Below are 117,492 nucleotides of genomic sequence, written 5' to 3' on the forward strand. Positions count from 1 at the left end.
GTATATTTATGACAGGTATTATTTATTTTGACGAAAACAAATTGAATATTCAAGTCTATTACTTGCAAAAGAGAAATGGAGACAGAGTTGATACCATATGTTAATGTCACAAGACTTTTCTGATGTTCATCTTCAAAAATAAAATAAAAAATACGTGTCTGGATGTTTGCTGGAATAAAACTCCAGAAAATGTGTTCGTCGATGATTTTAAGGTTTTGTGATCTATGTATCTTCAAACGCTTTCATAAGATAGACTCAGTTACTGGCAGATTTAAAAATTTGAAAAACCGCGCTGACTTACAATTCCTTGCCCGTCACCGTCGATATGGAATCAAAACCTCACTTGAGGTGTAAAATTCTTCATGCAAGGAAGATATCCAGATGGCTTACCTAAAGTAGGTGGTTCTACCCATGTGCTCGCTCATGCCTGAAACCATGCCTGTTTAGGCACCCGAGGTCTTTTCCCACCAACAAAAGTTGGAAAATTCAACATATGACCTAAAATGTGTCGGTGTGTCTCTAAACCCAACAAAATAAACTAAATAACATTGTTCCCGTTTTTCTGTTTTCTGTGTTCCTTTGATTTAAAGTTAAGCAACCAACAAACCAAAGAAATATTTGGTAAACGAACAACATCTTTACCAACAATATGCCAGTCGAATATACATTTTACAATACTGTCCCAGATGACTGAAAATATTAAAATATTCTTCAAAAGCCGCCCCCCGCACCCCCCCCCCCCACTCCCAACCCCACGCCATTAAGAAATGAATGTCATTGTAAAGAAATGTGCAATTTCATCTCTGGGATGTTATTGCAAACTGCATCTTACGTTCTCTGAAAATTGAGGTATTCTTCTTCAAAATATGGACCCAGTGTAAGATCAAAATATATTACCACATTAGAACACATGATGGAATCTAGCCGGTTTTCAAAAGGAACCGATATTCTTTAAGGGGCCAAAACTCTGGAACGAAGATGACGGGATCTGGCCAGTTTTCGAAAGGTACCGAGATATTGTACTAATACAAGTTGCATGAATAATGAACCTTAGAAGTGTTAATCTCCGTCAAACGTTAGAATACTCGAGAGAAGTAATAGGTGGGCTCAATTCAACCCTTACCGGACTATCCAGACCACGTGGTTGGGTACACGATGTTTCAATCAGGTATGTCTCGCAGCTCAACTAGACTGACTGAAACAAGTGTAAATCGGGCCAGATCAGTGTACCGGGCGAAATCGGGGTATAAAATCGAGCCCACCTCATGCATTAAAGGAAGCTCATTTAATGTACTTATAAAGTTCTCATATGAAAGACCTAAAACAGACAAAAACCAACAAAGTATACCTCAGTTTCTGGACAAAATGAAGCATTCTCTAAGTCTCTCAAAGTTCAATACTGAAAAAAAAATGTTGATATCACCAAGCTATTTCTTACATAGATCTATATCTGAAGAAGTGATGGTAAATAAATTACAACAAACTTCAAAAATTATATTTTATTGCTTTTGTATATAAACAACACATTGATATGTATCTGAACCACAGTATATATATGTACACAAGCTAATATATATATGTCATTAATAGTGTCATTTTTCGCAAACATAGCAAAAATAAAATAATAAAAAAAACATTCAGTGCACTAACACCTCTTACCATCTCTGTACTTTAAAATGTAGTTACATGTACTCTACATGAAGTTACAATAGTTCTGCATTAAACTTAGATCCAGCAGTAATCAGTATACAAGATTTTTCACAAGAAAGTAAAATATCTCTGCCAAAGTACATTAATTAGAACATAGTCAAAGACAAATTTACATAAAGTACGTCCCACAAAATCTTGTGAATTAACCTTAAATGAAATAGATCTGCCTCTCATTGTGTTTAAATATACAGGCTTAACACCAGCGGTTTGTTTTTATTTATCTTCAGTCTAGACACAAATAAGTCATTTTTACACACAGCTTCACCCTTCTAGATTTGTACTTTCTTATTTGCTTTATTTCTGCAAAATGTTTGGATTTGAAAATAATTAAATCCATATCTATTAGGTAACAAACACACATTTGGAATATGGAATAAACTGGAAAAGACAAGACACGTGAAATATATCACAGGAATAATATGGAATGTAAATACATATATAAATAACAGAAAATGATCTTCTAACAAATGTCAAAGAGCCCCCTCCCTACCTCCCCAGCTCACACTTCAAATTAGCAGACGAGACCCTACTCCCTATAGTCTGCAAAGGAAAAAGAAACATATATTTTTTCCTTAAATTTAGGTATTCTATTCTTAAAATACAAAGAAACTGTAATGTTTTATTCAAATTTATCCACAGTGAAAGGTGCAATCATTTTTTATCTGGAATGAACATGCAAACAAATCCCTAAATATAATGTGTGTAATCACCTGTTTTTATTCTGGAATGGTTATTCTATATGGAATGTTTATTCATATGTTCTTGAACTGGAATGTTTATTCATCTCTATCTTTTTGGGAATGTCAATTCAAAGGAATGTATGCAATCCTATTTCTTTCTTTAAAGAGATTAATTTTACAAAAATAAAAAAAAAATATCCCAAGAAATAATTAAGTAGAAATAATAGATTCATTGGATTATGCCTTATTATTTGGTATAGTCGTACTGCAAGCAAACCACAATTAACCCTTAGCCTGCTAAATTTCTAAAATGGACTGGTCCATCATTCAATTTGGGCAATACCATTCATTATTCGAAGGGGTGTTCACTGAAAATTTACTGACTGAATCACTTGCCACCAGCAGGCTAAAAGTTAAATAATTTAATCAAATATAAAATCTTAATTAATATTCAATTAGTTGTGGTAGTAATATCCAATGCAAAAAGACCAGCTTTTCTCACCTAATCTAATTCTTAAGTTAAAATATTAATATCAAACAAACCATGCACACCTGAAGCCATATTTATGTAAATAAGTTGTCACATTTTAAACTGGAATATTCTTTTAAACTACAAAATCCTTAAACAAGATAACGCAAAACTCATCCCTCAATGTTACACACAATAACACAAACTCATAAACAAGAAACCTTGTGTAATTGTTCATTTCTGCAAAATTTCATTTTTCACAACCCTTCTTTGTATCAAAAAACTAGAAAAACAATTTATATGAATATCAATTAGGCAAATTAAAACCAGAATATTAAACAAGAGCTCAAATTTCCAAAACAATTGCATTATGAATATTAATCAGGCAGATTTAAACATGAATATTCAAAGCAGGACTAACTGAATCACCACTAAGGAACATATAGACTGCCTCACTTACATCAAACAAATTTAATCAATAAAACAGACTGACTGGCCCGTGAATATTAAAGAGTAACTAGATTTATTGATGAATATTCATAAACAATCCTGATGAATATTATAACTGAATTATTGACAGAAACAACCAATTACACAATGCTGTACATAGTAACACATAAAAGATGCACATCTGTCTGACGGACAAGGTCAAGTATAAAGCATTTATATACGTTCTCACAACCTTGAAATACTTCTTAATAAAGGTACCTTTATATACATTCTTACAACTGTCATATATACATTCATAGTTAATATTTTGTTTTAACCTAATATATCTTAACAAAATATGAAAGATAGAAATATTCTCCAAATAAAGTGGAACATTTTAATGCAGTCAATTCGTACGATGTTAAATCTAATACACATATTCAAATTCAGTAGGTTCCAAGCATGATCACTTATCTATTAATAGAATCTGTGAAAATCTTTTGGAAGCAAAGAACACAACCAAGCAACATAATAGCCGACTCGGTTTAACCGAGTCTGTTCATGAGAGGTACTGAAATGTGCAAAAGTCTTTGTTTCTGTTGGAAACATTGAGTGTAATAAAACTTTTTTTTTTCATAACTTTTGGGAACTCTTTAAGTGTTACTGCAGTAAAACATTTCAAATTATTTTCTTCTCTGGTACTCTATGTCTAGGTATAAATAATCTTTAAGTAAAAAAATTGTCAGAGACAACAACAGTAATATATACATGAAATATTATGTCTGTTTAAGGGAGACAGGAGAATATATATTCTATTCAACATCACAAAAAATGTCACCATGGTAACTCAAATTATGTCATATTAGAAAATGTTCATCTTATATATGGTAACTTGGCAACCAAACAATTACAGCTGAAATTCGATACCTCGAAATCGCTTATCTCAAAATTCTGGCTATATCGACGACATTTTCAAGTCCGGTCTCAAAAACGCATGACAACATTTCATTTTAATTTTCTTAATTTGGGTTACCTCTATGTAAAACTATCGACCCTTTGGCATTTGAAATACAGAATTTCAACTGTATCATACTGCGTTCTACTTGAACTGGTATCTTTCAAATTATTTACAAATACCTCTCCTTGATGTACAACATATAGTCTTAAATTGTGACAGTCGATAAGACCATCTCCCACATAAATATCTACATAAGTAATGTGATCAAATTTCATATAAAATTGTGTGATGACATATAGCACAACTGTGACTGGCTTTGCTGGATTTTTATAATAAATGTGATACTGGATTTATAAGCACATGTGATGGATTTTTAGCATGTAGTGATATTACAAAAAAAAGCACATTTTCATATTTTACATAAGTTATATCATTGATCTCTATACATGTAATTTGCCCTATGCCATCGTTTCATATAAATTGCCCATATAAGATACTGTAACTTTTGTTGTTTTGCTTTTTGTTTAGGGTTTAACTTCATTTTTCAACAGTATTTTAGTCATCAGCATTTGTAAGGAACTACTTTTCATGGATTCCATGCTTGAATGAATCCAAAAAAAATAAGACCACATAAAAGAGTCAAATCTTCATTTATTTCATGTTCCGGAGTCAAAATCCTCAAATTTATATCCCAAAGGAAATAGCCGTTTTGGCCAAAACCACGGAATTTCATGCCCCCGCCCCCCACCACAAAAATAAGTGACTTCACAGAATCCCAGGGACCAGACCTGCAGTTATACTTAAATGTATCACATTTTAATTTCAGATTAGGCCATAGTATTTATTTGAAAAACGTTATAATTAAAGTTTGTAATTTTGTTGCTGAATGGCATAATTGCAGAAGAAATCATAACATCATTTTTTACATTTCCAATTTCAAACAAATATGTCGTTAAACAATAGACACAGCATGCTCCATAATGAATGTGAGCATTTTTCTGATACATGTACAAAACATAAGCATGTCTACAATATTTTCATGTGCTGTAATTTGAACACATAATTGTGTGGTTAGATGTGTAAATATGGACACATGTGTATATAAATATGTTTCGTTTTTAATCATTTACATTTCACCATCAGTAAATTTGCAGAAATGTCAAATTATTTTTCAAATAAATCTTTTTCCTTCCTGGAAAATGTTAACTAATGACTGCAAATGCTCTTTTATTGATCTGACTCCAAAATTAGGAGGCTACAAAAACTGCCATAAGATTTACAAAATGTCTTGTGAAAGTAGTCTCCCTTTTTATCCAGAGTCATAACAGAGTTATCTCTTTGTTGTGCGCTGTTTATTCATGTTTGTCAACATGAGGCTGATGTATGAGGTCAATAGGTCATCCATCTTGTAGCCCTGAAAATGAAACAAGTTCACATAAACATTCACATTAGTTTAAACCAAATTAAGGTCAAATTGCTGGGTTAATTCTCAATCTTTTTTAAAGTTAAGCGGATCTGTGCAGTGCAAATGGCAGCTTCTGTCCTATTGTGTATTTTCTTATCCGATATCAGCATCCCTCAGACATAACAGAACACTGACTTTTTTATAACAACCAGAGAAAACTGAAATCGCATACACAGACAATAATAATTATGCAATAAAATGGAAAATGCTGATTATCATTAGTCCACTTCCTTAAGTTATTTTTCAGCAGAATTGGTTAAAACCGGCATTTTATATTTGAATATGTGGTTTGAAATTAGTTTAAGATTTGCATTTTGTCACATAAATGACATAATAAATTCATGTCATGCAGGAGGACATTAAAATACTTTCATAACATTCTTGATGTTGTGTCTCTATACATGTCTGGTGACTTAATCAGATTTGTTTGTTTTGGGTTTAAACACCGTTTTTCGACAGTATTTCAATCATGTAACGGCAGGCAGTTAACCTAACCAGTGTTCCTGGAGTCTGTCCCAGTACAAACCTGTTCTCCGCAAGTAACTGCCAACTTCCCCACATGAATTACCAGAGGTGAAGGATGCATGATGTCAGACACAATGTCTTTTATCAAATTGTCATGGAGAACATACGCCCCGCCCGGGGATGGAACTCGCGACCCCGCGATCCGTAGACCAACACTCTCCTTACTGAGCTAAGCGGGCGGGTAATCAGATTTGAAAGAATGTTCTTGATGCATATTTTGTTATCCATTGTTATTAATACAGCTTTGTGTCATGGAACAGACCGTATACAACTACTAATTTTCCAGGCTAGTAGAATATTAGGGTTATGAAAGTTTTAGATAAGACTTATCATAGCGACTTATAGATCATGTAAAATGATTTCATAGACTATATATTCGAAAAGATAATACGATAAAGTCTTGTCTCATATTCTTGTATGGCCTAAATGTAAATATCTGTCACGAATAGTGCAATAATACATACCAATGAAGTTTCACAGAGGAGTTTGCTGCCCCTGAGTAAGTTTCCTATCGTCATATGGAAGTACGTGTTTCCGCTACTCCAGTTTGATATTTTGGTGAATGGATGTGTCGCCAAGATATCCTAAAACATAACAGTATATTCCAATGATACATTGTTTAGGTTAGTTTTTCAAATAACCAAATACTGTGAAATCATTTAAATTACACTGGTGTGAATATTGTGGTTTTAGATACGATTAATTTACATACATAAAATGTAATTTATTTATTTTATTTTGATGGGTTTAACATTGCATCAACACAATTATAGGTCATATGGCAACTTTACAGCTTTGATGGTGGAGGAAGACCCCAGCTGACCCTCTGTGCATTATTTCATCACAAGTGGGCACCTGGGTAGAAGGGTAGAACCACCGACCTTCCTCAAGCCAGCTGGATGGCTTCCTCATATGAAAAATTCAATACCCCGAGTGCGGCTCGAACCCACATCGGTGAGGGGCCAGTGGTTTGAAGCACTCGGCCATGGAGGCCACCAGCAACATTGATAAAGTGAAGGACAAAAAAAAGTTTCGAACCTTTGTCTGTGGGTGAATGAGATTAACACCATTCTTGTTGATAGCTATCAGCACATGTTCTGGGTAGTTGGGTTCAGTAGTTTGCTGGAAAAAGAAAGTAAAATGTATTCAAGTAAGTGTACTTCTGGTTTAGATGGGAGACAACTGACATTGCTGAAATACACATTAATAACTGTGGCAAAATTTATGATTACACTAAGTCTTGATCTTTCAAATGTACTAGCACAAAATAAATGTATGTCTAACATCAAATGTATTGGCATATTCGTTCCTCGCACGACTTGTTTGTTTTAGGTTAAACACCATTTTTCAACAGTATCAGTGTTAAGTTATACAAGCGGTTCATCTAACAATTGTTCCTGGATTCTGTAACAGACCTATCCTGTTTTCCATAATTAACTGCCAACTTCTCCACATGAATCAGAGGTGGTGGACAAATGGTTTCAGACAAAATGTCTTATATCAAATCACCAGAGAGCATACACCTTGCACGGTGATCAAAGTCACAGACCCTGCTATTCATAGACTTGTGTTCTCCATACTAAGCTATGCAGGTGGGCTCTTTCTTTGCAGATTTACATACTTTCAACAAGAATCTGTAGATTTCTCCAGAGTTTGCATAATATTTATTTCTGCCATAATTTTTAACATTTCATTACTACATTTGTTATAAAATCTTATCTATCAAAATATGTATTCACTGCACCTGAATTATATTCAAATATCAGAGTCACTGACATGAAGCTTAGTGTGACCTACCTTGACCTCAAAGAATGCAGAACCAAAGGTTGGCCATTTATAGATGACCTTGAGGAATTCTATTTTTGCATCTTCTTGTGACAAACCAGAATCAGCATTGTACACACTGACAATTGCCTGGAGAAAAAAAATATACAAAATATAATATACAAGATACACAAAGCAGAAAAATTAACATATTGCTGTATTTTCTGTAATGCCTCAAGGCTTTAGAAAACTATTTTAATCTTTTTTTTTTTTTTTTCCAAAAATGGTAATTTGACAGTTATAAAAGGCCAGTACTACGTTCTACACACTACGTTTTGGTAAAACGGTATACAGTTGAAACTCGGTATCTCAAATTATCAAATTCCAAGGAATCGAACATTTTACTTCAAGATAACTGAAATTCAATTCAAAATGATTTGCGAATGCATCTTTTGGGAAGGGACTTGAAAATGAGCCGTGCCATGGGAAAACCAACATAGTGGGTTTGGGACCAGCATGGATCCAGACCAGCCTGCGCATCAGCGCAGTCTGGTCAGGATCCATGCTGTTCGCTAATGGTTTCTCTAACTGCAGTAGGCTTTAAAAGTGAACAGCATGTATCCTGACCAGACTGCGCGGATGCGCAGGCTGGTCTGGATCCATGCTGGTCGCAAACCCACTATGTTGGTTTTCCCATGGCGCGGCTCAAATGTCTTGATAAAACCGGAATTTTGAGATATGCCAGTTTGAGATATCGAGTATCGACTGTATTTATGGCTTATTTTTATACAAACGGGTAACATTGTTAAGTTTGTTCATACATACCCTCTTCCAATCGTCGGGGGACTGAGATTTTATCAGGTCAGCAGGGATAAGCTCTCGTAACATACGTCTGAAAAATAAAAATCAATATAAAACCAAGATTTGATCTCTTTTGGTAATAAATCTTAAACATGAAACTACTTCAAAAGATACCCCAATATAAAGACTCATTATCTAACTACATAAAACAAAAGAAATTGTCAGAAAAGAACTACAAATAAATTGAAAAACCACACTCAAACAATAAATTACAAAAAAGATCAATTTTTGTTCTGTCACACCAACAAAATAATAGATCATAATTATGGTGACTTTCCAGCTTTTGATGGTTGGGAGTGGGTGGGGGTGGAGGGGGTGCCCCTCCTTGCATTATTGCAGGCACCTGGGTAAAACCAACAACCTTTCTTAAGCCAGATAGAAAGCTTCCTCACATGAAAACTTCTACACTCCAAGCCAGGTTTCACACCCACTGCTGTGAGAGAATTCAAATCAGACAGCAACCTTTATCACTTTGCTATGGAGGCCCCTACTTTCTTCTGACAGCCAGCTAGACAGCTTCAGCACATGAAAACAATCTACACCAAACAAGAGCTGTCAGTGGACAGTGCGCTCGACTATTCTCAGTGCTTGATAGTATAATATAAGCTATGAGTAAAACTATACTCAGCGTCACTGAAAAGTTACCACTCTAATGGCCTTTATATTTTGAAAATCGCACTGGACTGTGTTAAAAGCATAACACGATTACATTATTGATGCAACGGAGACGTCACTGGTGTAAAGATTTGTCAAATTCGATTAACTCCATTTGAGGCACGGGCTGCACGTGCAAAATGGCTTTTTCCAGCAATGTCGACATGTACAAAAATTCTATCGCAAATTATTCATCACACTCGAAAGTTAGTCGACACACTAAAAGGAATACGTTAAAAAATCCAGAATATCCTTGCTAAGAATGCCACGTTTAAGGCACGATCAACGCCATAAGGCCATTGACATGGTTGACGCTAAACTTTCAGGTCGTGAAATTGCACGTCGTATGTGCTGTTCTCATCTGACAGTCATGAAATGGGTTAGGAGACATGATCAGACAGGGTCTATGAGTAATAGACCGCGCACAGGCCATGAAACAAGAGCTGTCACAGGAGACAGCGCGCTCGACTATTTCGATGCTGGATAGTGAAACTGGGCACATCTGAGGAAACTAGAGCTGTCACTGGAGTGTTTAATGACTCCAATTGTGGATGAAGATATTGCACAATAGCCTGAGTCTATGTCAAAAATATCAACTTAAAGTAATAAGAGAGGTAAAGATAAAATGTATCAAAACACTATATAAGTATATCCTAAGCAAAAAGGGGCATAATTCATTAAATATTGGTGCCAGAGTTATGCAGCTTGTGTCATATAGTGTAGGTGATGATGTTGAAACAACTATTTTAAGTTTGAATCAAATCCATTCAGTAATAACAGAGACAGAGTGAAAGTGCATCAAAACTTTAACCTAAAATTCTAAGTAAAAAGGGGGAATAATTAATGAAAAATTGGTGCCAGAGTTATGCACATTGCGTCATATGGTTTGGGTGATGATGTTGAACAACTATTTTAAGTTTGAATCAAATCCATTCAGTAATAACAGAGATAGAGTGAAAGTGCATCAAAACTTTAATAAATCTAAAATTCTAAGTAAAACGGGGAAATAATTCATGAAAAATTGGTCCCAGAGTTATGCACCTTGTGTCATAAGATAAGGGTAATGATGTTGAACAATTGTTTAAGTTTGAATCAGATCCATTCAGTAATAACAGAGATAGAGTGAAAGTGCATAAAACTTTAACCTGAAATTCTAAGTAAAAAGGGGAATAATTCATGAAAAATTGTGCCAGAGTTATGCATCTTGTGTCATATGATGTGGGTGATGATGCTGAACAATATTTTAAGTTTGAATCAAATCCATTCAGTAGTAACAGAGGTAGAGTGAAAGTGCACCAAAACTTTAACCTAAAATTCTAAGTAAAAAGGGGGAATAATTCATAAAAAAATGGTGCCAGAGTTATGCACCTTGTGTCATATGATGTGGGTGATGATGTTGAACAACTATTTTAAGTTTGAATCAAATCCATTCAGTAATAACAGAGATAGAGTGAAAGTGCATCAAAACTTTAACCTGAAAATCTAAGTGAAAAGGGGGAATAATTCATGAAATATTGGTGCCAGAGTTATGGCCCTTATGTCAGATGATGTGGATAATGATGAGGAAAAAGTATTTCAAGTTTGAATCAAATCCATCAAGTAATTACAGAGATAAGTTGAAAAAACAGAAAGTGCACAAAAACTTTAACCAAGGTGGGGACGCGGAAAGACGCCGACGCTGACGGGCGAGTAGGATAGCTCTCCTTATACTTCGTATAGTCGAGCTAAAAATGATGTAGATATTGTATAAACAAGTAAAGAAGTATATATTAAGTGGTAACTTTTCAATGATGCCAAGTATATAACATTACAATAAGCATATTTTAAGTCGAAAAGGGGCCATAATTCAGTCAAAATGTTTGATAGAGTTGCCTCCTCCTTTTTACAGACTAGGGTCATGATGGTAAACAAGTATGCAAAATATCAAAGCAATATCTCAATGGACTTTGAAAATATTTGGGGTGGCACGCAAACTTTTAACATTTATGTGACGCTCACGCTAAAGCTAACGCCTGGGCGAGTAGGATAGCTCCCCTATTCTTCGAATAGTCAGACTAAAAACAGTCGGAGGATAGTGACTGGAAGTCATAGAGGCTCCAAAAAGATCAATATTAGGGCTATTGTTTCTTGCATGGGTAAATTGAGAAATCACTTACGAAAGACTCTGTAGACCGGCTTTCTGTTCACCAAATTTGACACGATAAATAAGTGCGGCAAGCCTAGCAGATTCTTCCCGGCTGCACTTGTGGTAGCCACGTAACAGTTTGGGTAGTTCCTGGTGATAATGGAAGATCAGATCAGCGTTCATATCTCGTCCTGGTACAAGATTCGTCCACAGTTTCTTCATGAAGAAAACTTGGTATGTGAACTGAGGAGGTGCACCTGAATAATTTTGATAAAAACATAACATACTGTTAACCAGTTGTTATCCAAAGTTCTTATATATTTGTCCCACTGCTTTCAATTTATACCCTTACCAAATGAACAATCATGATGAACTAGAAAACAAGGAATATTGTCATTAATTTTAAGCAAATAATGCTTGTGTCTATCATATTTTTAGAACATCTTTTATATACAAACAGCAGTAAAAGTGTATGTCAAAGATAAACATCTGAACAATAGCATATTGACAATACTGTCAAATCAATATGAAAATCAACTCTATGCTCAAGACCATGAGTAAACATTGAAAGGGGACACAGTCTATCTACAGTAATCACTGAGTTTAATTCGGACACAGTCCAGCTGTGGTAATCACTGTGGATACTTTTGACTAAATCCATATTTGGTAATCACTGCACGAATTCAAATGCATTCCGTATGTGGTAACTGCTGCAAATAATTCAGACAGAGTCCATCTGTGGTAATCATTGCGCACAATTCAGACATGGCACATTTGTTGGAAACTGAATATTTCTTGTACAGTATACATGGTCTACATAATTTGGATTCAAGCCATAGAAGAAAAAAAATTAAATATCAAACAGTATGTTCTACGTTTATACACCTACCATCCCTAGTTGGTCTAGCTTTCCTTATCCAGTCTATCAAATGACGTACAAAATCAAAGAAGAAATCACCTTCTGGAACACTTATCACTGAAATATATAAAACCATTATGTGGAATAATAATTCTAAACTAACATAAATACACCACAGCTTTTTGTGACTTAACTTTGTCATATAATTATATTCTGTTATAATAGTTTATATATTAGAAATGTGTCATCAACACGGATGCCCCCACAACAAGAGAAAGTTCACAGGCATGGTACTGCTCACAAACTAAAAGAAGGACCCTTGGCCGTATTTATTTACAAACAAGAGCTGTCACTAATGGTGACAAATGCCCCCGCAGCGCCTTGACCCTTGACCTGGTGACCTTGACCTTTGACCTGGTGACCCCAAAGTCAATAGGGGTTGTGTTCTCAATAATTACTATCAGCATGTGAAGTTTGAAAGTCCTGGGTGCAGTGGTTCGCGAGGAAAGTGCCTTCATGCAAAAAGTTAACGTAAAAAGTTAACGTTGTGACGAACTAACGGATGGACAGTTGAAAACTAATATGCCTCCCTTCAGGGGCATAAAAAAAATATTGTAGGAAAACCAGAAAATTTAGTATTCTGTATATGTAGTGAAAATTGGCTAAGTTCAACCAAGGACTGTGATCTTGACCTTTGAGCTAGTGAAATCGTTTTGCGCATGACACATCGTCTATCCATGCTTATCATTTGTGTGAATTTATTCTGAAATCAGACCATGCATGTCAAAGTTATGGCCTGTGCATGAACACCACCCTTTGATGAACACACAAACACACACACAGACAGAGGTAATACTATATGCCCCTGACTCATTTTATGGCAGGAGCATTTAGATCTACAAATACAGAACACTCTTAAATAGTTGGAGCACGCGATACTGGCTAAATTTCTTTTTAACTTAACCATTTCACATTCAACTCGCTGTTTTGTATGGAAACAATTTTCACTTTGGATATTCAACATTATATTAGGTAGATAAAACACATTCAGAAAACTAAGACTAAATAACTTCTATGCCCAGCTGAAAATTAAAACTTTTCACAGAAACAAATCAGACTTCATGAAGACTAAAACGCTGTTTGTCATTTTCTGTACATAGGAAAATCAGATCTTTAACAAATTCTTGCTTACCTTTATCAGCAATTTTGACAAATAAACTAAACCCTTCGGATGATTTTAGACGTAGTTTGTTGGCAATATTCATACAGAAGTCTTTGGCTCTTGTGCTTGATTCTACCTCAAATGCCTGCAAAAATAGCAAAGATTATAATCATTGTAAATAGTTGTGTATTTCTTTTACTTCCTGTAAATGTTGTAGTGGATAAGGTGTCTGCCGCTCAATCCAGGGCACATGGGTTCAAGCCCCACTGGGGTCACAACCATGACTTCTCATATGACACCAGTAATGGCTTTTCCAGGAAGCGGACTCAAGAATGGTAACAATATGCTTGAAGCTTTCATGGCAATCGAGCTAAAACAAATTAGTATTAAACTAAATTCATTTAATTTCAGGGACACAAAATCTCAGAGTTTGGGCCAAAAGGGCAATTTAGAGGGGACAAGAATTTGTGGATATCAACTTTCAGGTGAGCTTTCAAACCTACAGCAGCAAGGGACAAGTGATTCATATTCAGCAACCTTGCACAACTGGTCATGCAAGTCCCCTAGTATGGCTATATGTAGGTCATATGCTAGCATGGAGACAACAGAGAAGTACACTGAAGGTCATATTGTAGCATGTGTGTACCAGTAATCTCATTTATAGTCGCCATTGGTTACAAATATGGACAATTCCTTAAGAACACTGCAAGTAATTTCAGTGGGAGGACAGTGCAAGGTACAGAAGACATTCTTAACTTCTTAAGCTTCCATGCTTCTTTAGTGTGCAAAGTGAAAAAGCTTCCATACACAGGATTCATATCTCAATTTTAATAATCTATAGTTTGATAAACAGTGGCCCTCCTGTTTCAACAACCTTGCACCTGTTTCATAGCTAGAGACAGCCACCACAGAACCACTGTGTCTTGACCCTCTTGGGGTCATTTTATAAGTCTGATGTCTTAATCTGCTACTTTAATAAAATATTATGTTTATTATTATTATTATTACAACATACCTCATCTGAGTCATCGGGAAAGTAGACTTTATGAAGGATCTGTGTCGTCTTGTGTTGTATTGCCTCTACCTCTACCTGGTGAGGTGGGTATTTTCTTGTTCCATTCCTGCAAAATGTTGACAAATCTCTCTAGTAGTGTTGATGTGACTTAATAACTAAGGATATTAATTTCTAGTCAAATCATGTTATAATTCAGATTAAATCACATTTCTGCTTAATATCCTCAACTGATTTAATGATTAATCTAGCAAACAGTTTTCAATAAAACATAACCAATTTTAACAACCAAGAATTCCAGACAAAGTAAAAGTTTCACACAGCAAGAATAAATGAGCCAGGCCATGAGAAAACCAACGTAGTGGGTTTGCGACCAGCATGGATCCAGACCAGCCTGCGCATCCACACAGTCTGGTCAGGATCCATGCTGTTCGCTAACAGTTTCTCCAATTTCAATAGGCATTAAAAGCGAACAGCATGGATCCTGACCAGACTGTGCAGCTGTGCAGGCTGGTCTGGATCCATGCTGGTCGCAAACCCACTATGCTGGTTTTCTCATGGCACGGCTCATTAATGAGGAATTGTAAAACAGACATGTAATATTTATCACAGTAAATTATTTACCTCAATGTTTTCTGTAGTCTGTGTATACAGTCCTGTGCAATTTGGTTTCGACGTGACCTAAGGAACAAGGTCGCTTCTTTCAGCAGGTTTGTTGAAGGCGCAAAACACCCGGTCACTAACCACATTAGCTCCCAACCTCTTTCTTCACTTGTTCTGTAAATGGATATTCATGTTTCTGTTATAATTCTTTTAATCCTTTAGCCTGCTGGCGGCAAGTGATTCTGCCTATGCGACCAGTGCACCCCAAGATCAGCCTGCACATCCGTGCAGTCTGATCATGGTCTGCACTATTCGCTATTCTGTCAATAATTTTCAGTGAACACCCCTTCAAAAATTAAATGGTATTGCCCAAACTGAATGATGGACCAGTCCATTTTAGAAATTTAGCAGGGACAGGGTTAATCATGAACAAATGTACTAGATATGAAGATTTAACAATACAGTCAAACCTGTCTATAAAGACCACCCTTGGGAGAGCCAAAATGTGGTCTTTACTGGGAGGTGGTCTTTATTCACAGGTTAAAATACTTTATTCACAGGTTAAAATACACTGTAAATGTTAAAGTGGGAAACAAAACATGTAGTCTTCAGAGCCAGGTGGTGTATATTCACAGGTAGTCTTCAACACAGGTTTGACTGAGTAGATGGGTAGTAGAGGTGAAACAATAGATCATTTTCTTCTTTTTCATTTGCATTTAAAATCAAACATGAAGACTTCTCAGCTGTTTCAAGGCAGCTAGATGAAGACAAAAGGTCCCCCATCCCTCTCCTGTGTCTTATTTTAACATGGGCAGGTACCTAGTTAGAACCACTAGCCTTCCGATAACCAGCTAGGTGGCTTCCTCCTATGAAAAAAATTCTACAACCTAGGCTGGATTATGAACCCAAAGTACAGACTGGGCAGTCAATAGCTTTAAATTAATAGTGTCCATATAGCATGAATTAATCATGATCAACTACATGTTTTGCCAATAACTTTCTCAATGTTTTAATTCTAACGAGACTCTATATAAACACAACTTTTTAAAACTTACGAAACTGGTTTTCAACTAATTTTCACTGCTTGTGTCCTTTTTTAAGCATCTTTTAAACGTTGTTGTAATAAGAGTGACCTTAATACTACTGACCTGTACTATTGACCTAATGACCTACTACTAACCTGTACTATTGACCTAATGACCTACTACTGACCTGTTCTTGTTCTCTGTTAACTGTTTAACAATCTGACAGTAGACTTCATCCTTCAAGATCTCCTATAATGAAAGGTATGAGTTTTAATACATACAATTAACAAGGTGCAAAAACTGGGCATGAACAACAAAGAAATTAACTGAAAAATCACGCAGACATGACATGTTGGAGCTTTTCTTGATTTAAAGTAGTGGCCGAACTGCCCTAATGAGAACACATAATCACACGGGTATTGCCGAATGTTGCCGAGTGTCATCCCTGGCCTTCAACTTGAAAAGGTCACACATTTACATTTTTTTATATCGAAAGTAGAATATCTGATATATTACACAGAGTACTGAGTAATGCACACAGTACCTAGAAATCTAGGCATACTAAATCTATTTAAAACTAAACTCATAATCTGGCCAGAAACTGATTTTTAAAGACTGACTGGTATATTATTAATATTAAGTATTTTTTGTGTGAAAGGGCAATGTATCAACGAAACATGTAACTTACAGTTCTGAGTGGTGGCTCAAAGATTTGATCAGTGAGTTCATTGGCTACACGTCCTCGTCTTGACGGGTGATCACCCATGTACTTCAGGATAGGTGAAATCATGTTAAGGCAAAACTTGTGTATTCCTTTCAAACAGAACACCTAGGAGAAGCTGTATAACATGTTAATGAGGAGTTTAACCTTATTTCTAACATGGCTGGAGTTGATTGCCAGTTCAACAAAGAAGAAGGATCAACCTCTGTATATTCTGTGATAAACAACGGCACGTGGACCGTCGAGAGAGCATTATGACATCAAACTGCCACATGACATTACTATTACTTGAATAAAGAAGCCCAGCACTATCTTTATCAAAATAGTGCAATGACCATGTAAAAATATTTATCAAGCTAACGCCCATGCATTCGATTCCTTCACACTGAACCATGTTAAATCTAGCGATAAACCACTCAAATGCCTAAATCATTTGTTAAATAAACTATGAAATCATTCATATTAACGGACTAAATTTTGTGGAATTCATACAAAGCAGTCTCCCAAGTAATAATATGATTTCAACAATATTATATCAATGTTTGTTAATTTAGAAAGGATATCGAGGAAGCACATGCATGCCTCTTGACTGACTTCTTCACGTCCCTGTAATTTCTTCAACAAGGGCTGTTTCAAAGGCTCCTTCGAGTATCTCCACAGTTCATCAGGCTTGCGTCGTCTGCTGGCCTGTGACAGTGTTTTTGAAAGGGTCCTCTTTGGTGGAGGTCTGAATATAAACATTATAATACTGAAATGTATATGACCGCTTTTCCTAGTAATGCAATCAAACTTCTAAGACAAAAAATGTGACATATCATAAAATAGATGAAAATAACCTCTTTTTTAACAGGTGAATTAAACATTATGTGAATATCAACATATTTCACAACATACCTGAAATGGTCCATAGCATAGTCTTCGAGTGTGTAAGGTTTCTCTCCAGGTTCAATAACTACCTCTCCTGTATTCTGTACTAACATCGAGGGATCTGACGACTGCACAAACAGTTGCTGTAAAAAAGGTGTAAAATACAGTTAAAAGGACAACAATACAAGTATAAATCTCTATCATCTCTACAAATAAGTATCTATATATGGCATAAAAACTCTTACACTGACCTTTAAACACTTTACTTTAAATTGTTTGTTCCTTTCTTTATATTCTCTTTAAAGTCACAATGATATAGTTCAGGCCATATGTCAACTTTCAAGTTTAACCCTTAGCCTGCTGCAGGCGAATTTAACAGCCTTTGCAAACAGCTTGGAACCAGATCAGACGCCGATTAAATCGGCGTCTGATCAGGTTCCAAGCTGTTTGCTACTCTGACAATATTTCTTTCAATTTTGGAGCAAATTGAATGAACTTAACAATTTTAGCAGACGACATTTGCAGCAGACGACAATTTACCTAGCATGCTAAAGGTTAAAATGGTAGGCAGAACTTAAGTTATTACTTCTAGTAAAAGTAAGCACCTTGGTAAAACCAGCAAGATGGCTGCAGCACATGATGGTCAGAGCAAGTGGTTCCAAGTCAGCGACCTTAACCACTCAGCAATGGAATCCCCTACCTTGCTGTTGTTTATAAATCTTATTTCTAATGGTTTACAATATTTGAATTGACTGTAAAAGTATAGGTGGTACTGACCAATATTTCAGGAGGTGGTTTTGTGATGGTTGGCAGCACATACACACATTCAGCGGGGAAATCTCCCTTTTTCGTCGTGCGGACACATTCACCCACACACCATCCGGAGTTCATCACAGTTTCACCATTCTGCTGCAGTAATACAATCAAGTCTCCTTTCTGGAAGTTCAAGAATGTGTCACCTGAAAAGATTTCATATAAAATTTAATTAAACCAAATTAGGTAGCATTCCAAAGATGTTTTAATTTTAGTTTTATTTAACATAATACTGTATGTTACAAGTTAAGTTACAATTACAAATGCACATTAAATGGTATTCATATAAACCAAAACTGTTAAGTTTCTATTAGCCATAGTGATTTTAATTTATACTAGTTTATTTTAGCTCCATTTCGTTGAAAGCTCAAAGCTAATCTGAGACACTCATGTCCATTTCCTGGAAAACCCAGTAATTGTGTTGTATGAGAAGGTGTGGTCATGACTCCAGTGGGGATCAAAGCCATGACCCATGGGTGGAGCAGCGGACACCTTAACCACTAGACCCACACTCCCCTGAAATTCCATTTTAAAAGTCATCCATACCTCAAATAAGTTAACTATTTTAAAAATTAATTTTAATTCTTTTCTAATTAAGCCTGGTCCTTTAAAAGAAACTGATAAACATCACAAAGCGAAGCACGGGTAGTCACAACCCTTTCAAAATGAGACCAAAGTTGTTAAAACAGGAAGTTTATGGCTTGAACACAAATTCTACAGAAACAGTTACTTTCTACTCCTGAGATGGCTGAATATAACTTGTACTGTATATGTTCGCTTATAAGACACATTATTACGGGACATATTTCCAGTTTAGAGAATGGGGAGCATGTTATGAGCCTGTACTACAAGGAATTTAAAAGAAAAGAAATCACAGATTGCATGTCCACCGTCTTATAAGTGAGAGCGTCTTATAAGCGAAATTCTACTGTATCACCAACCTGGAGCATTGTAGTCCTGTAGAGCTATCACATATTTGGATCTTTTCTTCAGTCCTTCAAGGAAGGTCACCACAAGGTCACGGATATCTTCAGCATTTGGTGAGGTAAATGTATACTCATCCCCTTTCACCGTTGCTAGAGTAAAGCTCTGGCCATGCATCTTGCCAGTTCTGTAAGTAAGCAATTTCTGTAAGTTTGTTTTGTGTTAAATCTATTCTAACATAGAAAGATAAGTGTTTTTGTTTTTTGAGTTTAACACCATTTTTCAACACTATTTCAGTTCTGTAATGGCAGGCATTTATCCTAACCAGTGCTCTTGGATTCTGTATCAGTACAAACCCGTTCTCCACAAGTAATTGCAAACTTCCCCACATGAATCAGAGGTGGAGGACGAATGATTTCTGACACAATTTCTTCTATCAAATCATCACAGAGAACATACGGCCCAACCCGAGGATCAAACTCAAGACCCTGCAATCCATAGATCAGTGCTCTCCCTATTGAGCTAAGTGGGTGGGTATAGAAAGATCAGGAAATTCTATAAAACATAGAAAGATTAAAAATTCCAAGTTAGAAAGATTAGAAACATTTTAGTGTGTATTGTTCCTTTAATCTTTTGTTTTTGCCAGGCTTAGAGTCCCACTGACACAATTTAGGTCATATGATGACTTTTCTAGTTTTTATGGTGGAGTAAGACCCAGGGTGCCCGGGCTAGCCCTGGGTAGAAAAATATGAATTAAAAGAATATATTAAGCAAATGCTTAATATAAACCATGATTAAGAAATTGACATGACAAAGAATGTTTACCTGCTGCTGGAGACAGCTGTGATTTCAGGGAAAGACAACTCCAGCAGAACCTGTTCTTGATCATCCACAACATACACACCGGTCCAGTTCACAGCAATTATAACATCATTCTTTGGCAGACTTGGTCCGGCAAATTTGTACGCCTCATAGAATCTTGAGAACAGTAGCGGCCATTTATATTTTGCATAGCTCACAATGTCTTCTTTAACCTTAAGTCCCTTAATTCTATCATTGGCAAAGTAGGGGCCACGGATTTTGGCATTGACCTGCTGCATCCAGTATGTCAGGGCATTAGGTTTGGCGAGGAGGCTGTCGGGAATGTACGAGGGGAGAAGACTCTGTAAGCGTTCCGTGCTCAAGTTAGATCCATAGTCAATGTAGTACTGTTGGGCAGCAATCATCGCTAAATCATCGTCCTGTATTATATATAGCAGAATATTTTATTTAGTCAATGCTTTTATCACAATACCTCCATAACTTGTACATATGATTATTTTAAAGGTGGCGTACAACACTTGGCAATTTCAAGGTACATATTCTTATCAGTTAAATCAGCATTCTTCAGACATAAATGTAGATTAATGCAAACATGGCTTTCCATAAAAACCAGAGAATGCTAAAATTGCATGGAACAAACGTACTTATTTCTCCCCAACCAGATTGGGACATAAGGCTTTAAAACATATGTAGAGAATAAATCATTTAAAGGCGTACGCTATAATTCCCTGTATATGAGATGGGCGAAAATTTTCCCAATAACAGAATTTCTTTAAACTTTGGATATTGAAGGACAATCATCTAAGAAACAAAAATATGCAATAAAAATCATAGGTCACCGGTATTGAAAAAGAGTAATCTGCCCTTGAAAACGTCATTTTTGGGGGAAATGCCGTTTTCAAGGGCAGATAACTCTTTTTCGATAGCGGTGACCTATGATTTTTATTGCATTTTTTTGTTTCTTAGATGATTGTCCTTCAATATCCAAAGTTTGAAGAAATTCTGTTATTGGGAAAATTTTCGCACCAAATTCTAGCATACGTCCTTAAGATGCAACATCTTGGTTAAATTGTCAAGAATATCATTTATTTTGTTGGGAAGTCTAACTTGCAGTTCCAGTGCAGTCCTTCCTATTCAGCGACCCAGAAAGAACACACTGTCGAGACAGTGATAAACCTAACATAGCAATGAAAATTGGTAACACATCCATGACTGTATCATACAAAAACAAAAACAGATAATCTGAGAACTGATTTAGTCAGAACAATCCCTTACCTTATCACATCTGTATTCTCCAAACTTGATACCTCGTACAACCTGTTGGTATACAAGGTTTGTGGCTGTGGAGTCCTCGCTTGGATCATGCCAGGGAGCAAATATTTCTTTTCTGAAGAACAGCCTCCATGGTGCATTCCTTTCCTGAGCTCCTTGCTCTTTGGCGTATTGTTCACACTGAGATATGGCGTCCATAACATGATCACCCCCACTACCCAGGGACGACACCTGTAAAATCAGATCTAATTACACACCATTTCCATTCTTTCTTTTCCTAAAGCGGACAAACCTGAAGTTGCCTGCTGTAGAATTTTACATCCTATACATTCATTTCGTTTAGAACTTAGTAATATCATTATGAACATGTCCTTTTATGAAACACTCTAATAAAATGTTTTAAATCAAGAATAAACCCCTAGATACTGACACATTAAAATTGTTTCAATTACACTTCAAATAAATACCATAGCTACAAAATAAAGAGATAAATCAAAATTTTAGAATGCCTTGTACCTTGTCAAAAAGTGCAATGTATAGTGAGAATCCAAACTGATCTTTGAGTCCAATCTTATCTGACAGCTGTTGACAAAGTTCCCTTGCTGTTGTTGCTGAGTCAGCAAGTAACGTCTTCGTGTTTCCATCCATAAATGTGATTGGCAGCATTAACGGTCTCTTGGATTTTGTTGCCTGAAGTTCGAGCCATGACGGTGGCTGGTTACGAGTGCCGTTAGCAAATGTACGTCTCAGTCTCTCTTCGCAGTATGGGGCGTAACCTGGTGGTCCCTCACTGATAAAGTTCCTCAGGTATTTGATGAACTATAAACAAGTAAAATACTCTGTATGTTCGGTTTAATGTCACATTTGCGAAATTTAGGCCATATAAAGTCTTTTCAGCTGTAACAATAGCAGATATCCCCAGATGCAACTCCGGACATTAACTAAGGCACAAACGAGCACCTGAGAGTACGCATCTATCTTCCGCACACCATCAGTGTAGCTTACTTTCATGATAACACCTGCTCATGATGGCCTAAGGGCTCAAGGCAAGGACCAGTGATTCAGAGTCAGCACCATAACCACTGGGCCACAAAACACCTAACAAATCATGATACAAGCTATATAATCACATTCTGTTTATATTCCTTAAAGTTCTGTTTGCAAAATGTTGCCTTTATACTGACCCTTTATATTATTACTTTATAATTTTCCTTTAAAATGTTATTTCTCATAAATTTGAAATTCTTACCTTATCTGAGGGGGCGAAGCATCCTACACACAGAGACAGCAGGATCCAGCCTCTAGCGTGGGACGATCGTGAAGGATTCTGGGTAAGCTGTTTGGTGATCTGGCAATATATCTCATCCCTAAAATACAGAAAAATTAATATAAAACTTTGTGATGTATACTAAATGCCAAACTGTATAATACTCTGAATATTCATATGAAAAGGATATACTAGGTATTCAATATAGTATTAAATGCTATATTCATTAATTTTATCACAAATCTGTGTGACAATCTTCTGAAGAGTGTACATGGAAAACAGGCATACTGACCTTACAGTTTTGTAATTTAAAAAGTTTACAGGAAGTAAAATTCAAGTATCTATGGGTGGTGAACCAATAAAGTCAGTCATTTTTGCAAATGACTGAAATGTATTCCTAATATACAAGTTACAAGCAAAAACTCTGGTACATGTAATAGCAGAATGCAAAAGTAATTACCTTAAATCTGGCCGCAAAATGCCATGGCCTATTATGAAATGCAATTTTTCCAAGTTTGTGGTCGGTCTTTCTTCAAGTAGCGCATTCTGACCAGATGGAGAAAAATAATCAGCGTCCAACTGGTTCTTAAACTCCTCTGTAATCTTTGATTTCTTCTTCAGTGTCAATGACACAAGCTTTTTCCGCATGCTGCGTTTTCCGCCACCACGCATGATGTTTGCTGGTTCATTCTCGAGTTCCATATTCATACGCTGTGCTTCTTCTAGATCTTTCTTGTTGAATTTACGTCCCAGGGTAGAGTAAATTTTTGTCATCACTGGGGTAGTGTCCTAAAGGGGAATTTCTTCAAATAAGCATTCGTTCTATATGCAAAAGTAGAGGTAGTCCCTACACACATACATATACAAGGAAAAACCATTATCAACATTTGAAAACAGATACCCTCAAGCAGGTCCAATGTTATAAAACTGAGTTTGTAGACCAGTCACAGAGCGGACCCTGCCACTGGTCAATTACAAATTGTGCCAGGAAACAAAAACTCAGTGTCTTCAAAATCAGCTGTAAAACTTTTAGTTCACATAACCTTATGTAACCATAAAAAAATCTTTCAAATGAAAATGGTTTAAAGAAAATACTTATTTCAAACCTGCGTCAGTAAAATTTATATAGACTGTATTATCATATGCATGGAAAACATTTATATATCATATATTTCTAATTTTACCCTAGTTTCCTGAACTCCGGTATAGACTTTTGGTTCCGGTAAATCTCCCATGAACCTCAGGATTGTGATCCAAACTGCAAGTGCCGCTAAATGATCACTCTCGGATTTCAACTGTAACAGCGATGTTCTGATGGGACGTCTGATATACGTATGTGTTGCATTCCCTTGAAAGAATGTGGCTGCAAATTTCGCGAATTTGTACTCAGAGATATCCTCTTCATCGACTGGTATCGGGATTTGCATCTCCTCCGTGTCATAACCGATTTCAGACATAATACGTTTCCTTTTCTCTTCGAGATCCTGTAATTGTTTAAATAAGATAATCGATTTAGTAATAACTTTGGCTTTACAGACGGCAACAATGAGGAACCTTAAAATCCAGCTCTAAACTAGTGTTACAAGATGATATCTTCTACTAATCTCCCTCTATTTTTGTATTGGATTTATCAAAGTATATACTTCAACTTAAGGGTAAGTGTGTACGAAAATAATGAAATAGGGCTGTGTGTAAAGCAAAGGACTGGTGTGTGTATGTGAATACATTCTTGGCTCCATCTATTTATAACAAGTGCGAAAATTGCACAAAAATGAAGAATTAAATATGTAATGTACTGCTACATCTAAACAGGACACTGTTTTAAAAACAATTTCTCCCGGTCGACAAAAACACAAAACATGAACAAGACAATGCAATATTACAAACATAACATAAAATTTGCAGGAACGAGTTTAAATATTTTGCATGGCCAACATTTATTAGATATTTTCTATTAAATGACAATCTTTCAAAGCATCTATATATAATTGTGAATTTAACATAATGGAAAAATTCTATATGGTCAACAGTTATTAATTTTTAAAATATTTTCCATTAATTGACAACTTTTCAAAGCATCTATGTATTATTGTGAATTTAATGTAATGTGTAAGCAGCACACACAGACCTGTGGAACTTCATAAGACAGAAAATAAGCATTTTCGTTTTACTACAAATTGACTTTTTAAAAGCATTTTTTTCCTTCAGAATGCAATGTCCTAGAAATTTCTTCATTATCAAAAGAAAGTGACAGCATTTTTTGAATATTCAGAAAATTCAAATAATAGAATTGAATTGAATATTTGACAATATTCAAAGAAATATATCAAAACTACAAAATTTAAACTAAAATTTAATGCAATAATGGGATTAAATAATTCAGAATTGTTCAACTAAAACTTCTTCAAACAAATACCAATGTTTTAACAGAAATGCAGAAAAAAGCCTACCCTCCCCACCCCTGTAATAGTCCTTATACAATAAAAAGGCTCTAAGAACATATAAATCTCAGTATCTCAAATTTCAAGATATCGAGCATTTTACTACGAGACAAAAAAAATTTTGACTTTAAAATGATAATTTGTGCAATTGTTTTTTTGCTAAATGTGTTCACACATACATGTAAACATGATATGAGCCACGCCATGGGAAAATCAATATAGTGGCATTGCGACCAGCATGGATCCAGACCAGCCTGCGCATCCGCGCAGTCTAGTCAAGATCCATGCTGTTCACTAACAGTTTCTCTAATTGCAATAGACTTTGAAAGCAAACAGCATTGATCCTGACCAGACTGCTGGATCCATGCTGGTCGCAAAGCCACTATGTTGGTTTTCTCATGGCATGGCTCATATATACATCAAATATACATTTTGAAAGCACTAAAGCATTTGACACATATTTTTCTTTCTTAATTTGTATTTTATTTTACGCTTGCAATGCATGACTGCGCAGTAACCAGACCAATATTTTGAAAATGTGCTATTATACATATTTTCAATTCTATGAAGCTTCTGTTATTGAGACACTATACCATGTACCATAAAATCTGTCTGCAAATTTAAATGGTTTCGTTTGTATTTTTGCTACAAAGCTTTTAGGCCACAAACGTCTAAGAGTTATAATTCTGTCACACCATGCTCATAATTCTTAAGCAATCATAAACACATGTATACAGGACTGTCCAGACAGAGGAAAAACCAACAGACTGGAAAATTGCTGAAGAAGCACAAGCTATGACTTTCATAAAATGATTAGCATTCCATGTTATGCCTGAACACATATATACAAAGTCATGTAGGTATATATCAGACCAGAAAGTGTTTCTGAAACATAAAAAGACGCCAGACAGCTAGAAAAAATAAGCACAAGTTCCATAGCTCTTTATAAACACAAAGCTTGTCTTACTGTCCATTCATATATTGCCTTTTTTCCATGTTTGTGAAAAAAAGTTATCTCTTTCACATAAATGTGCTTCAGTAAAGGAAAATGCAAGCAGGAAAAAAAAAATTTAAAGAAAATTATAATGATTACATGTTAACGGCTGAAGATCAACTTAAAAAGGATGAACAAAAATCCAATTGAATCAAATTATAAAACTAGTCTAAAAATAAAAGCATAATGCAATATAAAAACATGTAAGTATGCTACGTCTACACCTCACTAAACCTGCTTTTCTTAGAAAATTATTACGAGACACTGGTTTCTTTTTTTTAACTAATAAGACACTGTGAGTCACTCAAAAAATCGAAGTGAAAGGTTAGCACTTGGCACAAGGAATGTTTGGGAGGAGAATGCTAGGTTGTTTACAGCAAAGCCCAAAAACTGATGAAAAACTATGAGCCACGCCATGAGAAAACCAACATAGTGCCTTTGCGACTAGCATGGATCCAGACCAGCCTGCGCATCCGCGCAGTCTGGTCAAGATCCATGCTGTTCGCTTTCAAAGCCTATTGCAATTATAGAAACAGTTAGCGGACAGCATGGATCCTGACCAGACTGCGTGAATGCGCAGGCTGGCCTGCGGATCCATGCTGATCGCAAATGCACTAAGTTGGTTTTCTCATGGCGTGGCTCAATTATAATATGTCAGGAGAATGAAAAAAAATTTCTATACATACAGCAAACAGAAAGTTCTCCTCAAATCCATCCGACTGTAGTAAACAAATGCGTAGTTTACTACACACATATACATGTACTACTCAGAGACACTTCTAGATTTTAAATATAGAAGAACAGAAGCACAGCCAAGCAAATACTTTAAACCAATGAAATTTTGGGAAATAAGGATTTGAAAGTTATGGCATATTTCGAGAAATTAATATTCTATTTATTTTTATCGAAGTACTGGTTTCGGTAAAAATAAATCTAGAGATAAAATTCAGAACAAGTTTTCTAAATTCAAAAAAATTAAAAAAGGTATTTTCTCAGCATTGTTTTGAAGTGACTTTTTTAGAATGTTAATTTATGTGGAATTATCGGTACTAAGCACCAGTCTGATAAATAGCTTTTGAAGAGAATCAAGTTAAAAAGAAATTACTCAGCTGCATTTTATTAATTAAGTGTCCAGAGCAGCACCTCTTCAATAAACAAGGTTCTTTTTGTTGATAAAACTAATGGGAAAACGTACAAAAACTTTTATATAAGAGATTTACGAAATTTTCTAGTACTTACTAGCAAACATACAGAGCAAGTAAAATTTCATTGATTGAAGTATTTATTGCGTGCTTCATATATATCTGACCAGATTGTGCATATCTTCTAGGAAACAAACTGAACTAGCAATTTGTCGAAAGCTTAATTCAAAATATTAGAACACAGCCACTGTTTGTTGAAAGCGTAACACAAGATATTAGAACCTAGCGATTGCTTGCATAGAATGTAAACATAATTGAAGCAAATAAACTAATGGCTCTTTTCCAAACCCAATAAGAAGGGTTTTCATTGGTCAGATTAAGAAGATTTCCTAACAAAGCTTTGCTTTGATTGGTCATTCTAAACAGATTTCCTAACAAAGCTTTGCTTTGATTGGTCAGTCTAAACAGATTTCCTAACAAAGCTTTGCTTTGATTGGTCAGTCATAACAGATTTCCTAATAAAGCCTTGTTTTGATTGGTCAATCCAAACAGATTTCACAACATTGGTCAATTTTTCATTGGGCAATTCAGAGAGATTTCCAAAACAACACTCTGGTTTCATTGGCCACATTAAAGAGATTTCTCAACAAAGCTTTGTTTTACCTTGCTATTCAGATCCTAGGTAAATTCAATATAAATCAAAAAGATTCAGTTTTAATTTCAACATACTGCAAATTAAAATGAAATATACTGGTAAATGATTATTCATAATGTTATCAATAAATAATTTACCACTTTTATATTTGACACTGTACGTACTTCCTCTTTAACATTATCACTTTGATTCCTTACTACTTAAGCTCAAGTCAAGGTGCACATTATACTTGGGTGTGCATTATACAAGGATATTTACGGTATATAATTATGTAAAATGTCGTTTTATGACAATATTTTGAAAATCAAGTCAAATTTCATTTATTCCTGAATGCTCAAAAAGAGAAAACATTGGCAAAAATGGCCATAAAATACTATGAAAAATTCATGCTACATATTATGAATTACTATTCTACCAAAACTATATTTCTCAGAAGGCCATATATGTATGTCAAACAAAACCTACTTCACACGCAAAACTGCAAAAAGCCTGTAAATGTACAAAACTTACACAAAAGATGTTTTAGGGTATATGAATACTTACAGCAAAAGCCGACGGTCCTTCCCCTCCATATCCCTCGGTTCCCTCGCCAATAAATCCAAATATGTCATCAACCTATAATTTTACACAAAACATCATTTTTTAATTATTGTTAAAAATTCTTTTCTATTTGCAACAATGTTAATATGAAAATTGTAATTTCCCATAGACTCCCATATGAAAACATGCGTGAGGTCCAATTTTTTCAAATCAATATGTAATGGCAGGAAGTTAACCTAATCAGTGTTCTTCAATTCTGTACCAGTAATATCCTGTTCTCCACAAGTTACTACCAACTTCTCCACATATTTCAGAGGTGGAGGTCGAAACAACTTCAGATTTTATTGTGAAATGAATCAGATACCAGGCAAATCATATTTAATTTTACCATCTTCAAACACCTGCATGCTTAAAATTAGTCCTTAACGTAAAGAACAAAGCATAAATTTAATTCTTTATTTTATTGGAAGGTATGTCTCACCACTTGGGAGTCAGTCACAGGTTCGTTCCTACGTCTCTCCGTGATCTCAATCTGTTCCACCTTCATCTTAGCCTGCTCACGTTGTATTCTCTCTGTTTCTTCTGCCTCTCGTTCAATATCAGCAAGTCTTACCTGATGAATAAACAATATAAACAATATTTAAATGAGCCAAGCCAAATGAGCCACGCCATGAGAAAACCAACATAGTTGGTTTGCGACCAGCATGGATCCAGACCAGCCTGTGCATCGGCGCAGTCTGGTCAGGATCCATGCTATTCGCTATTAGTTTCTCTAATTCCATTAGGCTTTGAAAGCGAACAGCATGGATCCTGACGAGACTGCGCGGATGCGCAGGCTGGTGTTGACCCATGCTGGTCGCAAAGCCACTATGTTGGTTTTCCCATGGCACGGTTCATTTAAACTGTGACATCCTACGAGGTAATTATACAGTCCAACTTTGTTCACTCGAACCCAGATAATTCGAACACCACCCATCACTCAAACTCATAGTCAGGTCATCAGAAAATCCCTTCAAATTATATACTGTTTGATAGCTCGAACTACCAATAACTCAAACAAATTTTACCGGTCCTATCAAGTTCGAGCTTACGAAGTTTGACTGTTATTATACCGTAAAACACTGCTTCCTAAAGCATAGATGGCTCATGCATCAACGCTGCCTCGAGAAATTCCTGTTCTCCCTGGCTATTTTCCTTATATTTTTCATGTCCAGATTGCTAGAAACCCCTGGATAAATCCTACATTTTAATTCCCCTTCCCCTTGTGACCTCCTATGACTGGTGATTGTACTGTAATGGTTTACTTATCAAGGTGCTACGACACCACTGTGGTAGAACTGAATATCTTGTACACTGATGCTGGTAAATAAATCAAATATGCCTGCTGCTGTTTTAATATTTTATCTGTAGTAGATCAGTTATTTCTAATAAATATGTCTAGAACTTATTGTCCTACTTAAGCAGTTTCAAACATGTTAGAGCCAAAAAGCTCTTTAAAAGAATTGTTTGTATCTATGTATTGGTTTCTAAGAACCATAGTTTATATAAGGATTAGTATTGTAGTTTAGTATCTAACTGTAAACATTCGTTTCTTCAACAACATACTGTAACAGGGTCAATTTGTAACGTAAAGGTTAAAAATATACAAGTCTGTGATCTCTCAGAAATATACCAAGCTGATATAATCTCTCAGAAATATACCAACCTGATGTAATCTCTCAGAAATATACCAAGCTGATGCAATATCTCAGAAAAATACCAAGCTGATGCAATATCTCGGAAATATACCAACCTGATACAATCTCTCAGAAATATACCAACCTGATGTAATCTCTCAAAAATATACCAACCTGATGTAATCTCTCAGAAATATACCAACCTGATGTAATCTCTTAGAAATATACCAACCTGATGTAATCTCTCAGAACTAGAGCTATCACTGAAGGTGATGAATGTACACCCCCCCCCAAAGCATGCACTGACACATTACATTGCAATTTGGTACTGATCACTTGTGTTAAGTTTCATTAAATTGTGTCAAGGGGAAGAGGAAAGTTGGTGCGCACAAGATTGCATATGCAGACTGTATGTATATAGTACATTAACAAAAAACAAAGTCCCATAACTCTGCAGAATTTTTTTCTGAAAGAACCTAACAGGCACAATGCACAACTAGGGTTACTACGGATCACTTGTGTGAAGTTTCATTCAATTGTGTGCATGGGTTCAGGAGATTAGATGCGCACAAGATTGCATATACAGACTCTATGTATATAGTATAGTAACAAAAAACAAAGTCCCATGCACAACTAGGGTTGGTACTGATCACTTGTGTGAAGTTTCATTAAATTGTGTCAAGGGGATGAGGAGAGTTGGTGCGCACAAGATTGTGTCTACAGACAGACGGACGGACATACAGACAACCTGAAACCATATACCCCACTTATAACTTTGTTGTGCGGGGTGGTACAAATATACCAACCTGATTCAATATCAGAAATATACCAACCTGGTGTAATCTCTCAGAAACAACCAACCTGATGTAATCTCTCAGAAATAAATTAACCTGAAATAATTTCTCAGAAAGATACCAGCTGGATTTAATCTGTTAGAAATATACCAACTAAATGTAATATCTCAGACATATACCAACATGATGTAATTTCTCAGAAATATACCAAGCTGATGTAGACTCTCAGAAATATACCAACCTGATGTAATCTCTCAGCCTCTTGTTTAGCTTTCTTCTCGTTCATCTTCTTTCTCAATTTTGCCTCCTCCTCTTGTCTGATACGCTCGGCCTCCATTCGTTTTTGATACTGGAAATAAATTTGGAGAATAATTTGTCTTCAACAAAGTCGTTGCTGCCATGAGAATGCTACTGCATGAAACAAGAAAATAGATAGGAATTCTAGATCAAACAATGCTAAACTAGAAAATGCTTTTGTAAAAAAGCGCATGTCTCCCCCAATGCAAAGTCCTATAGGCAAGAAGTTAATAGGGGTCAGGAGCGAAAGTCAAAGAGACACTGATGGTTGGCTGCAATATGGATCATTTACTTGGCATGTCCAGTCATCCCGCTAAATTTCAACACTCTTGGCCTAGTGGTTCTCAAGTCACTGTTCAGGCTCCTGTGACCTTGATCTTTGATCAAGTGACCTCAAAATAAATAGGGGTCATCTACTCTGCATGTCCAATCATCCTATTAAGTTTCAACATTGTAGGTCAAGTGGTTCTCAAGTTATTTCCAAAAAATGATTTTACATGAACAGGCCACTGTGACCTTGACCTTTAATAGACTGACCCCAAAATCAAAAGGGGTCATCTACTCTGCATGTTCAATCATCCTATGAAGTTTCAACATTCTGGGTCAAGTGGTTCTCAAGTTATTGATCGGAACTGGTTATCAATGTTCAGGCCCCTGTGACCTTGACCTTTAACGGAGTGACCCCAAAAACAATAGGGGTCATTTACTCTGCATGAACAATCATCCTATGAAGTTTCAACATTCTGGGTTGAGAGGTTCTCAAGTTATTGATCGGAAATGGTTTTCCATGTTCAGGCCCCTGTGGCCTTGACCTTTAACAGAGTGACCCTAAAATCGTTAGGGGTCATCTACTCTGCATGATCAATCATCCTATGAAGTTTCATCATTCTGGGTCAAGTGGTTCTCAAGTTACTGACCGGAAAAGGTTTTCAATGTTCAGGCCCCTGTGACCTTGACCTTTCACAGAGTGACCCCAAAATCGTTAGGGGTCATCTACTCTGCATGACCAATCATCCTATTAAGTTTCAACATTCTGGGTCAAGTGGTTCTCTAGTTATTGATCGGAAATGGTTTTCAATGTTCAGGCCCCTGTGACCTTGACCTTTGACGGAGTAACCCCAAAATCAATAGGGGTCATCTACTCTTCATTATCAATGATCGTATGAAGTTTCAACATTCTGGGTCAAGTGGTTCTCTAGTTATTGATCGGAAATGGTTTTCAATGTTCAGGCCCCTGTGACCTTGACCTTTGACGGAGTGACCCCAAAATCAATAGGGGTCATCTACTCTTCATGAGCAATCATCGTATGAAGTTTCAACATTCTGGGTCAAGTGGTTCTCTAGTTATTGATCGGAAATGGTTTTCAATGTTCAGGCCCCTGTGACCTTGACCTTTGACGGAGTAACCCCAAAATCAATAGGGGTCATCTACTCTTCATGGTCAATCATCGTATGAAGTTTCAACATTCTGGGTCATGTGGTTCTCTAGTTATTGATCGGAAATGGTTTTCAATGTTCAGGCCCTTTGACCTTGACCTTTGACGGAGTGACCCCAAAATCAATAGGGGTCATCTACTCTTCATGGTCAATCATCGCATGAAGTTTCAACATTCTGGGTCAAGTGGTTCTCTAGTTATTGATCGGAAATGGTTTTCAATGTTCAGGCCCCTGTGACCTTGACCTTTGACGGAGTGACCCCAAAAACAATAGGGGTCGTCTACTCCAGCAGCCCTACAACCCTATAAAGTTTGAAGGTTCTAGGTCAAATGGTTCTCCAGTTATTGCTCGGAAATGAAGTGTGACGTATGGACGGACGGACAGGGCAAAAACAGTATGTCTCCTGGGGGAGACATAACAACCAAACGATGATTTATATTGGTCAAAATGAAATTTTCCGCTGCCAAATGGTATCCTGCTGGTAAACAGTGTTACAACATTTGAACATTACATGTTGCTAGACATATTTCAGACACGAAAATTCAAGAAGTTCTTAAGATTCAAGTTAAAGAAACCTAATTCTTTTTTTGAGTCAAATTTTAACCATTCCCATTTGGGATAGTATACCAAACTGTAAAATTGTTACCAAGTAAGTATGAAATAAACTGTGTTAAACATTTACTCTATCACGATCTGATCTCTTTTTTTCCTTTTAAACAAAGATTTATTTGTTTGTTTTGGGTTTAACGCCATTTTTCAACAGTATTTCAGTCATGTAACGGCGGGCAGTTAACCTAACCAGTGTTCCTGGATTCTGTACCAGTACAAACCTGTTCTCTGTAAGTAACTGCCAACTTCCCCACATGAATCAGAGGTGGAGGACGAATGATTTCAGACACAATGTCTTTTATCAAATCATCACAGAGAACATACGCCCCGCCCGAGGATCGAACTCACGACCCCGCGATCCGTAGACCGACCCTCTCCCTATTGAGCTAAGCGGGCGGGTCTTTAGCCTTTAGCCTGCTGGCGGCAATTGTATCTGCCTTTGCGACCAGTGCAGACCAAGATCAGCCTGCACATCCGTGCAGGCTGATCATGGTCTGCACTGTTCGCTATTCAGTCAGTAAATTTTTAGTGAACACCCCTTCAAATAACAAATGGTATTGCCCAAATTGAATGAAGGACCAGTCCATTTTAGAAATTTAGCAGGCTAAGGGTTAAACAAAGAAGACTAAAACTGTTACATTATTATGCAACATAATAACTGTTTGTATGTCACAATTATCAAATCATAGCATCATTACAGTGTGCTGGGAAAACTCACAAAACAGGCTGGTATTTGGCTGATGTCATCAGGGATGTACATAGTTATCCTTGATATTGTGTTAGAATTGGAATACGTATCCCAATGATTTGCTCTTGAATAAAAGCAATGCCAGGATGCATATCCTTACACAAGTCATGATGTGCCCTCGTGAAGTAATTCCTTAGCATCTGAACTCCAAACAATGATTTTATTCATTGAAAAAATCACTGCTGGTGAGACATTATTTCTTAAATAACAATAATCAATTTCAGTCACATCTACATTATTAAGAGTATTCTATGCTACAATGAATGCACCAACCTCTATTCTTAGCCTCCTGAATTTCACCCTCTGTATCGCCGTCCGGATCTGTGCCTGTATCTTGATGACAGCGTACATTCTCTGCTGTGCCCACTTACGTACCAGGTAACCACGGCAAAAACGTTGTATGTTGATCACCAGACTTCGCTGAGCATTGAACTGAGCAGTCAAAATCCTTGACCTGGCGAGAGCTTGAAGGCGCATGTACCCTTGTCTCATCTAAAATGCAGAAACACACTGTGAAAATAACCTTAACAGACTTTATAAATTGTTTCAGAAAACTGCTTCATTCTCCATCTTACTCATAAGGGGAGCAGTGGTCCAGTGTTAAAGGTACCTGTCACACAACTTGGAGGTCAAGGATTCAAGTCTGGGTAATGACCATGGCTTCTTATATGACATCAGTACTGTATTTTTCTGGGAGCAGACTCACGAGTGTTTTAAATAAGCTTCAAGCTTCATCACAACAGAGGTAAAATAAATTAGCATACACTAAACTATACTGCTCACTAAAATGGTACGTTAGAAGACTTTTTGCATCTAATATTAACTAGAAGGAAATGAAACATTTCTGTCAAAGATGATCAACCCTTCAAGGTAAGAGTCTCACTCTGGAGATTTGCACTGAAAACATGGATAAACATACCCAACATTGACTTTTAAATATGTAATAACATTTAACTTTTACATTTATGTAATAACATTTAACTTGTACATTTATATCCAAGCAGCTCATCAACAATGGTTTTAAATAAATAACTTGTAAACTTACTGCTAAGAATTGTTTCCTAGCCATGTACGCCCTCCATCTAGACTGAATAGTGGTACAGCATCCGCGCATCCTAACAAACCTACGTCTGACATGCCACATACGTATGGTCTTCTGTATGATGGAGATCTTCTCTGACAACTTTATGTCACGCTGTTGCTCTAAAAATGCATCTTGGGCATCCTACAAAACATGGACACTTCTCAAATTTAAAGATGTTTTTTTTTTTTACTCTTTCGTAGGGTTTAACGTCACACCATTACAATAATATTATTATAGGTTATATGGCGACTTTCAAGTCTAGATGGTGAAAGAAGATCCCAGGTGCACTTATGTGCATTATTTTATCACAGGGTGGCACCTGGGTAGAACCACTGACCTTCCGTAAGCCAGCTTGATGGCTTCCTCACATGAAGAATTCAACGCCCCGAGTGAGGCTCGAACCCACATCAGTGAGAGGCAAGTGATTTGGAGTCAGCAACCTTAACCAACTTGTGATGGAGGACCCTAATTCAAAAACGTGCTTATTAATTGTGCTTATTCAATTTAATGCATGTACTAATAAATTTAATGCAATTAAACATGATTTTTAAAACAAAAGATTTCAAACAGTGGATAACTTGTCCTCAGCAAATTGGTAAGTTGCATCGCAGAGATGATAACAAAGACAAGGGTTTAAATATACAAACTAGTGAAATATTGTTCACAAGTCTTTGTCTTTGTTTACCATACTGATTTTATTTTTATTGTTATAGCATAAAACATAATAATAAAATCTGATCACTGCTGAATGCACTTCCCTTGACAAAACAGTAACTTCCAATCTCTGTTGCACAAATATGGGCTTCTCTAACAGATTTTCTTGCTTCAGCAAAAGATGTTTTTATTTGTTTTGTTTTTTTTAAGAATGTTACAATGACATAATTATAATGTAATTATAGGTCATACTTCTATTTAGACCTTCTAGCTTTTGTGGATGGAGTATGATCCCAAAGGTATCCCTCCAGGCATTGTTTCATCGGTGACAAGCACCTTGTTAGAACAACAGTATGGCGTACTAGTTTCTTATCCACATTGTAAGTAGCAAGTGATTCTAAGTGAGCGACCTTAACCACTTGGCCACGTTCTCTGTAATATATACAACTTATTGATTCATACCTTTAGGAAAACCTTTGTGTGTCCCATCTGATAATCGAGCCCTACCAAAACCTTCTGACAGATCTTCAATGAAGCTGCCCTACAGTCCTCCTTGTGGGCGGGGCCAATACCCGCAGCAAGGATACGATAGCGGTCGACAAAATCAAAGAAAGAATGTCTGATAGGATATCCAGCTCTACGAATTCTGATTGTTTCCATCATACCAGAGTATCTGAGCTGCTTGCAACATAGCTCCCTATCAAAATCCTGAAGAAAACAAAACAGTGCTCCCTGAAAACCTAATCTCATCTAGTAAATCTCTTTATCAAAACAGAGCTCTGTGAAACAGGGTCATATCGAAATCCAACTAAATCAATCAATCAAAATCCTACTTTAACTAATGACAAAATCCAAACACACAAATACACCATTTTCTCAACATATTTTTACTAAGCACATTTCTGTGTTGCAATTTTATAAAGATTTCTTTTTTACAATCTTCATAACATTACTGTCCTATACTTTTGAGGAGAAACCAAAAATGTCATGTATTTAAATGTCACACATTTTAATAATGTCACACACTTAAATAATGTCAAACGCATAAATACTGCCACATTTATATAATGTCACACATCAATATAATGTCACACACTCCCAATAATACCACACATACATAATGTCATGCACTTACACATTACACACTTTAATAATGTCATAAACATTAATAATGTCAAACACTTCTGTCATGCTACAGACTTCATCATGCGGCAGGAGAATAGTATGTGTCAGGCAGCCTTTTAGCTCAACTCATATAGTACTCACCTTGTAAGCTTAGGGTTCCAGGTTTGAGCCCTGGACTGACTGCACATTTTTCTCATCCTGTGACACTTAAAATACTTTCACACACTTTAATAATAACTGTTGACATGTTACCTGGGCTCTCTTGAACTCATTTGGTTTGATACACCTGACGAAGAATGGCTGACAAGCATTGAGGGTCTTCATAAGGGATTCAAGGGATTTCTTGAACTGGGCTCCCAAAGTAGGGGCTCTCTTTCTGGTATCTGAACCCTGTTATAAAACATGAAAATGATCTTTCAGAAAATGTATTTAAGTGCTGCATCATAACAGCAGTAAAATTATAAAAATAGCGATAACTTTATTATTTTTGAATAAAACATGTAAGTGTTACCACATAAAAGCATAAAAATACACTGAAAAAATGCGTACCATGTGTATATCTTGTTTGAAGAGATCAAGCAGGAACTTATTCCCAGTAGACTGTATCACTTGTAACAAATCACCAGAAAACGTGTCTCTGTTCTTCTCCAAAAATCCTGAAAAATTGTTAAGTGTCATTTTCGTAACTTGGTCGTAATATGCATGACTGTATCTGTCTTGATTTATAATGACTACAAATTAGTTTATCATAGTTTGAAGTACATTAAATATTGAAATTCTTCTTTTCTCCCGTATGTTGCCAACAAATTCAAAGTTGAATGAATGAATGAATGAGTTGGGTTTTATGACAAAAGTTGATAATATTAATTCTATTATAAATATATCAAGGTACAATGTACAAAATTTATGTAAGGTGAAAGAGCTGCTTTCTTAACGACAATTTTAAACATAAATGAATTTCTGTTGTTCCTACCCTGAAGTGATACTAAATGTGTTCTAAAATTGCGGCAGACCCTTTTACTTTCCTGTTCTTAAAAATCAGATAAAAATACCTTTGCTGTCATAGAATACAACACCAGCAAAATGGTTGAGACCAAACACTCTGTTGATGTCCGCCTTGGGTCTTAGATAATTCTTGTTGCTCTGGTGGGTCTGGTGAAGTTTGTTCAACAACGTCTGATCGGTACCCTGTAAACAACAATTTTCTTTGTCAGATTTTAACCCTTACCCTGCAAAATGTCTTTAATGAACTTGTCCATCTTTCAATGTGGTAACTGATACAGAAAGAAAACAAGAGGGCCATGAAGGCCCTGTATCATTGAGTTTTGTGTCTACCAAGAAAAGATACTCAGTTTCACTGAATGGCCAACAGTGCAGACCATAATCAGACAGCACAGGTGTGCAGGCAGATCATGATCTGCACTGGTTGCAAAGGCAGAATCACTTGCTGCCAGCATGCTAAATGTTAAGTTTAACATACACTGACAGGATTTATGTGATATGGCAACTTTTCAACTTTAATTATGAAAGGAAGACCCTAATCGACTCTTGCATCATTAAGAGACAGACAGTTAACTGTTTAGTAAAAGGCACTTTTCTTGCATATCAGACAGACTTTTCCCATGTTTAAACCAGTGCCTGATATAAACTTGTCTTACATCATGGGGTGTAAGATGACTCTTAACCCATTACTCCATGGATATGCGTTTAAACGTGCGACCAGTGTAGATCCAGATCAGCCTGCACATCCGTGCAGTCTGATCAGGATCTGCACTGTTTGCATTTCAGTCAGAAATTCTTAAATGAACTTAAAAGCGAACAGTGCAGATCCTGATCAGACTGCACGGATGTGCAGGCTGATCTGGATCTACACTGGTCGCACATGTGACTAAATGCCATGGAGTAATGGGTTAAACAGCTATTTATTAATAAAACTGTAAAATCATAAGCTACTATAATAAAATATTGCTTAAAAGAAAAGCATGTTTTATCTATTTCTTCTTAGTTTTGAAGAATACATTATGCAAGAAAAAGAATATTTCACTTGCTGTAGGTGCGGATGGAAATATCTGGCTCTTGGGTAACTGTTTTTGTGAAATAGTTACCCCTTGAGCCCAATATTATTACTGCAGTACTTTCATTTGCACCTTCAACCAGCAAAAGATTCTTGTAACCTTCCACATGACAGCTGGATAGCTTCCTCGCAATAACATTCAAACTGAAAATCTTTAGTCACAACAACCTGAAACAACCAATCAGAAAACATGTTACATTCTCCAATCAAATTTTACCTTTGGAAATTTGCTTTCCTCGTCCACCAATGAGATGATATTCATGGGTTTTAAACCAATGAGATCAAGGGCATCCTGGTTGTCAACAAACTCTATATGTTGCCAGCTGATACCTTCATTATCATACTCTTCCTGTTCCATCTTGAAAATGTGCTGGACAAAAAACTGCTGCAGATTCTCGTTGGCATAGTTGATACACAACTGCTCAAAACTGTAACATAAATAATGGAGTTACATAGTATAGAGAGAACAGATAATTGAATTAATGAAAAGAGTAAAAGATGGATAGATGGATGGATGGATGGATGGATGGATGGATGGATGGCAGCAAACATGTGACCTCTAGACTGGTTTTCATGTGCATTCCCTGCTTATCCCTGCAAGCCAGCTATAACTGAATGTACAAGTACAGACAAACTAACATTAACACATACTTAATAATTTATGCAAATGAAAACAAAAAAGGATAGGGTTAGGTATACAGATTGAAAATATAGCAACATAAATTATGCATGTTCTGAACAGATAATAATACATACTGACAAATTAATAAAATCAAACTAGGCTCGACAGACACATTAAGGACTAAACAATCAAACATGAATTGACAGGTGATTAAGAAACAAGTACACAGAACCTCATTATACACTGAAATCATTGATTTTCATGGTGGACTAATTTTCATGGATTTCATGGTTGAGTCAATCCAAGAAATTAAATCCCAACAAACAAGCAAAATACCCATTCATTATATCTTAAAAATTTATATCCATGAATTAATATCCCCAAGAAATGGCCATTTTGACCAAAACTAATGAAAAAAAATGTTGTGCCCAAAAAATAAAAAATTTGACATTAATTTTGTTGTGCATGCAGTTTAATGATGAATAATGACTCACAGATGAGCGAATCAATAATTACAAAGTAAAATGATACATCCTTTTCTGCTTTACCTGGTAGTATCAAAACTCTCAAACCCAAAGATACCTAGCACAACATTGGAGTTCTTGTTTAACTGTTAACATCAAAAATCTAAAACCCAGATATCTAGTAATGCAATTAAGTTATTGTTTACCTCTTAATATCAAAACTCTCAAATCCAAAGATATGTAGCACACCAAATGAAGTTTTTGCTTATCTGTTATTATTAAAACTCTCAAATACAAAGCTATACAGTACATTAATGATTTTGTTATTTACCTGCTAACATTAAAACTCTCAAATTCAAAGATATCTAGCACACCAATGAAATTCCTGTTTACCTGTTAATATCAAAACTCTCAAATCCAAAGATATCTAGCACACCAATGGAGCTTCGGAAATGTTTAGGATTGGTTTTTGGTTTGTAGATGGCTGTATTAATCTTCTCAACGATCCATACAAACATTCTACCGTAGATACCCTTCACAAAAGCGTCCCTGACATCCATGGATTGTACCACACTCATTGCACTAGTGACACTTTCTCCTCGTGTGACTATAGTTTTTGTGGTCAGTGCATCTATTAGATCTTGGGCATGCACCTGAAAATTACAATAATGGATAACTGATGTGTAACTCTATAGATTCAATTCATTTTCAATATCCTTTGGATAGCTGTTGAGTATCTAAGCTAAATTATAATTTTGACACTTTCAGCTTTCCATAGCAACAACATTTAAAGCCTCATTAATATTTGCTGTCATCATGTTAACAGGGCCTTGCCAAGCATATAATTCTGCCAATCGTTATGGCTTAAGCCAAGTTTCTGTCAGATTTCACCATATTACTTTTTGTGAACTGTTTAAATTAAAACCTTATTTGGAAATCAATGAAGAAACAAGAGCTGTCACTAATGGTAACAAATGCCCCCGCAGCACCTTGACCTTTGACCTGGTGACCTTGACCTTTGACCTGGTGACCCAAAGTCAGTAGGGGTCGTGTACTCAATAAGTACTATCAGCATGTGAAGTTTGAAGGTCCTGGGTTCAGTGGTTCACGAGTAAAGTGCCTTCATGCAAAAAGTTAACGTTGTGACGAACGAACTAACGAATGGACGGACAGTTGAAAACTAATATGCCTCCCTTTGGGGGCATAAAAATGGAATTAATTCTGTAGTGTATTGAATGAAAATCAAGTAACAGCTAGAGCTAGTGGTGTTACAATAGGATCAACATTTCTGCATTGGTTTCTCATATTTCTGCACCACATTTCTGCCATCAACAGATTGAAATTTCAAACTTGTACAGGTAATACTATAAATAATCCATATGTAAGTTATGTTTTTGTATGAATGCACCTTATTGAATGTACGAATAAATGTGTTGAAATTGCAACCTCTCTAACAATTAAGCAACTGCAGAGAAAACTACTAACCTCTAGTAGCGCGCACACTTTGTTGATATGAGAGATATCAGAAATTTCACTGGCATCATCAATGTTGTCCATCTCAATGGCTGCAAACAAACAGAAACAGTTGACTTTGAAGCTTATATCAAGAGTAAGTATTTGTTTTTTTATTATTGGTTCTTGGGTTTAAAGCCACATTGACATTTTCTGGGTAATATGGCAACTTTTCCCACTTTTAAATGATTGAGGGAGATCATAGGTGCCCCTCCAGGCATTGTTTGAGGCATAGGCCCACACCTGAGTAGAATCCTTGATTTTGCTGTAAGCCAGCTGGATGGCTTCCTCACATAATAGAAATCTACACCCCAAGCTAGGTTTTCATTCTACATCAATGAGAAGATAGTGATCAAAGTCAAGTGTCCTTCAATACTCAGCCACAGGGACCCTGATACTGATATCGTCAAAGGAGATGTATGTTTGGTTGGGTAAAATTTCTTGCATTAGTTCAACCAAAAATACATGAAAACAGGTACCCAACAAATTCTTACGGTTTTACAGTTCAATCAAATCTTTGCTTATAACAAGCCTTTTATTCATATAATGCAAATGTTAGCTGATAGCTTCTACAAGTTTGCTAAAAACCAGGAAGAAATATGGCATTTAATCTCTTCTCTTTATTTAGCATTTTCATGTCATATTTAGTTACAGAACATTATTGATGTGTTAAAACAAGAGTGCAAAATTGGACCTATATCACTCATCTTGGTAACAAAATGACCCAGTTTAAAAAGTGACATAAACTTCATAAAGATGAATGTTCTGCAGTTTTCTACTTTTTTCTGGTGACATGTCTTTGTATATTTCAAACTATAAGAATCTAATTTTGAACTCAATCGAACCTTGTTACAAACTCTGCTTCCAAAGAATAAGATAAAAACAATTTTACTACATTATTGTACTTGCACTTTTTTTTTTTACTATTTTTCTCTCAAAAATTATGTATCTTTACAGATATTTCTATAAATAAACACAAAGACAGAACTCACAATTGTAGTTCAGGTTTCCAAGATGTAACAAAGATGCTAAGATTTTCAGTAAATCCCAGACTTCTTTATCGGAGAACATGAGCACCTTCATTGCCGATCTGATATCAGCAAACTCTTTAGCGTCGTCTCTACCTTCACATTTTGTATCTCCACCCTGGAAGAAAGTAAACATAAATAAAGTGAGAGATCATGGATGACATGAATTATACTTTACCTACCAATATCAGTACTTGTTTACAATTCTACATGTTATACTTTTTCTATCACTGTATATCTTTTCTCTTTTTAAGTTTTTCTACAATTTTCTGTAGCATTAAGGGCTGTTAGAATAAATCAACTCTGCACACTATGATAAATATGACTTCCATCACATTCGATAGTTTAAACCACTGTGACCTGATTCTGGACTGGAGCAAGTATAACTGTCAACTTACAAGAAGTGTTTGATTTGAGCTTTGCACTACATGTACTTGTATACAGGTAATGGTGGTTGGGCAGTTACTGTTTACACCTGTCCCGAGTTTCTGGACCAGAACTTACTAAGTCTTGTTCTCTGTAGGTCAGTGTTAAAACACAGATGGAACATGGAACAGAACAAAGACATTGTAATATTGTGCCTGAATGCCGGAAAATTATTTCTTCCAGTCAATATTCCGCATACACTTCTTCCACGTTTTTACTATTTTGTTCCATCATACTCTCTTTGTTCCTTTCCATGTTCGGTTCTTTTCCGAGTTTTACAAATGAGCCATGCCATGAGAAAACCAACATAGTGGCTTTGCGACCAGCATGGATCCAGACCAGGCTGCGCATCCGCCCAGTCTGGTCAGGCTCCATGCTGTTCGCTAACAGTTTCTCCAATTCCAATAGGCTTTAAAAGCGAACAGCATGGAGCCTGACCAGACTGCGCGGATGCGCAGGCTGGTCTGGATCCATGCTGGTCGCACACCCACTATGTTGGTTTTCTCATGGCACGGCTCAAATGAGTTTCTCTACAAAGCAAAAAACAACTCCTAACATGAATCAAAGATACTGGAAGAATATTTTTTTCCGAGATATTTTCTGTAAAGAAACGAACTGAAAATAATGTTGCATTTAAAATCTAGCTGCAAATGTAATCCTACTATACCTGAGTAAGATACCAGTAGTGTTCAGCAGTTCCAACATCCAATTTCTTTTTCTCTTCTTGCGTCATACCAGCTAACATACAGTAGAATATATGATAGTTTCTTTCGTCATGGGCCTGGTGTACGATTCTCGACTTCTCCAGGAGATACTGCAGGATCTTAGCGCCCTCTATAGAGCCGCGCTGATTGAAGTGAATGTCTATATACTTGCCGAATCTACTGGAGTTGTCATTTCTGATGGTTTTAGCATTACCAAATGCTGAAATAAAAAATATATATTTTTTCTCAAACAAAGCTTGAAGAGCACAATTGTCCAGTGTAACAACAACATAATATTAGTCATTGTGCCACTTTCCAGCCAGCCTATGATGGTCATCCTGGAGGAAAACTCCAGGTGCCCAAATCGTTCATTATTTCAGTCACAAGAACAGACTATGGTAGAAGAAACCAACATTCTGATAAAAAGCTTGATGGCTTCCTCATATAAAAGAATAATCTAAACCCCACCCAAGCTTTCGAACCCATTATCAGTGAGGGGCAAGTGACAAGTCAGCTACCGTAACGACTCGGCCACGGAGCCCCACTTAATATGATCTATATTTTATGTTAATGGTGATGCAATGCTAAGAAAATGCTTCTGCATGCTAGTTATATAATTCTCCCAAGACCTGCACCTGTAGAATTTGATACAATTGCCCATATATATCCCATCTTCCAGTAAATTACTCAAGGAACATTAATTTCATGTAAGACTCTTTAAAACATTGCATGACTTGTATGTTATTATCTGATCTTTTTTATTAATAATTCTTCCATGTTTCTATATGAACACACTGACCTTCCATGATAGGGTTAGCTTCTAGAATCTGCTGTTCTATCCAGGAATGCTGGCCACTTATGGCCGCCAGGAACTGCAGGATCAATTTTGTACTCTCTGTTTTACCAGCCCCTGATTCTCCACTGAAAATATAACTCATTATCATGTAACCTTGCATGAAAATAATGTAAGTTAGCATGCCACTGAAATTTAAAAAAAAAAATTAAAAAGAAAACAAGGGGGTTGTGAAGGTTCCTCCATCACTCACCTGTGTAAACCAGATACAAATGTAATCTAGTTTGGTAGCTTTTAGACAGACATTCTGACTTTTAGACAAAGTTTACATTTTATGTTCCATGTAGATCAAGTAGAAACTGTGGATTCTAACAAACTTTTCTACAGATTTGACCTTGTGACCTATTTTTTACTACCAACTTCTCACTTCACCAAGACTTTAGCTTGAGTACTCAGCCGAGCTCTAACACTAAGGAGTGAAAGAGTAAAATGCACACTTAAAGGTGTACATCATTTTTTGGCAAAATGCTGATTTCAAGGGCAGGTTACTCTTTTTTAATACGGGTGACCTATGATTTTTATTGCATATTTTTGTTTCTTAGATGATTGTCCTTCAATATCCAGCAATTAAAGACATTCTGTTATTGGGAAAAATTTCTCGCCGAGTTCTATCGTACGTCCTTGTGCAAATTAATACTTTACTGACAGCGTCGTATAACAAGTCAACCTACCTGATGATTACACACTGGTCATGTGAGTATCTCTGCATGTTGTGGTACGAATTGTCAGCTATGGCAAAGATGTGAGGTTCCATCTCCCCGATCTTTTTGTCTCGGTACTCTGATATATATTCCGGTGTGTAAATCGGCAGTACTTGGTATGGATTTACAGCTACTAAGATTGAGCCCGTGTATGTCTGAAATATAACAAAATCCATTCTGAACATTATACTGTAAATCAAGACAGGTTTAACTTTCGCTTTACTCGCAAGTCCCGGCCTATATCTTACAAAAATTAATCCTCACATGAATATTCATAGTATAAATTATACTATGAATATTCATGTGAGGATTGAATTATACTATAATTCAAACTCAAGATGTTAGTAGGATAATGTTTTTACCATTTCACGACTATTAAACCTCGGGAATATGCTTCAAATTTCAAGCCAGCTAAAATATGTGTTTTTATCATAAAGAAAAAAAAATTATTAAATGCTTCTGTTAAATTGTTTAAAAAAAAACTATTCTAACTGATTCAATCTCTGTGACTTTATAATTAGTACAAGAAGTTTTCAAAAGACCAACTTACATAGATTTTGTTTTCAGAGTATCGGAGGAACAAGTTTCGCAGAATTCCCGCTTCATTGAGATCACCTAGCAAGATCATGTCTTCTATATGGTTAATGGAACTGGCATTCATATGCCGTATTTGTTGTTTAATCCCATCTACCCAATGTTCCGTCCCATCGTCGTCAACTACCCGTATCCGCCCGGACTCCGAGTGCTGCACCTGGGCCCCAATGGCCACGCTAAACTCTGTCTTTTGTTTGGGGTCAATCCAAACATGGTCACCCTGGAAAAGAAGAAAAAAATGTTTAAATACATTTCAGTATTTCAGTCATGCAACAGCAGGCACCTGTTAACCTAGCTAATGTTCCTGGATTTTGTACCAGTACTAACCTGGTGGTCTCCAAAAATCACTTCCAACTTCTCCACATGAATCCAAGGTGGAGAATGAAATTTCCTTAACCGAAATTGTCTTAAGGAACATAAGCCTGGCCATGGGCCATACGACCTCTTGATCCGTAGATCTGTACTCTCCCTATTGATTTAAATGGGCAGGCTGATTTTATACATGTATGGGGAAAGTATCTAATAGAGACACAAACATCTTTAAATAAATTCAAACTAAAACCACTTGAAACCATTACATGACCACCTATGTTAATAAGGTGGATCCTTTAGGCAAAGTAATGATCACTTACTGTAGTAAACACATTATTGTTGTTGAAGTGTCTGACTTAATGACTTCTTTAATGCACTGTGTCATAAAATATATTGTCTAGCAATATATTAACCCCAAATCACCTTAGACACTGACCCTGAATACCTGTTTCAACAGGTTGCTAATACATTTCTTATCAATTTAACTTACATTTTAGCTGAATATTTTTATTCATTTGCATGTCTTTCCTTATCAATTGATAAGAAGCTTAGTTGTCATAATGGACTTTGTACATAATGTGGCTGTAAACATGAAATATAATCATTTTTTGTTAAATCCTATTTTCAGTCATCGTTTCCTCATATATTTGTTAAAGGTTTGAATATAATTTAATAAAGATTCACATAGTAGGAAGTAATATTGACTTTATTGTTTTGGATTATCTCCCTTTATGGCTATAATACACTACAAGGCATATCAGTTCTTCTAATCATGTAACTATGCATACTGTCCTTTATAATTGTGTTTTTAACATTAAATGAAAAGCCTAAAAATGGGACTTTAACACTATCTGTCCCTATATACATGTATACGCAGTAACGCTAAACTAGTTTCGGGGCAAATTCGGGCTTAAGCTACGATTGCTTTTATGTCTGGTCATTACCCGGTGATGGTAAATAACAGGGTCTGACCGTTAATGACCGATATCAAATAACTGGTGAACCATGTAACTTTTATTATGCATCAGAAGGGTTCGTGGTAATTACATACATTGTATAGACAAAAATGGTCATTTACTATAACTGATTGTGTATGTATGTTAGTGTTACATTTTATGTTAATACTTCATTTTGACTTTTTGTTGTCAGTTTTTGGAGGGTGTAGGTGGGTAGCAGGAGGATTTGTTTTATTGGCTTTAATGACTCACACTGACACAGTTATAGGACAGATGACAACTTTCCAGCTTTCGATAGTGCAGTAAGACCCCAGGCGCCCCACCGTGCATTATTTCATCGGTGAGGAGCAAATGGTTCGATGTCAGTGACTTTTACCACGCTGCCCACGGTAGTGGGAGGAAGGTTACCTACAGCTTACAGAAAATCTCCACTACCAATCTGAACCAACACCCTTTTCAAAAATTTGTGTGCTTTCCATATAAAATATTTTACTGTTCAAATAACACTGCTTGCTCAACCTGTATTCAGTTAACCTGTCCTTCCCTTATATATACTGTACTATATCTGTACGGTAAATAAACGTCTTATAGTGGGCCAGTCGGCTAATGAATGAATGAATGAGACATAAACCGAACAAAAAAGGTATTTTACACCTTTATAGTCAAGCATTAATGCGTGGAATGTAAAACCCCTGACTGATCTTTAAATGTTTTATGCCCACCTTATACAGTGATATTCTTTAAACAAGAGTTACTATTTTATTGTACAATATTGAATGATAATAATAGTATACAACTACATAAACTAGCGTAATATAATAGTTATTATACAGGAATGAATGGGATACCATGCTATTGACAAAGCTAATGCAAAAATATGTCGGATTGTGTACAATTTCTTTAAAACATTTTTTCATAATTACATTCCTGCTATATTTAAACCATTACCCTGCTAAATTTTGTAATGAACTTGTCCATCTTTTCAATTTGGACAGTAGCATTAACTGTTAAAAGGGGTGCTTACCAAAAAGATACTAACTGAATAGTGAACAGTGCAGACCATGATTAGGCTGCACGGATGTGCAGGCTGATCTTGGCCTGCTGGTTACAAAGGCAGAATAACTCGCCGCCAGCAGGCTAAAAGTTAAAAGTTCAAATGTAAATAAAATAGATTCTACTTAAAGATGATAAGGGGGTATGTTTTGTAAGGTTCATCCCAAAGCTTTTTTTAAAATTTTCGTGTGTTTGTGGCGGGGTTGGAGAGGAGAGTGCGGGCTGGGGTGTGTGGATGGGGAAGGAGATGGGGAGAGGGCTGGGGTGTGTGGATGGGAAAGGAGATGGGGAGAGGGCTGGGGGGTATACAGGAACATGGAATATATGGCATAAAGTATAAATGTGATTTTACTCTGCTTTGACAAGAGCTAAATAACTATGTAAATGACTGATGCCAAATATAACACGATTTACAATATCATTAATAAGGTGGTAGTAAGATACATGGGTAAAGAACCTTAAATTAATTGTGTTCAGTCACATTTGTATATCAAATGTATTTCTTTTTCTCATGCCTGGAGGACTGTCTGGCAATATGCAGGAAGTTCTAATTTATGACCCTGTTTAATAAAAGAGCAAAGGAAACTGTCAATCTGATTACCCTCAAATTCTGATTCAGTGACCTTGACCACCTGACTCCTAGCATATAAGAAACAAATTTGGCAACCAGTCTCACAAATCCAATATCTGATTGGTTGTTTTGGAGCAGCATTTTCAAATTGACAAATGGTAAGACTGCATTTAATGGACTGGTCTTAAAACTTGGAACACCAGACCACCTCAGTAATCAAGGGAGGCTACTTACACAAAGTATAGCATATTTAAATGATTTTATAATCACCATTCAACTTTAACATGCATCACATCCTTCTGAATAGACGCGTGAATCATAAAACGTTTTGAAATACATTGGTTTAAAACCTACATCAAACTAAGGGTTCATGACTGTAATATATTTTGTTCTAGTTACTTTAACAATAAATAAATTAGTAATGTGCGATTTTAATCAAACAAGGCTCATTCAACCAAGAAAAAACACTCTCTTTGTATCGAAATCCATCTGACATAACATCTATCATCAGATGCACTCCATTAGAGGCAATTAAAGCTTCGATTGTAGGTAAAATGGTAAAAAAAGGTAAAAATCTTGATTTAACATAAGATTTCTGGCCATCTGGCTCTATTTCACTCTTACAAGTGACACTGTTCTTTACAAAAATGCAGTTTTATGCTCCTTAAAGTAACAGATACCTGAAAGGCTAAAAAAGACTGAAAAAAATCTTTGTTTATGTGTATATTTTGAAAGTTTTTTTATGCATTTTGTAAGATTTATCGAAGAGAAGTTTTTGCACAAATGTGTTACATTAAACATATTTTACGTTTTACAAATTTGTGCATAATTTACGCAGCAAACTATGGGAAACACTTTTGTACTTGTGAAATGAGTATCTAATGCGTTTTTTCAAAGATTATTACATTTTGCGTTTACCTCGACAGTATGAGAAAAGTTGAAGAAAACTTATTTCTATGCAGAACACGTAATGTGTATGGTATAATTCAGTTACGCATTACAATTTCATTTCATCTGAGTCATTTTCATATTGAAGACTAGATAATAAAGCGGCCCCCTCCTCATGAACTTCCAGTACACAATGCTATTTTTTTCCTCACACAGTTTTATACAGAGTCATGAGACTTACTTGAATGTATAGAACTTCAGGAAAATTGTATAATTTACAGAGTACAGTATAAGTAGATTATGTGTTGAAAACATAACACTGTTTTACTATGTTATTTTGATTGTAACACGTCACTGACCAAAAAAAAAAACACAAACAAAATAACTTCATAAACCAACGTTTATAACCATGTCTAGTGTCATTTCATTGAAGAGCCAATTTACAATGACGTAATTGGATAAAACAACAATTTTATCACATAAAATAATGTCACAATATCTGCCTTCATTGTTTAATCTAGGAAAATAATCCATTACTCTAGAAAAATCTGTTTAAAACAGTACAGAATGAATTGATTTTCTATAGCATTTTCCTATCTGTGTATTCATTTCCTTCTAATAGTCCTTAACCCTTAGCCTGCTAAATTTCTAAAATGGACTGGTCCATCAGTCAATTTGGGCAGTACCACTTACTATTTAAAGGGGTGTTTACTGAAAATTTACTGACTGAGTAGCGAACAGTGCAGACCATGATCAGACTGCACGGATGTGCAGGCTGATCTTGGTCTGCACTGGTCGCAAAGGCAAAATCACTTGCCGCCAGCAGGCTAAAGGTTAATGCTTCCTAAAGTCGACCAGGCGTTGACAGTATAGACAGAAATATCTGTTTTAACATTAATTGAGCCTCCCACTGGCAGCAAGTGATTCTGCCTTTGCAACCAGTGCAGGTAAGTCCATGCAGGCTGATCAACATCTGCACTTGCAGTTCACTTTTCAGTCAGTTTGTTTATTTGTTTGTTTTGGGTTTAACGCCATTTTTCAACAGTATTTCAGTTATGTAACGGCGGGCAGTTAACCTAACCAGTTTTCCTGGATTCTGTACCAGTACAAACCTGTTCTCCGCAAGTAACTGCCAACTTCCCCACATGAATCAGAGGTGGAGGACTAATGATGTCAGACACAATGTCGTTTATCAAATAGTCACGGAGAACATACGCCCCGCCCGAGGATCGAACTCACGACCCCGCGATCCGTAGACCAACGCTCTTACCTACTGAACTAAGCGGGCGGGCTTTTTCAGTCAGTAAATTTTCATTGAACACAACTTTGAATAATTAATGGTACTGCCCAAATTAGTTGATGGACCGGTCCATTGGCTAAAAGTTTAAAGTTGGTACTAATTTGAGCTTTTGCTGCCTGAATAATTGCTTTAACTGTGTTAAATCATGAATTATTATGAATACAGTCGTCTTAAACTGACTAAATGCAATTTTATATTATATTCATTGAACACCTTGAATTTAAATTTTCATTCATTATTTTGTAGATTCATGATATTAGAATACCAGAACAGATTACAGAAGGAAGTCAAATTACAGTCAGTAAATGGTCTGACCGAAACTTCACTCAAAACTTCAGAGTTTCACTTTCTTTTTTTTCCTCCAAAACTGGCAAAGTTGCAAAAGAAGAAATATGGGAATATTACAGTATATAGTGACAGCGTTTCTATTTTCTTCCCTATAATTATTAATTTCAATACACAGATTACGTTACATAAAGCCAGATGTTTCACATTATATAGAAGATTTATTTATAATTCAGCAAATTTTTAAAGATTTCATCCTGACCTGGTAGTATAAACACCTATCTTTTTAGAAGTCCATCGATGTGTAACGACTGTATTGTCAAATTATGTCAAACGAGATGGTCCAATTGAATATTTAGCACACATTCATTGTTAAACATCTGAGATATATATCTATTATAACATAGAAGAAGAGAACAACCATGTTAAGTTAACTTACGTGTACACAGAAATATAATATTGCCGTCACAATTTCATTTTTTTTTTGCATGAAAGAAAGTGCGTGATTGTGCAATATTGACACTGATATTACTGGCTGTCAAAAAGGAACGCATGTCGGTAATGAGCGGCAAATGGAAAAACCTAGTCGCAACCGATTCCCATAGTCTTTCTTATTTAACCCTTTACCATGCTGGACACGGTTCATTCTGTCTTTGCGACCAGTGTAGATCATGATCAGACTGCACATCCATGCAATCTGATAATGATCTGCACTGTTCGCCATTTAGTCAGTATCTTTTTGGTAAGCACCCCTCTGAACAGTTCATGGTTACTTCCAAACTGAAAGATGGACAAGTTCATCATAGAAATTTAGCAGAGTAAGGATTAAGGTTAAAGCTGTAACAGATTTCCATTTAAGTTTCACAGTTTTTCTTATTTAATGTTTAAAAACAGATAAATATAAAGTAGATGTCCAAATAAAAAATATGCAAAATTGCATGGTTTTTGATACTGCGAATAAAATTTTGCAATCACAGCAGCTGCTATAAAGGGAGGTAATCAAAGATTCAAAAACAATGAACTCAATAATACTTTCTATTAATTAGTGTTCATCAAAATAACAAGAAAAATAATACATTTTATAATCATAACAAAAAACTGTGGCAACCACATTAAAAACAAAGCTATTGTATTGACCATTTCAGCAACTTGTTTCTGCATCTGCAAAGAGCGGGCATGAAGCAAGACTGAAAACTGACAGATTTGTGGCTCTTTCCATACTTGTTGCTTCGCAATCTCCTCTTCGCCGGACCTTATTAAAACTAAATTCTAATTTAGATCATTTTTACTCTTTTTCTTCTCTCAAAAAACTACATTCCTGACTCAAAACAACTTTTTAAGCGAAAAAAAATCAAATAAAAGCAAAAGGCAGGCAAAAACACCACCATATAACTTCAAAGGTGACAAATAATGAGGAACACAGTAATTTATCTTCTTGAATCAGGTGTTTTAACCCTTGTAACCTTGTTGTATATGTGCGTTATTGACAAGTCATAAATGTTTTCTGGCTCCTCTTTCAGCATAAATATTTACGTTTTATAGTATGTCAGCTATATGAAACAAGAAGTCAACATTAAGCATTAATATATTCACATTTTAAGACAATATATAATTATGTCATATGGGTAAAAGGTTTTTAGCTTCTGCAATATTTCAGTCATTATCAGTTAATAATCTCATGGTTTAATTAATTGATTATTATTCACTATTCTATCATATTATTTTATCATCCAGCCTAAAGGCTTATAATGACTTTGTTTATAATGTGACTGCCAAATTATTTATCATGAACTTAAAATATAATTATTTATTTGCTAAATCTTTCTTTCAATAATTGTTTTCCCATATCTTTGTCAAAAGTCTGAATATTTTGTTCAGGAAGTAGGAAGTATTACTGAATCCACTGTTTTTAATTACCTCCCTTTTATGGCTCTGGTTGTATAAAATTGTGTGCAATATTGAAAGTAGTGCTTTTCTAACCATGCTAATATGCAAAACGTCTATTTGGACAGCTGTTTTATCAGTGTTTTTGATATAAAAGTGACAGCCCTAAGAGAATAGAAGGTAGTGGACATGCGGCAATTTTCATGCACTTCTGGTTTTCTCCGTGTAGCAGTCTTCCGCAGTCAAATGCACTTGGAATTCAATACCTGCCTTGAAATGTCCAAATCGCATAAAGTGAATACATAATGAAACGGAAATTGTCAGAATTGTCATTAGGGGTCTACTCCCTTGAAGGGAAATATAAACCGTGTTATTAAATTTGATATCTGTTATAGCATGGCAGTCCTAAGCTAGTGGCAAATTAAATTTCTAATGGTAGCATCAATGAATTCTCCTTATCTCCAGCATCATTACAACAGCAAATAAAATGTGACAAATTTACCATGGTCACTTTTATGACACATTAATTAGTGGTCAGTTGTGGTCATAATTAAGGTACATGACTTCAGACAGATATTTGACAGGTACATGACAAGGGACAAGGGAATTAATACCTGGTCCACTGACACATTTCCCTAGAGGTGAAAGGTAGAAAATGAGTCAGTTAAAGTGAATTTTAACTATTGATTAGTTAGGTTAACTTAATCATTCCAGTATAATAGTCAGATATCCTGGGTGGGGCCCCCGGTCCTGATAAGATACAACTATAGGAAGTAAGTCTTAACAGATCCTGATAAAACATGTTTACATGGTACTACAATTTAAGGCTTAATGTACAGGGATCTCCTCTATTTTTTCCGTTTTTGTTGGGTTTAACATCAGATTGACACAATTATAGACCATATGGCAACTAAAAAAGTTCCAGTTTAATGATAGTGAAGGAAGACGCCAGGTGACCCTCCGTGCATTGTTTCATCACGAATAAGCATCTAGGGTAAAAGGCTTAATGTAATCTATGGATCTTGTTTGTTTTTATCAATTTTCTTGGGTTTAACAACACGCCGACACAATTATAGGTCATATGGCGACTTTCCAGTTTAAGATGGTGGAGGAAGTCCTCACGTGCCCTTCTGTGCATGATTTCATCTGGGTACATTGTAGAACCACTGACCTTCCGTAAGCCAGCTGGATAGCTTCCTCACATGAAGATTTCAATGCCCTGAGCATGGCTCGAACCCACCTCAGTAAGGGGTAAGTGATCAGTCAGGCCAGCCTTAATCATTTGGCCAAGAGTCCTTACTAGGGACACTGAGGTCTGCAGATGGCCTACACATGCAGTCAAACCTGTCTTAAGCAAAGGGTCAAAGGAGTAAGACAATACAGCTGCTTAAGGCAGGTGGCTCTGATTGTAGTTAAGATTGAAAGTCAATTTTCAGCTGTCTTAAGCAGCCAGTCAAGGGAGCAACACAATGTGGCTGCTTAAAACAAGTGCTGGCTGAAGAAAGTTCGCTTGTTACTTCAATCTGGAGCAAATTTCAAGATTCAACATTGTTAAATATTTAAACACAATCTTAAAATTTTTCAGAGTCTGAAACACATTTATTCTTAACAGCTTAGCTAGCTATCCTTTAAAAGAAGTCAAAAGATGCTGACCTTAAATGTGGGTCGTATTGCACGGTATGCCATTTTACTGTTCATATTTATTCTCCTGCGTAAAATAATTCCATAGAATGTCTTATATTCCTTGAATGTTGGTACATTTAACTATTGCGTAAAATGTTAAATCCATTCCGCGTAACAACAAATTACAATATACATATATAAAACCTTCCGAAACAATCTCTGCATTTAGCATGACATATTCATTAGTTTTCTCCTAATTGGTTCACATTATACAAACTGCTTGTTAACATATTTCTCCTTCAAAATGAATCTGGTGGAAAATGTCACTGCGATTAAGAATAATTTCGCTCTTGATTATATCACAATTTTTCCTCGAATAACGCATGTCCAGATACAGAATTCAATATAAACTCCTTCCGATATTATTTTGCACTATTTATGCACATCGGTATTTAAATCGGATATCCTTGCAACAATGGTGATATCTCATCACTGTGTATTACTGCAATTGAAGTATCAGTAGCCTTCTTTTTTATGCAGTAAACCCTATTACTTTCAAGAAAAAAAAATCGTAAACTCATAATAAACTCCACACATTAAAGCTTGCCACATGTTCCGCTTGAAAATAATTCCGTTTTTTGATTAACTAAATCCTATGTTTTTCTGACTTGTATGGCTTTTATGAATTCCAAATCTCACTTTGATAAGCTCTTCAAAGACTAAATAAACAATCAAATCGAATAAACAATGCTCGAAATGCCATAAATGTAGTCCTGTTGCCTGGAGTTGACAATCGGACATTGAACAGTTGCCAGCAGTCGGCTATACATTCTGCTAGACGGTTCCTCTCCTTGTATCTCCTGGGAGCCAGGTATTAATTTGTAAAATACTTAAAAACTGTGTTTAGTTTACGAAAGCCGCATCAATAAAATAAATCCATTCTAATGTCATGAATACGCTGCAGAGAAATTAATTAATTTAAATGATGCTAAGGAATTATGTTATCAAAATCAGTCAGAGGAATTAATTAATTAATTAATTGATAATATTTTTGATAATGACAAAATTTCATCAATATGTTCATGCACATTCTTGTTGAAAGCTTCTTCAATGATTGTATTGATAGAACTGTCACCATACTGAACTTTAACCCTTACCCTGCTATATTTCTATAATGGACTGGTCCATCTTTCAATTTGGACAGTACCACTTATTACTCAAAGGGGTTTTCACTGAAAATTTACTGACTGAATAGCGAACAGTCAGACCATGATCAGACTGCACGGATGTGCAGGCTGATCTTGGTCTGCACTGGTCGCAAAGGCAGAATTACTGCCGCCAGCAGTCTAAGGGTTAATTATAAAATCAGGGAGAAAATGTCTATGCTGCCCTGTTACTCAGTCGGTAGAGCAGTGACCGGTCCTGTGTTCCGAGGCCTAATGGTTTTGAGTTTGGCTGACAATTTTTTAATGCTTTGTTAATGATAGAGGCTCAGTTAATTTGAATTTTAAATAGTCTTAGATTTTCTGTAATATTAATTTCAGAATGCCCGTCTCCCATCTTTTGAAGAGTGGACATTAATTGGAACAAGAGGGCCAAGATGGCCCTAGGTCGCTCACCTAAGAAACACTCCATAACAGTGTAAAACATGTTTGACCTAGTGATTTCAAGGAAACAAATATTCTGACCAATTTTCATTAAGATTGGACCAAAAAATTGGTCTCTTGCGATAAAACAAGCATTTTCTTAGATATGACCTAGTTTTTGACCCTAGATGACCCATGTTCAAACTCGACCTAGATTTTATCAAGGCAATCATTCTGACCAAAATTCATGAAGATCAACTGAAAAATACAGCCTCTATCACATACAGAAGTTTTTTCTTTGATTTGACCAAGTGACCTAGTTTTTGACCTCAGATGACCCATATTCAAATTCGACCTAGATTTCATTAAGGCAATCAACCTGACCAAATTTCATAAAAATCAATTGAAAAAAACAGTCTCTATCGCATACACAAGATTTTTCTTTAATTTGACCTAGTGACTTAGTTTTTGACCTCAGATAACCCATATTCAAAATCGACCTAGATTTCATCAAGGCAATCACTCTGACCAAATTTCATGAAGATCAATTGAAAAATACATCCTCTATTGCATACACAATGTTTTTCTTCGATTTGACTTAGTGACCTAGTTTTTGACCCCAGATGATCCATTTTTGAACTCGGCCTAGATTTTATCAAGGTAATCATTCTGGCTAAATTTCATGAAGATCAGTTGAAAAATACAGCCTCTATTGCATACACAAGGTTTTTCTTTGATTTGACCTAGTGACCTAGTTTTTGACCCCAGATGACCCATTTTCGAACTTGGTCTAAATTTCATCAAGGTAATCATTCTGACCAAAATTCATGAAGATCAATTGAAAAATACAGCCTCTATTGCATACACAAGGTTTTTACGTGATATGACCTAGTGACCTAGTTTTTGACCCCAGATGACCCATTTTCAAACTCGGCCTAGATTTCATCAAGGTAATCATTCTGACCAAAATTCATGAAGATCAATTGAAAAATACCGCCTCTATCGCATACACAAGGTTTTTCTTTGATTTGACCTAGTGACCTAGTTTTTGACCCGAGATGACCCATTTTCGAACTTGGCCTAGATTTCATCAAGGAAATCATTCTGACCAAAATTCATGAAGATCAATTGAAAAATACAGCCTCTATCGCATACATAAGGGTTTTCTTTGATTTGACCTAGTGACCTAGTTTTTGACCCGAGATGACCCATTTTCGAACTCGGCCTAGATTTCATCAAGGCAATCATTCTGACCAAAATTCATGAAGATCAATTGAAAAATACAGCCTCTATCGCATACACAAGGTTTTTCTTTGATTTGACCTAGTGACCTAGTTTTTGACCCGAGATGACCCATTTTCGAACTTGGCCTAGATTTCATCAAGGAAATCATTCTGACCAAAATTCATGAAGATCAATTGAAAAATACAGCCTCTATCGCATACATAAGGGTTTTCTTTGATTTGACCTAGTGACCTAGTTTTTGACCCCAGATGACCCATTTTCGAACTCGGCCTAGATTTCATCAAGGCAATCATTCTGACCAAAATTCATGAAGATCAATTGAAAAATACAGCCTCTATCGCATACACAAGGTTTTTCTTTGATTTGACCTAGTGACCTAGTTTTTGACCCGAGATGACCCATTTTCGAACTCGGCCTAGATTTCATCAAGGTTATCATTCTGACCAATATTCATGAAGATCAATTGAAAAATACCGCCTCTATCGCATACACAAGGTTTTTCTTTGATTTGACCTAGTGACCTAGTTTTTGACCCGAGATGACCCATTTTCGAACTTGGCCTAGATTTCATCAAGGAAATCATTCTGACCAAAATTCATGAAGATCAATTGAAAAATACAGCCTCTATCGCATACATAAGGGTTTTCTTTGATTTGACCTAGTGACCTAGTTTTTGACCCGAGATGACCCATTTTCGAACTCGGCCTAGATTTCATCAAGGCAATCATTCTGACCAAAATTCATGAAGATCAATTGAAAAATACAGCCTCTATCGCATACACAAGGTTTTTCTTTGATTTGACCTAGTGACCTAGTTTTTGACCCGAGATGACCCATTTTCGAACTCGGCCTAGATTTCATCAAGGTTATCATTCTGACCAATATTCATGAAGAAGAATTGAAAAATACAGCCTCTATCGCATACACAAGGTTTTTCTTTGATTTGACCTAGTGACCTAGTTTTTGACCCGAGATGACCCATTTTCATACTCGGCTTAGATTTCATCAAGGTTATCATTCTGACCAATATTCATGAAGATTAATTGAAAAATACCGCCTCTATCGCATACACAAGGTTTTTCTTTGATTTGACCTAATGACCTAGTTTTTGACCCGAGATGACCCATTTTCAAACTCGGCCTAGATTTCATCAAAGTTATCATTCTGACCATTATTCATGAAGATTAAATGAAAAATACAGCCTCTATCGCATACACAAGGTTTTTCTTTGATTTGACCTAGTGACCTAGTTTTTGACCCGAGATGACCCATTTTCGAACTCGGCCTAGATTTCATCAAGGTTATCATTCTGACCAATATTCATGAAGATTAATTGAAAAATACAGCCTCTATCGCATACACAAGCTAAATGTTGACAGACGACGGACGACAGACGACGGACGCCGGACATCGAGCGATCAGAAAAACTCACCTGAGCATTGCTCAGGTGAGCTAATAAAGTTGGTATGCCATTGTATAAAAGGAGTCTGAAAATATTAGGAAATACCAATTCCGGCTTAGAACACTCATGAAACTGTCAACGTTCTTCCTTATTCACTAATCAGTTATCTAATTTAAATGGAATAATTAAAATAAAACACTTCTCATAAATGCCACAGACAAGAAAAAGTGCACAATTTATTGTTAAGTGGTAATTAAATACCATTAAGTTTTGAAAAGGCTCTTCCTCAAAACATCATTTAACATATTTACTGTTTCCTTGAATTTGTTCCATACCAGAAATAAACCAACTGCAGTGAAAAACTGAACACAAAAGCACACCCCTGCAACAATTGGTTCACCTCTATTAAGATTCTAGCATTTTCTTACGTTAAAAGAACCCTTCCCCGCCCCCCACCACTCCCACCTCAACCCAGCTCACTTCAAATATTTCTGTAAATCAAACAGTAGGTTCATTAGTGACCCTCATCGGAAATATCATATGTGGCGTCAGTATGATGAAATTATATATGACGGTTCATGACCCAACATATTTCCATAGGTCACAAACAAACCCAGTAGTTAATATGTAGTCCCTTAAAGCTGTCTTTATAGGGCTCAACTAATCCACTTATTCACATGTAAAAATGAGAAAATTGATTCCAGGCTACTTAAGATTTCACATACCATTTTCAACAGACTTTAAAATAAATGCTTGGATTGGGAACAAATTTTTTTTCCTGAGTTTAACTACTGGTAACTGCAGCAGGACAAGACAAAATTCTATGAAGCTTATATTTTAACCTGCTGGATGACGTGCTTTTAAAAAAAAGTCCTGTCATATTTTTTTCTATGTTCAGATCACTCAAAACCTAGAATACATGTATGCTGAGACTTTTGCTCATTCTTTTGCAAACTTCATCAATAAGTATTTCAGCTAGTGTAATGAAAAATCACCTGCTCCCAATATTTATTTTGAAAAGCTTTTTTGGTATGGCAAAGACTTCTGAAATGGGCAGTGTGAGTTTATTCCCACTGGTAAACATGCATGTAGTTGTTTTTACAAAAAAAAAAAAACTGTTCCTTTATCAACAGAAATATTTACAGACATTAACATTTTAATATTTTAAAATATTTACCACTTCCTTGTAATAAAATTTGTGTATTTATAAATGTTGCTTTTTTTTTAAATATTACATGAAGCCAAACTTCTTAACTGGGGTCTATTGTCTTTATAATTCTATGAAAGAAACACGAGTTTTCTTACATAAATCACAATGATTTTTGTTTATTTCACAACTTTCAAATTGCGATTTTCCACTCGGTTTCACACAGCAGTGCAAGTTTTTTATGGAGGCATGTGCAACGATTTACTATCACCTTCCTCCCCTACCTATAACTATTTTACGACAGTTTGTCTATACATATTTTATGACAATTTATGAGATTTTACACCTACTTGAGGACATATCTATGGTATTTTGTGTCTAGTTATGATCCTGTGATCGGTCAATTTATGATCAATTGTCTTATTTACTTAACACGGAAGCATGTTTTCTTTTCAGAAGCAGATGTTACAGAATTAATACCTTGACCTTGATGCAAGAATTGGAATTCATCACAATTAAAATCTTAAATACAGTTAAACCTTCTTTAGTGGCCACCTGTATTAACCAGCCACCTGTCTTAAACAACCAGTAATCTAACATTCAAAATGTTTTTGTTATTTTTGTCATCTCGCCTTAAGCAATCACCTGCCTTAAGAAGCCAGTGTTTGTTGCTCTCTGATCTGGCTGCTTAACAGAGGTTAACTGTACAAAAAAGAGAAATCACCATCCCTTGCTAAAAGGTATTACAAACGCAATACAGCATGAAAACGTGTTATTTACAAAATGAAAGAACCCTATGTGAAGTAAAAAGGGTGCTCCATGCATGGCTTCTGACAAAAACTGACTACTGTCCACTTTTGACAACCTTACCTTGGCTAGAATGACCATTGTTGGTGTGTTTCTTATCTGTCCTTATCCCTTGTTGTTGTTGTTGTAGTTCTGTTCTGACTTAGTGCCCCTGAAATGCAAAAATGTTTATTTAAATGTGATTATTACAAAGTCTGATGAATGGAAAATTAAGGTAAAAAATGGGAACATGTCATGATGATAATTCAGATACTGCTCTGTGTAATTTGAACTGAATTATTCAAATTCCAAGTAGAAATTCTGATCCAGGTACATGTATCACATTCAAGGTCTTTATACAGTAATCTGAGTAAACTACAATCATCCAAATACAAAATAAACTTCAATATCTTAATTCAAAACTTGAAAGCTAGTAAGTAGTAACACATTCTGGTTCCTGAGAAAGAAACTGGACTGATTTAAACAATGGCTAGATACTGCAATCATAAGTGCTGAACAGAGTGGATTTGTACAATGCCAGTACATCACGGAGCAGAATAAACAATAGTGGACGTGTTCACAACCTACATATTGGAAAAGCGCATGATTGTACATTGCCTAGACCATTTGGGAGAATAAAAAAACGAATGGCCTAGAAAAAAATTTTTGTTGTTGTTGCATTTACAGTCCAGCTGACACAGTTATAGGTCAAATGGCGACTTTCAAGCTTTGATGGTGGAAGAAGACCCCTGGTGCCCCTCCGAGCATTTATATTTCATCACAAGTAGGCACCTGGGTAGAACCACCGACCTCACCTAAGCCAGTTGGATGGCTTCCTCACATGAAGAATTCAATGCCCCAAGTGAGGCTCGAACCCACACTGATGAGGGGCAAGTAATTTGAAAAATGAAACATGTTGGTTTTCTCATGGCGCGGCTCATATGTTCTTGGAAAAAACTATACTCATAGAAGAATTTCGGAAAGCCACCATCAGGCCTAATTTTTTGTCATGTCATTCATAACTGAATGAGACATCAATACAGGAAAGTGGTGAAGAGAATGCATAGCTGTTCACAAAATTTTACTCAAACAGTTGATTCCCTATTAACCCTTAGCCTGCTGCAGGCGAATTTAACAGCCTTTGCAAACAGCTTGGAACCAGATCAGACGCCGATTAAATCGGCGTCTGATCAGGTTCCAAGCTGTTTGCTACTCTGACAATATTTCTTCCAATTTTGGAGCAAATTGAATGAACTTTACAATTTTAGCAGACGACATTTCCAGCAGACGACAATTTATCTAGCATGCTAAAGGTTAATGACTTTCTTAAACCCTAACAAAGGTTATTAAGTTCAATGACAGACTGATACACTTTGTCAGTCATTGGGCATTTGTTATTGCTTAACATATATATATAATGCATGGACAGTTCTCTACAGTAGAAAATATTTTTATTACTAATATATCTATTTATCAGTAATAACAAAATAATATTTCTTTATCAGTAACTGTCTCTTAAATGTGACTATAGTCAAAGTCATCCCTCAAGGTAAACAAATGATCTTAAAACGTCCAGTATTGTATGTTCAATGTCTGGTTGAATTTACTCGGTCTCCCAAAACTATTTCATTTTTTTCTTCATTTAAATACATAATCTTTTACAAGATCACTAACCATTATGAATGGTGTGAGACAGGACAAATACATCAAAACAAAAGAACCAAGTTTGTATATAAATTTACTCGTAGTGATACCCCCTGTTGTGTGTGCTTTTTTTGCACACTATCTTGTAATCAGAGGGGGCGTTAACCTTTAGACCCAGTGACGGCAGTTAAAGACATTCATGTTAAAACAACAAACAAATTTAGACCTTTGAGCAAAAACAAAAGCAGTCTGTACATGGCATTGTATTCTGTTCTGCTGATCCTTTCCCCTACCATCTCATGAAATAAAAACAATTTAATTTTGCAAAAATTATATAAATTTCTTAAACTCTTTTTTCAGTGAATACACAGAGAAACTAATACATTAATTTTACATTCTTTTAGAGAAGAAAATATTTTTATTGACCTAAAAAACAGTATGATATGTTATCAGCATTTCAAAGAATTTATTGCATTCGGGTTATCATACACGTCATGTTTGCGATAAGCCCGTCATACTTGAAATTACTGTAATACATTTTATTGAATTAGCTTGATATAGGCCACTTTCAATAGTCATATTTCATGAGTTATGTCCCTTTAGTGAGGTGGTTTCAGTGTCCAGGTTTGAGTCTTGGCTGTGATCTCAGATTCTTCTCCTCTGTAGGTTTAATTTAGTAAACCGTCACTGCACTGTGTTATTACCAGTATTTGAGCCGTGCCATGAGAAAACCAACATAGTGGGTTTGCGACCAGCATGGATCCAGACCAGCCTGCGCATCCGTGCAGTCTGGTCAGGATCCATGCTGTTCGCTTTTAAAGCCTATTGGAATTGGAGAAACTGTTAGCGAACAGCATGGATCCTGACCAGAATGCGCGGATGCGCAGGCTGGTCTGGATCCATGCTGGTCGCAAACCCACTATGTTGGTTTTCTCATGGCACGGCTCATTTAAATTTTGCTTTAAAGGTGTATTTTTAGTATAATATCAGACTTCTAATATCAAACATTGTGCACTACAGCTCCAAGCTATGTTAAATGATATTAGCTAAACTGGAAAACCACATTGCCAATTTAGTCAATTTAACAATCATGTTCACTGGAGAAAAGTTTCAACAAGATCAGTCAACAAAAATTACATTATAATATTGATCTATTGTTCTACTTTTTACTTTAAAGATAATGGACATGCTATATACATTAAAAACTAAAAACTATGGATGACATTAAACAAAATACAAATAAATCTAGTTTGAATTCAAGGTTTCTATTAAAAAGTTGTCAGCATTTTATAAAGTACAACATCATCCAAGTTTGATCTTAATCCTGGAGACTTTACAATGTATGAGGAAGCTGAGACCATAGTTACTATATCTTTGGAACTGATAGTGGGCTTAATAATCCTTACTGTGCTAAATTTCTAAAATGGACTGGTCCATCTTTCAATTTGGGCAGTACCATTTATAATTTCAAGGGGTGTTGACTGAAAATTTACTGGCTAAATAGCGAACAGTGCAGACCTTGATCAGCCTGCACATCTGTGGCTGATCTTGGTCTGCACTGGATGCGAAGGCAAAACCACTTGCCACCAGCAGGGTAAAGGTTAAAAAGAAATAATATATCTCAAACAGTGATTTGTCATTTAAAATAACATCAATGTTTGGAGTTCAGATGGAAAGGAATTATATCACATATGTACAGTCAGAGTGAGATATGCATTTGACATGACAATGATTTTATTCAGGTGAGATAAACAAATTTTGGATCTTACATGATATCAGGAATAGTTTAATATCTACATCATCAACAACATTACAAGTCTTGTGTGGTTTTCTTGTCCAGCATGCCGCCATGATGTTTGATGTTGTGTTTTTTTTGGATATAACTGTGACGTATTAACAGTGTTTCACCTAGTTTCTGTCTTCTTTGTTTAATAGGAAAATATTTAGTTTTGTTATGTCAGAATTAAAGATGCGTACCACAAGAAACTTGCGAGAAACCACCTCTCCTATTTATTAACCTCAGCTCACTCACTCCTGAAAGACCCACCTATTGAATCATATATATTTAACATTCTATTAATAAAGTATCTATAAATTGACAAAATTTAACGCCCTGCTACTTCAAAGTGTTCAAAACATTTTAAATATTGAAATTAGTTTCACTTAAATTCTTACAACATTGTTAAATTAAGCTTTCCGCATTTCCTTGTTCAAGAAATGAAAACATAACATACCTGTGATAGTTTAAATTGAAGAAATTCCTTCATTCTATATAAGAAAGGTCCAATTGTTGGCCATAATGACTCAAATAAAATGCGAAAAAATACGGAAGTAGAGCTGGGTGTCTTTCTTAAAACGTTATCACTGAATAAACATACCGATTTGAATTAACATGCAAACTATTGATAAAGAAAACCCCTGCATGTAATTTTCCACTATCTTAAAGCATGCAATATGGATCAAATAAAATTATGGTTATTTACAAATTACATGCACAAACCTTCATTTAAAATAAACTTGTTAAGTATTTTAAGTGTTTTGCAGGGGTTTCATTAAAATGCGGGGGTTTCATTAAAATGCGGGAGTGAATCTCCCCTTGCTACAGTGGTCTGAGGCCCCCATTACTTTCCTGAAACAAATGAAATTCAGGAGTGGGGGACGGGGATTTCCTTTGATTCATTGGTCTGAAGCCCCCATTACTTTTCCTGAAGCAAATGAAGTTCAGGGCTGGGGGACGGGGATTTCCTTTGATTCAGTGGTCTGAATTTTAGCCCCAGTTACTTTTCCTGAAGCAAATGAAGTTCAGGCTAGGGGACGGGGATTTTCCTTTGATTCAGTGGTCTGAATTTTAGCCCTAGTTACTTTTCGTGAAGCAAATAAAGTTCAGGGCTGGGGTTTGGGGATTTCCCTTGATTCATTGGTCTGAGTTCTAACCCCAGTTACTTTTCCTGAAGCAAATGAAGTTCAGGGCTGGGGGACGGGGATTTCCTTTGATTCAGTGGTCTGAATTTTAGCCCCAGTTACTTTTCCTGAAGCAAATGAAGTTCAGGGCTGGGGACGGGGATTTCCCTTGATTCAGTGGTCTGAATTTTAGCCCAGTTACTTTTCCTGAAGCAAATGAGTTCAGGGCTGGGGACGGGATTTCCCTTGATTTCAGTGGTCTGAATTTTTAGCCCCAGTTACTTTTCCTGAAGCAAATGAAGTTCAGGGCTGGGGGACGGGGATTTCCCTTGATTCAGTGGTCTGAATTTTAGCCCCAGTTACTTTTCCTGAAGCAAATGAAGTTCAGGGCTGGGGGACGGGGATTTTCCTTTGATTCAGTGGTCTGAATTTTAGCCCTAGTTACTTTTCGTGAAGCAAATAAAGTTCAGGCTAGGGGACAGGAATTTCCTTTGATTCAGTGGTCTGAATTTTAGCCCCAGTTACTTTTCCTGAAGCGAATGAAGTTCAGGGCTGGGGGACGGGGATTTCCTTTGATTCAGTGGTCTGAATTTTAGCCCCAGTTACTTTTCCTGAAGCAAATGAAGTTCAGGGCTGGGGGACGGGGATTTTCCTTTGATTCAGTGGTCTGAATTTTAGCCCCAATTACTTTTCCTGAAGCAAATGAAGTTCAGGGCTGGGGGACGGGGATTTCCCTTGATTCAGTGGTCTGAATTTTAGCCCCAGTTACTTTTCGTGAAGCAAATGAAGTTCAGGGCTGGGGGACGGGGATTTTCCTTTGATTCTGTGGTCTGAATTTTAGCCCTAGTTACTTTTCGTGAAGCAAATAAAGTTCAGGGCTGGGGTTTGGGGATTTCACTTGATTCATTGGTCTGAGTTTTAACCCCAGTTACTTTTCCTGAAGCAAATGAATGTTCAGGAGTGGGGACGGGGATTTCCCTTGATTCGGTGAGTAGGATCCGAAATCTGATTTTGATTTATCTGTCTGTTTTTGTTAACAGCTGCTTTATTTTTATGTCCATATAATTATTATGATTATGTAGTAAACTACGGTGAAATACTACTTCTCTGTATAGGCTCTAAATGCAGTATGTTGGTTTTCTATTGGTGCGGCTAAAATGAATGAGGATATCTTGCAATGTACTAAATTTTGGCAAATCTTATCGAAATAGAGAAGGAAATCTTACATGTACCCATACCCGTGCACTACCCGTGCACATATAATATCACGACCTCCCTGCTTCTTGTATCAGCTGTCTGACTGTTTTTTATTCTATTTTATAAACCTTTAATCAATATGCAGAAAACAATCAAAGCCTATATCACCGTAAGATCACAATGAAAAATCTGTGACTTGATGAATTATTAATGTGTTTTTCTTGTAATCAATGGAGGCAGTAGGCATACAATAGACAAGAAGTTTATAAATAATTGACAGAACTTCAACAGATGGTCAAAATGCACAGTCAATCAGTCTCTTGTTAAGAAAGGCCACCTTGTTTCCTTACTGAAAAAAAAAGCAACAACAAATCTTGAAAAAATGCCTGTTTTATTGTGACCGATTTTGGGTTTTGTAGTGTTTATCATTTAACTTCCCGAGACAAATGAACAGGATGTTTATAAACTATAAACTTAAGGAAGAATTAAGTATCATTAGCACCTTTTGCCCTTCCTTAACCTGCTCATCATACATGTAAGCTGAGACCTTACCTTATAACATTAGGCCCGCCAAGAGAAGATAACTCTTGTTTCACTGCATTTTTAAATCCAGTCATATCTTACTTTATAACCCACTTCAACTTATTCATGAAACAAACTACAGGATGCATAACATTTACATTTTGTCAAAACATGGCAAACTTCGTTTAATCTACATGTGAACAAGTGGGTGGTGTGTTTTTTGCACAACTTAAAATCAATGCTTAAGACAAAAAAAAGTAAGATTGTGCTACAGTTTAAAAGATAACCAAATGTCACAGCTACAAGGTATTGATGGATGTCAATCACAGTCAATGATACTTCTTTACATCCTGAATGCAATCAGTGAACACTCATTTAATAGTATTTTGTGATTGTATTTAAGTTGTGTATTTAAGTTGTAAATTTAATGGCAGTTGGTCAACCTATAAACCAGACTATTCCATAATGATTCCAATTTCCATACCAAAACCATTTCTTCTCCACAAGTGACCGTCAACTTAAATTTCCTATGGATAAATGATTCAATAACATGAACTGTCTTTACTCAATGTGAGATGAACAAGTTACGCTGGGATCAACTAAAATTACTGCCTCTGCTCTGAGAAGACCTGCTTACAGGAGTTGAAGCACAACCTTCTGAATCTCTTATTCACTGCAACATCAATATTGAGGACAAATCACAAATTATAACATCCATAAAATGTATCTTCTGCAACTGGTCCAAACATTCACATAACTATTTATTTAAGTACTATTCAACAGCTTCTGAAGCAGGGGCGGCAAATTCAATTGTCCGTATTGCCCAGGTTGTCCCAAAGCTTGTATGGACAAGTGAAATTCTACCAGAATTTACTATATAATTATCATACGGACAAGTACAAAACAGCAATTGACAAAAACCGACAAGCAAGTCAAAATCAGATTTCGCCGCCCCTGACTGAAGCCGAGGTGAATACAGTTTCAATAATGTGATGTAGAAGGCTAGAAATCAGTGTGAACACTTCTATGGTTTACATACTATCTATTACCTAACATTCTGAAGTCCCTACAGTTTGAAGGACCACACAAGTTCAAAAGCCTTTATTGGATGCTAACAAAATCATAGTTTCATTTCTTGTGCCATGATTATGCTGCCTTCTTAACTAGTGGGCCTACAGGGACTGACAGACTGTACAATTACCGGGCTGATACCTGCTATGAATGCTTTAAGCTAGCTGTCACATTTTTTTAAACATCAGCTGTGACTTTAATTCCAAAAAGATCTCACCGCTCTAGGAAACATTCAGAATAAGTACAGCTCACGAATAATTAACCTCGTAACGGATTAGGCAGACTAAACAGTTGTCATTAGAAGGGTCCAGTATGGCAATATAGGTACTGAATAAGCTTATAGGTAACATCAGAATTATATCTATATGACGAAGGCAAAATTAATTACCTGTAACATGACAGCTTTCCCCAGGAGGCCTTGGGACAGTGGCTGCTATTTACTATGCAACCTGGCCTGCATGTAAGAAAATGTCTTTCACAGCTTTGTTTCAAAAACACTTGACTGATTACATGAAAACATGTTCCAACCCAGTGACCCCGAATTATAAAGAAATATTCTGGTGGGGTAGGCGTGTTTTTTTTTTAATTGAAAATTTGGGTTCATGTGTATCAAAATTTAACCGGTAATTACTCAAAAACGCAGTCTATGCCTTACGTAATTTACCTGTTTTTATTTTAAATCATTCCATATTCTAATAAATTGTCAATAATTCCAAAATTACACAGGTGAAATCCGTGTTTCTTCTAGGGCACACCCAACAATTGTCAAGCGTTTATGCTTCACAGAACATGTACACAGTATTCCAGGTGACGTCATGTTTTCCAATTAGTGTGCTCACCTGGGCGTGCAACCAACCCCTGTCGGTTTTAATCAGTTAATTTGCATTACAACTTATGAAAAATAATATAAGAAACATTTCTAGCGCTAGCTAGAAACTTGTCAATAATAATTAATCGCTGTAAATGAGGAATTCCCTCTGTCCTAATTGGGAAAATACCTCTATGACGTCATTCAGGTAACCGAACAAGTTCAATAGATCACTATTAATCAAGGGACGTAATACACTTAAATATCTTAGACTTAGTTACACATGGTTATCTTTCTTCTTGTTATGGTATTGTACTCTTGATACACAGTTATTATTATATCCTGGTTGTTTCGCGCAAGTACTTTTCCTTAGAAATTATATAAATATAACCATATTGTATCATATTTGTTAACTACTACATATTTGGCTGAAATTCATTAAAAATGCTAATTTTAAAAATTCTAATGGTGCAAATTAGATACATGACAAATAAGCAAATTCAGAAACAAGACACAGTTCTAGAACTTAACATTTGCTTAAGATTGTATCTATCAACTAGAAAGCTTTTCAAATAAAACTAAAATTCATATTAAAGGGGGATAATTGCAAAATTTGATTAAAATCAATAAAACATACATTTGTAACAGCGAACTAACCCTATTGTAATTGGTAAAATTTTGGTTAGTTAAATTACTTTTTAATGATGAGTAAATCATTTAATTCACTAATATCTTGATTTTCCAGTAAATGTAATTTAACTTTTTATATATTTTTTGTTGAATGAAAAAAAAATGCATTCTTGGGAGGGTGAAAAATGTTCTCCCCTCAATATATGAATATAGACCTTCATGGCTGGCACCTTGGTCAATATTCATATATCTCACAGTGGACATTTTTCATATCACCTTCTAAGGAATGCAGTATTCATGATCATTGTCACGCAATGGATCCCCCACTTCCCAAAACAAGAGGGCCATGATGGCCCTATATTGCTCACCTGAGTACCATTGCTCTTAATGATAAGACCAAGTTTTGACATAGATCATATATAGGCATACACATTAAATATCATCAGGATAAATATTTTCTTGTAACTGTCCCTTTTGACCTATGGGTCACTAGTCAGGGCAAATCTCCAAACCAAGTTTGAGGGTCCTAGGCTCAAATGCTGCATTTTTTTTACTAGCATGACTATTCCTTACCCTGGAAGACATAAATAACATTTATAACAAATTTCATCAGATGCTGCTGAGGTATATTCATTTACACAAAATAAAGGGAGGTAATTTGTCATAAATTCAGTCAAAAGTTATCTACCCTGATTGTCTGAGTCCATCTGATGGCATATATGAAATTTCAAATCAGTATCTTCATTGGTTACTGAGATACACCCATTTTGCTTTGAAACAAAGGGAGGTAATTTGAAATAAAATTGGTCCATAGTTATCTACCCTGATTGTCTGTGTCCAACTTATGACAATAATGAAATTTCAAATGAGTCCTATAAATACTTACTTAGATAAATCCATTTTTTTTATTAAAATCAGGGGAGGTAATCATGTATTGGTATATGCATGTAGAAGAGTACAAGCCTTTACAACAATATATTAGAAAAGTATTCATATTGATAAAGGTTCAATCAAGTGTTATCTAACATGGCTACTTCTTACCATGGAAGACATAAATAACGTTTCAAACCAAGCTCATTAGAAGCTGCTAAGCTATATTCATTTACATCAAAAATAAAGGGAGGTAATTTGTCATAAATTCAGTCAATATGTATCTACACTGAAGTCCATATGATGGCATAAATGAAATTTCAGATCAGTATCTTCATTAGTTACGGAGATTACCCATTTTAATTTGAAATAAAGGGAGGTAATTTGACATAAAATCAGTCTATAGTTATCAACCCTGATTGTCTCAGTCCAGCTAATGATAATAATGAATTTTCAAATGAGTCCTGTAAGTACTTATTGATATAAATCCATTTTGATTAAAATCATGGGAGGTAATCAGATATAAAATAAGTGCATAGTGTCTCAGTCAACCTGATGACATACATTAAGTTTCAAAACCAATACCATCAATAGTTGCAGAGATATAACCATTTTATGGATTAGTGCTGACCTTGAACTCAATGTGTGACCTTGACCTTCAAGCAACGGGAACCGATATCTTATTGTGATTAAATTTGTGTGCATATGATTTTCTAAAGCTGAATGCAAAATGCGGCATCTAACATGTTCACAAGGTAAATATTAACATATTATTTTGGCACTTTCAATGTTCATTCAGGGGCCATAACTCTAGAACCCTATGACTGGATCTGACAGGTTAGGGTTACGGTTAGAGATAATTTACATGTTTGTATCAAATCAAACCATAAATGAAGTCTCTATATGGCTGCAAAAGCCGAAATAGCAAAATTTAGCCCTTTAAGAGGCCATAACTCTGGAACCCATAATTGGATCTGGCCAGTTTTCAAAAGGAACCAAGATACTATGCCAGTACAAGTTGTGTGCAAGTTTGATAAAAGCTGATTGCAAGATGTGGTCTCTATTGTGTTCAAAAGCCAAAAATAGCAAATTTGGCCCTTAAAGGGGCTATAACTCTGGAACCCATGATGGGATCTGGCAAGTTTTCAAAAGGAACCAAGATATTATGCCAATACAAATTGTGTGTAAGTCTGATAAAAGTTGATCACAAAATGTGGTCTCTATCAAGTTCACGAGCAAAAAACTTTGGCCCTTAAAGGGGCAATAACTCTAGAACCTATGATGGGATCTGGCCAGTTTTCAAAAGGAACCGAGATATTATGCCAATACAACTTATGTGCAAGTTTGATTAAAGTTGATTACAAACTGTGGTATCTACCATGTTCACAAGCCAAAAATAGTGAATTTTAGCCCTTTAAGGGGCCATAACTCTGGAACCCATGATGGGATCTGGCCAGTTTTCGAAAGGAACTGAGATATTTTGCCAATACAAGTTGTATGCAAGTTTGATTAAAATTGATTGCAAACTGTGGTCTCTATCATGTTCACAAGAAATTGTGAACAGACAACGGACTAACTTAGGGCGATCACAAAAGCTCCTTTATATTTTATCATAATCATGCACTTATTATGTTTCCTGAGTGCTTTATACATATAATATGTATATGTGACTATTTTTAACTCTTACCATGCTCGACACGATTTGATTCTGCCTTTAAAAATTGCAACCAGTGTAAATTAAGGGTTAACCCTTACCCTGTTGAACACGATTGATTCGGCCTTTGCAACCGGTGTAGACCAAGATCAGCACATCCGTGCAGTCTGATCATGGTCTACACTGTTTGCTATTCAGCCAGTAAATTTTCAGTAAACACCCCTTCAAATGATAAATAGTACTGCCAAAATTGGAAGATGGGCCAGTCCATTATAGAAAATTAGCATGGTAAGGGTTAATGATCATGAAATGATTTCTACTAGTTTACATAGATCTGAATTATACATTGCAGTTATTTCAGTTGCTCTAATTTTTTCAAGTCCACTTAACTGGCAGCACTCTGTTTTGATAGGGAAAAAAAACACAGGTTGTATCTTGATGGAAAGAAATTAGGTCTCAGTTCAGAGAAGTGAACTATGGATTCAGGATTTCTGGTGAAAATGTTGTTACAGTGAAGAAAAGTTACACAAGTATCCGAGATTTCTGCAGAATGTTTTCGAGTACTACCTGTATTCCTGGTAAAGTACAGTTTTTCTCTGTAAAGAAAGTTCTTTGTAAATCCTATATAATAATTGTTCATGTTTAACTTCAGGCTACACCAAAATAAACGTTTATTATGTTTTAGTCAGTCCTTCTATCTTGATTGAAACTTTCTCCTTAATGGTCCCCCTTTCCATTGTAATTAATAAAATAAATTGTTTCAGTTTCTTAACTTTATTATGTGAAAATAGTTAAAGTTTCAGATGGAGTTAAATTTCATGTTAAAACTGAATAAAGTAGCTATCGAAATAGATGTTAAACATAATCACATGGTTAGAAAACCAATGACTCCATTATATATAAGTGGACTTAGTTAGAACAATAAAGGGAGGTAACAAACAATGGATTTAGAAAAAAAATCTAATATGTTAAATCAATATTCAGACCTTTGGCAAATACATGGGGAAAACAATAATAGAAAGTAGTATTTCACAACAAAAGACCTATTTTACTTTTATTGTTTTGACTTTTTTATGATGATCTCTTGTGCAGCTTGCTTAACCAAATACATTGGAATTAAAAGTTTTCTTTTCATCTTTATCTCTTTTGTTAATTTTTGTTAGTATTTCATATTTTCTGGTCAATATATTACTTTTTCTAGCTTGCATAAAGAAATAAAGTACACATGTACTTTTCCCTTAGAAAATGCTGATCATAGTCTGCACTGTTCTCTATTCAGTTAGTAAATTTCAGTGAGCACCCCTTTGAATAGTAAGTGGTACTGCCCTAACTGAATAATGGACTAGTCCATTCTAGAAATGTAGCAGGGTAAAGGTTAATATTCAAGCTGTCTAATAAGAACTTGGGTTAATTAATACCCAATGATTTTACAATGCCATACATAATTTGAGCCGCGCCATGAGAAAACCAACATAGTGCGTTGGCGACCAGCATGGATCCAGACCTGCCTGAGCATCTGCGCAGTCTGGTCAGGATCCATGCTGTTTGCTAACAGTTTCTCTAATTGTAATAGGCTTTGAAAGCAAACAGCATGGATCCTGACCAGACTGCGCGGATGCGCAGGCTGGTCTGGATCCATGCTGGTCGCAAACGCACTATGTTGGTTTTCTCATGGCGCGGCTCATTTTTTTCTATGCCCAAGAGTAACAAAATTTATAGTGAAAGATAGGTGACATAAATGACTGAAAAACGAACTTAACATTTTGACTTTCCTTACAACTTGTAGGCATAAATGCTACCACTGCAGTACAAAAATTCACTTTCCTAGATTGCAATCACACTGTGTTCAAGATACAGTGAAATATTTCAAAACCTCCTGGACATAATGTTTAAATTCATTCTGTTTGTTTCCCTTGTAGCCTGGCAAGAAACTGTTGCTATGGAAACAGCAGCTCCAAAAACACAGTTGACTTTACAAAAATTGCAAAAGGATCTAAGTTCTTCAAATTCGGAAGTTGATAAACTTAAACTTAACACAGAGGCAATATGGGGAATGATTGCCGAATTGAATAATACATTATTTGAAAGTAAACAAGAATCTTTTCCTTACACAGAAAATGTGATGGAAGACTTTATGGTGAAAGAGAAGGCTAATGAAGGAAAGATAAAACTGTTGATTAAAGCATTTCATGATGAGAAACAATTATACCGCCAGATTGTTAGTGAGGGCAAAGAATTTCAGGACACACTGCAGAGAGAAGTCAGTACTGCCATTGAGAAGTTAAAAGTAAATCAGAGAAATGAAACAAGAGATCTACATGCTAAAATTAACGATCTGGAACAAGGACTTCAAGAATGCGCTGCACAAAGAAAGAATATCACTAAGTTACAATCTGAAATTATTGCCATCAGAAATGATTCTGAATTGGAGGAGTGGCAGCGGAAAGAACAGAACAATGCTCTGGATAAGAAACTGGAACAGTTTAAGCAAAATGCTTCAGAAAGCTTTATCACTGAAAGTGAATTTGTTGAACTGCAAAAGAACTATTCTGGACAAGAAGATTTACACGAACTTGTTTCTCAGTGTGATGGTTCCTGGGTGTTTGACTATCAGCTGAAGTCCTGCTATCTGTTCATTACAAAAGAAAAAAGCTGGTACGATGCACGCGCATTCTGTGAAAATCATGGTGGTCGGCTTGTACAAATTGAAAACGAAGAGAAGAATGAACATGTGAGACTTATGTATGAAGAGTCTGGCAGACGCTGGGGTGAAGGTTGGGACAGCTTCTGGGCAGGAGGATCTGACATTACCTCTGAGCGCTCCTGGATATGGCGGGATGATGGGCAAATATTTGGCTACACTCACTGGGACAGAGTGGAACCAAATGGTGGTACCTCTGAAAACTGCCTTGCTGTTATGCTTTTTTCGTACAATTTCTTTAAATGGAATGATGCCAACTGTTCTGATAAAATGCCTTTCATTTGTGAAAAAGTCCCCACAAAGGAGAATGAAAAGAAAACAGAAAAGGACTTAATAACAACTGTTACACCAAATCCGTGGTATGATTATACCACAATATTTGGTTGATCTATCATGGGAGGAGCTCTGGGAATGTGTCTTACTCCCCTTAAAAAATTGTGACTTAAATAAAATATAAACAGTGAGTACTTGTGTCTGTAACTCATATTACAATGTTTGTACTTTTAAAATCATTTAACTTCATCTAACCAAAATGACTGTTTTGTAGAGTCATGACAATGATGTATCTTACCTTACCTTACCTTACCCTGCTATATTTCTATAATGAATTTGTCCATCTTTCAAATTGGACAGAACCATTGACAATTAAAATGGGGGGCTTACCAAAAAGATACTGACTTAAAAGGCGAATAGTGCAGACCATGGTCAGTCTGCGTGGATGTGCAGGCTGATCATGATCTGAACTGGTCACAAAGGCATAATCAGTTGTGTCCAGCATGGTAAGGGTTAAAATTACAAGATATCTCAAAAGTTTATTCAAGGGATTATTTATTTCTTAATTGGGGTTCCTGCAAGTACAACCAATGTGAAATAATTTAACTTCTTTTGACAAAAATTACTGTTTTATTGGGATATGTTTTTCAAAATTATAAGATGAATTAAAACTTAATTTATTAAATAATAATTTAAAAGTGGTCAATCTGATATTGGTAAAATAATAAATTTGTTCCAGACCTTTAAGTTTTGACCATTTATACTTATTTATATTCACTGAGTGCGTAATACATTTTAGCTTGAGGTTCAGTAAATTCTGTGCTAAAGATCACCTTTGAACAAGTTTCAATTCCCACTTTTCCTTTGCGGCCAGTGCAGACCAGGATCAGCCTGCAAGTCCTCGCATGCAGGCTCAGATCACTGTCTGCACTGTTCGCTATTCAGTCAGTAAATTTTCAGTGAACACCTTTTTGAATAATAAGTGGTGCTGCCCAAATTGAATGATGGACCAGTCCATTTTGGAAATTAAGCAGGCTAAAGGTTAAACATCGCGCGGTCTATAGTATATTTCAGTCTATGAAGAATTTCAGTCTGTGAGGATCATTTGCAAACACTAAAGACCAAATTTTGGCTCTCCCAATAATGATATACAAGTCGAAAGATTTCCTGCGGCCAGAAGTTATACCAGGCTAAAAAGTAACTTATGAGTGAATATCATACTTGTTTTTTTTTTATCATACCATTACGCTTTACATAGGAAAAATAACTCCATTCTACATGTTGTACAAGTAGACCTATGAAATATATATTTCTTAATTCTGAAAGTTATTGTTCTGAGCAAAAATAACTATATTTCCCTTTCATGTATGGCATAACTTTTAGCTCAACAGGCCACATTCCTTGTCTATTGAAATACTTTACTAGAACTATTACAAATGTGATTCATGCCTTCACTTGGACTTAATTGACATATAGAGCAAAAAAACAAAAAAAAAAACAACAAAAAAAAAAAAAACCCAAAAAAACTCAAGACCATAATCCATGTAATTAAGGTTTAGCAGTATATCACAAAACAACAGATTTTTTAACGAATGAACAGCATCTTGACACACAACTTATCTGTCCAATACATGTTTTACTGTTCTGTCCCACAGAGTTGGATACTTAAAATATTCTTAATGAGTTGTCCCCTTTTAATTAAGAATGACATTTGTAAAGAAATAAATGTAAACAATTGTCAAAAACGATGTTTTACCTAGTTATGTAACGTTTAAACACTCGCACGATGTTGCAAATGCATCAAAACGAAGATGTGTTAACAGCTTTTAAAAAATGGTGAGTTTTTAAAGGCAATGAACTGTCCAGAAATGCGGCCCCTTCATGCAGCCCCTTTCCGGAATTCAGTACATATATCAGTAAATTGACAATGGTTTTGTAGAGTAATATAAATGTTTTGTACGCTGTTAAATTTTCATGTAAAACAATGCTTTCTGTCTATGATTTGATGACGTTCGAACTTTTTTCTCCGAAACATGGACCTATACCTTAAACAAAGAGGAATCTTAAAAATCCCTTATGCACAACTAGGTATCAATATTGATCACCGCTGAAAGCTTGAATAAGTTATATGAAATAATAAATAAGGAATTCAGGTCACAAGACTTTCTCTATATATATCATACAGAGTGCCAGCTTTATTGCAATAACGGCGTTCCATAAATGCGATAAGCCAATCGCAAATCGGTAAAATATCACGTGAAATCGCCCAGTCTCCATGTGCTTTACTACTTGTTGCATTCCAATATACCTGCGGCCGCCTCCAGGCCGCAGGTAATAAAGAAAGGTTTGATTGTATTTTTAAATTTGCATTTTCTGTCCTGATTGCGCAACTTTAGAAGATTTAAATTGTTTTTGTTTATGTAATTATTCTTTAACCATAATTTATGTAAGGAATGATATGAATATAAGAACAATTTTAATACATAATTATGTGAAATATTTGACTTGATGATTATTTGTTTTACAGAAATTAATTAGAAATGCAAGTTTGTAAAATAATTATTACCTCCCTTATGCAAAAGCCAGGAAAGTTTTCGTATGATTATTCTTAATTGCAAACAACCATTAAATTTTACAAGACATGTTCTTATAAAAAGCTTAAGAATGGCAATATTAGTCAATTAATTGCAACGTTGTTTTCAACATATGAGCCACGCCATGAGAAAACCAACATTATGACTTTGCGACCAGCATGGATTCAGACCAGCCTGCGCATCCACGCAATCTGGTCAGGATCCATGCTGTTCGCTAACAGTTTCTCTAATTGCAATAGGCTTTGAAAGCAAACAGCATGGATCCTGACAAGATTGCATGGATGTGCAGGCTGGTCTGGATCCATGCTGGTCGCAAAGCAACAGTTACTATGTTGGTTTTCTCATGGTGCAGCTCATATAAATTAAAGTGATGAAATTTGCTGATCAAACTATCTGCAGCTATAGAATTCAGATGTGTGCAAAATTTAATTACATTCTGTACTTATTAAATGGCACAAGAGCAAATTACAAAATTAAGAATTTTAAAGTCTAGGACTACAATTTCAGTTTTCATTTATATTTTGTGTAGGAAACTCACTGAATCATATATGTCTTGTCTAGGCATTCACTGAATCATATTTTGTCTAGAAATTAACTCACTGCTTTCTATTTTGTCTATGAAACTCACCAATCTTATTTCGTCTAGAATTTACTGAATCATATTTTGTCTAGAAACTCACTGAGTCCTATTTTGTCTAGAAACTCACTGAATCATATTTTGTCTAGATCTTAATGAATTATATTTTGTCTGGAAACTCACTGAATCATATTTTGTCTAGAAACTCACTGGATTATATTTTGTCTAGAAACTCACTGAATCTTATTTTGTCTAGAAATTCACTGGATTATTTTGTCTAGAAACTCACTGGATTATATTTTTTCTAGAACTCACTGAATTATAGTTTGTCTGGAAACTCACTGAATCTTATTTTGTGTAGAAACTCACTGGATTATATTTTTTCTAGAACTCACTGAATTATAGTTTGTCTGGAAACTCACTGAATCTTATTTTGTGTAGAAACTCACTGGATTATATTTTGTCTAGAACTCACTGAATCCTATTTTGTCTAGAAACTCACTGAATCTTATTTTGTCTAGAAATTCACTGGATTATTTTGTCTAGAAACTCACTGGATTATATTTTTTCTAGAACTCACTGAATTATAGTTTGTCTGGAAACTCACTGAATCTTATTTTGTCTAGAAACTCACTGGATTATATTTTTTCTAGAACTCACTGAATTATAGTTTGTTTGGAAACTCACTGAATCTTATTTTGTCTAGAAACTCACTGGATTATATTTTGTCTAGAACTCACTGTATCCTATTTTGTCTAGAAACTCACTGAATCTTATTTTGTCTAGAAACTCACTGAATCTTATTTTGTATAGAAGCTCACCGAATCCTATTTTGTGTAGAAACTCACTGAATCATATTTTGTCTAGAAACTCACACACTCATATTTTGTCTAGAAACTCACTGAATCTTATTTTGTCTAGAAATTCACTGGATTATTTTGTCTAGAACTCACTGAATAATATTTTACCTAGACCTCACTGAATCATATTTTGTTTAGAAACTCGCTGAATTTTTATATTTTGTCTAGAAAGTCACTGAATCATATTTTGTCTGGACCTCACTGATCTGCAATTTGTCCATAATTCACTGAAACATATTTTATTCACAATAACTTACAAACAAAACCACATTCTAATTTTTACTTTTTTCATTTACTCTAGTCACACCTCATATTATATTTTTAAATTAGTCATTTACTATAGTCACACCTCATATTATACTTTAGTCATTTGCTATAGTCACACCTCATATTATACTTTAGATATTTACTACAGTCACTCCTCATATTATACTTTAGTCATTTACTATAGCCACATCTCGTATAATATTCTTGTCATTTACTATAGCCATAACTTATGTTATATTCTTTAAATTTACTACAGCCACGCCTCATATACCCTTGCCATTTACTATAGCCACACCTCCTTTTATATTCTTTTCATTTACTATAGCCACACCTCATATTATACCCTTGGCATTTACTATAGCCACACCTTATTTTATATTCTTTTCATTTACTATAGCCACACCTCATATTACACCTTGCCATTTACTATAGCCACACCTCATTTTATATTCTTTTAATTTACTACAGCCACACCTCATATTATACTTTAGTCATTTACTATAGCCACACCTCATATTATACCCTTGCCATTTACTACAGCCACACCTCGTTTTATATTCTTGTCATTTTCTATAGCCACACCTCATATTATACCCTTGCCATTTACTATAGCCAGTCCTCATTTTATATTCTTGTCATTTACTATAGCAACACATCATATTATACCCTTGCCATTTACTATAGCCACACCTCGTTTTATATTCTTGTCATTTACTATAGCCACACCCCATATTATACCCTTGCCATTTACTATAGCCACACCTCATTTTATATTCTTGTCATTTACTATAGCAACACATCATATTATACCCTTGCCATTTACTATAGCTCATTAATAAGGATGACGGATTCATTTTCATGGATTTTTTGGTTAAGTGAATCCACAAAAATTAAATTCCAACAAATAACTAAAATTTCCATTGATTTTATATTCAGAGTTTGAAATTAAAGAATTCATATCCTCAAGAAATAGCCGATTTGTCCCAAAACACTTAATTTTGTGCCCATGAATATATGTCACTTCATGTTATCTAAATATAAACGAAACCCAGGTCAACATTTATCATTTATAATTATGTCTCCCACCTCACAGTGGTGTGGGAGACATATTTACTCCTGTGTGTTTGTCTGTGTGTCTGTCTGTCACGAAGCTTGTAGGCACTCTAAGTTGAACATTTCTTATCCAATCTTCACCAAATTTGAACAAAATGTGTTTGACGATAACACGGTTACACCTCAGCCAAGTTCGATAACTAGCCAAATCGGCCGAGACACTTCGTAATTATGGCCCTTAAACATAATTACCAACAACTTCCGGTGCAGCATTGTAGACCAGTTACTCCACTCCACTACCGCCGATACAGCATTGTAGACCGCTGCAGCATTGTAGACCAGTTACCTATACCGACACAGCATTGTAGATCGGTTACTCCAAAATTTGAATACCAATAGGCCACAAACAGTATACAAGGGCAGATTTACTATTCAGATGATTAGGCATGCAGTTGTGGGAGACATGTGCTTTTCTCAAAGAGAAGAAGTTGTTTAAATATATTTCTAACTTTAGCTCTAGCAGTCCCTAAAAGGGGCCAAGTGTCCCCATAAGTATAATGATGCTACAGACCAAGTTTGATGAAGATCCATTGAGCATTTACTGAACAGAAGTTCTTTAAAGATTTTTCTTTCTGTAGCTCTGGTGGCCCTTAAATGGAGCTAAGGTGAACCATTTTAATAAACATGATAGAGGTCCATGCCAGGCCAGGATGCTACTGACCAAGTTTGGTGTAATTCTGACCAGTAGTTTCGGAGGAAGTAAAAATGCTTAAGTAAAAATGTTGACGCAGGATGATGGATGCCAGATCATCCACCTTTACTAACAGCTCACTCTGAACAAAGGTCAGGTGATGGATGCCAGACCATCCACCTTTACTAATAGCTCACTCTGAACAAAGTTCAGGTGAGCTAAGAATATAAAATATTGTGATCTCAATTAATTTTGTGGATTTGGAATTTCGTTGTTTTTGCTAAAATAACCTTTCACTGGGGACTCAGATACAACAAAATAATAAATCTGCTTGCATTTCTTTTTTGGCAATTATTACATACACAGGCAGATAAAATTGTTTAAAAATAAATTTTATTAAGAACCTACACTTTTATATAACTCCTGTAGCTCCTAAAAATCAAGCAAATTTTAACTCTGTAACCGCCTAAACTTAATAACATAACTCATTAAGCCCTTAAAATCAACCACATTCAACCCCTTAAGCCCCTTAAATCAATCACATTCAACTCATTAAGCCCCTTAAATCAATCACATTCAACTCATTAAACCTGGAACAACTGATACGGGGACTTGAAACCGGCATTTATCTTATCTTATGCTGTCGTCCAGTCGAAGCGTATGCCGTAGGTTATTCTGCTATTACTCAAACACTTACGCCTTACAGTTTAACTCGTCCTTTCAGTGAAAATCTGGGAAAGCATTTGTTGAATTTTTTGTTGAAAACAAAAGTTCTGCCATGAAATTATTGCCTGCATCTATTTTTAAATGGAAAATATCTACATTAATGTTACTTTTCGCCCTGTGAAAATGGCTAAATCTAGACTTGTCTTACCCAGAGAGAAAGATGTCGTTTTTTACATGATAATTGCCTTGTTGATTCAGAGTATTTAGAACAAAAAAAATAGGTCATATTTTAATGAAAATAGCAAGTCAAAACTGTAAACTGTTGCCTGAAATTATTTGTTTATGATATTGCTCTGTTCTTCACCATTTAAATGCCTGTTAAACCTAGATGAATTTCTGCAGTTTTATCTAAAAGTTCGGAATACTAAATGTAACTTCGTTGTCGGCCTTTTTTAAAAAAAATATTGTTATTTTAATTTAAATACATTGTATTTTTTCACACATCAGTTTTAAGATTAAATTTATTAAACTAATTTTTGGAGTTTAAACAACAATTTCGTTTGAAACATTCCCTACGTTCAAGAAGAATGTTTGTTTCTGTATGTAGAAATCTGACATTATAAACAATAATTATAATTATGGCTCTACAAGATTAAGAAAAGTGTCAGCTTTCTGTTATTTTCCTTTTTTTTATTCAAATCCAACAAAAATCGGCCCTTTGCTTAAGGTTTGAAGTTACGTGGTAAAATATTTCTTCAGGGAAGTGAGCTCGAGTTAATTCATAATAATTAAGCATATCACCACATGCAGTCGCATGCTGTTTTTGCTTCAGAATCCCTTTAGATCAATCTCTGATCATCTAATTATCGCCACTTAACATGTGACTGGTAAACCCTTTGAACAATAAGTGTTATAGCTCCATGATTAACATGAGGTAATATGCTAATTACACGCTAATCGATAGTGGCGAAAACAAAATATCGATCGCTAACGACTGGTCGATATTTACAGGTATGGACGACAGCATAATACAGATAAATGTATTGATTTATACGGAGTTTCTACTCCCCGTATTAGACCTTCCTGATTAAACCCATAAAATCTATCACATTCAACTCATTAAGCCCCTTAAATCAATCACATTCAACTCATTAAGCCCCTTAAATCAATCACATTCAACTCATTAAACCCATAAAATCAATCACATTAATCTCATTAAGCCCTAAGGCTTAAAAGAAATCACATTTAACTACTTAAGCTCCTAAAATCAATCACATTTTAACCCTTTATACCCCTAAAATAAATCAATTTTAACAAATAAAGTACCAAGATAAAACCTTAAAACAACTGTATTCAATGTGCAATGCATTACAGAACACAGAATAATATGTGTCTTTGAAAAGTAATAACATGATTACAATTACATTGCATGTTGTACATGACAAAATGTAATTGATTTGATTACTATTACTGATTACAATTACATCATGTCTGGTTAACTTATGAAAGTGTTACTACCTGTGATTCAGTCAGTTATGAAGAAAAATCCACAACCATGTCAATTTAATATTATTTTCCCTCAAGTATAAAGTTGAATGGCAAACACATAGAATGCACTGTTTCTTTATTTATGTTTTTGTAAATCATAAATTTTGTTTTTCATTTTTTCAATGTCTGCTGGATAAATACGACAACAGCCACCAATCCATGTTGCTCCAAGTTCAGTCCATTCTTGCACTTTCTCTGACAGATCTGGACAGGTCTCTTTATCATACCATCTGTGATGAAAAATAGACACAGTATTTATTTATCTAGTGATACAGGATGACAGAGAAGTTAAACACATGTCAAGCATAAATTTTATTCATACATGTATATGTTCTGTATCTTTGTATCTCCAACTATTTTTCCATGCTATTCATTTTGTACATTCAAGCAATTTGCTATGCACTGAATATATATAATTTTATCCTTACTACCTTACTATACCTGGTATTTGGGAACCTAATTCTATTCATTCCGAAAAGTTGGGATCTGGGAACGATCTGGGAGATCATCAACAAAAGAATGTTCCCACAAACCAGGTCGTAGTAGATATATATTAAATTATCTACGAATTACAGGTCTGGAACAAGGGCCAGGCCCGGGGGGTGGGGGGTGGGGCAAGTGACCACCGCACCCAATCAGCTGAGAAGTGACCTATACTCGTCAAAGTTGCACAAAAATGCACCTGGTCCAGAAGCTACCGTTTCATACCTATATCTAAAAAATTTCCTAGGGGAAACACTCCTTACCCCACTAATAGGAGGGGGATACCCTCCTGTACCTACCTTCACTTGGCACTATGAGCCTTTCCGATGACACCTTCATTCTAAGCTGGTCCCCCCACCACCACCCCACCAAATATTTCTATAGCCACACACGTATTTTAATGAAGAGCTGGAAATGTACATGTACCTCCGTAAACAGAATGACATAATGATGTTTGAGTTTAGTTTTATTACTGTATCGTAACATTATTTCAGTCTCATGTTATAGCTTTTTTGAATCAAGAACTTTACTATATGAGGAACAAAGTGTAACAGTCAAGGTATTAGATTTGTATCCTGTTTTACACAAAAAGTAACCATTAATATACAAATTCACATCATAAATGTAGTTGATTACAGTATAATTTACAGCACATATTAAGTCATCTTACACCAAATGGATGCGGATTTTTCCAACACTACTGGTGAAAACACTGGAAACTCCGGTCCGGTATGCAAGGAAAACCCGCTGTCTACATAGATATGGCCGGGCTAAAACTTACAGTAAAATTCTGTAAGAAAAATAAAGTTGAATGGAAGCTGATAAAAAATTCTTATGATAAGTACTTGCCCTTTGCCGGAATTCCACATTTCTCCACTATTTGGTTTCACTAGTATAGGTTTTTGAATGTTCAGCCCTTGAATACTCTTCAAGAGGGAGGTAATATATTGAGGACCAGTACAGTTGACGCCAACAGCAATAACATTTTCAGAAGAACACACACTCTTGATTGCATCACAGAATTTTTCACCACGGCATGTTTCCTCGCCATTCTGAAAAAAAAAAATGAGATACCTTTTTAGCTTTTGTGATCGCCCTTTGTCCATCAGTCCGTCCACAATTTCTTGTGAACATGATAGAGACCACATTTTGCAAGCAATTTTAATAAAACTTGCAAACAACTTGTATTGGCATATCTCAGTTCCTTTCCAAAACTGGCCAGATCCCATCATGGGTTCCAGAGTTATGGCTCCTTAAAGGGCCAAAATTTGCTATTTTTGGCTTGTAAACATGATAGAGACCACATTTTGCAATCAACTTTAACCAAACTTGCATACAACTTGTGTTGGCATAATATCTCGGTTCCTTTGGAAAACTGGCCACATCCCATCACTGGTTCCAGAGTTATGGCCCCTTTAAGGGCCAAAATTTGTCATTTTTGGTTTGTGAACACAATAGACACCACATTTTGCAATCAACTTTTATCAAACTTGCGCACAACTTGTATTGGCATAATATCTCAGTTCCTTTTGAAAACAGACCAGATCTTATTATGGGGTCCAGGGTTATGGCCCCTAAAAGGGCTAAAATTTGCTACTTTTGGCTTGAACATGATAGAGACCACATTTTGCAATCAACTTCAATCAAACTAGCATACAACTTATATTGACATAATATCTTACTTCCTTTCAAAAACTGGCCAGATCCCATCATGGGTTCTAGAGTTATGGCCCCTTAAAGGGCCAAAATTTGCTATTTTTGGCTTGTGAACACAACTATAGAGACAACATTTTGCAGTCAGCTTTAATCAAACTTGCACACAACTTGTATTGGCATAATATCTCGGTTCCTTTTGAAAACTGGCCAGATCCCATCATGGATTCCAGAGTTATGGCCCCTTAAAGGGCCAAATTTTGCTATTTAGGCTTTTGCAGCCATATAGAGACTTCATTTATAGTTTGATTTTATACAAACTTGCAAAATATCTTCAACAACAATAAATCTTTGATTCCATGATGAATCTGTCAGATCCAATCATGCATGGCCGATTTTTAAACTGACTTTCAGTGACCATCAATTGGCCCTTTCAGTTGGTTTAATCAAACTTGCACACAACTTTTATTGGCATAATATCTTGGTTCCTTTTCAAAACTGACCAGATCCCATCATGGGTTCAAGAGTTATTGCCCCTTAAAGGGCCAAAATTTGCTATTCTTGCTTTTGATGCCATACAGAGACTTTTTTTATGGTTTGATTTGAAACAAACTTGCAAAATATCTTTAACAACAATAGATCTTGGATTCCATGATGAATCTGGCAGATCCAAATATAGGTTTCAGAGAGACGGCCCATGATAGAGCCAAAATCTGTTAATTTTACCTTGTGAACACAATAGAAGTGACATTTTACATTTGAGTTTAACCATACTTACACACAACTTAAGTCACAATAATATTTCGGTTCCTTTCAAAAACTGGCTCAGTCCCTGTACATACTTTGTTCGTATTCTGGACAATGTTTATGTGAACTTACAGTAAGGTATAAGCAACAGTAACATAGATATGACAGAAAAACAAAGGTTGCTGAAAAACTAAAACCTTAAAAATAACCTAAGTATAACACCTTGGTGACCTTGACCATGGGTATAATGGGCCCAGCCCCTGCACATACTTTGTTGTATGCTGACAATGACAATGTTTATGTTAGGTTACAGTATTACTAAGATATAAGCAATAGTAACAAAGATATGACAGAAAAACAAAGGTTGCCGAAAAACATAAACCAAGAAAGGGCAAGCAGACGCCGGGGCGAGTAGAATAGCACCATTATTCTCCAATAGTGTTATTAAAAAGGATATAATTAAGTGACCAAAGCAATTATCCAAGGAAGCAGAACCATTCTACACCTTATTACCTGGCGCATTGTCACTGTGATCTTGACCTTTGACCTACTGACCCGCAAAACAATAGGGGTCACCTACTGATCAAAGGCAATCATCTTATGAAGTTTGACCTCTTTAGTCCTAATAAAGTATATGTTCTCCAATTATAGATAAAAAACCACTTTCTGTCTCAAGGTCACTGTGTCCTTGACCTCTGACCTACTGACCCCCGAAGCTAACCTGTCATTTACTAACCACAGGTGATCTTCCAATGAAGTTTGAAAACTATAGGTCAAAGTGTTCTCTAGTTACTGATCTGAAACCGAATTGTGTACAGATAGACGGGCCAAACGATGGACCAACAGACAGATAGACAGACAGTCTGACAGACTGAAATGAGCAAAACGATATACCACCAAAGAGTGACAAAAACATATCTGGTAATTTCACAGCAAAAAATATCAAATATAATATTATTTTGCAACTGTCTATAAGGGCAAAATTTGATTAAAACCAGATGAAAGAAATTAAATAAAGAGACAATTTGTTTATTTTGCATGTAAGATCAATTTATCTTTTGCATGTGAATACCAGATCTTACATCTTCACTTCTAGTCAAGCTGCTTGCAATAATATTTCATCTGATGTTCATCTGGTACAAAAGATATTCTGATCTTGTGCAGAAACACACAAATATCTTTGATATATTTACCATTTTAACCTTTAGCTTGCTAAATTAAAAAAAAAAATTCAATTTGGGCAACACCATTTATTATTCAAAGGGGTGTTGACTGAAAATTTACTGACTGAAAAGCATACAGTGCAGACCATGATCAGCCTGCACATCAAAAGCAGAATCACCTGCCACCAGCAGGCTAAATCTATAAAGTTTAAACAATCTCAAAAGTTTACCCGACATGAAAATGTGACATAAGCTTTCATCCCTGGAAATTCTTTTTCAATAAGGCTGACAACAGCCTCCGCCTCTAGCTGAGCTGGTATTGTTTCTATGGCAACCATATCTACTCCCGCCTCTGAGAGGGCAGTCAGCCTTGGTCTATGCCAAGTCTGTAATTCCTGTGGAAAAGAATTTAGCACAGTTTCTTCATAGAAAGTTAGATATAGCTCCCTGGCAAACTGGACAGGAAATGGGCCACATAATGTAATACATGTCCAACTATGAGTAAAACTTTGCTGCCACTCCTATTTTTACCATCATTTGTTACCCAAGCATTCACCAGTAATTTGCATATTTTCTTCACCTTTTATGCTAAACACGATAAATGCAAAAAAATGCTTTAAAAAATAAACAACATATACAATGGTGGATAGTGTGAAAGGCATTTTCAGAAAGAACGTCTGTCAATTTTGGCCTCATATTGGCAGTTGTTGGTCGCACTAGACAGTCAGGTCACTAGAAATAAATGAAGTATCACAAAAAGACTCTTGACAGGAGTTAGAAATGGTCCTTCAGGTAAAAAGTCACTTAATACATATAGTCAAATGTACAAAAGAGACTATAAACAAGAAATGCGGCATTGCTATGAAAGTTTCCAACAACTTACCTTTAAACTAGTGGCCTAAAATACAATCCAAAGCTAGGTCTTCATAAAAGCTGGCTATCAAGTAAGTGTGCTCGGAAACCGTCATTCCAAATTGAAGTTTCTGGCCAAAAACTGTTTTTCTATCTTTAACATCTTTGATATTGACCTTATCTCCAACATCCCCAAATGCAATCCAAACCTTTATCTCCTTTAAACTACCTACATACCAAGTATCATCACAATTTCTCATAGTTAACATTACTAAATATTTAAGTAACAGCTATGCCACATTCAGTGAAAATATGTCAGTTAAAACTACAGTTATTGGCTAGAAAGCACCTGTTTGATGATCCAAACTTATTCAAGTTATTGAGCAAAAATTGCTTGTTCTATTTAAGTAAATGTGACCTTCACCTTGACCCAATTGACATGTAAATTGCTAAATAATAGTCCTGACAGTGATTTGAACAACTACCCTTAAAAATTCCAACATTCAAAAATTTACTACAGACCAGCACCTTAGACCACACAGCCATTGTGGATTTTTGATACAGATGAGAAAGTATACTGAAAAATTTAGTAAGAGTTACCTTGACCTTGACCTTTTGGGCCGCTTATGCAATCCAAGCATTGGGTTCTCTTTAAGCTACCTTTAGACAAAGTTACATTACGATACATTCTAAACTGAATTTACTGAGAAGAAACATTTTTAATATTTTTAAGTACAGCGACACTGACCTTGATTCCACCAGACCAAAATAAATCTCCATAATAAGCTTGCCATATACCAAGTTTGGTGACAAGATGTCAATCTGATCTAAAGTTATTGAGCAGAAACCCCATCTAATGCCGCCTACCTATCAGCCAACAAGACCAAATGCCATACCCAATCTACTGTGAAATCATTAATATTCGTGGGAGACTAATTTTCGTGGATTTCGTGGTTGAGTTAATCCACGAAATTTAATCTCAACGAATAAGTAAAATTCCCATTCATTTTATGTTCAAAAGTTGAAATCCACGAATTCATATCCCCACGAAATTGTAGTTTTGACTAAAACCACGAAATTTCATGCCCACGAAATTAAATGATTTTACAGTAATAAGAAACCTTACATAGAAATAACGACCATCTACATTTTCTTAGCGTTTTTTTTTTTGTTTTTGTTTTTATTTGCCTATCATACATCATAACAGAAGCCTATTTGTCAGGTTAAAGAATAGTACCATTGTGTGTGGTGAGAGACTGTATATAAAACTGATTTTTATGTGGATTTTTATTTATAATGATGTGCATTGTACCTCTGTTGAAACACTGTCCATATATTTGCCTGTATATTCTGAACCATCGTGTAAGCAAGCACCATAAGGACCAACAGAACCTGCAACTTTACTCTCTTCTCTACCTGAAATAAATCAACAAAGCAGATCTGTCAGACAATAGACAATAGTTTTGTTTAATAATGCTCTCTTAGTATGGGATTACAGAAATCTTGGGCTGAAAAGAGAAGCCGTTATTCTCAAATTCATTCTTACTATAAACTTTAATAACTGCTAAAAAAAGGCCCAGAATTCAAAAACATACTGTTATTACTGGTGAAGTACTGACATATATTCTTTATGTGGTGTGTTGGTCATAACAGTAAAACTGCTTAAAGCATCACTACCGGTATATTTAAGCTTTCATCATATACACTTTTGCACATAAATGATAATTGAGCCGCGCCATTAGAAAACTAACATAGTGGCTTTGCGACCAGCATCGATCCAGACCAGCCTGCGCATCTGGCAGTCTGGTCAGGATCCATGCTGTTCGCTAACGGTTTCTCTACTTGCAAAAGGCTTTGAAAGGGAACAGCATGGATCCTGTCTGGATCCATGCTGGTCGCAAAGCCACGTGTTGGTTTGCTCATGGCACGGCTCATATAAGAATAAATTACTGCCAAATCATTAATATGCATGATAGACTTACCGTTTTTGATTTCCTGGTTGTGCCAATGAAATTTAATCAAAACAAACACACAAAATACCTAATAACTTTTGTACTTTTCAAATCTGAAATCCATAAATTATTTCCAGGGAAGGCAACTATTTCGTTGAAACCACAAAATTAAACAACTTCACAGAACTCATAGTAATTTTACCAAGAGCTGTCTGTAAGACATCCAATGCTAAACTATTCAAATTATTGTCCCGAAGGAGAAGGAAGGAAAATGTTACCCTAAATGTTTAAATATCTATAGAGTTTAAATCCAGTATCTGCATTAGTTTTGGAGACAGTAACTTGCATGCAAAACTTTAACCAGAAGTTTTATATTCAAATGGGGACATAATTTGGCCAAAATGCATGTCAGAGTTATGAGACTTGATACAATCAACTAGTTTTATAACCCCAAAGGCACATGTGAAGTTTCAATTTAATATCTGCATTAAATGTTCTGCAGATAGTAACTTGCACGCAAAACTTTAACCAGAATTTTCTAAGTCTAAAAGGGGGCATAGTAACTGTTGCCCAAAATACATGTCAGAGTTATGGGACTTGACCCAGTAAGGCTGGTAATCTAGAAAAAGAAAAAATAAATTTCAAATATATATGCATTTAAGTAATAGCTGTATGTAATTGCAAGCAAAACTTTATCCAGGATTTTCTAAGTCCAAAAGGGGGCATAATTTGGCCAAAATGCAGGTCTGAATTATGGGACTTGATGCTATCAGCTAGTTTTATAACCCCGAAGACACATGTGAAGTTTCAATTCAATATCTGCATTAGTTTTGGAGATGGTAACTTGCATGTAAAACTTTAACCAGGATTTTCTAAGTCCAAAAGGGGGCATAATTTGCTCAAAATACATGTCAGAGCTATGGAACTTGACCCAGTGAGGTTGGTAATTGACCTAGAAAAAGAAAAAATAAGTTTCAAATCTACATGCCTTTAAGTAAAAGCTGTATGTACTTGCACATAAATTTTAACCAGAATTTTCTAAGTCCAAAATGGAGCAAAATTTGGCCAAAATGCAGGTCTGAGTTATGGGACTTGATGCAATCAACTAGTTTTATAACCCTGAAGACACACGTGAAGTTTCAATTCAATATCTGCATTAGTTTTGGAGATGGTAACTAATGCATGTAAAACTTTAACCACGATTTTTTAAGTCCAAAAGGGGGCATAATTTGCTCAAAATACATGTCAGAGTTATGGAACTTGACCAAGTGAGGTTGGTAATTGACCTAGAAAAAGAAAAAAATAAGTTTCAAAGCTATATGCCTTTAAATGATACCTGTATGTACTGTTTTGCAAAACTTTAACCAAGGTGTGACGCTTAGTCTCAAGACGCCGACGCCAGGGTGAGTAGAATAACAAGACTACTTTTCAAATAGTCGAGCTAAAAATACATATATTCATGAATATTTCTTATATAGCAAGAGCAGAACAATAAGCACTCCATACTTGACTCTGTATTCTGTCAACAGTTAAATTTCATTAAAAACTTGATAAATATTTTCATTGCCAGTGGAACAATGTAACTTTTCTCCACCTGTTTCTTGTGCCACCTCCTTACAGGCTTGTCTTGCTATATACACGCTCTTCTTGATAAGCCCACAGGCTTCTTCTTCAGTAATATTGAGATGCTTCATAAATCCCTCAATAGATGCCTGGTAACTTACTGTCAAAATGATTTCAGCTCCAGCTCTCAGAAAACTGCAATGGACGGAGTTGTATGATTATTTTCAAGTGAACAGATCCCAAGGTTACACATTATTTCAACAGTCATGAACTGACTGTTCAATTAGTTTCAACTCCTGTTCTCAGAAAACTGCAAAGGACAGTTATATAAAGAATATTTTCAACTGAGTAGATACACAGTATCTAATTAACACACTTAACTAAACCGAGTCTTAACTAACTGTTTAAAAGTAACATTCTCTGCTTCCAAAGTATCTTCCTTCATGTACCATTATATTTCCTAATTAATGTCTTCCTCCAAATAGATGACCTCACCCCATTTTTCAAGATTTTTTTTCAATTTAATTTCGGTCATAAGTAAATACCACCACTATGGTAGTGCTATAATTGTTCAAATTTTTACATTATATATTCTACCAGGTATTTATAGTTAAATAGACTGTACTAAAAAGAAAAAAGTAAAGTAAAGTAAAGTAAAGTAAGGGGTAGGGGTAGAGGAAGAGTAGTAGAGGCAGAGGTAGAGTAGAGTAGAGCAGAGAGCAGAGAGCAGAGCAGAGCAGAGCAGAGAGCAGAGAGCAGAGAGCAGAGAGCAGAGAGCAGAGAGCAGAGCAGAGCAGAGAGCAGAGCAGAGAGAGAGAGAGCAGAGAGCAGAGAGCAGACCAGAGCAGACCAGACAGCAGAGCAGACCAGAGCAGACAGCAGAGAGCAGAGCAGACAGCAGAGTAGACAACAGAGCAGAGCAGACAGCAGAGAGCAGAGCAGAGCAGAGCAGACAGCAGAGTAGAGCAGAGCAGAGCAGACAGCAGAGAGCAGAGTAGACAGAAGAGAGCAGAGTAGAGCAGAGCAGACAGCAGAGAGCAGAGCAGAGCAGAGCAGAGCAGACAGCAGAGCAGAGCAGAGCAGACAGCAGAGCAGAGCAGAGCAGACAGCAGAGAGCAGAGAAGAGCAGACAGCAGAGCAGAGCAGAGCAGACAGCAGAGAGCAGAGTAGACATCAGACAGCAGAGTACAGCAGACAGCAGAGAGCAGAGCAGACAGCAGACAGCAGAGAGCAGACAGCAGAGATCAGAGTAGACAGCAGAGAGCAGAGCAGAGCAGACAGCAGAGAGCAGAGGCAGAGCAGACAGCAGAGAGCAGAGTAGACAGCAGAGAGCAGAGTAGAGCAGACAGCAGAGAGCAGAGCAGAGCAGAGCAGACAGCAGAGTAGAGCAGACAGCAGAGCAGAGCAGACAGCAGAGAGCAGAGTAGACAGCAGAGAGCAGAGTAGAGCAGACAGCAGAGAGCAGAGCAGAGCAGACAGCAGTGTAGACAGCAGAGAGCAGAGCAGAGCAGCAGAGAGCAGAGCAGAGCAGAGTAGAGCAGAGCAGAGCAGAGTAGACAGCAGAGAGCAGAGCAGAGCAGAGAGCAGAGCAGACAGCAGAGCAGAGCAGACAGCAGACAGCAGAGAGCAGAGTAGACAGCAGAGCAGAGCAGACAGCAGAGAGCAGAGTAGAGCAGAGTTGACAGCAGAGAGCAGAGCAGAGCAGACAGCAGAGAGCAGAGTAGAGCAGAGCAGAGCAGAGTAGACAGCAGAGAGCAGAGCAGAGCAGAGTAGACAGCAGAGAGCAGACAGCAGAGAGCAGAGCAGAGTAGACAGCAGAGCAGAGTAGACAGCAGAGAGCAGAGCAGAGCAGTGCAAGAGCAAGAGCAAGAGCAAGAGTAGAGCAAGAGCAAGAGCAAGAGCAAGAGCAAGAGCAAGAGCAAGAGTGGAGTGGAGTGGAGTGGAGTAAATTTTATTATATAGTGACATTGTGTATATAATATATGTACAAAGTACAAAATCAATAAAAACATTTTACAACACCCGGCCACGTTGGATCTAAAAGTCACTCTAAAGATACAACTTTTTATACAGTTGATCTTGCAATATTCATATAAAATAAAAACAGAGCACATTATAAGGGAATATACCATAAAATTTATTTTACTTCCAATCTATACATGCATTCTACTTAATACTTATAACAATGCTTAATTATATTGACCAATAGCAAACTGTTCTATGAACATAATTATGAACGCAGTTTCATAGCCTTGGTGCTTTTAGAAATCACTATAATAGAAAAAGTGTATATATCTTTGAAGACTGATAACATTATGTAATTTTTTGGGGGGGTTTAACGTCGCACCGACACAATTATAGGTAATATGGTGTCTTTCCAGCTTTGATGGTGGAGGAAGACCCCAGCTGCCCCTCCGTGCATTACCGGTATTTCATCATGAGCAGGTACCTGGGTAGTCGTTAAGCCAGCTGGATGGCTTCCTCATATGAAGAATTCAATGCCCTGTGCGAGGCTCAAAAAAATATGTTGTTTCTGATATATAAAACAAATCTAAAATGAGCCGTGCCATGAGAAAATCAACATAGTGCATTTGCAACCAGCACGGATCCAGACCAGCCTGCGCTTTAGCGCACTCTGGTCAGAATCCATGCTGTTCGCTTTCAAAGCCTATTGCAATGTTGGTTTTCTCATGGCGCTGCTCAAATTCTTCTTGGACCCCCAATCTCCTACACTCAAAACAGATGCTCTACCACTAGGCTACTGAGGCAAAAAAATGTGAAAAGACTCACCTTTTATGAAGTGTTAAAATGGCATCAGGATCTGTGTGAAGTAGACCTGCAGTCCATAGTGGATCTTTCTGAAATAATAATTTTATAAAGTTAAATAACATAATTATTTAACCCTTTCCCTGCTAAATTTCTATAATGAACTTGTAATAATAATGTAAGTGCTAACTAAAGGAATTATATCATTAATCTGTATCTGAGCATTTACGTCAGACTTGAACAAATTATGAATATTGCACATTAATTATGAAAAAGGAAGAATGAGGGTAATTAATATCTTCTGTTAATTCACATGAAAGGGTTTTCAATGATTATTATCTTGATTATAATTCATACGATTCAGAAAGCAACAATAAATTTGTAAATGAGCCATGCCATGAGATACCCAACATAGTGCGTCTGCGACCAGCATGGATCCACACAAGCTTGCACATCTGCGCAGTCTGGTTAGGATCCATGCTGTTTGCTTTCAAAGCTTATTGCAATTATAATAGAGAAACTGTTAGTGAACATGCATGGATCCTGACCAGACTGCACGGATGTGCAGGCTGGTCTGTATCCATGCTGGTCGCAAACGCACTTGGTTCTCTCATGCATAGGGGTTCCGCTCATGCCTAGGTCCAGGCCCTACCCTATAAGAAAAACACTTATAGGATAGGGCCTGGACCTAGGCATGAGCCGAACCCCTGTGTTCTCATGGTGCAGCTCAAACCATAAAATGATAAAGCATAAGTCCAAAATTAAATACAATTTAAACCAAAAAATAAAAACAAAATTTCATTCTAGTTTTTGAAAGAGACTGGGGATAATATTGATAAACTCATATTAATTTACTAATAGGTTATATCTCAAAATAAATGATGAAAATCATAGGTAAAAGGTAGACAAAAGCAATATTTTTCTTAAACATATCCAAATTATATCACTAATTTAAATATCTGCTGCATTTTATTAAAATTTATTTCAATACCATCCAAGATTTAATATGATATATTTGATCTGGTTGCTATCCCAATCGTAGATTATCTTACCCCAACGACCCGATGTGTCCGCTATGGCCATTCCCTTAGTTACAGGTTAATTACTGCAACCACTGACTATTACAAGTTCTCTTATTTTCCGAGAACTGTGTACCATTGGAACCAACTTCCCCCCCCAGTGTCGCCCACCTCCCTACCCTAGAGCAGTTCAGTGCCGCAGTTTGCAGCCTTGAACATGTCTCGCCCCAGTTATCCTGCTAACTCAAGTTTTAAGCTTTTTTATTTCACCAAAATTATTTTTAGTTTCTTCCACTCTAAATTTTTATCACTATATTCTTTCTCTTTATGATTTTGACGCGCAAAACGTCTACATCCCCGCAAGGGGTTCGATGGTTACGGAAGATAGATAGATAGAAAGTATGAATGGAACATATCGTATAAGACTGCGTTTTTGAGTATTCTTTTATGGTTTCTTTGTTTTTAATTTATTTTGAAAAAATTAAAAGCGCAGCTTGGTGCTCTGGTGACAGCCAGTATTACCAAACTGGGAAGGGGGCGAGGACGTCTTGGGCTGTTACTCAGCCTGTTAGGGAGGATGGTCTTAACTGATTTAAGTTCAATTAATGGTCCATCCGCCCTTTCATACACAATGAAGCATATAAATGCAACTTAGAGTATAGACCGCGAACATGCCCCTTATCATGTTCTTAAAGTGTGTTTTGGTTCTAATGTAGGGGTACTGATTACCTCTCTGCAATTCCCAGAGAGTTCCGTCCAAAGAAGGGGGATGGTCCGGACGGCAAAGTAAAGTTATTACAAGTCCGTGCTATGAATATTATATCTTGATCAATATTTACATAAATTAAAAATTCTGTTTTGCCAAGTCTGATAAGCTCTTCAGCAGCACCACCATCCAAAATTTTTATGTTGTCCATTTCGCCAAAGAGCTATAAAAATGTATTTTATACTTCTTTGATTTCGCCAACATCATATGAAAGTGAAAGTAGACGACGTGTTTATTTTACGGTAGGGAGCATCTATTATCTTTAGCATAACAAAATTTCATTTATTGTCATTGATAATTTTTAGTTTGAATCAGTTAACAAAATCCATTTTTTTAACATGCTGCAAACTTGTCTATAATAAAAACCAAGATAGAAATATTTGGTACTGTGTACGAATGATTTGAAGTACGAAATACGTTAAAACAACTCTTCAGTGCGGAGGTGCTCAATCAGGAAGAACAACAAATTTTAGAATTTGTTTTGTTTTCTTTTACAATTTTTGTCCCGATAAAATGGTTAAATAGATAAAGGTGGCAGCAACAAGCTTGTACATCTTTCTCTTACAGGTATGAGACACACAACTAACCTTTAAACCTGCACAAATTGCCATTTTTTATCACACCTGTATGTGGTCATTAAAATTTTGTGAGGTGTGGTCCATAATTTACTGAAAGATCTATCTATCATTTGACATTTAAAGAAATATTGTATAATATAAAGTGAGGTGCATCTCATCCAACAGGAAAATCTGATCATGTTCTTCGATGGTCAGATTGTTTTATATTTGTGATGGGCAAAATTATCTAACCATCAAAACTTCAAAATCAAAGGACCAAAATAAATTCCACAGAACACAATCAAGTAAAGTTACTGGTTTTAATAGTGTTTGCGCGTATTTCCTTGACGTTGTAGATGTGGTAAATGTTGATCATGTACAGTACATAGGCTTAAATCACCAAAAAATTTGTAACTTTGGAAATATTATTTGATAATATGTATATTAAATCAATGAAGAATTGAATCCCGGCCCTTTTGATACATGTAAGTTTATTTGAATTTATCTCATATTCACAAAATCAGCATTTAAACCCAAATCGGCAGTGATGACAATTTCGTCCTTATTTTTGTCTTTCGAATGTTTGACGTGAGTGGAGATACTGCCCATAAGTAAAATAACTCAATATTTCCTAGGATCATGTCAAATTAGTTGGACTAGTGACTTGTGAAACTTAATTGTGAGATTGTAAGGATCTTACATGTGTGTCTCAGTAAAAAAGGGATTCCTAGTGGGGCAGCAAGGGAAGGGTTAAATTGAATACTGGAATCTGCATTTTTACAGGAATCTGCCAGCATGACCAGAATCCAGGTTATCTTACCAAGATCAACTAGGATTAAGAAACCAAGGTTTCTAATATATGCACTGTCCCAGATATGGGAAAACACCTACCTAACATAGGAAAACATGCAAGCTAGGTCTTTAAGGATTGATCTGTTTTGATTTAGTGTTTTTGATCTCCTTCTGTTGATTTTATTCATTCTGTGATGAAAGCAGACTATGTCTGGATATTTCCAGTTTATGATTATAAATCTGTGTATATTTTATATTAAAGTCATTGTGTATGAAGTCGCCACGTGAGTTTGTGGCTTGTCACTATGTTTTCTCATATAACCATATACGGTAGTCTAGTTTGAGACAAATTCCTATTTGATGGGAAAAGTTAGACCAAAGAAAACAGATGATGCCATTTTTCTCATGCTATATTGTATCACCCAGATTGATATATTTCAGATAAATTTAATTTAAAGTGCAAATAAAGCACCTTCATCAATAAGCTAAATTTGATAAATGTCTGTGGTGATTAAAAACATATATGTTGCCATGCATTACACGATCAGTCTTGAGTCTGCAGTTATGTTCTGGAATCTACAGATGCACATTATTAGTTATAAAGGTTTTTGACGGGATATACGGTGGGCATATAGCCTGGCTGTGATTCATATAACCCGAGGCGATAGCCGAGGGTTATATGAATCTCAGCAGGCTATATGCCCACCGTATATCCCGTCAGAAACCTTTATAACGAATTTATAATACTGCAAATTTGCGTATTTGGTCTCAATAGCAACGATTTTCCTTAGTTTGACAAATATTACTATTTTTTCAATTCCCCATTTGATGCCTCAATCCGCACCTTGTTTTTCGTGCGTTTCCGTAAAAGACGCGGAAACATACGAAGATAACGGTAGGTTTGCGTTTTTTTGGTTGCGGAAGAAATTGAATTTACAAATGGAATTATAAATGTTTTAAGGAAATTTACAGCTAGTTTCGAGTTTCTCGAGTAAGAACTTGGATTGTAGTAAAGGAGAACTGAAGTAAAACTTGCTTATCCGTTTAATCTTCTATCTAAGCTGTTCAGCCTCGGGTCGCGTGTACTTTTAGCCTGAACACGGAAGTAGAGTGAATATGTCATGATGTGCCAAAGAAGTACCAGTTCTCACAGTAGCTCTTTGGATGTTCATATAACGTGGAAAACTAGGAAAAATCAAATGTTAGATGTCAGGTCATCTAAGTGCAATCAGATGATGTTATTCAACATGCTGTGGCTGCATTGAACTAGAAGTCATTTCAGGAACAGAATCCAGGGATCATAAGAGAAATGTAGGTATTTCAGAATATGGCAGATGTTTTAAAATATTCCTTTTCAAAGAGTGGTTCAATTGCTATTCACAGCTAATATTTAAATGATTACACCCGAATATAAACTTAGCTATTCATAGCTATCACTCGAATATAAACTTAGCTATTCATAGCTGATATTTAAATGAGAACACCCAACTATAAATAATGAGCAGTGTCAGTGTCCAGCCATCCGTTAACTGGAAGTTTAACCTGTGTCTTAGATGTCCAGTAACTGGACACATAGCCTGACCTATAGGTTTTTTTTAACCGACCGATAAATTTATTGATGACTTTTGTATTGTTCTGTTAAGATATTTTACTATAATTAAAATTAATTTAGATAATAATGTGATACGTTCATGTAACCGATATTTTGTGTAAAAATGGTGCTGCTCATAAATTTCTGTCATTGATTAAAAGCGTTCCATTTGTGCTGTTATTGTTTTAACCCATATCATGCTGGACACGACTGATTCTGCCTTTGAGACTAGTGTAGATCATGATCAGCCTGCACATCCATGCAGTCTGATCATGATCTGCATTGTTGGCCATTCAGTCAGTATCTTTTTGGTAAGCACTCCTTTTAACATTTAATGGTACTGTCCAAACTGAAAGATGGACAAGTTCATTATAGAAATTTAGCAGGGTAAGGGTTAATGTTATGTCGAGAAAATTTGACAAATACACGGTTCAGAATAATGTAAAGTTTCATGCCAATCCCTCTGAAATTTGATTAATTTTATAGAATATCTATGCACTTCAGTCGCATTTAAAAGTAATTTTGGAAAAATATACTTTGTGTGGTCTTTGGAATAAAAAATTCTTTTTATATTTAATTGCAGGTATGTATAGCCAATAATGATGATACCTGCTGGCCAATCACTGCCAAAGAATAACCTATTCACAGAAATATGGCATCTTTCACACATATGGAATGGAACATTTTTGCCAAGATGCTACATAAACTCTGACACCGAGAATATGGCACCTTTCCCAAATATGGAATGGAAAATTTTTGCCAAGACGCTACATAAACTCTGACACCGAGAATATGGCACCTTTCACACATATGGAATGGAACATTTTTGCCAAGACGCTACATAAACTCTGACACCGAGAATATGGCACCTTTCACACAGTCATATGGAATGGAACATTTTTGCAAAGATGCAACATAAACTCTGACACCGAACGTACATTACGACTAGTAGGACAATAATGGTAACATAAATTACACCATGTTAAAAACTCTTGTCTTCAGTATGGCTGCAGCCGGTCAGATTTTGGATTTAATAAATGTATTTCATGAAGTCACTTACAGGACAGTACCTATTGTCAAATTAACTGTGTCATATGACATAAGCCCTGCTAAGTCATTACTAACACTAAGTCTTGTCAACAAATATATTTATTGCTTAGACTTTATGATTTGATTTTTGTCGAAAAATATGCATAATTTCTGCAGCAGATCCTAGACTAGTGCAATATTATTCTGAGAAAGAACAAATTCATATTTCTGGATGCAAAGCTAATTTTCATTACATACACAGAGTTAGATCTAATCTTAGAATTATTCTGGTAGATGAAATAAATAAGTTCTTAAAGTAAAATTGAAAATTTTGATATTAAAAGATCGAAACAGTGATGTTACAAATGACGCCACGTACCCGATACCAAAATTGCATGCCAGTACTGTAAAACCTGCTTAAGCGGTCACCTCTAATTAGCAGCCAACCTGTCTTAAGCAGCCTGTGTCTCGATCATTTCCCAAAATGGTCATTAATTCTATAAATTACCTGCATTAAGCAGCCACCTGCTGTAAACAGCCACTTTTCCCAACACCCTTGGCTGGCTGTTTAAGACAGGTTTTACTGTATGGAAAAATGTTGATGTATGTAATTCGCATTCACCACTTGGAAGAGTATAATATGAGTATGTAATTCAGGTATTGATGTTTTCAAGCTTCTGTTTGATTTGTCAGTTTGTAATTTCTTTACTTTTCAAATATTACACATCATTCTAAAATTCTTGAGTTGAGGTAGTAGGAACTTTTATTCTGGAATTCAATTTTAGACTGGTGTATCCAGTGCCTGGCTTATTTTCATGTTGAATGATTCTATACAGATATTTATGTCGGAACAATGCTGAATTACCCGACGATATTAGTCGACAAGCGAGTGGGGATATTGCCCATATGAAAAAATTATCTCAATATTTCCTAGGATGGCGTCAAATCAGTTGGACTACTGCATGACTATATATATATAATCACACGGAAATGGCGGTCATTCCGTGTGTACTACATTATGACACAGTTGAAATGATGATGATTATTGTTGTTTGAACTTGCTGTAAAATTGGAGCACTTGCACTTTAGCGGTCCCTATAATAATAGTAGTTTAATAATGTCTTAAATATTAAAAGTTAAAAGAGGTAGCTAATTTTTGAGATGAATATGTTTGGGGGCTGTTGCCCCCACATCCCTGCTTTGCCCCACATCCCCAACTTGCTGCGCATGCGCATTGTAAACTTCCGGGGACCACTAAAGTGCATTCTACCCGTAAAATTAATTATTCTAACACAATCCGATTCATTTTCCTATTAAACAAAGAAGACAGAAAACAGTGAATTATTATACAACAAATTACTGTTCTGGTGTCACAGTTATTATGTCATGGCGTCAAACGGCATAGCGGTGCACTGGAAAAGAAAGCGATTGAAAACGGGCAAATATTTAATGAATGTCAGCAAGAATCCTTGGTAACGTGTTAGAATCGAAATAATACATCTCAGTTAGTGATTTGCTCTTGAATAAATCATTGTTTGTCGTTCAGATGCGTATTATTATATCATTCGGGCTGCGCCCTCGTGATACAATTCCTTCGCATCTGAACTCCAAACAATGATTTATTCAACGACAAATAACTGGATGAGATATATTATTTCTTAATTATTTTTTATTATATTGATTTATTTCAAATTTACAACGTTTCACCGAGCACTGGAATACACCTCGCGGCAAGTGCTGGTTTGACCGCTCTTAGTTGAATTAATTTTGTATTTTAAATTTGTTTTTAAAGAAAACTCCTGTTAAAATTTTTTGCTGTTATATTCATTTTTAAAAAAACAATTGTTGTTGTTGTCAATGTTTTTCAATCCAGTCTTGAAATTTGCTCACTGCAGTACAGTAGGCTACTGTATTGTTATTATTAGAAATAAATTTATGAAGTGATACCATTTAGTTATTTTGTTTATTTAATTAGTTTATACAGACTAAGCAGACTTATCTGCAGTGACCAGTCGTTCAGTTCCTGTTGACAGTGTTGTACACAAGATTAAGTGCTTGTTTAATCAACTGGTGAATATTGCCATTATTGGCAAGAAAAATATGACTCGTACTGCTTTGTCTCCTATGAATAACAACAAAATGATGAGCTTTCCAGAAAATAAACTTTATTAAATGTATAGAATAACTCCATGATTGATATGAAACCATCTCAAAGAAGGGTAATCATTGAATTAATTTTCGAATCGAGAGACGTCCGCCATTTTGTTTCTAATGTAAACTGAAAAATGGCCTTACGCAACGGCCAATCAAAATCGATATTCACTTTCTGTATATACCGTCAGTGTAGAGGGGCCCGCTGAAGGGGAAATTCGCTCACGGGGTATACGGTTTTATATAACGTGCATGTTAACCAATGAAAATCCGAGAAATTCATTTGCAGTATTATAAATGAGCCGTGTCATGAGAAAATCAACATAGTGGGTTTGCGACCAGCATGGATCCAGACCAGCCTGCGCATCCGCGCAGTCTGGTCAGGATCCATGGTGTTCGCTTTCAAAGCCTATTGCTATTAGAGAAACTGTTAGCGAACAGCATGGATCCTGACCAGACTGCGCGGATGCGCAGGCTGGTCTGGATCCATGCTGGTCGCAAAGCCACTATGTTGGTTTTCTCATGGCACGGCTCATATGTGTTCTGATACATTGACATTTGATGAGATTTTTAAAACAGTTTGTCTTGAAGCATTTGATTTCCTCAGTTTTATGTTTGCTAGCCATACACAACTAGTTTAGAAAGGCTCGAAAAATTTTATGTTAACATTTTTATAACAAAACAGCATGTTATTTTTCTTATAAGAATGCTTACAATACAGTTTATTGCTCAATTTTCAGACTGACACAGGTTACCCAAAGAAGTATATCAACAGAATATCAACATGAGTGACAGTAATAAAACATTGTATGCCAAGATGATAGGAGATGTGGTCCTTGCACCAATCTTTGAAAGGGTAGGTTTCGATACGTCTCTCAGTGCCATTTTTTAGCTCACCTGTCACAAAGTGACAAGGTGAGCTTTTGTGATCGCGCGGTGTCCGTCGTCCGTGCGTACGTGTGTCCGTGCGTCCGTAAACTTTTGCTTGTGACCACTCTAGAGGTCACATTTTTCATGGGATCTTTATGAAAGTTGGTCAGAATGTTCATCTTGATGATATCTAGGTCAAGTTCGAAACTGGGTCACGTGACATCAAAAACTAGGTCAGTAGGTCTAAAAATAGAAAAACCTTGTGACCTCTCTAGAGGCCATATATTTCAAAAGATCTTCATGAAAATTGGTCAGAATGTTCACCTTGATGATATCTAGGTCAGGTTCGAAACTGGGTCATGTGGGGTCAAAAACTAGGTCAGTAGATCTAAAAATAGAAAAACCTTGTGACCACTCTAGAGGCCATATTTCTCAATGGATTTTCATGAAAATTGGTCAGAATGTTCACCTTGATGATATCTAGGTCAAGTTAGAAACTGGGTCACGTGCGGTCAAAAACTAGGTCAGTAGGTCTAAAAATAGGAAAACCTTGTGATCTCTCTAGAGGCGATATTTTTCAATGGATCTTCATGAAAATTGGTCAGAATGTTAACCTTGAAGATATCTAGGTCAAGTTCGAAACTGGGTCACGTGGGTTTAAAAACTAGGTCAGTAGATCTATAAATAGAAAAACCTTGTGACCTCTCTAGAGGCCATATTTTTCATGAGATCTTCATGAATATTGGTCAGAATGTTCATCTTGATGATATCTAAGTCAAATTCGAAACTGGGTCACGTGGGGTCAAAACCTAGGTCAGTAGGTCTAAAAATAGAAAAAACCTTGTGACCTCTCTAGAGGCCATATTTCTCAATGGATCTTCATGAAAATTGGTGAGAATGTTCAGCTTGATGATATCTAGGTCAGGTTCGTTACTGGGTCATGTGCGGTCAAAAACTTGGTCAGTAGGTCGAAAAATAGAAAAACCTTGTGACCTCTCTAGAGGCCATATTTTTCACGAGATCTTCATGAAAATTGGTGAGAATGTTTACCTTGATGATATCTAGGTCAAGTTTAAAAGTGGGTCATGTGCCTTCAAAAACTAGGTCATTAGGTCAAACAATAGAAAAACCTTGTGACCTCTCTAGAGGCCATATTTTTCAATGGATCTTCATGAAAATTGGTAAGAATTTTTTATCTTGATGATATCTAGGTCACATGTGCTCAAAAACTAGGTCACCATGTCAAATAATAGAAATAACGACGTCATACTCAGTTGAACACTGGGTCATTTGGGGATAGGTGAGCGATTCAGGACCATCATGGTCCTCTTGTTTAGCTCATCTGATTTTTTGAAAAAAGATGATGAGTTATTGTCATCACTTGAGCGGTTGTCGGCGTCGGCGTTGGCGTCGGCGTTGCCTGGTTAAGTTTTATGTTTAGGTCAGCTTTTCTCCTAAACTATCAAAGCTATTGCTTTGAAACTTGGAATACTTGTTCACTATCATAAGTTGACCCTGTACAGCAAGAAACATAACTCCGTCTTGCTTTTTGCAAGTTTTATGGCCCCTTTTGTACTTAGAAAATATCAAATTTCTTGGTTAAGTTTTATGTTTAGGTCAACTTTTCTCCTAAACTATCAAAGCTATTGCTTTGAAACTTCGAATACTTGTTCACCATCATAAGCAGACCCTGTACATCAAGAAACATAACTCCATCTTGCTTTTTGCAAGATTTATTGCCCCTTTTGGACTTAGAAAATCAGTTTTCTTGGTTAAGTTTCATGTTTAGGTCAGCTTTTCTCTTAAACTATCAAAGCTATTGCTTTAAAACTTGCAACACTTGTTCACTATCATAAGTTGACCCTGTACAGCAAGAAACATAACTCCGTCCTGCTTTTTGCAAGATTTATGGCCCCTTTTGGACTTAGAAAATATCAGATTTCTTGGTTAAGTTTTATGTTTAGGTCAACTTTTTCTCTTAAACTATCAAAGCTATTGCTTTGAAACTTGGAATACTTGTTCACCATCATAAGCAGACCCTGTACATCAAGAAACATAACTCCATCTTGCTTTTTGCAAGATTTGTTGCCCCTTTTGGACTTAGAAAATCAGTTTTCTTGGTTAAGTTTTATGTTTAGGTCAGCTTTTCTCATAAACTATCAAAGCTATTGCTTTAAAACTTGCAACACTTGTTCACCATCATAAGTTGACCCTCTGCAGCAAGAAATATAACTCCGTCCTGTTTTTTGCAAGATTTATGGCCCCTTTTGGACTTAGAAAATATCAGATTTCTTGGTTAAGTTTTATGTTTAGGTCAACTTTTTCTCTTAAACTATCAAAGCTATTGCTTTGAAACTTGCAACACTTGTTCACCATCATAAGCTGACCCTGTAAAGCAAGCAACATAACTCCATCCTGCTTTTTGCAATAATTATTGCCCCTTTTTGACTTAGAAAATCATTTTCTTGGTTGAGTATTATGTTTAAGTCAACTTTTCTCATAAACTATCAAAGCTATTGCTTTAAAACTTGCAACAGTTTTTCACCATCATAAGTGGACACTGTACATGAAGAAACATAACTCTATCCTGCTTTTTGCAAGAATGATGGCCCTTTTTAGACTTAGAAAATCATGGGTAGGACAATATTTCTATTACACAAAAAAAATCAGATGAGCGTCAGCACCCGCAAGGTGGTGCTGTTGTTTCAAGTAAAATTGTTCAGTTTATTACTTTGTTCTTTAGCTTTTTTATGTAACAAAGAAGACAGTTTTTTCACCAGAATGACTAACTCAATATTTTGAATTTTCAAACAAAAAAGTACTTAATTCATTATTAAAGATAATATACAACTGAGATATACTAGCATTGTATATGGAGGTTAGGTTAAAAAAACATTCAGGGTGATTGGATCCTACCTAGCTAAAAGCTCCCTTACCCTAGATTTTTTACCAGTTCTGTATTGGTATAAATTTTTATCTTCTAGCAAGTAGATATTTATGGGCACTATCTGCTTTGATACATCTCTTATGTTACCTTTCTATACTAGCAATTTTAGTGTCTGACTGACAAGCTGATGTAACATTGATATGTCTGATGTCTTGCTAAAAACAAAAACACACAAAAAATGTATATATAAAAATAGCTCCTACCTACCTACGAGATGTTACCCTGAACAGTTTTTTAGGCCTTGACAATGTTTAAATAATGTACATTGAATTTCATGATTGTACTCTCATCCGTCATTGATTTAGTAAGTTCCACAGATCAATCATTGTGTAATTTGCATTGATTATTGACTGTGATTTTTTAACAAGAGGACATGAAGCTTTATGACATACACTTTTAATTTTACTTGTTTTTGTCTTGCAGTGGGTATAATTAATATAGAACTTTGTATTTATTCAATTTGTACTTTCTCAGCTGGAAAAAAAAGATCTGGCAGCGTCACAGACACTAAGAGCTGCTTTTACAAAGGTCAGTATTTCTTATTTTAAATATATACAAATCATAATGTAGGAATCATAATTAAAGGTATAAGTTAATCTCTGTATTAATGTTTTATAAATACTGCTAAAAGCTGTTTTAAACTTTTCAGTAATTGAATAATGCTAAAGATTTGTTTTTATTATTTCCATTGTGTTAAAAAAAGAAGTTTCTGTTTTGTAAAGCAGGAAATATAGGTGAGAAAAGCACAGTACATAAACATGTTACGATTATGATGTATAATTGGCTAAGACAGTTTTGTGAACTCAATTAAAATGTGTTACAGGTTGACTCGGCCTTGCCAGGATTCACATACGATTTCACAAAAGGTATATTAAGAAAGGCAGACCTGCATGAAAGGTTTGATATCAGTATGACATTACTGAGGCTCGGAGGATCACCAGAATCTGAAGGTTGGTCAACTTCCTTATTTTACTGCCTCTGTAACCTAGTAGTAGAGTAGTAGAGCGCCAGCTTCGAGTGCGGTAGGTTGCAGGTTCGATCTTTGACTGCGTCATACCAAAGACGTTAAAAATAGTACTAATAGCTTCCTTGCTTGGCGCTCAGCATTTGGCGCTCAGCATTAAGAGGATAGTGCTAGGACTGGTCGACCTGGTTAAGTGTAAGGTGACTTGAGGGGGTGTCATGTCAGGTGTCTGTGGTGTGATATTCCAGTGCGGTAGCACTCTATGGGCATTGTGGACACTGCTATAAGTAGACACCGTCGTTTATATGACTGAAAACGGTAAACCCGAACCCATGCACTTCCTAATTTTACATGCTGTCAAGCCTGAACTGCAGAGCTGTAATAATGGTAAAGAATTTCAAGAATGAAAAAAAAAATGAAAATAGTTCTGATAGCATTCAATGAAAAACGACAAATACTTTGCTGTCATTGAATTTTGTTGGATGAAATTCATGGATCTCAGATTTTGAAGAAAAAAGAACAGGAGCATGATCCTTGTGTGCTGGGATTTAATTTTGTGGATTGTCGCAACCATGAAATTGACGAAAATAGTCCCTCATGAATATGTATGATTTTTCAGTAGTTAAAACATAAATCCTGAAAAATAAGTTTTGATCTGAAAAGTCTGTAATGCAATATCATATATAATGTCTTTGGTGAGAATGAAACTACCATATACAAGTAAAATATTTGTGTAATTTCAGATTTACGTATTACACGACCAGAACACACATACCAGGAGCTGAATCGCTGTGCTGTCCATTTAAAGAAAATCTTAAGTAGAATTCCAGAACAAATCTATGACAGAAAACAGTTCCTAGAAACTATAAAGTAAGCAGTAGTATTTTACATTTGTTTGTTTTCTTGAAGTACATGTACGTACATCATCAGTATTCATAAATTGAGCCGCGCCATGGAAAAACCAACATAGTGGCTTTGCGACCAGCATGGATCCAGACCAGCCTGCGCATCCGTGCAGTCTGGTCAGGATCTACGCTGTTCGCTAATGGTTTCTCTAATTGCAATAGACTATGAAAGCGAACAGCATGGATCCTGGCCAGACTGCATGGATGCGCAGGCTGGTCTAGATCCATGCTGGTCGCAAAGCCACTATGTTGGTTTTTCTTATGGTGAGGCTCATTTTAACATGTCTGAAACATTGTGGAATGATACTGATTCCACTTTGGTAATGATTACATTTTTCTCGGACTTTATCATAACTCGTTTAATGTGTAAAAACTCAAATTTTAAACTAAAATCAGTGTATTAAATCAATAAAATATTTCAGTGGAACTTTGAAGTTTTGTAGTTTGTAGCATAGTCTGGGGCATGTGCAGTCATAAATCTAATTGGATTTCTGAAATAGTGTGATATTTATTTCTAAAGTCATTATGTGCATTGTAAAATACTTCATTATACCCAAGTGGAAACTGGTAGGTACTTGAAAATACAGCTCTCTGAATGGTCAGTTAGAAGTCCTGATATCATGATAACATTATGAATATCTACCATGGCCTCATTAGCTTTTAGTTGAGTCATCCCTGGTGCACAAGTGAGCGACATTTCACTGTATTTGTAATAAGTGACGAAATGGCATGGAAAATAATCAGCAGAATATAACTGAAACATTTTGTATTCTTGCCATAAACTATTGCAATGGTTTGGCAGTAGAAAGCTGTAATTTCAGATAATACTGCACTGGTTTGAGTAAGCCTCAGTAGTCACCGCTTGCCTCAAAGGTCAGCATACACTATAAAATGTTAAGAATCATACGGGACATAATAATGTTGAAAATTATATAATTTTTGCTTTTAAGAATGATTTCATTGTGTTATATATATAAACAATTCCTTGTATTGCAGAGAAATAGCTAGTGCTATAAAGTTACTATTGGATGCAGTTAATAGAGTGATAAGTGAAGTTCCTTCTTCAGAGAATGGCAGTAAACAGGTAAAAATGGTCGAACGGAATCGTCTAGGATTAAATAAATAATTTCAGATGAAACCTATGACAGCTTGGCCAGAATAATGGATTTCCATTTTGATAAAAGCTTCAGTTATAGGATGTTTATTAACTAATAAATTTGAATTTTTGAAGGTTGTTAAACACAGAACAGCAGTTTGATTTTAATTGAAGTATATTGGAGGCTACTTGTTTACTGGAGTAATGCTGGTCCGCTCGCTGATCTGTCCATCTGTCTGTCACATATGCTTCGTGTCTTCTCAACCAATGGGAAGATTTTCATATAATTTGCATCAATTATCAACCTCGTAAAGAACTTGCATCAGTTATTAAAGATGAAATGCAGAGCATGTAAACCAGGTCACTTGGTCCAAGGTCAAGGTCACATTGGAGGTCTGAGTTTCAATAGCCTAACTTTGTGTCTGCTCCATATATTCCAAACCGCTTGCAAGATTTTCATTATAAAACTAGCATGATTTGTTTACCACTTAAAATTACCTCATTAAGATGATATGTTGAGCGCACAACCCAGGTCATTCAGCCCAAGGTCGCACTTGTGAGGTTAAAGGTCAAATAGCTTTACTTTGTGTCTGCTCCATATTGTCTGTCATGTTTGAAGCTCAAAGGTCATGGTCACAACAGACGCAGCCTTGCATTAGTCTTTCTCAAGTTGGTTCAGATGGGAATTCTGGAGAGACACTTGGGGTCTTCCTCCACCATGAAAAATTGAAAGTTGCGTAATGACCTAAATTATGTTAGTGTGATGTTAAACTTGACAAAAAAACCAAAAAAAATTACTCTTGCAGATTTTGCTAATATGTTCATTTTTAGCTCATCTGATTTTTTGAAAAAAAATGATGAGTTATTGTCATCACTTGAGCGGTTGTCGGCGTCGGCGTCGGCGTCGGTGTCGGCGTCGGCGTCTGCGTCGGCGTTGCCTGGTTAAGTTTTATGTTTAGGTCAGCTTTTCTCCTAAACTATCAAAGCTATTGCTTTGAAACTTGGAATACTTGTTCACCATCATAAGCTGACCCTGTATAGCAAGAAACATAACTCCATCTTGATTTTTGCAAGATTTATGGCCCCTTTTGTACTTAGAAAATATCAGATTTCTTGGTTAAGTTTTATGTTTAGGTCAACTTTTCTCCTAAACTATCGAAGCTATTGCTTTGAAACTTGGAATACTTGTTCACCATCATAAGCAGACCCTGTACATCAAGAAACATAACTCCATCTTGCTTTTTGCAAGAATTATTGCCCCTTTTGGACTTACAAAATCAGTTTTCTTGGTTAAGTTTTATGTTTAGGTCAGCTTTTCTCCTAAACTGGGAAAGCTATTGCTTTAAAACTTGCAACACTTGTTCACCATCATAAGTTGACCCTGTACAGCAAGAGACATAACTCCATCCTGCTTTTTGCAAGATTTATGGCCCTTTTTGGACTTAGAAAATATCAGATTTCTTGGTTAAGTTTTATGTTTAGGTCAACTTTTTCTCTTAAACTATCAAAGCTATTGCTTTGAAACTTGCAACACTTGTTCACCATCATAAGCTGACCCTGTACAGCAAGCAACATAACTCCATCCTGCTTTTTGCAATAATTATTGCCCCTTTTGGACTTAGAAAATCATTTTCTTGGTTGAGTATTATGTTTAAGTCAACTTTTCTCATAAACTATCAAAGCTATTGCTTTAAAACTTGCAACAGTTTTTCACCATCATAAGTGGACACTGAACATCAAGAAACATAACTCTATCCTGCTTTTTGCAAGAATGATGGCCCTTTTTAGACTTAGAAAATCATGGGTAGGACAATATTTCTATTACACAAAAAAAAATCAGATGAGCGTCAGCACCCGCAAGGCGGTGCTCTTGTTTTTTCAGATACTAGAGGACAGGAAGAAAGAATTTGTTAGATATTCCAAAAAGTTCAGCAACACATTAAAAGAATTCTTTCGTGATTCAAACCAGTAAGTTTTCAGATATATTTTCATACTTTTTATGCCTCTACATTGTATTATTGATTGCATATACAGTCAAATTTAGTTTGCATGAAGTCTGATAATTCGAATACCACCCTTTGCTCAAACTCATTGTTGGGTCCTGGCGAAATCCCTATATATAGCATTTTGTTTGATGGCTTGAACTACCAATAACTCGTACAACTTTTGCTAGTCGCCTTGAGTTTGAGTAAACGAAGTTCAGCTGTATGTAAAAGCAAAATGATTGTTATTAAACTCTTTACATCCAGTGGGAGTAATTGTGTAATGATTCTAGTGGATAGAGTGGATGGCTTTGTGGTTGCTAGGGTGTTGTCACTGTTTCACTGCAATGTTTCATCTGGTTAGGATGCAAATACAATGTATATTGTAAATAAGGTTTTTTAGGCCATTGTCCCGCAAGTTGCTGATTTAGCCAAAGTAGGGTTCAGACCGTGCGTTCTCGTAAGGTACGGGTACTGGATTTAAGCTATCAAACAATCTAAAATATTTGAGCTTGTAGAAGAATGCTCCTAAGTATTTAGATTGGGTGCCAATGACTGAAATATTCTCGAGTTATGTAGGGTTTTGAGTGTGTTAAACAAAGAACATATATAAGGAAAATTGCACATGTCAGCCCAAATGCACAAGCCATCAATGCTTGATCAAGTGGTGCTTTACTGTGGTGTTTTGGGCACTTGAATTTCAGTCACTTGTTAAGTAAAGTGTGTACATTTATAATGTATAGTAAGAAATATGCTATGGCGTAAATTTGAGGCAGCGTATTGTTACGTTACATTTGGGAATCCATGTACATGTACACATACTTAACTTGTGACATTGAATGAGTATCAAACTGCTGACGTGGATGTAGGATGGTCCTATCCATACATATATTGCAGTCTCCTTCCTTCTCTTTATTTTGAAGTGGCTGCAGAAGTCAGGAAAAAATCTTTTATTGTAGTAAAATGAAATATATAGCTGTTTATGAACTTTTTAAAACAATGCCAAAAACACATACAAATAATGTCATAAATGATGCCATATGCCTGATATGAAATTATGTCAGTGTGGTAAAATTTTGACCTTTTAGATCCTTTTGTAGTACACATAGATTGAAAATCTGTTTGTAAAAATTGAAAATCCATAATTATGTAAAAATTAAAAGTCTGTAAAAAGAGAGAATCCAATGCAAAAAGTGAAAATGCATGTGAAAACCTGTATGTATAAAGTGGAAATCAGTATGTGAAAACCTGTGTGTAAAAAGTGAAAATTAGTATGTGAAAACTTGTATGTAAAAAGTGAAAATTAGTATGTGAAAACCTGTGTGTAAAAAGTGAAAATCAATATGTGAAATGGGGGGAATCAGTATGTAAAAACCTGTGTGTAAAAGTGAAAATTAGTATGTGAAAACCTGTGTGTAAAAAGTGAAAACCTGTATGTAAAAAGTGAAAATCAGTATGTAAAAACCTGTATGTAAAAAGTGAAAATTAGTATGGAAAAAAAAAGAATTTATTGAAGGTAATGGAATATAGTGGCATTAGGTAATTTTGATTTGATTATGTATGAATTATTGTTTGACAGTTTTAAGACAATAATATACATTGTAACTCCCAGCTTTCCATTCTAACTGAAAATGCTGAAATAGCTTATGGAAAATACATAATTGAACATAAACTTCTGATTGTCATAACTTGTGCATAGCTTAAGCTGTATGTATGTGGAATAACTTTTGTTGTTGTTATTTTGTAGGAATCAGAGTGTGTTCCTCAGTGCTAACTACCTTACATATCAGACAAACCTTATCTTAAAGACAGTCAAACAGGAGTGCGGATAAATACATCTCGAAACTACATTCCAGTGCCTATAGTGTGCGTCGCTACATCATATCTGAACCAATTAGCACATCTCTTTATTTGTCTAGGCTTAGTACTTACAGCAGTTTAATGGTAGAAATATATATATATGAAAACTTGTTTTCTTTTCTGAATGAATCTGTGTACTTCTGTTAATTATTAAATGCATAATGAAACATGTGATAGGGAGAGGACAACAGTAAGCTGATATAGCTTTCTGTCCAATTCCTTCATTAATGTTCTGTAAATGTTTCATGTATTACTGATATAAAATATGTTTAAACTAAACATGTGATAAAAAAACATTCATTGCTTTTTTTTTTTCTAAAGGCAAATATTTTTAGTGCTTAACTTTTCAGAAGATACTGTTTTCTCCCCTTAAATATTTGTCTCATAATTGTTATATTTTTCTGATGTGAGAGTTTTCAGGTGTAGTTCAGTTACCAGTAAAAGAATTCACAAAGCAACTATTCATCTAACTTGGGTTTTCTTCAGTTAATCATTTAATACATAATTGTTTATATATTAATCATCGAGACATTTTTTTGCCGGTTTAAACATGTACATTAAAACGGCTAGATTAAAACGTGGATTAACCTGCGGCTTGTGATCCTATTCAAATTATCAGACAATTTTAGCAGACACATACATTTGTATAGGGATTTACTACACATATATGTACACATTTCACAAATACGTACACATGCATGTTACACGTACACGTGAAATATCAGCCCCATCGATTTACTCATTTTGAGTAGAATAAATTCTACCCAAGATGTGATGTGTTTATTAGTGCAGATATGGTCGTGTAGTAGTTCTCTTTGTACAGTAACTATGGTAATGTTACAATGAAGAGCCCTGAAAAGAAAAAATGAATAATAAGGTCTAATAATATCATTAAAAGTATTTAGATCTTTGTTTTCCTCTGTTATGTATGGTTACTGTAATGTTATGTTTGTTAAATCAAAATGTGATATACTTCGAGAGAAAATGTGTACAAAATTTTAATACGAGTATCAGCATCAGATAGGAGTATGTATCAAATAGCTACATGTAGCTGAATAAATGTTTGTTTAAGGTGGTTGATGCATAGTGATGATTGGCAATTTCTGTGTGTTTAAGGTTCCTTGTGTGACATTTGGGCCGTAGCTAACAGAGCACAAAACTTCTTATAACAGAAGAAGAAAGTTGAAATCGCACAATATGAATTTACAATCAAATGGAAATAGATGGAAATTGCCAATTGTAATATATGGGTGCGCTACCTTAAGTCTCCTTTTAACTTCCTTTAGTAGTTTAGATAAATATAGAATTTAAATTATTTTAGGATATGAATTGATATGCAAAATATTATAACCAGTAAAGTTTTTGATTTGTTTACTTGATGGAAGTGAAGCTGTGAATGAGAAAATGTAGAATATGATTTCCAAAATTACAGAATTTACTTTGAAAATCCATCCAGTTAAAAGGTAATATTATGGTTTTGTGGTTACTGGCAATCTTTTTGCCAGGCTGTTCTGAAAAACTTGGACCTTAAGCAAGTTTTCATAATGGAAGCCTATGGGAAAATCACAGTGTTTGATCACATTTCCGTGAGTAGAAATTGTTCTACCATGTAAAGTTTAATGAAACTTTTCACAGTAATATACAAACATAATGTCTATTATATGGTCAAATAAAGTGTATATGTCCAAGTACTTTTAAAACATGTTTGAATTTTTTTCATAGTTTTTGGTATTTAATTTCGAAAGATAAAAAGATTTTTATATATATCTATAGAATTACACACAGGTTGAGATTTATTTTGATGATTTTAGTTGTGTGACTACTGGTCCAAGCTATATTCTATGGCATCACTTCTGGTTAATCAGATGTGCTGAACTACCTTAATTCTGGACAGTATTCTAAGGAAATACACATCTTTAATCATTATAAACATTGACTTAAGTTCAGTGCTCATGCTTATTGTTTTTTATGCCCCTAAAAGGAGTCATATAGTTGTTCAAGGAGGTGATTGTCTATTGACCAAAAGAAACCACAAGGAAATGAGAGGATACTCCCTACACCTTTCAACAATATAACAATTTTTGCACTTATCTTGCCAAATCTGAAAAATCACATCCCTGTAATTACACTACGAGTTTTGTTTGTCAGTAACACTATGCGTTTTAATTTTTTTTTAACAGTTCAAGGTTCGTAGAATAAATATTAACCATGATGAGGTGTATCATGCAAGAGTCAGGTCAGTACCTCAAAGGCAAGGTCACATACACTTTTGAGACTTTTTTGATAACAATTACAAAGTACATGTAAGCTGTATTGATACTTGTGTATGAAAATATACACGAGATTTAACAATGAACAAAGGTCTATTACTTGTTTTGGCAGCTTGATCTGGAAAGTTACTAGACAGGTGTCTTTGATATTTTGTTTTCATGCAGTTTCTGTGAACCAGTCACAATTCACATGTAAACTACTGTGAAATCATTTTTATTCGCATAGGACAAATTTTCATGCTAGGACTGATGTGCGAATTTAAGACCACACTATTATTATTTTTGATTATATTTCTTCCTTTATAAAATTGAAAATGAGCGAATTAAAGCCCGCGCGAAATAGTCCTTCTTCACGTTTGCGCGAAATTTCATGCCAGCGAATTTAAATGATTTCACAGTATCTTCTTTGTGAGCATTTCTTTTCATGCATCTAAACTGTAAAATCAAAAATTTTTGCATTGGATTTATTTTCACTGTATTCGCAAAAATAGAAATTCGTAGTAAATGCTGTTTTAGAAAAGAATAGTTCAATACATTTTGAGTTTGTGATACCAGTACATTGTGAATAGTCTAGCTTGTGAATTAATTCTAATTAAGAAATACTGTAAAAGCAGAAATTTTTGTGCGAGTTTAATTTTCGCAATATTCTCGAGGCCTTTTATCTCGCGAAGATCAACCCTCATGTAAGTATTCACCATACATATAATTCAAATTCAGTTAGGATACTATTTTTACAGTTTCGCGATTATTAAACCTCGCAAACATATTCTGTATTGCAAAATTGGGAAATTTTGACCCAGCAAAAATATGTGCTTTTACAATAGAAAACTTCAACCTCCTTGAAATATCTTGATTTTACAGTATTATTGTTTTTGTAAACTAATAGTTTTAAAGTCAGTTGTTTGATATTTTCCATATATCTTTACAGAAAAGTCAATCTACTTAAGAGTACTGAATTGGTGATATAAGTTAAAGTGATTTTCTTAAACAACGAAAAAAATGGTATTTCATGGTGTGTTGTCAGTTATGTTAATACCTATACAGTTAGTTATTCTGAGATTAAAGCAAATTGATTTAAGTACCAGGAATAATGGCACCATTTACAGTGTTCTTGCAACAGTCCGTTAAAAGTTTTTGTATGTAGCCATGTTTGTGAGATGTCTTGTTGAATTATTCAATTATTTTATTATGAAAATTGAGTTATTCTTTATAAACAAGGGATGTAATAACAGTAGCAAATGAAATATTCAATAAAAGTCTTATAGCGATATGGTAAGTGTTTTCTTATTTCTTCATTGGCCTGCATAGACAAGTGGTTAAGGTTGCCGACTTGAAATCACATGCCCGTCACTGGATTGGGTTTGAATTCTCGTGGGGGAATTGCTGGTGGGTCTACCCTGCTGCTGGGCTGTGTCTGTAGTATCTATTTTCAGATCCTTATCTCTCCATGTATTAACCTTTAGCCTGCTGGAGGCAAGCATTTCTGCCATTGCGGCCAGTGCAGACCGTTGTCAGCCTGCCATCCATCCAGGTTGATCATGGTGCACTGTTGGCTATTCAGTCAGTAAATTTTCCTTGAACACGCCTTCAAATAATAAATGATACTGCCCAAAGTGAATGATGGACCAGTCCATTTTAGAAATTTAGCAGGCTAAAGGTTAATATGAAACACTGAACTTTCTTGTAAGGCAAGCAAAAGTTTTATAGACTACGGGCCAAGAAGTCTCTCAAACCGCTGAAAAAATTCAGTTACAGAAGAGAGAACAATATACAACAAATTGCTTCAGA

The 117,492-nt window shown here is 35.7% G+C and overlaps 4 protein-coding genes across 9 annotated transcripts; 2 read left to right on the top strand and 2 right to left on the bottom strand.

Moving 5' to 3' along the window:
* Positions 1 to 1,484: 1,484 nt before the first annotated feature.
* LOC123554948 (myosin-VIIa-like) lies at positions 1,485 to 69,351 on the bottom strand. Of its 5 annotated transcripts, none has more exons than XM_053547458.1 (42): positions 69,199 to 69,351; positions 61,284 to 61,371; positions 46,118 to 46,381; positions 45,538 to 45,722; positions 44,813 to 44,934; positions 43,977 to 44,233; positions 42,848 to 43,001; positions 41,829 to 41,908; positions 40,737 to 40,996; positions 39,475 to 39,685; positions 38,236 to 38,371; positions 37,733 to 37,839; positions 37,436 to 37,573; positions 36,521 to 36,766; positions 35,366 to 35,545; positions 34,594 to 34,812; positions 31,471 to 31,578; positions 29,241 to 29,372; positions 28,763 to 28,834; positions 27,109 to 27,141; positions 24,172 to 24,471; positions 23,448 to 23,776; positions 22,970 to 23,087; positions 22,237 to 22,539; positions 21,724 to 21,951; positions 20,452 to 20,867; positions 19,644 to 19,813; positions 18,667 to 18,848; positions 17,917 to 18,032; positions 17,586 to 17,749; positions 16,990 to 17,081; positions 16,489 to 16,550; positions 15,298 to 15,450; positions 14,677 to 14,782; positions 13,692 to 13,806; positions 12,530 to 12,616; positions 11,672 to 11,897; positions 8,826 to 8,892; positions 8,034 to 8,150; positions 7,275 to 7,358; positions 6,701 to 6,820; positions 1,485 to 5,660 (listed from the first exon to the last, which is right to left on the bottom strand). In XM_053547458.1, the coding sequence occupies exons 2-42, from the start codon at positions 61,299 to 61,301 to the stop codon at positions 5,577 to 5,579; spliced, it is 6,561 nt and encodes a 2,186-aa protein (XP_053403433.1). In that variant the 5' UTR covers positions 61,302 to 61,371; positions 69,199 to 69,351; the 3' UTR covers positions 1,485 to 5,576. The 5 variants fall into 5 exon arrangements, with proteins under 5 accessions (XP_053403433.1, XP_053403434.1, XP_053403431.1 ...); XM_053547459.1 differs by lacking the exon at positions 69,199 to 69,351 and adding an exon at positions 65,078 to 65,211; XM_053547456.1 differs by lacking the exons at positions 61,284 to 61,371; positions 69,199 to 69,351 and adding an exon at positions 55,064 to 55,441.
* A 4,984-nt stretch (positions 69,352 to 74,335) lies between these two features.
* On the top strand, positions 74,336 to 78,267 carry LOC123555636 (low affinity immunoglobulin epsilon Fc receptor-like). The gene has a single exon (XM_045346231.2). It carries the CDS (start codon positions 74,382 to 74,384, stop codon positions 75,582 to 75,584), a length of 1,203 nt encoding a protein of 400 aa, XP_045202166.2. The 5' UTR covers positions 74,336 to 74,381; the 3' UTR covers positions 75,585 to 78,267.
* Positions 78,268 to 81,831: 3,564 nt separating this feature from the next.
* LOC123554973 (uncharacterized) lies at positions 81,832 to 97,066 on the bottom strand. Of its 2 annotated transcripts, XM_045345436.2 has the most exons (8): positions 96,764 to 97,066; positions 94,930 to 94,997; positions 92,171 to 92,334; positions 89,937 to 90,040; positions 88,003 to 88,167; positions 85,059 to 85,261; positions 84,509 to 84,617; positions 83,791 to 83,956 (listed from the first exon to the last, which is right to left on the bottom strand). In XM_045345436.2, exons 1-7 carry the CDS (start codon positions 96,839 to 96,841, stop codon positions 84,545 to 84,547), a joined length of 855 nt encoding a protein of 284 aa, XP_045201371.2. In that variant the 5' UTR covers positions 96,842 to 97,066; the 3' UTR covers positions 83,791 to 83,956; positions 84,509 to 84,544. The 2 variants fall into 2 exon arrangements, with proteins under 2 accessions (XP_045201370.2, XP_045201371.2); XM_045345435.2 differs by lacking the exon at positions 84,509 to 84,617 and having other exon boundaries at positions 81,832 to 83,956; positions 96,764 to 97,057.
* A 40-nt stretch (positions 97,067 to 97,106) lies between these two features.
* On the top strand, positions 97,107 to 115,543 carry LOC123554974 (programmed cell death protein 10-like). The gene is made up of 8 exons (XM_045345437.2): positions 97,107 to 97,257; positions 103,551 to 103,666; positions 107,102 to 107,155; positions 107,451 to 107,577; positions 108,335 to 108,461; positions 109,493 to 109,580; positions 111,475 to 111,560; positions 113,322 to 115,543. The coding sequence occupies exons 2-8, from the start codon at positions 103,595 to 103,597 to the stop codon at positions 113,404 to 113,406; spliced, it is 639 nt and encodes a 212-aa protein (XP_045201372.1). The 5' UTR covers positions 97,107 to 97,257; positions 103,551 to 103,594; the 3' UTR covers positions 113,407 to 115,543.
* Positions 115,544 to 117,492: the final 1,949 nt, after the last annotated feature.

The sequence above is a fragment of the Mercenaria mercenaria genome, chromosome 7, assembly GCF_021730395.1.
Source record: "Mercenaria mercenaria strain notata chromosome 7, MADL_Memer_1, whole genome shotgun sequence".
Taxonomy (NCBI): domain Eukaryota; kingdom Metazoa; phylum Mollusca; class Bivalvia; order Venerida; family Veneridae; genus Mercenaria; species Mercenaria mercenaria.

Excerpts from the sequence above, each read along its gene's own strand:
- LOC123554948 (XM_053547456.1), bottom strand. The coding sequence starts at position 55,108 with ATGAACAGTAAAATGGCATACCGTGCAATACGACCCACATTTAAG. Across the intron at positions 37,840-38,235 it reads TGTATTCTATGACAGCAAAG|GATTTTTGGAGAAGAACAGA; the intron begins GTATTTTTATCT and ends ACAATTTTTCAG. Across the intron at positions 24,472-27,108 it reads AGGAGAACTTTCTGTTTGCT|GATCTCGAAGAGAAAAGGAA; the intron begins GTATGTATAGAA and ends AAACAATTACAG.
- LOC123555636 (XM_045346231.2), top strand. The coding sequence starts at position 74,382 with ATGTTTAAATTCATTCTGTTTGTTTCCCTTGTAGCCTGGCAAGAAACT.
- LOC123554973 (XM_045345435.2), bottom strand. The coding sequence starts at position 96,841 with ATGGACAACATAAAAATTTTGGATGGTGGTGCTGCTGAAGAGCTTATC. Across the intron at positions 90,041-92,170 it reads GGAGGTGGCACAAGAAACAG|GTAGAGAAGAGAGTAAAGTT; the intron begins GTGGAGAAAAGT and ends GATTTATTTCAG. Across the intron at positions 85,262-88,002 it reads ATGTCACATTTTCATGTCGG|AATGGCGAGGAAACATGCCG; the intron begins GTAAACTTTTGA and ends TTTTTTTTTCAG.
- LOC123554974 (XM_045345437.2), top strand. The coding sequence starts at position 103,595 with ATGAGTGACAGTAATAAAACATTGTATGCCAAGATGATAGGAGATGTG. Across the intron at positions 103,667-107,101 it reads TTGCACCAATCTTTGAAAGG|CTGGAAAAAAAAGATCTGGC; the intron begins GTAGGTTTCGAT and ends GTACTTTCTCAG. Across the intron at positions 111,561-113,321 it reads TTCTTTCGTGATTCAAACCA|GAATCAGAGTGTGTTCCTCA; the intron begins GTAAGTTTTCAG and ends GTTATTTTGTAG.